This window comes from Triticum aestivum, chromosome 2D (assembly GCF_018294505.1).
Source record: "Triticum aestivum cultivar Chinese Spring chromosome 2D, IWGSC CS RefSeq v2.1, whole genome shotgun sequence".
Lineage (NCBI taxonomy): Eukaryota > Viridiplantae > Streptophyta > Magnoliopsida > Poales > Poaceae > Triticum > Triticum aestivum.
Window position 1 is genome coordinate 620,269,518 of NC_057799.1, and position 135,065 is coordinate 620,404,582.

Below are 135,065 nucleotides of genomic sequence, written 5' to 3' on the forward strand. Positions count from 1 at the left end.
TTTCTGAAAACATTCTAAATACATATATTTCAAAACTTAATTTTACCTAAAAAATTAAAAACTGAAAATTAATTTAAGAAAATGTTGATACCATTTAAGAAAAAGGTTCACGCATAAAATGTATGTGCATTTTTTTAAAGCTTCATACAATGTAAAAAATGTTAGTGTGATTCCAAAATCATACCATTCAAAAAAATGTACCTTAGAATTTAAAAAATACTCACACTTTTCAAAAATATGAAATTAAAAAAATTGTTTATACAATCTAAAAATGTGTTCACATTCTTTAAAAACCATATCATTCAGAAAAATGTTTCAAGTGTCTATTTAAAAAATATTTAACAGTTCAACTGCAAAAAAATAAAGAAAAATATTTAACAGTTAAAATGTTCAAAAACATGAATTTGAAAAAAGGTTAATTGTTTCTTTGAAAAATCTTAAACATGTACATAAATAATGTTTCAGATGTATACCAAAAATATACAATGTCTAGTAAAGAAAATAAGGTATCAAAAAAATATTTGTAAATTTTTTATAATTTATTTAAAAAGGTAAGTGTGCATGAAAACTGTGTTGGAATAGAAAGGAAAACTAGAAGGTAAAAAATAAAAAAAATAAAGAAACAATGAAAACGAAGAAAAAAATAAAAAGGAAAAAGAAAAATAAAAAACAAAGAAAAATAGAGAAAAAAACGAAGGAAACTGATGGAAGTAGTGAAAAAGGGATAAAGAAAACCACGGAGGAAAAACTTCGCGGCAGTTACAACACTTGGTCGGCCCAGTAACACCCCGCCATAGGCAAGACCGAGTTAACTATCGCATCGTCCGAGAAACAGCCCTAGCGTCTAAGAGGAGGATACGGGAGAGCGTGGGTCCGATAAGATTATCATTGGGTTTTGAAGATAACAAGCCCCAAATTTCTTTCCGGGGACGACCGGGATGATATTTGTTTTGAAAATTACGGGGAAAGGGGAGGTCGGTGGCATCGGCGGTCGCATTGGAGGTGCCTTCCATGGCGTAGATGTCAGGTAGCGGTGGCGGCTGGGTGGCGACTCGGTAACGGAAAGTTTCTGTGGCGCGGTTGGGTTCGTGCAGCAGAGTTTGTATTTTTACGGCAGCCGCTAGAAGTAATTGTAGCAAATTTTAGGGCTTGATATAAAAAATGGGCAACCGACAGAAATAGCGCATACGTGCCATTGGAAAAGAAATGCTGCAATGGGAATCCGGGGACCCTAAAAATTGAACGCCCTGTGCCGTCGCACGGGCCGCATGCAAAACTTGTCTCGAAAAAGAAAAACTCTAACAACACAAACAAATTATAAGATCACGAGAGGTAGATCGGTTCCAAGCGGGGGACCTATGGCGGCGGATGAGGAGTCGGCGAGCAAGGGGATGTCCGGCCATGAAGGGTGCCAAAATTGCAGTGTTGGGAAGTGCTCCTCGATGGCCGGTCAGCGGTGCCGGAAGGCTGCGGCGGCCGGCGAGGAGTGTCCGCTGAAGGTGTGCAAAGCGGAGGCGGCGCCGGAAGTCGCCGCAGATTCGTTGAAGCCGGCAGTGGAGGCCGTACGCGAGAAAAGGTTGACGCGGCTGCCGCAGGAAGTGATCAATTGGAGCCTTGCCTTTGTGGTGGATGGTCCTGTCTCCCATCACTACGAGTCCCTGAGGCGCGAAAACCCCAGCTTGCTGCCCTCGCCGGAGGAGCAGATGGACAGGTCCAAGGTTGATCTCTATAATGCTGCCCGCGCTATGTTCGCCTTGAGAGAGAGACTCGCCAAGTACCACGCACTTGTCCGCGCTGAGTATGAGAAGCGCGGCTACGTCGAGGTCGACGACGACTTCCTCGTTGGATGGCAAAGGATGCTCCGACCCTGAGAATGAGGATTTACTTTCATGCACATCTTTGTTATCTGTCTAAGTGTCCATGCATAGCTCTGTCGACTTGATGTTGTGCTGATAAAGCCATGCTAGCTCTTGATGAACACCTTGAATAATAATACTCCCTCTATTCACTTTTATAAGACGTTTTAGACAGCAGAAATTGAACTGTTTTAGGTGTTGTTTTAAATGTCTAAACGGTCTTACAAAAGTGAACGGAGGGAGTAGTATACTGATTCACCTAGTTATGCCCCTCTCTCTCTCTGTGCTATTGTACTATTAAGTTGTGGTTTTGTTGGTACTACATGGCAGAAAGAAATATGGGTGTTTTTCTGTTGGACAAGTTTTCTGCTTTAATAGCAAAAAGAATTTTCATAAAGAATGTTTTTGTTAGACATTTTAATAGCAAAAAGCATTATCATAAAGATTTTTTTGTTAGAAACTAAAATAACAAAATCTGTTTTTGAATAGAATCATAAAAGACAGTAATAACAAAATCAAAGAATTCAAATTTGAAAACTAATGGCACTAACAGAAAGTTTATAATTTTTGTGACCTAAAAGCAAAAAGAATTAAAAAATAAAATTTAATAAAATAAATAAAAACATCACGGCCTGAATACGACTAGAAACCCAACCATGGGCCAGGATTCAGGCCCGCATGTGGCCCAGTAGGCCCACAGGCACACAGTGTACGGTTAGGCACGAAAGCCTGCAATTGAGAGGAGCTCGAGAGGGTGGGCGCAGCAGCGCTTATAAACCACTCTCGAGCTCTCTCAACTAGCGAGGTGGGACTAAATTTTGGCCGCGACGCGGGCAGCACATGTCCTTTGGTCCCGGTTGGTTGCACCAACCGGGACTAAAGGACTAACCTTTAGTCCCGGTTGGTGCCACCAACCGGTACTAATGGGCATCGCACCCTTTAGTCCCGATTCGTGGCACCAACCGGGACTAAAGGGCCCAGGTGAACCGGGACTAATACCTTAGCCGCACGAACCGGGACCAATGCTCACATTAGTCCCGGTTCATGACTGAACCGGGACTAATGTGAATATTGCCCTGTGACGAAAGCCCTGTTTTGTACTAGTGGTTGGACAAGTTTTCTGCTTTGTGAGCATGTGATGCCTGATACTCCCTCCGTCGAAAAAGCTTATCCCTGGTGCTAAATACCTCTATTTGAGGGACAAACTTTTTCGGGCGGAGGGAGTATATATCAGTGTCATTCTTGAACGTCGGTGTGTTGTGTATGTTGTGCTGATGCGCAGGTGTTTGAAAAGTGGCATTTTCTGTTGGCTCTGAGGCATTATATATGATTGTCAGATTAGTACTTGGCTCTTTCTTGTGTGCATGACAATTCTTCCAATGCCCCTGTTCGGCTGTTCCTTATGGTTAAGATTCAAGCGAGACAGTTTGCATTATACTCCTACTGTAGGCAATAAAAGAGAGACAGGAAAGAGGTGTGAATGTCTCTTATTTGGGTCCAGTAAATACACACAGTTCAGATAGAAAGTAGAACCTCATATCAGCAGCAGGTTGGGACGCATATCATGATCATGATGGTGAAGACATGCAAGCTAGCCAACAGAAAAAATGAAGTCTTAGATTATATATGTTTGCGCTTGCATAGAAAGACAGGTGAAATAAGCAAGCAAAAGGTAGGAATAGGATACTTTCGTAGGAAAACTGATGTAGTTGTCTTGATCATGGGTTTGCATTCAGTGATCACAAGACATGAGCACTCCAAAAAACAATCGAATAAAATGTTTAACTGTTTCTTTTTTTTGCGGGAAACTCCTGAAATATATTTTAATAAGAGCTCTAAAAGAAAAACCTGGTCGGAGGAATTTTCACCGTCCAACCACCTCCGCCGGCTGCCTCTGTTCTCTGTCGTAGGCACACCTCCTGTGTGTGAGGCGCGCCGCTGCCGCCTTTTTATGTTCCTTCCCTCACCGACTCTCCCCGCCGTCGCAGAAGCTGCCACATGCGAATTAACCGAAGCCTCCCACCGTCAGTGCTCCAGGGAGGCACCATCGCCGTCCGTCCTTCGCAAGCTCTGTGCCGCATCCAAAGCTTGTGTCGGCCAGCCACCCCGTCTCCCAAGCCGTGCCACGGCCTTTGAGCTCCGGCGGTGCAAAGAATCTTGTCCTTGCATCCCCAGGACCGAGTGTTTGACAAAAAACTACCAGTTTAGGGGTTCGCGTCCCATAGAACTATCACTTTTTTAAAAATGGCCGAAAACTACCAAAAATACGTAAAAACGTGACTAAAAACTACCAGGTTGATTGAATGGTTGTTTTGACCGTTTTAACCGCGATTTTGACTTGAGTGGCCATGTGCCAGGCTGGCGGCCCGCCTAACGGCTAACGGCGCGCGCACGGGGCCGTTAGAGCCGCTCGTCGGTCGCACCTGGTCGGGACCAGGTCATAACCTGGCCGACCAGGCCGCTCATCCCCACCAGCTCTCTCACTCTCCCCGAGCTCACTCCACTCCTCTCTGCTCTCCTCTGCTTCTGTTTCTTCTTCTCGCGCTCCGGCGACGCCGCGACCATGCCGTCGTGGCCGAACAGCAACGTGACGTCGGACGACGATGACGAGTACATGAGCGAGTTCAGCAGCATGCAGATGGAGTACTTTGTAAGTCAGCTTAGTCTATCCTCTCCCTCTCCTGTCTGTTCTGTTCTAGGGTTAGGGTTAGGGTTTGAAGATATTTGAGATTTTTCTATTTAAGTTGATATATGTGAGTTGTTCTTGATATAGATATGCTTTTGCATTTGCAGCAAACTCCTGACACTGTGATAGACCCTAGTTTCTGTGGGCTTGTGACTGAATCTGACAGAAGGTGCATCCTGCACAGGCAGAGGGCGGGCAAGTTTGTGGCATTTGAAGGCACTGACACTGGCAGGAGATTCATAGGATGTGCTACTGAGGTAATGGACCAAGTTGGTGTGGATTTGATTAGCTTGAATTTCTGCTATGTAGTGGAAACAGACTGTTTAGTTGCTGTTTTTCTGATTTTTCCTTAAGTCTGAAAACATTGGTATGTCTGAATACTGTACTTGTAGTAAAGAGCACTGGAAACATATGAAACATATTGATGTATTGTATTTTTAGTATAGAACTAACTAGCTAGTGTAGCTTATATCATTATTGTTTATGATTTGTTATTCTGAATTTGCTTGTTCACTGTAAAATTAAATTGATTTTCAGGATGGTGTGAACTGTGGTGTTCTGGAGTGGGTAGATGCCCCCTGGCCTGTAATTCTGCAAAGGTGCTTAAGCAAGCTCTAGGATATGTATCATGAGCAGAACCTTGGTAGAGCCCAGGATAATGAGGCTCATGGGATAGAGGTTGCAAAACTGCAGAAGGAGCTTGATTCTCTGGCCAATCAGTATAGCCAGCTGGTGGATGATGTGTCCAAGTTGTTTGATTTTCAGGATGGAATCAAATCTCATGACATGGATTTCACAAGCCAGGCAATCAATGAACTGAAGGAGAAGAAGAAGCAACTTGAGGAGCAGGCAAAGATTGAGCTTCAAATGGAGAAGCTTAAGCTCAAGAAAGAACAAAGGTGCATCCTTCAGAGTCAAGCTGATATAATCCAAAACACAAGGAAGGCCATGAAGGAGCTAGAGGTGGAGAAAGATCTCCTTAAAGAAGAGAAGAAGAAGCTGGAGAATGTCATTGCTGAGCTCCTTAAGGTTGGTCATGGGTGCAAGGAAAAGCTGGACAAGATAAAGGAAGTTGTGATGGAGGAGTGAAGTGGCAGCTCTGGATGGTAAGTATATATGAGGCATATATATATAATTGGCCTAGGAATGATCAGTCTGATGCAAATATGCCCTGATCTACCTATGAACTACCTTTGAACTACCTAAGAACTATAATGGGTTCAGATCATTTTGGTTGGTGTGGGGGTGGTGTTTGCCCTGATCTGTACTGCCCAAATATTATCCTGATGCTGAGAACTGGTGCTAAGTTAAGTTAAGAACTAAATTATCTAAGTCTGATGTAGTTTATTTGTGTGTGTTGTATCATAAGTTCTTGCTGAGATCTGTTTACTTCATAAATTGCTTCATCACAGGTTCAGACAAATTTAGAGAAGTTTGGAAGACATCTAGTCTCCCATAGATAGCATTTAGTCTTACATAGATAGGACATGGACACTGAAATTGTTCAAAGACACTTAAACTGACAGAACTGAATCTCACTGAGATTGCAAACACCCTGATAAACTGATAGAACTAAACTGACAGAACTGAATCTCACATAGATCTGGCAATAACTGTTGTAACTGAATCTGAAACTTACAATTTCAGATTGTTAGGCCCCTGCCCTGCTATGCGACCTGACCGTCGCACCTCTTGCTTGACTTGAGTGGTAGGTGGAAGCTCTGGCACCTCCTCTTCGTCTCCATCGATGACGATGATGGGAGGAGGACGTCGGCGAGCCAGCAGTGCTGGTGGGGCGATGATCTGCAGGTCCTCGTCGTCGTTGCCCATAGTAGTTGGAGTTGTAGCTTGTGCTGGAGGGATATAGCGGTGGGCTGCCCACCGTTCCCTCTGCCCAGCATCGCCGGAGTCCGCCTCCTTCATTGCCCACAGCAACATGTCGATGGGCATGATACCCTTACTTGGGGTTGCATAGCGCTGGTCCATGCGCTGCTTCTCCTCAGTCGTCGCCTTCTTCCTCACCTCTTCTGATGCATCCACGAGCCCTTGTGCGCTGCTGTATCTCATGGCAATCTTCATGTAGTCCAGGAAGAGGTCTTCGTCACCGCGAGCCGACCCAAAAAGCATGGCAACCCAGGCCTTGCCGGTGGGGAAGGGGTTCAGCCATGGGTCTGGCGTAGAGGAAGAACCAGCCATGGATGTAGGTGGAGTGAGGTTTTCGAGAGAGAGGTAGAGTGAGCAGAGATAGAGTGAGTTGTTGGGCTACTTAAATGTTGGAGTGGAGGAAGTGCGGTGGAGTGTGACAGTGGGGAAGTGGTAGATTGAGTGATGAGAAATGGTGGTAGTTGTGTTGCAATTAAAGTCTTTGTTGAAACCCAGCAACTTGGAACTTGTGTGCTCAAACAGTGGAGTAGTTGATGGCAAAGTATTTCAAAAATTAGAGTGACCAAAAAATCACATTTCAGCAAAGCCCAAGTATAGAAACATTCAGATAAATGCAGATAGATGGATTCAGGCATAAGTTCAGACTTAAAAATATTGTGCCATGGATACATTTCTTAGAAAATAAGCATAGTCTTTATCATAGATTTTCCAACAACCCAAACATAGATAGTTCAGAAAATAAGCATAGTCTTTAACATAGATTCAGGCAGCCACATTGCATCGTCTTCATCACGGTTGGTGCATCTCCTGAACTGCATCCTGTTGGCGATCGTAGCAGAATTTTAAAATTTCCTACGCATCACCAAGATCCATCTATGGAGTATACTAGCAACGAGGGGAAAGGAGTGCATCTACATACCCTTGTAGATCGTGAGCGGAAGCGTTCTAATGAACGGGGTTGATGTAGTCGTACTCGTCGTGATCCAAATCACCGATGACCGAGTGCCGAACGGACGGCACCTCCGCGTTCAACACACGTACGGAGCAGCGACGTCTCCTCCTTCTTGATCCAGCAAGGGGGAAGGAGAGGTTGATGGAGATCCAGCAGCACGACGGCGTGGTGGTGGATGTAGCGGGGATCCCGGCAGGGCTTCACCAAGCTTCTGCGAGAGGGAGAGGTGTTGCAGGGGGAGGGAGGCGCCAGGGGTTGTGGTGCTGCTGCCCTTCCTCCCCCCACCTATATATAGGCCCCCTTGGAGGGGGGCGCTGGCCCTGAAACCCATCTACAAGGGGGGGCGGCGGCCAGGGGGGAAACTTGCCCCCCAAGTCAGGTGGGGCGCCCCCCCACCCCAGGGTTTCCAACCCTAGGCGCAGGGGGGAGGCCCATGGGGGGCACCCCAGCCCACTAAGGGCTGGTTCCCTTCCCACTTCAGCCCATGGGGCCCTCCGGGATAGGTGGCCCCACCCGGTGGACCCCCGGGACCCTTCCGGTGGTCCCGGTACAATACCGATAACCCCCGAAACTTTCCCGGTGGCCGAAACTGGACTTCCTATATATAATTCTTCACCTCTGGACCATTCCGGAACTCCTCGTGACGTCCGGGATCTCATCCGGGACTCCGAACAACTTTCGGGTTTCCGCATACTAATATCTCTACAACCCTAGCGGCACCGAACCTTAAGTGTGTAGACCCTACGGGTTTGGGAGACATGCAGACATGACCGAGACGCCTCTCTGGTCAATAACCAACAGCGGGATCTGGATACCCATGTTGGCTCCCACATGTTCCACGATGATCTCATCGGATGAACCACGATGTCGAGGATTCAATCAATCCCGTATACAATTCCCTTTGTCAATCGGTATGTTACTCGCCCGAGATTCGATCGTCGGTATCCCAATACCTTGTTCAATCTCGTTACCGGCAAGTCTCTTTACTCGTACCGTAATGCATGATCCCGTGGGTAACTCCTTAGTCAAATTGAGCTCATTATGATGATGCATTACCGAGTGGGCCCAGAGATACCTCTCCGTCATACGGAGTGACAAATCCCAGTCTTGATCCCACTACTAGAAAAAGGGCTATAGATGGGATTGACACTAATGGCGCACCAGACAAGCGGTGCGCCATTAGTATATACTAATGGTGCACCACTTTCTGATACGCCATTAGAGTTGAAACTACTAATGGCGCACCTGGCTCAGGGTGCGCCATTAGTATCAAAAAAAAAATTAACTAGTGCGCCTGTCCAAACATACTAATGGCGCATCCAGACACAGTGCGCCATTACTAGTTGTAACTAGTAATGGCGCACCTGGCCCAGGGTGCGCCATTAGTATCAAAAAAAATTTAACTAGTGCGCCTGTCCAAACATACTAATGGCGCATCCAGACACAGTGCGCCATTACTAGTTGGCGCACCTGCCGGAAAGTGCGCCACTAATGTTGTTTTTTCTATTATATTTTTTATTCCCTTTTTTGCAACACTACTAACGGCGCACTTTTCCACCGTGCGCCATTACTAGTTTAAACTAGTAATGGCGCACTGCGGAACAGTGCGCCATTAGTATGTTTTTTTTTCCAAAACTACTAATGGCGCACCACCAGAAGGTGCGCCATTAGTAACCTGGATTACTAATGGCGCATTTAGAGTTGGTGCGCCATTAGTAAGTGGGCAGCAACAAGATATTTTGGACAGCCTCTCCTACCCACACTCACTTTCTCCCCACTTCATTCTCTCCACCTCCTCCTTGTCTCGGGTGCCTCCTCTTTTTCACCTCATTTCCACCATAGATTCATTCAATTTAAGTGGTTAAATTACCTTGTTTTGATAGGTAAGTAAGGGGGGAAGCTATATTTATGTTGTTCTCCCTACAACAATGTGCACATGCACTTTTTATGGCCTAGCTAGATCTATGTATGTTCGTGGTGTTGCATATGTTTGTGTTTGGAGGTGTACCGGTATTTGAAATGCGATAGTTGCCAATATTTTGCCGGAATGTTGATTCATTTCCGTTTCGGCGAGAATTTTGGCATTAAGCATTCTTTTTGGTCCTATTTTTAGGGAAAGTCATGCCAAATTTTTTCTTGGTTCTAAAATATCGTTTTGCTCTACCCCGCAGGCGACCATGGTCCGCATGATGACCGAAGGCATCGTGAATAGGTTTTTGAGGTCCGCGAAGGCCGAGATGCTTCAAAAGAACGAGACGGAGATAAGATGTCCGTGTCGAAGATGCAAGCTGAAGAGCCTTATTGCGGACCCGGAATCCGGGCAGGTGCGGGACCACCTGCTCTTGCGTGGTTTCATGGATGGCTATCGGTGGCAAGGTGATGAAGATGACTACGAAGTCGTCCATGGGGGCCGGGCAAGAAATGAGGAAGGGCAGCAAGACAACCACCGCGGCTCGGGCGGGCGAGAAGACGAAGAATCCCCAGGAGATGATCACGACGGTGATGCTGTACACAGTCATCATGTAGAAGATGCAGGACATGATGATGAGGAAGATGCCGGAGCAGACGACGGGCATGATCATGAAGATGATGATGCCGGCGGAGCAGACGACGCTGGACCATCGATGGGCTGGGTGCAGGACCCTCATATTCAAGAGCTGCTTCTCAAGCAGACGGATAACGCAAGAGCTGCCGCCCGAGAGAAAGCCAAGATGGATCAACTTGAGTTAGACGCGGTTACTCCATTGTATGAAGGATGCAGGCCCGAGGATACCCGCCTGAAAGTAACGCTCATGGCTCTGGAGATGAAGGTAAAACACAAAATGACCGACGCATGCTTCGACGAGAACATGTCATTCTGGCACGAACGTCTTCCCAAGGGGAACAAGTGCCCGACCAGTTTGGAGGAGGCGAAGAAAATCGTGTGTCCTCTGGATTTACCGCACGTGAAATACCATGTGTGCATGAACAATTGCATCATTTATCGAGACGAGCACGCGGAGTCTACCATATGTCCGGTGTGCGGCGTCACTCGATACAAGAAGAGGAAGAAAGCTCCTCGAAAAGTGGTGTGGTACTTTCCGATCACTCCTCGTCTGCAGCGGTATTTCGCGGACCCTAAGGTAGCAAAGCTCCTGCGTTGGCACGCGGATAGGGAGGAGAAGAAGCGAGAAGATGACGCAAATGATCCGGAGATAGATAAAAAAGACAAGATGCTGAGTCACCCTAAGGATGCGAGCCAGTGGCAAGCGTTGAACTTCGAAGACCTAGAATTTGGGAACGATCCAAGGAACATCGTGCTGGGCGCGAGCACCGATGGAGTCAATCCGTTTGGCAGCCAGAGAAGCACACATAGCACCTGGCCTGTGTTTGTGTGGATGTACAACCTTCCCCCCTGGTTGTGCATGAAGAGGAAGTACATTCACATGAGTATGCTAATTGAAGGACCGAAACAACCAGGGAACGACATCAATCTGTATCTGGGGCTGCTGAAAGAGGAGCTTGACACGCTGTGGAAAATGCCAGCCAATACGTGGGACGCCGCAGAGAAAGAATATTTCCCTATGAGAGCCGCGCTGCTCACGACGGTGCACGACTATCTCGGTTACGGATATGTCGCGGGGCAGGTGGTCCACGGATTTTCTGGATGCGTCAGGTGCATGGATGACACAACGTATCGCCAGCTAGATAGAGATCCCGGGTCTTTGAAAACCGTGTTCATGGGACATCGAAGGTGGCTTCGCGACGATGACCCGTGGAGAAAACGCAAGGATCTATTCGATGGTGAAACCGAACCCCGAGGACGCCCGCGTACGAGGAGCGGCGAGGAAATAGACGAGCTGTTGAAAAATTGGAAAGACTGCCCACTGCCGGGAAAGAAGCAAAAGGCGCCAGAGCCGGGAAAGAAGCGAAAGGCGCCAGAGCCGCTGCTGAAGGTATGGAAAACGAGGTCTGTTTTCTGGGACTTGCCGTACTGGAAGATCCACCGTGTGCCTCACAGCCTTGATGTCATGCATATCACGAAGAACGTGTGCGAGAGTCTGCTTGGTACCCTGCTCAACATGCCAGAGAGGACCAAAGATGGGCCGAAAGCAAGGGCAGACTTGAAATCAATGGGCATCAGGCAGGAGCTTCACGCTATATATGATGATGATGATGATGATGATGATGATGAGGCGAAGCAGGACACGGAAAGTCGTCGCAAAGGCAAAAAGGCCAAGAAGACCGGAAATGACTACCCTCCCGCGTGCTTCACTCTAAGTCAGGAGGAGATCGAGCAGTTTTTCACCTGCCTCGTAGGAGTAAAACTTCCTTACGGTTACGCGGGGAAGATAAGCAGATACCTAGACCTAGCGAAGCTGAAGTTCAGCGGGATGAAGTCTCACGACTGTCACGTGCTGATGACGCAGATACTTCCAGTTGCAATCCGTGGGATCATGGACGCGCACGTCCGTGAAACGCTATTTGGCCTATGCAACTTTTTCGACGTCATCTCTCGGAAGTCTGTTGGCGTGAGGCAACTCAGAAGGCTACAGGAAGAGATCGTGGTGATACTATGCGAGCTTGAGATGTACTTCCCGCCCGCATTCTTCGACGTTATGGTGCATCTGCTGGTCCATATCGTGGACGATATCATCCAACTCGGGCCGACGTTCCTGCACAGCATGATGCCGTTCGAAAGGATGAATGGTGTCATCAAAGGATACGTTCGCAACATGTCACGTCCAGAGGGAAGCATAGCCAGGGGCTTTCTGACCGAAGAGTGCATCTCCTACTGCACGAATTATCTAGGCATCGAGAACCCCGTTGGTCTGCCCGTCAACAGGCACCTCGGCAGGCTCGCTGGATGGGGTCACCGTGAGGGTCGCCGCGAAATGCATGTCGACTTCGAGGGTCGACTCGCCGACTTTGAAAGAGCAAACCTAGTCGCGCTACAACACATAGACGTGGTCGATCCTTGGGTGGTAGAGCACAAAACCTTTATTAAGAAGACGTACAATGACCGAGGCCAACAGAGGACGGACGGAGATATACTCAAAGAGCACAACTCATGTTTCACGCGTTGGTTCAAGCAGAAGCTTCTGTCGTACCCTTTACATGAGGATTCTTCCGCGGAAGAACAACTCATATTCGCCTTGTCACAGGGCGCCGAGCACAACCTGATGACCTATGAGGCGTACGATATCAACGGCTACACATTCTACAACGAGGCCAAGGACATGAAGAGCGATGGTTATCAGAACTCCGGGGTAACGATGGAATCCTACACCGGTAACGACAAGGACAGATACTACGGAAGGATCGAGGAGATCTGGGAGCTGAGCTACGCTGGAGAGAAGGTCCCGATGTTCCGTGTCAGATGGGCCAAGAGCGTCCTAAAAGAAGACCGGTATTTCACCACCATGGTTATACCCGAAGCCAAATCCAAGACCGCAGGCGCAAACGTCACCGCGAAAAATGAGCCATGGGTACTGGCTTCCCAAGTGGACCAATGCTTCTTCATTACCGACCCGTCAAAGCCCAGTCGTGTTGTCGTGAGGAGAGGCAAAAGGAAGATCATCGGAATGGATGGAGTAGCCAATGAGCAAGACTTCGACAAGTACGGCGACCCGAGAATCGAACATGACGACGATGATGAAGTAGCAGCATACACCACAAGAAGAAGCAGGACCACCCTACCTAAAGGACGTCCGTTCCACAGAAGAACTCCATTTGCGAAAAAGAAGGGCAAGAAGATTGTGAACAGATAGCTAGCTAAGATCGATTGTATTTAAATCGTAGCCTTCATTTCTCGATTGTATTTCATGGGCACTTTTTGAACTATCATGAATATTTTTAAATTTCATGGACACTCGATCTCGATCCCCCTCCATCTCGATCGCTATCCCACCTCGCCAGATCCGGTCCCCCTCGCCGCCGAGCACCCCCCGGTCCACCGGCCCCCCGCACCCCGCGCACCCTCCCCCGCTCCACCGGCATTACTGTTTGATGATATTTTTAAAAAAATTATTACTGTCTTATAAAAAAATATTACTGTTATGATTTAAACAAGTTTGAACATATTTAAACACAAATAAATATCAAACAGCATTTTAAATGCATAAAAAAATTGTGGAGCCTGGGAATCGAACTCAGGACCTCCTGGTGTGAGAACTGGCTGCTGACCAGTCGAGCTAGTAGAGGGAACTTGGTGTGGATCAGGTCAGGTGGAAGATAACCTGTTGGCTCGAGCAGAAATCAAAAAAAATACTAATGGCGCACCAGGGTGAGGTGCGCCATTAGTATGGATGTACTTATGGCGCACCGAGGGGTGGTGCGCCATTAGTATTGTGCCCTCGCCCTCGATCCCCTTCCCCTCTCCTATCCCCGGCCCAAACCTATCCCCTCTCTCCCTCGCCCTCGCCCTCGATCCCCTTCCCCTCTCCTCTCCCGACGCCGCCCCGTCGTCCTCGTCTCCGCCCCGACGCCGCGACGCCGCCCTCTCCTCTCCCGACGCCGCCGCCCCGCCGCCCCGTCGTCCTCGTCTCCTCGGCGCCGCTCTCCTCGTCTCCTCGGAGCACCACCACCACCCGGACCTCGTCGACTCCCGGACCTCGTCGCACCACCACCAACATCCACAGCGTCGACGTCTTCGTCCCCGACGACGCCCCCGTCTTCTACGCCCGCAGGTACCCCATCCAAATCACCCCCGCCTCCATTTCCCACCTCTCCCTCTCTGCTCCTCCCTCCTTGACCTCTCCCTCTCTAATTCTTCCTAGGGTTTATCTTGGGTTTATAAAGTTGGTAGTTCTGTCATAAGATTTCGTTGAGGATCGCCATGAGAAATAATTCAAACTGAATGTATTGACAGTGTGTTAACTGAATTTTCGCACTGCATTTTTGTAACTAGGGTTTATCTTGGGTAGGACCAGGAGATGTCTAGGGACAATATTTTGGCCATATGGTTAGCAATGTGAAGGGAATATGAGAGATTAATTCAAACTAAATGTATGTTTGTAACTGAATTTTTTTGACAGTGTGTTAACTGAATTTTCGCACAACAGTGATCTGAATGTCACTGCATTTTCAACACATGGACTGTAGATAGTTCCAGTGCAGCCTAAAATTAGCAATGCTAGTACCCCTAAATCTGCTCTATTCAAATCCATAATGGCAATGCTAGTACTATTTGGAGTGGTCCTTGGTGTGCAAACTGACAGTCTATATATGACAATCTCATCATGCTAGACACTTCCTTTAGTTTCCCTGCTTTGATAAAAGATCACTAGATTAATGACACTGAAACTAGGAATATTACCCAGTATTATTTACCCTTCCTAGACATGCTGTCTTGCCCTTAACTATGAAGATAATTAAAAAAGCTGGGACAGGGAAAACAAACCGGGTTGTCCTCAAGGACCAGTGCTTATTTGTATAGCACAAATGCTTAGTTAGGCACCTCTGCTATGGAAACAAGCGCCGGTACTTAAGCTTAAACATGTTTATTTTTACAAGCACCACTCTAAGCAAATTGCATTGTACACACGGCGTAAGACAAGCGGAATTAAATAAAATCTGGTGTTCAAACAAAGTCAAAAAATCAGATGTTTCATCTAGCAGAATTAAAATTTAAAGCGCATCAACCTTGCACACTAAAATAAAGTGCACAGAAGTAAGCTCATCTGTTTCATTGTTTCATACAGGAAGTAGGTGACACAGGAGGCTGCAACAATTCATTTTCATTGTTTAGGCAAGATGGCATGTTGTATAAATTATTACGGCATAGTTGCAACTGTTGCTGCAGTCCAACAGAAGATACACAGATTTAGGGACCACTCCAATAAGAAAGACCAACACAGGCTCATGCCCAGTGCAACCTAAAATTAGCACCTTCTGTTTAGATGTTTATATTTATAACTTCTTTTGTTAACATAGTAACAGCCAGACTTACCAATCCAGCTGATATATTGAATATGACTACGTGGACTTCACTTTGTCACTTGTTAGACTTCTGCATCCAATGAATTGGGGCTTTCTGATATTTTTTTATAAAATGGCATTCTTTTTAGAGTTTCAGCTTTTATGTACATACATTAAACTAAAAAGGTATCTCTACCACTACATGAAGTATAATCATGCATTCTAACAGAACTATGTCTGTACGTAAAAGCATTCATTCTAAAGAAGATACCTTTGGTAAAATGTGTTTAACTTGTAGCTTCTAGCTTAAGTGAGTAGCCAATACTGTAGTGAGTAGCTTAACTTGTTTAAGTACTGCCAGTTAGTAGTACTGCTAGTGAGTAGATGAACTCCATTTAACTAGCTTAATTGAGTTTCAGTTGTGTAGTGAAGTTCTTCTATTTTGTATGATGCGGTTCATGCTTAAACTAGCCATTTATGTTCATGTGCGTCTGTCTGGCTGTGTATCCCAACTTGTGTTGATGCTCTGAAGTAGGTTTTCACTAAGAGAATTCAAAACTAAGACATGTTCTTAAACTGAAGCAGTATTTGTATCACAGAAAAAGTTCTGAAGCTGTTGAACCTTACCTTATGTATCACAAAAAAAGGCAAGGAACATCATGAACAACTCTCCATGACTTAATTTTCCTATATGCATTGGCCTGTACAGCAGGTTCACTTTTCCTATATGCATTGGCCAATACAGCAGGTTCACTTTTCAAAACAAATTAGAGCAGACCTCATACACCCAAGAAAACCTGGAAAAAAATGAAGTTCAACCCCTCACTTTTCCTATATGCATTGGCCTGTACAGTTGGATTTGTTTCTGATTTTAGTGTTTTCAGTCTATTTTTCTATTTCTGCTTTAACATAACGGAATAACTAATGGTGGCTGCCTAATGATGACAGACTAAGTTTCTGATTTATTTTGTTATAGAAGTGTAGATTCATTGGTAGCAATTGTTTTCAGTGTCTCATGTTGCTTGTAGTGTTTTGTCCAAAATGTTGAATGATACTGCTTGGAGATGCATATATTGTTTCACCTCTTCACATGCCAATGTATTTTCCATGTTGTGATGGAGGCCTTTTTTGCCTTGTCCACCCGAGAGGCCCTTGAGTTTGCCGGAATGTCGATTAACTTCCGTTCCGGCAAATTCGGGTACTCCATGTGTCCTATTTTCAGCAAAGGTCATGCTGAAATTTTCCGTGAATTTTAGCATGACTTTGCTAAAAATAGGACATATGGGGTACTTGTGACTAATGCATGGGCCGGGGTATCTTAGTAGTTAATTAAGTAGGATCAAGTGCCCCGGCGTACTTGTGACTAATGCATGGCTTTTAGGGTGCCTCGGTGTCGATAAAAACCGAAATGATGAAAGCTTAGGCTTTTAGGGTGCCTCGGCGTCGAAAAACCCTCAATGATAAAAGCTTAGCTTTTAGGATGCCTCGGTGTCGACAAACCCTAAATGATGAGACCATGATCTTGTTCCTTGACAATAACCAACTTTTTGACCAAACTTTGTTCCTATTTAGAGAGAAACATGGCCAACAACGATGAGGCCGGGGGTTCGGGCGTCAAGGCATTCTGGAAGCTGTCCCAGGAGATGGAGGAACAACCTCACTTGTATGAGGACGCCGCCTTCCCCACCGATCCTGAGACCACTGATGGTACCGCCGAGGATGACCCCACTGATGCCACCACTGATGGTGCCGCCGAGGATGCCACCACTGATGATGGCGGCGCACGCACAGATGGTAGCCAACCGAAGAGGCAACGGAAGGACCGGCGCCCGACCGTGCTCCGCACCCTCAAGGAGGAAGTTACTGAAGTGGACTCCGACGGGAATCCAACGGCGCCCGAACGAATAGTCAAGGGGTACTCGCTTCAGCTCGAGTGCATTCTCCGGAGCACCGTCTCGATCAACACCGAGAACCTGAGGCATCCTGACCGAGGGAATTTGCGCAACCTCCTCTTCACGAAGCTGCACGAACGATACAAGTTCCTCGCTGAATTTGAAAACACAAGCCTCAAAGGGAATAAAGTGAACAATGCTGCCCTCACGAAGATGAGCAAGGCCCTGTCTACTTGGAAAAGCAATGTGAAGAGAATGATCGAAAAAGGTGAGAGTTATGAGAAGATCAAGGAGAAAAATCCTTCGATCACCGAAGATGACTACAACGACTTCAAGATCAATTGCTCGAGCACCGCAAACTCCGAATCAAGTAAGTGGGGGAAAGAAATGCGGGAGCTGAACTTAGGGGAACACACACTCGGTCCCGGCGGTTACAGAGTGGCGGAGCCTATATGGGACAAGGAGGAGGCGGACCGTGCCGAGCAAGGCCTACCGCCCCTCTTTGATAAATACGGTGACAAGCAGACCAGGAACTTTGTCAGGGCCCGGTACAAGAAGGACCCGAAAACAAAGGAGCTTACCACGGATCCGAAGACCAGGGCGCTTGAGCTTGTTCTGGTAAGGAATACACCCCCGCGTAATTAGCTCCATATGGTTGCATTCTAATTAATGAAGCCAAATTTCTAAATGGTTCACATTCCTTCCGCAGGCGACTGAAAGCAGTAGCGCGGGGTCGACTAAGAGCAACCCTTGGGACACCACTCTAAATAGGGCGTTGAATGTAATGAGAACAAGGATAAGCTCAGTAAGCCGACGTCAGCTGGTCGTGTGGCTGGCAAAGGCTTGTCGACAAAATGGTCGTCATACTATAACACTGGTGGGCGAAAGGAGAAAAAGACCAGCTCGGAAAGCCAGGCGCGCGAGGTTCAAGAACTCAGGGCACAGGTGGCGCGGATTCCGGAGATTGTCCAAGAGCAAGTGCAACAACAACTCGGAGCGACGATCACCGCCATTGTGCCTACCTTGATCCAGGGGATTAGTGCGTGGATTGCGGGCGGCCAACAGGGGCCGCCCCCGATTCCTAGCTTCACGGCCAGCAACTCGCAGAACGCGATGGCGGGGCCATTGGTGTCTCCGGCGGAGGCGGCATTGGTGTCTCCGACGCCGGCACGGGAGCTTAATGCACCCGGGTGTACGCCGGCCGGCACCTCTGCAGCAAGCGGCCCCTCCGTCAACTGCACGCCCGCCGTTGGCGGTGCCTCGACATTAGCCGAGCTCGACGCCATCATCACGGTAACTAATTAAGCCTCTCTCGGCCGAGGACTTCATCTCCTTGCCTTTTACTGGGCATCCCTAACGCCCTACATGTTTTCGCAGGGCGCCGCCGACGTTCCGTGCACTCTCCTGCACTTCGTGAACAACGAGTTGGTCGATGTCGCCAAGGGCAAAATCGTTCAACCGGGCAACCCCTTGTTCCACGGTACCCAAATGCCACCCAACTTGTTTAGGGTTCAACTGGTTCGGGTGCTGCCAGGCTGCGACGAGTTGTTACCTCCGATTCGACCCATCGGGGCCGACGATGATGACATGATGACCCTCAACGCCTGCCTGAGCTGGCCCCTGCTTTGGCCGAAGAGCCAGATTCGTTTGGGGGCGGGGGACACCACCCCAAAGACAACACCGCCAGTCGTGCCGGCGCCAAGTCGGCCCCATGGCAAGACCGCCGCAACGGTGCCGGACATCCCTATGCCACTGGATCCAAACATGCATATGGCACAGGATCAGAACGACGACGACGACGATACATTTGCCAACGTCGATCAGTACTTTGCCGATCATGGGTACGGTGGCGACTTCATGGGGCCTCCTTCTCAAGAACCCAACCCAACAAAAGACGTGTGCGATCTAGCTGGTACCGCGGAGAAGCCAAGTTGCAACAGGCGTCGTCTGCAGTTCAGCTCTCAGGAGACGCCTCCAGCTGCCGACTTCACCGAGCCTCAGATAGGCGAGGTGCGAAATATGATCAGCCCCAACACACTCAAGAAGGCGGTCTGTGAGCAGAACTCGGTCCCATTACAGGAGAAGAAGAAGGCACGCAAAAGAAAGACTAACAAGGGTGCGGGCTAGCCGGCACCGAGTACGATCCGTGCTCAGGACGGGCCACCTTCAACTGAGGATATCTTGAGGAGGGTGCATGTGGCGGGTAGGCCGATGCTACCGAGAAATATGCTCGATGCTGCAACCGGTGCTATGCGGAGTCTGCATGACAGTGTTCTTTCTTTGGAGAAGCGGCGTCTCGGAGAGAAGGATGTGGCATACCCGGTTTTCGCGGCCAAGGTGCCAGAGGGCAAGGGCTTTGTGGATAACTCCATCGGGGGTACGATCGTCCTGCGGTTTGATGACATCCACGCTATGTTGAACCTTCATCCGCTGCACTACACCTTCGTTCGGCTATTTTCGCTGAGTATGGAGATGCGGATCATTCGCGACAAGACCCCGGACATCGTGATAGTCGACCCCTTCTACATGCGTGCCAAGATCTTGGGCAGCGCTGGGGACCGGCAAGTCGCGAGTTCTTACCTCGAAGGCGTCATTCTGGCAAACCAAGATAAGGATAACTTCCTCGTGCCTTACTTTCCCGAGTAAGTCCTCCCCTCAACCGCCCCGTAACATATGAATTCTTAGATTTCGATCGTTTTTCTTTTAACATTCCGTGTTTTCTGCAGTGACACACATTGCACGCTCATCCTCCTAAGCCCCAAATATTCCATGGCCACGTATTTCGACCCGGACCGTCAGTCGAACGTAGACTACACAAATGTCAAGAAGGTTCTTGATGATGTTCTCCCCGGCTACGTCAAATCTGGAGGCACCTTCACCAGGCCTATTCGTAAGTACGGCAAGCACGTGTTCTCCCACAATACGACGTTCTGATGCGTCAAGCAGCCGCCTGGCGGTCAGAAGGGTGCCTACTACGCCATCCATCACATGCGGGCGATCGTACGGGACCATCATCAACTTCTGCTACCGAGTAGACTCAAAGATTGGGCTGCGAGCGTGTCGGCAATCCAGGACGCGGACATCAGACAAGAATTCTTTCGCATCCAGTCGGAGTTTGCGGAAATCATCCATCAAGATGTCCTTCGTACCTCGGGGCAGTTCTACCTCAGAAATCAACCGTCCAACAGTGACATCGACACAATCCTACAAATGCAGGCTGACAACGCCCGTTGTTTCATGACTCCCACGATAGACGGCGGCTTCATCCACGCTCCGGTCCCTTGAGTCGAGTCGAAAGCAGTGATGCTGTGTCTAGTTCTGAAACATCGATTGGCTCATGTTGTAATTAAACTTTAATGAACTTGTAGTATGTCTCTTTGGTTTCGAGAGTCGTTCAACTTAGATGTAATCAATGCTATTAATGTCTTGCTTTTCTCTTCCGATCGTTCTGTTGCATACTTATATATTGCTTATGTATTGTCTGTGAATTGGTACTAACGTTTCGTTTGGCTACGGCATAGCGATGCCATGGTATGTCGTGTACAAGGGTAAGGTTCCCGGAGTCTACGACGACTGGGAGGAGTGTCGGAGACAGGTTCACCGATTCAGCGGTAACAGTTACAAAGGGTGCGCCACTAGGGCCGAGGCCGAATCTAGATACGCCCGCTATCTAGCGGGAGAGGGGAGGGAGCGTTGGAGGAACCGGATGAAGACGAGTTTCATCGTGATGATGCTCATCGTGATGACCGCAGCTCTCTTCTATGTGATGGTAGTTTAGATGATCGATATCGACTTGTAATGTGAAGACAAACTCGCGGTCTCGAGACTTGTAATATAATATTCTATCTTTGTTCGGTCTTTTCAATTCGGAGACTAATATGATGAATTGTATTCGGAGACTAAAATGATGAATTGTATTCAGAGACTAATCTTCTATTGTATTCGATGAATCTGTTGTTGATGTGTGCTGTCTATATTTTGTCCAATTATACATTTTGTAACCTGTGCAAAAAACAGAAAAATAAAAAATAAAAAAAACCTAATATTCATACTAATGGCGCATCACATCATAGTGCGCCATTAGTATGCCAAAGGATACTAATGGCGCATCACTAAACAGTGCGCCATTAGTATGCCGAAGTTACTAATGGCGCATCATGTTGTTGTGCGCCATTAGTATGCCAAAGCACCTGGGTATAGATGGCCCCCTGGGAGGCATACTAATGGCGCACTGTTGTATATACTAATGGCGCATCTGGGGTGCGCCATTAGTATACCAGATACTAATGGCGCACCAGTGGTGCGCCATTAGTAAAATATACTAATGGCGTGGCACTAATGGCGCACCACTAATGCGCCATTAATGGCCAAATTAGGTGCGCCATTAGTAGGCCTTTTCCTAGTAGTGTCCGTGCCAACCCAACAGACACTTTCGGAGATACCCGTAGTGAACCTTTATAGTCACCCAGTTACGTTGTGACGTTTGGTACACCCAAAGCACTCCTACGGCATCCGGGAGTTACACGATCTCATGGTCTAAGGAAAAGACACTTGACATTGGAAAAGCTCTAGCAAACGAACTACACGATCTTTGAGATATGCTTAGGATTGGGTCTTGTCCATCACATCATTCTCCTAATGATGTGATCCCGTTATCAATGACATCCAATGTCCATAGTCAGGAAACCATGACTATCTGTTGATCAACGAGCCAGTCAACTAGAGGCTTACTAGGGACACGTTGTGGTCTATGTATTCACACATGTATTACGATTTCCGGATAATACAATTATAGCATGAACAATAGACAATTATCATGAACAAAGAAATATAATAATAACCGTTTTATTATTGCCTCTAGGGCATATTTCCAACAGTCTCCCACTTGCACTAGAGTCAATAATCTAGTTACATTGTGATGAATCGAACACCCATAGCGTTCTGGTGTTGATCATGTTTTGCTCTAGGGAGAGGTTTAGTCAACGGATCTGCTACATTCAGGTCCGTATGTACTTTACAAATATCTATGTCTCCATTCTGAACACTTTCACGAATGGAGTTGAAGCGACGCTTGATATGCCTGGTCTTCCTGTGAAACCTGGGCTCCTTGGCAAGGGCAATAGCTCCAGTGTTGTCACAGAAGAGAGTCATCGGGCCCGACGCATTGGGAATCACCCCTAGGTCGGTAATGAACTCCTTCATCCAGATTGCTTCTTGCGCTGCCTCTGAGGCTGCCATGTACTCCGCTTCACATGTAGATCCCGCCACGACGCTTTGCTTGCAACTGCACCAGCTTACTGCCCCTCCATTCAAAATATACACGTATCCGGTTTGTGACTTCGAGTCATCCAGATCTGTGTCGAAGCTAGCGTCGACGTAACCCTTTACGACGAGCTCTTCGTCACCTCCATAAACGAGAAACATATCCTTAGTCCTCTTCAGGTACTTCAGGATATTCTTGACCGCTGTCCAGTGTTCCATGCCGGGATTACTTTGGTACCTTCCTACCAAACTTACGGCAAGGTTTACATCAGGTCTGGTACACAGCATGGCATACATAATAGACCCTATGGCCGAGGCATAGGGGATGACACTCATCTTTTCTCTATCTTCTGCCGTGGTCGGGCATTGAGCCGTGCTCAATTGCACACCTTGCAATACAGGCAAGAACCCCTTCTTGGACTGATCCATATTGAACTTCTTCAATATCTTGTCAAGGTACGTACTCTGTGAAAGACCAATGAGGCGTCTTGATCTATCTCTATAGATCTTGATGCCTAATATATAAGCAGCTTCTCCAAGGTCCTTCATTGAAAAACACTTATTCAAATAGGCCTTTATACTTTCCAAGAATTCTATATCATTTCCCATCAATAGTATGTCATCCACATATAATAAGAGAAATGCTACAGAGCTCCCACTCACTTTCTTGTAAACACAGGCTTCTCCATAAGTCTGTGTAAACCCAAACGCTTTGATCATCTCATCAAAACGAATGTTCCAACTCCGAGATGCTTGCACCAGCCCATAGATGGAGTGCTGGAGCTTGCATACCTTGTTAGCATTCTTAGGATCGACAAAACCTTCCGGCTGCATCATATACAGCTCTTCCTTAAGAAAGCCATTAAGGAATGCCGTTTTGACGTCCATTTGCCATATCTCATAATCATAGAATGCGGCAATTGCTAACATGATTCGGACGGACTTCAGCTTTGCTACGGGTGAGAAAGTCTCATCGTAGTCAACCCCTTGAACTTGTCGATAACCCTTAGCGACAAGTCGAGCCTTATAGATGGTCACATTACCATCCGCGCCTGTCTTCTTCTTAAAGATCCATTTATTTTCTATGGCTCGCCGATCATCGGGCAAGTCAGTCAAAGTCCATACTTCGTTTTCATACATGGATCCTATCTCGGATTTCATGGCTTCTAGCCATTTGTCGGAATCCGGGCCCGCCATCGCTTCTTCATAGTTCGAAGGTTCACCGTTGTCTAATAACATGATTTCCAGGACAGGGTTGCCGTACCACTCTGGTGCGGAACGTGTCCTTGTGGACCTACGAAGTTCAGCAGTAACTTGATCTGAAGCTTCATGATCATCATCATTAACTTCCTCCCCAGTCGGTGTAGGCACCACAGGAACATCTTCCCGTGCTGCGCTACTTTCCGGTTCAGAAGGGGTGACCATCACCTCATCAAGTTCCACTTTCCTCCCACTTAATTCTTTCGAGAGAAACTCTTTCTCCAGAAAGGACCCATTCTTGGCAACAAAGATCTTGCCTTCGGATCTGAGGTAGAAGGTATACCCAATGGTTTCCTTAGGGTATCCTATGAAGACGCATTTCTCCGACTTGGGTTCGAGCTTTTCAGGTTGAAGTTTCTTGACATAAGCATCGCATCCCCAAACTTTTAGAAACGACAGCTTAGGTTTCTTCCCAAACCATAATTCATACGGTGTCGTCTCAATGGATTTCGACGGAGCCCTATTTAAAGTGAATGCGGCAGTCTCTAAAGCATAGCCACAAAATGAGAGCGGTAGATCGGTAAGAGACATCATAGATCGCACCATATCCAATAGAGTGCGATTACGACGTTCGGACACACCATTTCGCTGAGGTGTTCCAGGCGGCGTGAGTTGTGAAACGATTCCACATTTCTTTAAGTGCGTACCAAATTCGTGACTTCAATATTCTCCACCACGATCTGATCGTAAGAACTTTATTTTCCTGTCACGTTGATTCTCAACCTCACTCTGAAATTCCTTGAACTTTTCAAAGGTTTCAGACTTGTGTTTCATTAGGTAGACATACCCATATCTACTTAAGTCATCAGTGAGAGTGAGAACATAACGATATCCTCCGCGAGCCTCAACACTCATTGGACCGCACACATCGGTATGTATGATTTCCAACAAATTGGTTGCTCGCTCCATTGTTCTGGAGAACGGAGTCTTGGTCATCTTACCCATGAGGCATGGTTCGCACGTGTCAAATGATTCGTAATCAAGAGACTCCAAAAATCCATCTGCATGGAGCTTCTTCATGCGTTTGACACCAATGTGACCAAGGCGGCAGTGCCACAAGTATGTGGGACTATCGTTATCAACTTTACATCTTTTGGTATTCACACTATGAATATGTGTAACATCACGTTTGAGATTCATTAAGAATAAACCATTGACCAGCGGGGCATGACCATAAAACATATCTCTCATATAAATAGAACAACCATTATTCTCAGAGTTAAATGAGTAGCCATCTCGAATTAAACGAGATCTAGATACAATGTTCATGCTCAAAGCTGGCACTAAATAACAATTATTGAGGTTTAAAACTAATCCCGTAGGTAAATGCAGAGGTAGCATGCCGACGGCGATCACATTGACCTTGGAACCATTCCCGACGTGTATCGTCACCTCATCCTTTGCCAGTCTCCGCTTATTCCGCAGTTCCTGTTTTGAGTTACAAATATGAGCAACCGCACCGGTATCAAATACCCAGGAGCTACTACGAGTACTGGTAAGGTACACATCAATTACATGTATATCACATATACCTTTGGTGTTGCCGGCCTTCTTGTCCGCTAAGTATTTGGGGCAGTTCCGCTTCCAGTGACCACTTCCCTTGCAATAAAAGCACTCAGTCTCAGGCTTGGGTCCATTCTTCGACTTCTTCCCGGCAACTGGCTTACCGGGCGCGGCAACTCCCTTGCCGTCCTTCTTGAAGTTCTTCTTACCCTTGCCTTTCTTGAACTTAGTGGTTTTATTCACCATCAACACTTGATGTTCCTTTCTGATCTCCACCTCCGCTGATTTCAGCATTGAATATACCTTAGGAATGGTCTTTTCCATCCCCTGCATATTGAAGTTCATCACAAAGCTCTTGTAGCTCGGTGGAAGCGACTGAAGGATTCTATAATTGACCGCGTCATCCGGGAGATTAACTCCCAGCTGAGACAAGCGGTTGTGTAACCCAGACATTCTGAGTATGTGTTCACTAACAGAACTATTTTCCTCCATTTTACAGCTGAAGAACTTGTCGGAGACTTCATATCTCTCGACTCGGGCATGAGCTTGGAAAACCATTTTTAGCTCTTCGAACATCTCATATGCTCCATGCTTCTCAAAACGCTTTTGGAGCCCCGGTTCTAAGCTATAAAGCATGCCGCACTGAACGAGGGAGTAATCATCAGCACGTGATTGCCAAGTGTTCATAATGTCTTGGTTCTCTGGGATGGGTGCTTCACCTAGCGGTGCTTCTAAGACATAATCTTTCTTGGCAGCTATGAGGATGATCCTCAGGTTCCGGACCTAGTCCGTATAGTTGCTGCCATCATCTTTCAGCTTGGTTTTCTCTAGGAACGCATTGAAGTTGAGGACAACGTGGGCCATTTGATCTACAAGACATATTGTAAAGATTTTAGACTAAGTTCATGATAATTAAGTTCATCTAATCAAATTATTCAATGAACTCCCACTCAGATAGACATCCCTCTAGTCATCTAAGTGAAACATGATCCGAGTTGACTAGGCCGTGTCCGATCATCACGTGAGACGGACTAGTCAAGATCGGTGAACATCTCCATGTTGATCGTATCTTCTATACAACTCATGCTCGACCTTTTTGTCTTCCGTGTTCCGAGGCCATGTCTGTACATGCTAGGCTCGTCAAGTCAACCTAAGTGTATTGCGTGTGTTCCGAGGCCATGTCTGTACATGCTAGGCTCGTCAACACCCGTTGTATGCGAACATTAGAATCTATCACACCCGATCATCACGTGGTGCTTCGAAACAACGAACCTTCGCAACGGTGCACAGTTAGGGGGAACACCTTCTTGAAATTATTATAAGGGATCATCTTACTTCCTACCGTCGTTCTAAGCAAATAACATGCAAAACATGATAAACATCACATGCAATCAAATAGTGACATGATATGGCCATTATCATTTTGCTCCTTTGATCTCCATCTTCGGGGCGCCATGATCATCTTCGTCACCGGCATGACACCATGATCTCCATCATTGTGTCTTCATGAAGTTGTCACGCCAACGATTACTTCTACTTCTATGGCTAACGCGTTTAGCAATAAAGTAAAGTAATTTACATGGCGTTATTCAATGACACGCAGGTCATACAAAATAATAAAGACAACTCCTATGGCTCCTGCCGGTTGTCATACTCATCGACATGCAAGTCGTGATTCCTATTACAAGAATATGATCGATCTCATACATCACATATATCATTCATCACATCTTTTTGGCCATATCACATCACAAGGCATATGCTGCAAAAACAAGTTAGACGTCCTCTAATTGTTGTTGCAAGTTTTTACGTGGCTTCTATAGGTTTCTAGCAAGAACGATTCTTACCTACGAAAAACTGTTGGAAATATGCCCTCGAGGCAATAATAAATAGGTTATTATTATATTTCCTTGTTCATGATAATCGTTTATTATCCATGCTAGAATTGTATTGATAGGAAACTCAGATGCATGTGTGGATACATAGACAACACCATGTCCCTAGTAAGCCTCTAGGAGACTAGCTCGTTGATCAATAGATGGTTACGGTTTCCTGACCATGAACATTGGATGTCGTTGATAACGGGATCACATCATTAGGAGAATGATGTGATGGACAAGACCCAATCCTAAGCCTAGCACAAGATCGTGTAGTTCGTTTGCTCAGAGCTTTTTCTAATGTCAAGTATCAGTTCCTTAGACCATGAGATTGTGCAACTCCTGGATACCGTAGGAATGCTTTGGATGTACCAAACGTCACAACGTAACTGGGTGGCTATAAAGGTGCACTACAGGTATCTCCGAAAGTGTCTGTTGGGTTGGCACGAATCGAGACTGGGATTTTTCACTCCTTGTAAACGGAGAGGTATCTCTGGGCCCACTCGGTAGGACATCATCATAATGTGCACAGTGTGACCAAGGAGTTGATCACGGGATGATGTGAGTTACGGAACGAGTAAAGAGACTTGCCGGTAACGAGATTGAACAAGGTATAGGGATACCGACGATCGAATCTCGGGCAAGTAACATACCGATGGACAAAGGGAATTGCATACGGGATTGATTGAATCCCCGACATCGTGGTTCATCCGATGAGATCATCGTGGAACATGTGGGAGCCAACATGGGTATCCAGATCCCGCTGTTGGTTATTGACCGGAGAACGTCTCGGTCATGTCTGCATGGTTCCCGAACCCGTAGGTCTACACGCTTAAGGTTCGATGACGCTAGGGTTATAGGGAAAGCATGTACGTGGTTACCGAATGTTGTTCGGAGTCCCGGATGAGATCCCGGACGTCACGAGGAGTTCCGGAATGGTCCGGAGGTAAAGATTTATATATGGAAAGTTGTTGTTCGGGTTCCGGGAAAAGTTCGGGTTTTTCGGTATTGTACCGGGAAGCTTCCAGAAGGTTCCAGAGGATTCCGGAGGGGTCCGGAGGTCCGGAAAATGTTCCACCACGTCCAATACAGTAGCATGGGCTGTAAGGAGGCGCCCTAGCCTTAATGGGCCAAGGGCACCAGCCCCCCCAAGGCCCATGCGCATGGGAGAGGGGAAACCCTAAGGGGGAGGGCCTCCACTTGACTTGGGAGGCACTCCTCCCCCTTTGGCCGCCGCCCCCAACCCTAGATGAGATCTAAGGGGGCCGGCCCCCCTCTCCCCCCACCTATAAATAGTGGAGGGGTGGGAGGGCAGCCACCACCCAAGTTCTGGCGCAGCCCTTCCCCTCTCCCAAGTCCTCCTCCTCTCCCGCAGTGCTTGGCGAAGCCTTGCGGGATTGCCACGCTCCTCCACCACCACCACGCCGTCGTGCTGCTGCTGAACGGAGTCTTCCCCAACCTCTCCCTCTCTCCTTGCTGGATCAAGGCGTGGGAGACGTCACCGGGCTGCACGTGTGTTGAACGCGGAGGCACCGTTCTTCGGTGCTTAGATCGGAATCAACCGCGATTTGAATCGCTACGAGTACGACTCCCTCATCCGCGTTCTTGCAACGCTTCCGCATCGCGATCTACAATGGTATGTAGATGCACTCCCCTTCCCTCGTTGCTAGATTACTCCATAGATTGATCTTGGTGATGCATAGAAAATTTTGAATTTCTGCTACGTTCCCCAACAGTGGTATCAGAGCTAGGTCTATGCGTAGTTTCTATGTACGACTACATCAACCCCGTTCATTAGAACGCTTCCGCTCGCGATCTACAAGGGTATGTAGATGCACTCCTTTCCCCTCGTTGCTAGTATACTCCATAGATGGATCTTGGTGATGCGTAGGAAATTTTAAAATTCTGCTACGATCGCCAACAGTGGCATCATGAGCCAGGCCTATGCGTAGTTACTATGCACGAGTAGAACACAAAGCAGTTGTGGGCGTAGATGTTGTCAATTTTTCTTGCCACTACTAGTCTTATCTTATTTCGGCGGTATTGTGGGATGAAGCGGCCCGGACCGACCTTACACATACGCTTACGTGAGACAGGTTCCACCGACTGACATGCACTAGTTGCATAAGGTGGCTAGCGGGTGTCTGTCTCTCCCACTTTAGTTGGAACGGATTTGATGAAAAGGGTCCTTATGAAGGGTAAATAGAAATTGGCATATCACGTTGTGGTTTTACGTAGGTAAGAAACGTTCTTGCTAGAAACCTATACAAGCCACGTAAAAACTTGCAACAACAATTAGAGGACGTCTAACTTGTTTTTGCAGCATGTGCTATGTGATGTGATATGGCCAGAAGATGTGATGAATGATATATGTGATGTATGAGATTGATCATATTCTTGTAGTAGGAATCACGACTTGCATGTCGATGAGTATGACAACCGGCAGGAGCCATAGGAGTTGTCTTTATTTTTTGTATGACCTGCGTGTCATTGAATAACGCCATGTAAATTACTTTACTTTATTGCTAAGCGCGTTAGCCATAGAAGTAGAAGTAATCGTTGGCGTGACAACTTCATGAAGACACAATGATGGAGATCATGATGATGGAGATCATGGTGTCATGCCGGTGACAAAGATGATCATGGTGCCCCGAAGATGGAGATCAAAGGAGCAAAATGATATTGGCCATATCATGTCACTATTTGATTGCATGTGATGTTTATCATGTTATGCATCTTATTTGCTTAGAACGACGGTAGCATAAATAAGATGATCCCTCACTAAAATTTCAAGAGAAGTGTTCCCCCTAACTGTGCACCGTTGCGAAGGTTCGTTGTTTCGAAGCACCACGTGATGATCGGGTGTGATAGATTCTAACGTTCGAATACAACGGGTGTTGACGAGCCTAGCATGTACAGACATGGCCTCGGAACACATGCAAAACACTTAGGTTGACTTGACGAGCCTAGCATGTACAGACATGGCCTCGGAACACAAGAGACCGAAAGGTCGAGCATGAGTCGTATAGAAGATACGATCAACATGGAGATGTTCACCGATGATGACTAGTCCGTCTCACGTGATGATCGGACACGGCCTAGTTTGACTCGGATCATGTATCAATTAGATGGCTAGAGGGATGTCTATCTGAGTGGGAGTTCATAATCAGATGAACTTCATTATCATGAACATAGTCAAAAAGGTCTTTGCAAATTATTTCATAGCTTGCGCTTTAGTTCTACTATTTAAGATATGTTCCTAGAGAAAATTTAGTTGAAAGTTGGTAGTAGCAATTATGCGGACTGGGTCCGTAAACTGAGGATTGTCCTCATTGCTGCACAGAAGGCTTATGTCCTTAATGCACCGCTCGGTGTGCTGAACCTCAGCATCGTCTGTAGATGTTGCGAAACATCTGACATACACGTTTTGATGACTACGTGATAGTTCTAATGGTTTAGAATTGTGGCACCAAAGACGTTTGTGAAACGTCGCGGAACATATGAGATGTTCCGAAGACTGAAATTAGGATTTCAGACTTGTGCCCACGTCAAGAGGTATGAGACCTCTGACAAGTTTCTTAAGCCTGCAAACTAAGGGAGAAAAGCTCAATCGTTGAGCATGTGCTCAGATTGTCTGAGTACTATAATCACTTGAATTGAGTGGGAGTTAATCTCCCAGATGAGATAGTGATGTTTCTCCATAGTCACTGCCACCAAGCTAGTAGAGCTTCGTGATGAACTATAATATATCAGGGATAGTTATGATGACCCTTGAGCAACTCGCGATGTTTGACACCGCGAAAGTAGAAATCAAGAAGGAGCTTCAATTGTTGATGGTTAGTAAAAACCACTAGTTTGAGAAGGGCAAGGGCAAAAGGGATACTTCATGAAACAGCAAGTCATTTGCTGCTCTAGTGAAGAATCCCAAGGTTGAACCCAAACCCGAGACTAAGTGCTTCTGTAATGAGGGGAACGGTCACTGAAGCAGTACTACCCTAGATACTTGGTAGATGAGAAGGCAGGCAAGGTCGACAGAAGTATATTGGATATAAGTTATATGAATGTGTACTTTACTAGTACTCCTAGCAGCACCAGGGTATTGGATACCAGTTCGGTTGCTCAGTGTTAGTAACTCGAAATAAAAGCTGTGGAATAAACGGAGACTAGCTAAAGGTGAGATGACGATGTGTGTTGGAAGTGTTTCCAAGGTTGATGTGATCAAGCATCGCATGCTCCCTCTACCATCGAGATTGGTGTTTTCGTTGAGCACAAACATGATTGGATTATGTTTATCGCAATACGGTTATTCATTTAAGGAGAATAATGGTTACTCTGTTTATCTGAATAATACCTTCAATGGTCTTGCACCTAAAATGAATCCCGATCGTAGTGATACACATGTTCATGCCAAAAGATATAAGATAGTAATGATATTACCACATACTTGTGGCACTGCCACTTGAGTCATATTGGTATAGAACGCATGAAGAAGCTCCATGTAGATGGATCTTTGGACTCACTCGTTTTGAAAAGACTGAGACATGCGAACCATGTCTATTGGTATATATGCATGAAGAAACTCCATGCAGATGGATCGTTTGGACTCGCTTGATTTTGAATCACTTGAGACATGCAAATCATACCACATGGGCAAGATGACTGAAAGGCCTCGTTTTCAGTAAGATGGAACAAGAGAGCAACTTGTTGGAAGTAATACATTTTGATGTATGCAGTCCAATGAGTGCTGAGGCATGCAGTGGATATCGTTATGTTCTTACTTCACAGATGATTTGAGTAGATGCTGAGTGTATTTACTTGATGAAACACAAGTCTGAATTATTGAAAGGTTCAAGTAATTCAGAGTGAAGTTGAAGATCGTCGTGACAAGAGGATAAAATGTCTGTGATATGATCATAGAGATGAGTATCTGAGTTACGAGTTTGGCACACAATTAAGACATTGTGGAAAGTGTTTCACAATTAATACCGCCTGGAACACCATAGTGTGATGGTGTGTCCGAACATCATAACTGCACCCTATTGGATATGGTGCATACCATGATGTCTCTTATCGAATTACCACTATCGTTTATGGGTTAGGCATTAGAGACAACCGCATTCACTTTAAATAGGAGCACCACGCAATTCCGTTGAGACGACAGCGTTTAGAGAAACCTAAGTTGTCGTTTCTTAAAAGTTTGGGGCTGCGATGCTTATGTGAAAATGTTTCAGGCTGATAAGCTCGAATCCAATGCGGATGAATGCATCTTCATAGAAAACCCAAAACGGTTGGGTATACCTCCTATTTCAGATCTGGAAGCAAAAGTAATTGCTTCTAGAAACGAGTCCTTTCTCGAGGAAAAGTTTCTCTCGAAAGAATTGAGTGGGAGGATGGTGGAGACTTGATAAGGTTATTGAACCGTCACTTCAACTAGTGTGTAGCAGGGCACAGGAAGTTGTTCCTGTGGCACCTATACCAATTGAAGTGGAAGCTTATGATAGTGATCATGAAACTTCGGATCAAGTCACCACCAAACCTCGTAGGACGACGAGGATGCGTAATACTTCAGAGTAGTACGTGATCCTGTCTTGGAAGTCATGTTGTTGGACAACGATGAACCTATGAGCTATGGAGAAGCGATGGTGGGCCCATGTTCCGACAAATGGTTAGAAGCCATGAAATCCGAGATAAATGGATCTTTAAGAAGAAGACGAACGTGGACGGTAAGGTTACCGTCTATGAAGCTCGACTTGTGGCAAAGAGTATTTTCACAAGTTCAAGGAGTTGACTACGATGAGATTTTCTCATCCGTAGCGATGCTTAAGTCCGTCGGAATCATGTTAGCATTAGCTACATTTATGAAATCTGGCAGATGGATGTCAAAACAAGTTTCCTTACCAGTTTTCGTAAGGAAAGGTTGTATGTGATACAATCAGAAAGGTTTTGTCGATCCTAAGGATACTAAAAGGTATGCTAGCTCCAGCGATCCTTCCATGGATTAGAGCAAGCATCTCGGAGTCAGAATATACGCTTTGATGGAGTGATCAAAGTTTTTGGGTTATTACAAAGTTTGTTAGAAACTTGTATTTACAATGAAGTGAGTGGGAGCGCTACAACATTTCTGATAAGTATATGTGAATGACATATTGTTGATCCGAAATGATGTAAAATTTCTGGAAAGCATAAAGGGTTGTTTGAAAGGAGTTTTTCAAAGGAAGACCTGGATAAAGCTGCTTACATATTGGGCATCAAGATCTATAGAGATAGATCAAGACGCCTGATGATACTTTCAAAGAACACACACCTTGACATGATTTTGAAAGAGTTCAAAATAGATCAGCAAAGAAGGAGTTCTTGGCTGTGTTACAAGGTGTGAGTATTGAGTAAGACTCAAGACCTGACCACAGCAGAAGAGAGAGAAAGGACGAAGGTCGTCCCCTATGCTTCAGACGTAGGCTCTACAGTATGCTATGCTGCGTACCGCACATGAAGTGTGCCTTGCCATGAGTTGGTCAAGGGGTACGATAGTGATCCGGGAATGGATCACATGACAGCAGTCGAACTTATCCTTAGTATCTAGTGGACTAAGGAATTTTCTCGATTATGGAGGTGAAAAGGAGTTCGTCATAAAGGGTTACGTCGATGCGAACTTTGACACTAATCCGGATGACTCTGAGTAGTCAACCGGATTCGTATAGTAGAGCGATTATTTGAAATGGCTCCAAATAGCGCGTGGTAGCATCCACAAGATGACATAGATATTCGTAAAGCACACACGGATCTGAAAGGTTCAGACCCATCGACTAATAACCTCTCTCACAAGCATAACATGATCAAACCAGAACTCATTGAGTGTTAATCACATAGTGATGTGAAATAGATTGTTGACTCTAGTAAACTCTTTGGATGTTGGTCACATGGTGATGTGACCTATGAGTGTTAATCACATGGTGATGTGGACTAGATTATTGACTCTAGTGCAAGTGGGAGACTGTTGGAAATATGCCCTAGAGGCAATAATAAATAGGTTATTATTATATTTCCTTGTTCATGATAATCGTTTATTATCCATGCTAGAATTGTATTGATAGGAAACTCAGATGCATGTGTGGATACATAGACAACACCATGTCCCTAGTAAGCCTCTAGGAGACTAGCTCGTTGATCAATAGATGGTTACGGTTTCCTGACCATGAACATTGGATGTCGTTGATAACGGGATCACATCATTAGGAGAATGATGTGATGGACAAGACCCAATCCTAAGCCTAGCACAAGATCGTGTAGTTCGTTTGCTCAGAGCTTTTTCTAATGTCAAGTATCAGTTCCTTAGACCATGAGATTGTGCAACTCCCGGATACCGTAGGAATGCTTTGGGTGTACCAAACGTCACAACGTAACTGGGTGGCTATAAAGGTGCACTACAGGTATCTCCGAAAGTGTCTGTTGGGTTGGCACGAATCGAGACTGGGATTTGTCACTCCTTGTAAACGGAGAGGTATCTCTGGGCCCACTCGGTAGGACATCATCATAATGTGCACAGTGTGACCAAGGAGTTGATCACGGGATGATGTGAGTTACGGAACGAGTAAAGAGACTTGCCGGTAACGAGATTGAACAAGGTATAGGGATACCGACGATCGAATCTCGGGCAAGTAACATACCGATGGACAAAGGGAATTGCATACGGGATTGATTGAATCCCCGACATCGTGGTTCATCCGATGAGATCATCGTGGAACATGTGGGAGCCAACATGGGTATCCAGATCCCGCTGTTGGTTATTGACCGGAGAACGTCTTGGTCATGTCTGCATGGTTCCCGAACCCGTAGGGTCTACACGCTTAAGGTTCGATGACGCTAGGGTTATAGGGAAAGCATGTACGTGGTTACCGAATGTTGTTCGGAGTCCCGGATGAGATCCCGGACGTCACGAGGAGTTCCGGAATGGTCCGGAGGTAAAGATTTATATATGGAAAGTTGTTGTTCGGGTTCCGGGAAAAGTTCGGGTTTTTCGGTATTGTACCGGGAAGCTTCCAGAAGGTTCCAGAGGATTCCGGAGGGGTCCGGAGGTCCGGAAAATGTTCCACCACGTCCAATACAGCAGCATGGGCTGTAAGGGGGCGCCCTAGCCTTAATGGGCCAGGGGCACCAGCCCCCCCAAGGCCCATGCGCATGGGAGAGGGGAAACCCTAAGGGGGAGGGCCTCCACTTGACTTGGGAGGCACTCCTCCCCCCTTTGGCCGCCGCCCCCAACCCTAGATGAGATCTAAGGGGGCCGGCCCCCCTCTCCCCCCACCTATAAATAGTGGAGGGGTGGGAGGGCAGCCACCACCCAAGTTCTGGCGCAGCCCTTCCCCTCTCCCAAGTCCTCCTCCTCTCCCGCAGTGCTTGGCGAAGCCCTGCGGGATTGCCACGCTCCTCCACCACCACCACGCCGTCGTGCTGCTGCTGAACGGAGTCTTCCCCAACCTCTCCCTCTCTCCTTGCTGGATCAAGGCGTGGGAGACATCACCGGGCTGCACGTGTGTTGAACGCGGAGGCACCGTTCTTTGGTGCTAGATCGGAATCAACCGCGATCTGAATCGCTACGAGTACGACTCCCTCATCCGCGTTCTTGCAACGCTTCCGCATCGCGATCTACAATGGTATGTAGATGCACTCCCCTTCCCTCGTTGCTAGATTACTCCATAGATTGATCTTGGTGATGCATAGAAAATTTTGAATTTCTGCTACGTTCCCCAACAAAAACCACAAGTGATATGCCAATTTCTATTTACCCTTCATAAGGACCCTTTTCATCGAATCCGTTCCAACTAAAGTGGGAGAGACAGACACCCGCTAGCCACCTTATGCAACTAGTGCATGTCAGTCGGTGGAACCTGTCTCACGTAGCGTACGTGTAAGGTCGGTCCGGGCCGCTTCATCCCACAATACCGCCGAAATAAGATAAGACTAGTAGTGGCAAGAAAAATTGACAACATCTACGCCCACAACTGCTTTGTGTTCTACTCGTGCATAGTAACTACGCATAGGCCTGGCTCATGATGCCACTGTTGGCGATCGTAGCAGAATTTTAAAATTTCCTACGCATCACCAAGATCCATCTATTGAGTATACTAGCAACGAGGGGAAAGGAGTGCATCTACATACCCTTGTAGATCGCGAGCGGAAGCGTTCTAATGAACGGAGTTGATGTAGTCGTACTCGTCGTGATCCAAACCACCGATGACCGAGTGCCGAACGGACGGCACCTTCGCGTTCAACACACGTACGGAGCAGCGACGTCTCCTCCTTCTTGATCCAGCAAGGGGGAAGGAGAGGTTGATGGAGATCCAGCAGCACGACGGCGTGGTGGTGGATGTAGCGGGGATCCTGGCAGGGCTTCACCAAGCTTCTGCGAGAGGGAGAGGTGTTGCAGGGGGAGAGGGAGGCGCCAGGGGCTGTGGTGCTGCTGCCCTCCCTCCCCCCACCTATATATAGGCCCCCTTGGAGGGGGGGCGCCGGCCCTAGAACCCATCTACAAGGGGGCGCGGCGGCCAGGGGGGAAACTTGCCCCCCAAGTCAGGTGGGGCGCCCCCCCACCCCAGGGTTTCCAACCCTAGGCGCAGGGGGGAGGCCCATGGGGGGAGCCCCAGCCAACTAAGGGCTGGTTCCCTTCCCACTTCAGCCCATGGGGCCCTCCGGGATAGGTGGCCCCACCCGGTGGACCCCCGGGACCCTTCCGGTGGTCCCGGTACAATACCGATAACCCCCGAAACTTTCCCGGTGGCCGAAACTGGACTTCCTATATATAATTCTTCACCTCCGGACCATTCCGGAACTCCTCGTGACGTCCGGGATCTCATCCGGGACTCCGAACAACTTTCGGGTTTCCGCATACTAATATCTCTACAACCCTAGCGTCACCGAACCTTAAGTGTGTAGACCCTACGGGTTCGGGAGACATGCAGACATGACCGAGACGCCTCTCCGGTCAATAACCAACAGCGGGATCTGGATACCCATGTTGGCTCCCACATGTTCCACGATGATCTCATCGGATGAACCACGATGTCGAGGATTCAATCAATCCCGTATACAATTCCCTTTGTCAATCGGTATGTTACTCGCCCGAGATTCGATCGTCGATATCCCAATACCTTGTTCAATCTCGTTACCGGCAAGTCTCTTTACTTGTACCGTAATGCATGATCCCGTGGCTAACTCCTTAGTCACATTGAGCTCATTATGATGATGCATTACCGAGTGGGCCCAGAGATACCTCTCCGTCATACGGAGTGACAAATCCCAGTCTTGATCCGTGCCAACCCAACAGACACTTTCGGAGATACCCGTAGTGAACCTTTATAGTCACCCGGTTACGTTGTGACGTTTGGTACACCCAAAGCACTCCTACGGCATCCGGGAGTTACACGATCTCATGGTCTAAGGAAAAGACACTTGACATTGGAAAAGCTCTAGCAAACGAACTACATGATCTTTGAGCTATGCTTAGGATTGGGTCTTGTCCATCACATCATTCTCCTAATGATGTGATCCCGTTATCAATGACATCCAATGTCCATAGTCAGGAAACCATGACTATTTGTTGATCAACGAGCCAGTCAACTAGAGGCTTACTAGGGACACGTTGTGGTCTATGTATTCACACATGTATTACGATTTCCGGATAATATAATTATAGCATGAACAATAGACAATTATCATGAACAAAGAAATATAATAATAACCATTTTATTATTACCTCTAGGGCATATTTCCAACACATCCTTCACTGCAATCATAAAGTTCAGAAAGTTCAGAACAAGACAAGATTCAAAGCAAGACTAAGAACAAGATTCAGGGCAATATTGAGCACAAGACAAGCAGATTCAGAAACACCACAATTTAGTCAGAAACTACCGCGTTGAACTAATCCCAATCTTGTCTTCCTTCTGCTGCAGCCAGGATCTGAGTCCATCTCTTCCTTGTTGCTTGGAATCGATGGAAAGATGCCCTGTCTCTGGCCCACCAGATGATTAGTTCATCTGTGATGTTGGTTCCTTCTGGGAACACCTCCTTGAACTGCTTCACGTCATTCTGGTTGCGTTCCGCCATAATCATGGCAGCAATCCTCTGGCGTCGCTCATGTGCTTGTGCTCGACGGTTGGCCCTCCTTTCAGCCCTAGCAACCTCGTCTTGTTCATCAACTACCTCTCCTAACTGTGGATCCATCAGTGGCGGCTAGGTTTTGGTCAAGGGGAATGAGGCGCAGGGATCCAGTGGTTTCTGGTGGCCTCTCTTATGTAGACAGTGTGGCAAGCTTGGTGGGTTAGTTAGGTCCAACACGGAAGCCCACCATCAGGCCCACGTTACACCACAAATTTGATAGAAGTACAGTCAGGTTCGGTCAGGTTCACACAAATTCAGACATACTCATGCAGAAAAGTACAGACATGTTCAAAACAAAGTGAAACAGGTTCTAAACTAATTCAAACAGGTTCAAAGAGAGAAGTTCTACCTTTTATAGTGTCAGTTACCACTGGCATACAAATAACCCCTCAATCTGCTGCTTGCAAACCTCTTCCTTTTGTTACCAGCCAAAACATCTGAAGTTGCAGCAACAGATCTTGGTGCACTGAATCACTTGCCTCTCCCTCCACCTGCAGGCCTACCCCTTTTAGCTGTTGTAGTAGGAGCTGGTGCAGATGCAGCAGGAGCTGGTGCTCTTGCACTAGGGGCTGGTGCTCTTGGAGTTTGTACTGGAGCAGATGGAGCAGGTGCATAGACTGCCCTGTTTTCCTACATTAAAGGTCCAACTTAACTTAGATTACACTATGTAAAAGGAAACATTGCTCTGATGCTTGATAATTACCTGGTGTTTGTTTTTCCTCATTTGCAGTTTAGGCCTAAGAGTCTTATTGCAACTTGTATACTTGTGTCCTTCCAACCCACAATTTCCACAGGTAATTGTTCCCATCCTACTGGTGTCTCTTGGGGCGGGAACTTCAAACTCTCCTTTCCTCCTTACAGTTTGTTTTCTGCCTGCCTTTTCTTTGAACACAGGAGGTTCAATGTCTGGAGTGTTTGTGTGAGGCCAGAAATCTGGACCAGGAACAGGGTATATAATTTCTTTGTATGTCTCCAAATAAAGTGGCTTCTTGAAAAAGTCATTGACATAGTCCTCAGGATGCAGCTTTTGCTTTGTCAGTACAGATATGCCATGACTGCAAGGTACACCAGTCATGTTCCATCTCTTGCAGTCACATGTATGCCCTTCCATGTCCACACAATACTGTTTTTCTTTGCTAGTAACTTGCCAAATTGTTGGACCAGCTCTGTCAGCCTGACAATACTTGGCATACTGCTTGTTCTCTTCTAAAATCTCTGAGTAGGTTGGTGTGATTGTCCACCTGCTAATCTGTAACTTCTCCCTAGTTTGTTGCCTCTTGATCATTTGCTTGGTCCTAATCCCTTCAAACATTGTCCTTATTGGTTTGGCCCTAACATCCAGTATCATCTTGTTGAAGACTTCACTTAGATTGTTCACAACTAAATCTGTTTTGCAAGTATGATCCATAGCAAACCTAGCCCAAGTAGAGACCTCAATTTTTTTTAGCCATTTCCAAGCATCCTCAGACTGTGCTTTCAGCTCTGCCATGCCTAGTTCATGCCCATGTTTAGTGTAGGAGTAGCTAGCCTTGTCAATACACTTCTTTAGTTCCTGGCCTCTAAATCCAGCAGATTGAAAATTTGCATATATGTGCCTAAGACAATACCTTTGAGGTGAATCAGGGAATACCTCATTTATTGCCTTAAGCAAGCCCTGCACATTCACAAATTATTAATACAATTGAAAAAAAGAAATAATTAAAAAAAAGTAATAACATAAATTGCTCAATGAAATTCTTCCCAACCTTTTGCCTGTCAGACATGATAGTGTATGTTCCAAATTTGTTGCCACTGCCAATGCAACATCTCAATTGAGTTAAAAACCAATTCCAACTTTCACCATCTTCCTTGTCAACCACACCAAAAGCTATAGGATAAATATTGTTGTTTCCATCCCTTCCTGTGGCTGCAAGAATTTGCTGTCCAGTGGTTAACTTGATGAAGCATCCATCAAGACCTATAAATGGTCTGCAACCATTAAGGAAACCTTCCTTTGAAGCTACTAAACAATAGAACATATACTTGAATCTAGGAGTAGGTGCTAGGTTCTCTGGATCTTCAAATGTTGTTACTATACACCTGCTACCTGGGTTTGTGTCAAGAACTGCTTGAAGATAATCCCTGAGCCTCAAGTATTGCTGCTTGTGGTCACCTTGAACTACATCAACAGCCTTCCTCCTTGCCCTATATGCCACACTTCTTGATACATCCACTGCAAACTTAGTCTTGGTCTTCTTAATTAATGCATCCACAGGAGATCTAATGTCTTCTCTCAATGCTGCCTCTACTGACCTTGACATCCACTTAGTAGTAACCTTTGTGGACTCTGCACATGCTCCACAAGTGTGCAACATATTACACTTCTTGATGCAGAATGTTTTTTCATGAGCTAACTTAGAGGCACATATATAAAAATCACATCCCTGGGCGGCTCTCTCTGAGCACCAAACAATAATCCTATCTGGGGCATTTCTGTGGTATTGAAAATTTCTCAAAGTCCTAATGTGAAAATCCCTAAGTGCATCTCTGAACTCATACACAGTGGTGAAGCACAAGCCCTTACAGAACTGTTCTACTGGTCCTTGAAGTTTGTGATCATACCATATCCTGTCTTTCAACTTCTTATTCCTTCTCTTCCTACCACTTGGTAGTTTATAGGATCCTTCAGGCTCATCTTCTTCATCACTGATGCCATAATCACCAGGGAAACATTTTTCATCTGCTTCAGGGAACCAATCTGCTTTCTCCATTTTCTCAACCTCATGGTGGGATCTACTAGTTGGACCAGGTTTTCTCACTACCTTCAGTTTCTGTACCACTGCTGTATCTTGTTTTGCAGCTTCATCTTCAGAGGAATACTCTGACTGAAAATCCACATTGTTCCCATCTGAACCTGAATTTGCAGCTTCATCATCAGAAACAAATTCAGACACATCAATGTCACCTTCAAAATGGTTAAGTTCAGCCTCTCTCTGCACCATGCTTTTCTTCAGCTCTTCCTTTCTATCCATGCTTATATCCACCACCTTAGTGCAACTTTGTTGAGTGTTAATGCAATGTTCAGCAAAATAACTATCTCTGTTTTCATGATTTTCATCTGCATTACATTCCTCAAGAGCTCCCACTACTCTTATGTTCAGAAACTTTTCATTATGAGAGTGTGCCAACATCTGCTGCACATCATCTTCACAGCATATTTTATCTAAACCTTCTAATCCTTTCTCCTCATCAAATACATAGTACATATAATCATCAGCCACAAAGCCCTCACTCCCAATAAGAGAAAGCATTGTCAAATATGATATGTCTGACTGGTATAAATTTCGAACCACAGATTCTCTGGCATTGAAATGGAACCAAATTGACCACTTTGGGTCATCAATTCTGAAAATCAGGATAACTGAACCTAACTAGGCACAATATTGAGTTTTTGTCAAACTGCTTTTTTCAGTTTCTTACACAACAAAGTATGCACAATACTAACAATTTCCAAGGTCACCATAACTGAATCTAACCATGCAAAAAACTAGCCTAATTTACTGATTCTCTGAATCTCTGAATCTCACAACCATGCAAAAAACTATGCCGTACCTGCCGCCGCCCGCAGAATGAGGAAGCTTCCGCCGACCTTGAGCTCTGCTTCTTGTCGTCAACGGTGGTCGCGCCGGCGCCGACCAATCCAACCTCTGCTGCGCGCCGCTAGCAGAAGGATTAGACTCGGACTGAGAAGGCTGCTGCGCCGCGCTGCCGCCCGGAGGTATGCCTGAATCGCCGCCGGAGTTTGCATCCACAGCCGCCATGGCTGGCGACGGCTAGGGCTAGGGAGTGAGCTCAGGGGAGAGTGAGAGAGCTGGTGGGGACGAGCGGCCCGGTCGGCCAGGTTATGACCTGGTCCCGACCAGGTGCGACCGACGAGCGGCTCTAACGGCCCCGCGCGCGCGCCGTTAGCTGTTAGGCGGGCCGCCCGCCTGGCAAGTGGGCCACTCACGTCAGAATCGCTGTTAAAACGGTCAAAACAACCATTCAGTCAACCTGGTAGTTTTTAGTCACGTTTTTACGTATTTTTGGTAGTTTTCGGCCACTTTTAAAAAAGTGGTAGTTCTGTGGGACGCGAACCCCTAAACTGGTAGTTTTTTGTCAAACACTCCCCACGACCTAACACAAGGCGAATGTATTTTCTTTTGCTGCAAAGTTGTACTTGAAAATTTCATCCATGAATCGATATGATGTTATAATACAGTTTTATAGTATGAAAAAGGGGTGAAAATAGCATAAGAAAATTTACTGGGAGCAAGTGGAGTTTTACTTGTCGCCCTCCATCCCCAATCCTTCTCCGGTTGAATAAGGCCATGGCCAACTCGCCATGCTAGACAGCTGCCCCGACTTTCCATCTCAAAGTAAGCCCTCCAACTCAACTTAAGTACGTACTTGTAGAGAGGTGAGTGCCTATAGTCTAACAAAAGCATTAGCTGTTTGTTTAGCGTCAGAAACATTAGGTGTTGGATCAGCGCAAGTTTTTCATCAGGACCACGACGAGGTGTTAGTCGGGGAAAGGATGAGTGAATGGGAAAGCAAGGCTTTGTTATTGGAGGCCATGGAATTGAATTGGTTCCAACCAAGGACATTGATAATGATACTGAACTCGAAATTTGCTGTTTGGATGTTCCAGCAATTGGCACTTGGAATTCGGAGGACAGACTCCATTATGATGCTTGTTTGGATGGTCATTGTCCAAATTGGAATTGCTCATTTCTAGGAGGCGCTCGCTATGGGGTGTCGGAGATTCGCCGGAGAGGTGAGAGACGGAGGAGGAGGGCGAAGACAGGCGACTAACTTGCACAATGCGTCGAGGACGGTTTAACACCACTTTTATTTTCGTCACGAGCAAGACGAAGGGGTATGCGAGGCGCACGCGGAGGGAGAGGGCTGCCAACTAAGAGGGAAAACTTAGGGTTTTGTCTCCAAATTGATGGCTGGGGCCCGTGAGTGTTGTCGCGGGACGTCATATATTCGTTGCCAAAGAATGTCATGGCTTTTCAAACAATGATATTCAAGCCACCCAAACGCCAAAGTTGAATTCTAGGCCCAACATCTACATCCAAGCGGTGTCTAATAGGGGGAGCGGCTTTGTCTCATTTATGGCGAGACACAAGCTCGTATCGCCTCAGGCGTTGTTAGTAATGGGCGGGCCCAAGTAGTTTCCTGCATGTTAGTTTATTTTTCTTCTCTGATTATAATACTGGGCCGAGCCAAAGGCAAAGCCGAGTTAAGTCTCACAACGTGCGAGAAATAGCCCCAGCATCTAAGAGGAGGATGTGGAAGAGTGTGGGCCCTATAAGGTTATCGATGGGTAAGATGAACTTGATATTTTTTATGCTATCTAATGATATGCTATGTGTCAGTTTAGCACTATGGTGGTGATCATCGTTTTTCCTGCGAGGAATTTCCAACCTATTTATAATCAATCATGGCAGTGCAAAAAACACCAGATGTACAAAAATTACAACCAAAAATATATGACCACCAGCGACGACTATAAGCACTGGAGCAAGATAAAAGACATGTCGCCTTCTTCGTCCATCCCTCACCGAAGCCGGCAAACCTTATTGTAATAGAAAGTCAAAAAACTCGTCGTGCTAAGCCCTACAGGACTAGCGCAGCAGAGCAGCAACCATCACCGATGAAGAGAATCGTATATCAAAAGGATTAAACCTATAAACATACGGACAAAGACTGGATCAAAAACGGATCCACCGAATACCAACACCGACTTAATCCCGCAAGACGCGAGCAAACACGAACCTCATGGGCAGTACTGGGTTGGCCATGCAGGTTTGTGATTTCGTTCGATTTTTCCTAGAAAATAATCTCTCTACCAGATTTTTCCTATTAGCTTGTATATTTGTTTTACTTTTCATTGTTTATTCATGAGTTGTTTTTGAAAATCAGGAACATAATTTGAACTTTTGAACATTTCCTCAAATAAAAAATGTTTTCTTCAAAATTGTGAGCATTCTTTTAAAATTCTTGAAGATTTTTCATATTCATGAACTTTTTAAAAACTTACGGAGATTTTCTAAGTCCGTGAACATTATAAAACTCGTTAACAGTTTTTAGAATTCATTGATGTCTTTTCATATTCATGAACAATTTTAAAATTTATGAACATTTTTTAAATTCGTACATGTTTTCTAACTTTATGAATATTATTGGAAATTCAAATAAAATAAAATTAATGAATGCTTTTTCTAAAGTGTGTTAATGGAATGTTGGTTCTGATACTGTCATGCAGGACCGGTGACCCAAGCAGTGTCCACTTTGAAGGAAAAACTTTAAAGCTTTCTTGGGCCTCTATTTGTAGGGAGCTTAGTAATTGTAATTAGGATTGTTTAAATTCAATGCTTTTTCCAAAACAAATGAATATTTTGGAAATTCACAAAATTAAAAATTCCTATTTTAAAAGTATGCTAATGGATGTTGGTTCTGATACTGTTATGCAAGACAAATGACCCGACCAGACGGTTACAAACGCTGTCCACTTCAAAAAAAAGGGAGGGGGGGGGGGGGTTAAATCTCTTCTAGCCTCTCCGAGGGAGCTTAGAAAGAAATTAATTTTTCGAAATACTAATGCTCCCTCCGTTCCACAATGTACTGCGTATAATTTTTTTTAAAGTCAAACTTTGACCAAATTTATAAAGAAAAGTATTAACCAGATATATATAAAAATATGAAACGACGTCTTTTGATGAATCTAATGATCCTAGATGTAAATGTCTTTCTCCACAAACTTGATCAAAGTTGTTGAGTTTTGACTTTTCCGAAAATTTATACGCACATTTTTTTTTAATGCAAAATTTATACGCACATTATGCAACGAGGGAGTAATACTGTAGAGAAACTCAACATATGTACCGGTGCCGATACCGACTCGAAGCCTCCAGCACGTTCCCCTTTTTAATCCTGTCGCCTTTTGCCGCACCTTCCGTACCGACTCGACTCCGTTCCGTCCCAATCGAATCGACCGCGAGCGACTTCGGCTCAACCGAAACATCACCGACCCACCAATGGCGACGAGGCCGGGCGACGATGCCGCGCAGCCCCCGCCGAAGCGCCCCCGCCACGACGGCGACCAAGCCGACCCCGAGCCGGCGCCGCCGCGCGTGCAGCTCAACCCGGCGGACTGCGACCTCGGTAAGCACACACACACCCGCACGCACACCCGCCGAAACTAAAACTGTCTGCAAACCCTCGCTCACGCCCGGACACGCGTCCCGCCGCTTCTCTCTCTCTCTCCAGACTTCGACGTCGGCGCCGGCGGGCTGCGGGGGGAGGCGCTGCACGGGGGCGGGTTCGCCTACTGCTGGTCGGGTGCGCGCGCGACGGCCGGGGCCCGGGGCGGCGGGCGCTACTGCTTCGGGTGCAGGGTGGTGGCGGAGCAGGCCGTGGAGATGGGCGACACGGAGGCCGCCCAGCGCCACCTCTGCCGCGTCGGCGTCTCGAGGGGGGACGACCCCGTGGGCGGCCTCGGGGAGGCCGGCGGCCGCGGCTTCGGGTTCGGGGGCACGGGGAAGCTCTCCCACCGGGGCAAGTTCTTCGATTACGGCGCCACGTTCGGGGTCGGGGACACCGTCGTCTGCGCCGTGGACCTCGATTCCAAGCCCATGGCCTCGATTGGGTTCGCCAAGAACGGCGAGTGGCTCGGCGTTGCTCACTACTTTTATGCCGGCCACAAAGGGTTTGGTCTGGTTGATGCTCCTGTCAGGCCAATGCAGTGGGAGTCGGCAATTTTCCCGCACGTTCTGCTGAAGAATGTCGTCGTCGAGATGCAGTTTAGCAGGGAGGATGGGCTGGAGCTGGTCGATGGCTACGAGCCCTGGTCCTCAGCTCTCGTCGATGGCAATGCGGTGTTCGGGCCTGTGTTTCCGGAACAGAAGGAGTGTGAGGTTATGATGATGGTCGGCCTCCCGGCGTCGGGGAAGACTACTTGGGCAGAGAAGTGGGTCAAGGAACATCCGGAGAAACGCTTTGTCCTTCTTGGAACTAACCTTGCATTGGACCAAATGAAGGTAACCGCAACCCCGCCGCCCATCTTACAAGCACTGTTTGTGCTCTCGGAATTTGCTTTTCATCTTGTTGTGCTGTTTGCAGGTGCCAGGATTGCTCCGTAAGAACAACTACGGTGAGCGCTTTGACCGTTTGATGGATCATGCCACACAGATTTTCAACACATTGCTGGACAGAGCCGCAAGGATCCCCCGCAATTACATTCTCGACCAAACAAATGTGTACAAAAGCGCCCGCATTCGCAAGCTGAGGCCATTTGCAAACTACTATAAAGTAAGCCGCCGAAAAAGAGACATACCCTGTTTTCAGGAGTTTTTATTAAATAAATTAATAGAGTGCTAATGTTGGATGGCTTATATCTTATACGGAACAGATTGCTGTGGTCGTTTTCCCATCGTCAACTGAACTCAATTCCCGGGCAGCAAAACGATTCCAGGAGATGGGGAAAGATGTACCAGCTGAAGCAGTTGACCAGATGACAGGTAACTATCTAGACAAACTTTTGGGTGTTTTTTATCCCTGTTCTATCTACATCCTTTATAAGTCACTAATTTGCTAAATGCTTCTCTTTTCAGCCAATTTTGTCTTGCCACTGTCAAAGGATATGCCTGGTTCAAAGGAGCCTTTCGATGAGGTATACTACAAATCATGATAATGCAATGCATCGTTTGGCCACTTCATGTTTTTATCCAACTCATTTTTTCTTCATGTGTGCACAGGTGATTTTTGTGGAGCTTTCCAGGGATGATGCCCAGAGAGACCTCGACGAGATGAAACGCTTGCTGCCAAGAGCCTCAACTCCCAGCCATGGCAATTTCAGTAACCAGATGGTACGGTGTCATTATTCTTTCTGAAATTGTTCTGCCCATGCGTCTTTCCATATAACGATCCTAAGTGACAACAGCAATGCCCTGACTTCTCTGAGATTGTTTTCCAGGTTAGCTCAGCATATACCGGGAGTGTTTCTGCGGCAGGACCATCTCCGTCGTCAAGCTTTGAACCACCAATGAACTACTCATATGGACAAGGCGTGCATGCTCCGGGTGCGCCGTCTGGCTACTCAAGTGCTCCACATCAGATCCAGTCAAGCTACTCGAATGCCCCATATCAGCAACAGACATGCGCAAGCTACCCGAATCCGAGCTACCCAAACACCGCAGACCAGCATCAAGTTCACGCAAGCTACCCAAGCACCGCAGACCAGCATCAAGTTCACACAAGCTACGCAAGCACCGCGAACCAACATCAAGCCTACGGAAGCTACCCAAGCACCCCGCTTCCTGGATATGGATCACAAAATGCATATGGTTCCCAAGGGTACCCAAGTCCATACAGCAGCCCTGGTTACGCGACGAACATCTACCAGACTCCTGAGCCAGTGGGAGACTACGTGGGATCCGGCTATGGACCTGCAACTCCAGTCCATGCCCAGCCATTGCCTCAAGCTGTTCATCAGCGTCATGAGGAGCTCTGGCAGTTATGGACCATATGGACAGCAGCCTCTTGGTAAGCGCTTAGCTCAAGCCCGAGGCTCTTACTTTAGTTAACTCTATTACATACACCCAAGTTGATTCCGCCTTCCGCACCTCCCCCTCCTCCCTACTACATGAATGCGCAGCCAGGCCGTTACTACATGCCTCTGTAATTTGCTTTTGAGGTTCCCAGGAAACTGTTTCTTGGATTGTGACATTATGTATAGTTTTGCACGTATGAGAAGATGGCCTTTCCTGCATTATCAGCATTGTTTCCCTAATTGCTCGAGAAAAATGATTCTCTGATGAGTTTCAGTTCAATGCCTTGCTTAACAGACTTCTGTGGATGCCATAGGCATCACACGACCGACTAGCCTGGAACACTATATGTCAATGATAATAGTTCCCAATGGTAAACTGGCAAACTAACTACCAGCGTTTAGCAGTTACAAGCATATAAATTACAGTACACGAGATCGTGTAATCGAGTTCCACTTGTCTTTCACCGCAAACAGACCGCCAGCCAGGTCCATGGGAACACATCAGCTATTCTAACCGTGCCCTTGATTCTCCGAATCGCTTCATGAGAACGAGAATCATCTCCTCTTGACGGCCCCGTAGTTCCTCGTGACCTGCAAAACAACAGAACTCTTAATATCAATCATGTAACACAACACAAACAACATCCTCACGCGACAATTACGAGGTGACTTCGCTTACCCGAGGCGGAGGTTTCTTAGGCTTGTCATCTTCGTCGCTGTCATCGTCTTTGCTCATCACCATGCTTGGCATGGAACCAGTGTCGGCTTTCCTCCCTCTTTTCGCAGTGGTAGTGCCTCTGGCCCGACCTCTACCTCTAGGAGCCGGCCTTTTCCGTCCACTTTGTGGGAAACTGTCCTCAGGATCCTACGAGCATTCGAGGAACCATAAAACACTTCATGAAGTCGTTTGTCAAAGGTGGTCCAGATTGCCGATTTGTCATGGATGTATAAAGTCTGCGTAAGTATAAAGAGGAAACAGACGTACTGAATTTTCAACAACTTCATTTGCTTCGTTTGCTGCGTCCTCATCCGAGGAAGAGTCCACCTCCTCACTGCGAATAGCAGCACTTGACCTGAACATGTTGTTCGGTCAGATCAATGTTGAAGTTCCAACACACAAGTTCTACGACATTCAAAAACTAAAACATTGGTAAATGGCAGACAACTGATTAGAGTTCCCTTTGTCCATGAGCTCCACATGCATGGTGTTAATCCATAGATTTCTCCAAGGTAACATATAGTTCACACCAGACTAGAAATTTTTAGTGCTGAAAAGACAAAAATGGCAAGGAATTTTAACAAACCTTGATTGACTGAAACTAAGGGTGGTTTGTTTCAATGAGCCTTTCCCCCTGCCTCTTTTGGAAGCTCCACCTCTAGCGGCACCAGTAGCATCTTTAGAGGGTCTAGTAAATCCAGCTGTAGATCGGGTTGATCTCGTACCAAGAAGCAACTCCCTGGTGTCCTCGTCATCACTAAAAGTGTTCAGGCTACTTTCAGCTGCTACAGATTTACCTCTAGTAGAATCCTGCTTTGAGTACCATCAGAGCAATAAGCAGGTCAGAAACTAAAAAAAAATGGCATACAGCATAAGGAGGTGCGGCAGATGGCAAGGGCTTAAATAAATGTGATCACCAAATTTTGAGTGCTTGATGCAAGCCCTGTGTCTCCCTTGGAGTGGAGGGATATTTCCTTTACACGTTCCTAGTAGAGAGTAAAATGGTCAATCATAAACCTTTCTGCCAGAACCTCGTCCCAAAACTATAGTACAAGGGTTTATACCTGCATGCACTCGCCGACTTTGACTATTATATCTTCTTCCTCGATTTTAAATTTCTCTGCTTCAGAATTCAGTTTCTTCTGCAATTTCGAACAAAACGTTTGGAGCTTAGACATAACTTCTCAGGAATCATGCGGTCAAGTTGAGGACTAACTCTATATGCCTAAGACTACAGAACGGTAGCAAATAATACCCTTGTTTCATCCAGATTTCGCTGCAAACAGGCATAGAATGCGGTCTTGTCATCCTTGCTGACAAAGTCATGCAATGCAATGTCCAAGTCGTCAACTGGAAGAATCTCCATTTTCTGCAAACAAGAAATGTGCGCCATTGTAGAAACAAAAAATAAAGTTGGAATGTGTTCAAATCTGTAGAACAAAATTTGGAAGTCCGCTGGACAATAAAATCATCCATTGTCTCACAATACTGTTATCAACTTTCAGCTCATGTAAAGTTATAACGCGGCCGAATAGCCATGTAGGTGCATCATATTAACTGATCAATGGTCCAATGCCTATCACAATGCAGCTTCTACCTTCTAGCCAAAAGTATTTAATCTGTCATTATATTTATGATTTTATGAAGCATATTACATTTCTCTCCAATACCTAAACTAACAGTGAGCATTTGAAACGGGTTTAACGTATGATGCTTAGTAGATTGTTTTCCTGATATCATGTATTATACAAGTAGAGGGCATGACATTAAGAATAAAACAGATACCAATATGTATCCCATCCCCTTCTGAAAGACGAAATGTAATAGGTGTAGTTTCAAGAAATACCAAGTTATTTTCTGCAACCAAAGCTTCAATAGTTTGTTGGTTTAGTTCCTCAGGACGAAGTTTCTCGGACTCATCGATATTCTCTACAACATATTAAAGACAACGTCAATGAACGTTTACTCAAAATTTCTCATAGCACTGTTTTCTTAAACACAGCAAAATACCTCCTGTAGTAGTCTGGCGCTTCTTTGCTGCTTTTGAGAAAATGAGAATATCTTGGGGGTTCGCAACCTTTACAACAAGAGGCCATGAAATGAGTTCGTTCAGGTAAGCTTGAGAAGAACACTTTAATAATTAATGCATTAGTGTCCGAGGTACCTTGCCGACATACTTCTGACCAAATCGTTGCGGGTTTATTGTTGAAAACCCAGAGTAATCTACCTGCAAAACAGTACCCAGACTTTAATGTGTTTTATATATCTTCATTATTTTTCACGGAACTTCTCTTGATATTTTACCTTGATTCGAACTAATGGAAGTTTGGCTTCAGATCTACTAGCTGTTGGTTGACTACTCTTTTCGATCAGATTTCTTACCTGAAATTGAGGTAAATCGTTTCAATTTAACAAGGGAGTTTCACCAGACTAAAGAAACTGGCAAATAAGAATTCTTGATCAATTCACACGAGCAAGGCCATACGCTTATAGGAAAAGGGACAATATCTGAAGTTCTAAACACAAAACAGGAAACTTAAACTCACAATTTTATCCAAATGTTCAAGAACAGAGGCCTGATCATTAGGGTCGACATCTGCTTCATCTTTCAGCACAACCTACACATTCAACAACATGAGAAACTGAGAATCACTTACTTATATAAGCATGAAGTAAGGAGTGGCATACCTCAGCATACTCAAAAGGTCTAACGGTCATCAAAGGTATTTTGTTTGGCCTATACTGGTTTCCCTGTTTAAGGAATATGTAAGGAACAAGAAAACTCTGAACAACACAACAACATAATGCTTAACATAAAAGAAGAAGAAAATTGACCTTGATTTCCAACAAAAGAACATGCTTTGGTTTTGCTTCACCGTCAATCAGGGAGGTTGCAACTGATGAGCCTGGCTGCGTGATGTGAAAACCCATTCCAGGGACCTCCTACAGGCAATTGATCAGAAGTCAGCACAGTAAGTTTCCTCCTTGAAAAAAAATTAATTTCAAAAAGAAATCCCAAATTATTACCTGGGGGTCAATAAGGCATTCATGCTCATGGCCCCATACCACGAAGTCTAGAAAACGTGGTAAGAAATGCTCATTGATGGCACTTTTCGGGTTTGTCTTTATCCTGTATGTGTTCAGAACTTCAGATGTAAAATTGATTTCCAGCTTGCAGGATTAAGGACTGAAATAAATTAGTAAAATTATTTACTTTGCTGCTGTTCACTTGCTACGCATACCTGTTCTGATGAAGTACCAGGATATTGAACCAGTCGGATACGGACAGACCCTCTTGACTTTCAGGTCGCATCCATTGTACTGAATGTGGTGTCTGACGTGTTGAGATACAGAATATGAAATCATTAAGGGGTGACTCAATTGCAGATGTACAAAGATACAAAAAAATATTGCTCTATAAAAAGCTCCAAACCAAACTAGCAGAATTGAAAGGCACCTGAAACATTCTGTTCAGTCGCTCATCTCTAATGTTCCCAAGGCCATATAGTGCAACTGTAGTTGTACCCTGAAATGATATGAAATTGCAGATTTGGCATCTGACAGCTCATGATATTGCCTGGGACTGAAGTAGTTCACCTTTTTAACAAGTACTGGATGGACAGCTATTTGACCAACACCAGAGCCGCCAAGGTCCATCTTCCCAAAATAATTTACAAGATTGCAAGCCGAAAGGATATCAATAGCAGAGAGGTTATCCTACAATGAGGAAAAATGAATGAATGCATAAAAGAAAGTCGAGAGACATAATATAGATAATTTCAGTAGAAACCCATACAATTCAAAAGATCATAAAAATAAGCTCATACCACCCCAGCAGGATCATCATGATTTCCATGGATAGTGAACACAGGCAAGCCAACATTGAAATGTGGGTCTTCATAGTTTACATGGCCAAATCTGGAAATGCAACAGGAAAGTTTATCTGAGAACATGAAGTATACAAGAATATAACTGCACACATCTTTCCTACGGTTTTCATGCATGATAAAGAGATAAATAAGATCACAATACGTTCAAAGTAACAGGCTTTCTCATGAAAACTCATGTGGTTGTCCTTCTTGAATTTAAATCGAGTGATCACCAAAATACGAGGACCATTATGAAATGGAACGTTGAGCTTTGAGATTCATTGTTCAACCTGTTTGGGAAGTTGACTGTCTGATCACTGACAACCTGGAACTTCACTGGCAGGTCATTCAGGCAGTAGCGACGTAGAATCTCAATGGTCTTCACCAAGGTTGAACGTGAAGGCTTGTTCTCATGGAACAGGTCACCACCGAGAAGCACAAAGTCTACCTGCGAAACAGTCTCATCACGGTTATTGCACACCAACAACGGGCAGCCCACGACAAGATAAACAGGTCGATCAAAATAACCACACACAAAACGTTGCTCCTACGAACCTCCTTCTGCTTTGCCAACGAGCATATCTCCTCAAAAGCCTCGAACGAATCAAACCTTCGTATCTCGTCCTTCTCCATGTAGCCCAGATGGCAATCGGTGGCCACAAGTATCCGGAGCGTGTCTCTGTCATCTTCCCTGCAGTGGCATTCAACAGCGAACAGGTCAGGAGGACAGGACAGCATCATGCGGCTGTGAGCCTAGTGGCAGGTGGCAGTCAATCGAAAGCCCCAATGCACAAAGATTGTTCTCTCTATGCAACGGGCAGTTACTTGCAAACAATACGGATTGAGTGCTATGTATTTATTATCCAGATTATCGTTCCACTAAGGCATTGTGATGATCAGGACGACTCACATTGCTCTGCTGGTTCAAACTTGAGCCAAAGCACTCGTCTCCGATCAACGGCTCACTGCAACGACAAGAGACACACAACCATGGTTAGCTGACAAGCGACAATACCAAGGAGGAGAGTGGCGGGAGCACGATGGAGGCTTGGAGGCGTTCCGTCGAACAGGTGCTGGGCGCCAGAACAGCTGCCCCCACACACCCAAACCAGAGCCAACCTCGCACGCAGCAAGCCGCCACGAAACAAGAACGGCACGCGGAAAACGCGGAGACACCGGATTCTACGGCGAGAGAAGCACAAGAATCACCTTCGCTTCTCCTGAGGCCGCCTCCACCGCCACCGCCGTCGATGGGAGAAGCCCACCGCGGAGACCGACCTGGCGCGAAACAGCCGTCCGCAGGCGCTAGTCGGAGCTCGAGCGTCAGCCAGCCGACGGACCGGTCGAACCCTCCCCTGCACGCACCGGCGGCGGAAGAGTCGCGGCTGCCGACGACACCGGTGTCAGCGGCGGACGAACCGGAGGCAGCGGGAGGAAAGGAAAGAAAAGAATTGACGCGCCGGTCGCGGGACCCTCGCGGCTTTACTTCCTTTCCTTTCTGGGTCGCCAGGCTAAACAGGCCCGCAACTACCGAACACCGGCCCGGCCTGCAATACGACCCTAGCTGGGCCGCCTCGGATAGATTCTTCTTTTCCGCCGTCCGTAGCCCATAGCCACAGCCCACAGGTCCCGACCGAGCCGCCTCCTGCTTCCTTCCTACGCGAGAGTGTTCCTTCCTGAGCTTGCGGCGGCAGAGGTTCTCGATTTCTAGGGCAAACTCCTCGCTCGGGTTCCCCCTCGGTCCGCGCGCTCGAGGCGAGAGCAGGTCGTCGGAGGAGCATCCGGGATGGTAAGCTTCGTCTGGCCCCGTGGTTTCGCTGATTCGATTCGTGTGATGCGAGTCTTGTGTTGTTGTTTGTTTTGCTCAGGCGGGGCGCAAGGAGACGGCGCTCGACCTGGCCAAGTTCGTCGACAAGGGCGTCCAGGTCAAGCTCACCGGCGGCCGCCAAGGTTTGTTCGATTCGCACAGGCGAAATCCCCTCTCTTTTTTCTTCTGTTCCTGTGTTATGCTCTACATCGTCAGATCCACTAGAGGCCCCCTGTTTGTTTTGCGTTAGGCTCTGTCGCCGGTGCAGTGTTTGGTGTAGAGATTGGTACAAATGTCACCGACAAGACTTGTGTTCCTGTAGTATACTGACAAATGCCTCTCTGTGAGTTGTTGGCTATTTTCATTCTAGTCAGCAAACAAATGCCTCTTATCTAGTCTCCACAGTGAGCAAACAGGTGGTGTGGGAAAGCAAAATTAGCTGGTTCATGGTAATGCATCATGTGTTAGCGTGACGTACGGACTTCTATCACAAATCATTTGCAAGCTTGCGCTTGCTTGCACCTCTTTTTTGCTGGGCATGCTTGTCTATATATCTTGATGGGTATGAGTATGAGGCGTCTCTTACCTTTGTACTCCCTCCGTTCGGAATTACTTGTCACAAAAATGAATGTATCTACAACTAAAATACATCTAGATACATTCATTTCTTGGACGAGTAATTCCGAACGGAGGGAGTAGTTGACAAGTATTTAAGCTCGTATGAGTCGTCCCTTGCCCACGGTGGCCAGGTCTATGAAACCCATGTACCTGTTTGTCTCCTCCTGTGTTCTTGCTTGCAGTCGTATACTGACGTGACATAAGCATGTTTGCAGTTACAGGAACCTTGAAGGGATATGACCAGCTGCTCAACTTAGTGCTGGATGAAGCAGTCGAGTCTGAAAGAGGTATTTAGGCTTCCTTCCTTTGGGTTTTACTGACCATCTATTCTTTTTCCTAAATCATTGACAGTGTCTACAGTTAGAGCTTAGGATGAGAGTTATGACTTATTTGTTCAGCATAGAATCTTTTGTTCTACTAAAATTTCGTCAAGGCTGACCTTGTACTAGAGCACTGCATGGAGTAGTAGATTACAACAAATATGTTTTCTATAAACAGCATGATCATCGTGACTCTTGGACATCTAATAAAGAGAACAATGCCCCTCCTTTCTTCTACAGTATCATGTCTTATAATCCTCATGTTGCAATTTTCTTTTTTAGAGCAAGATGACCCGTTGAAGCTGTCAACCAAGACCAGACAACTTGGTCTCATTGTAAGTACTCTTTTACTATTGTCTATCAGTCAACATGTGGATTCAATCCTCTGCCTATCATTTTGAATATCTTGATAGTGGATGCTATCCTCCATTGTTTACCGACGTTATATTAACATATATACCATGTGGCCCTTAATCTTTCTCAGCGATTAGTTACCCATGTGCTCATCAGTTGTTATGCTGGATATGAATTGATTGTTTCATAAATCCTTTTGTGTGTTTTGCTTTGCTATTGTTGAGTACATATGCCATACATCTATTGACACAATGATACTTTGTGTTGCAGGTGTGCAGAGGCACTGCTGTCATGCTGGTGTCACCAACTGATGGAACCGACGAGATTGCCAACCCCTTCCTCGCAGCGGAGGGGGCGTCATAAGCTTTATACTGGGCAATTGGGTCAGAGCTGTATTACTCAAGCATGTGCCGAAAGAGCTTCTGTTCTTTTGGAAAAAACTAATTGTACCCGTGTTTGACATGTGCTGATGAACTTGTAATTTGTATCGAGCTGCTTAAAACATCCTTCCATAGCAGCCATGGTTGCATGTATCTTCATTGCTGGAGAATGTTGTCATGGTTCTAGGAGAATGGCTGCATCTATCTTGCATTCTAGCTTGATGAAATATCAGGTGAAGATACAAGTTTACCAGATTTGCTCACAGACAAAATACCATGGAAGACGCCTGATTGAATGATCTCCAGTGGGTGGGTTCTATTACCATGTGTGCCCAGGCCTGCTTCCTTTTTTACCAGCCTCTCTGTTTCTGTCAGTATAGAGGAAAGTCTTCAGTCCCTTGAGAGAAAGAAAAAAATGGCCGATAAAAGATCCAGCCTGCCCACTTGCTAGTCAGGAAAAATAGCAGCTCCGTTTTCGTGGGCGTCTTTTGCTGCTCTCCTCAATTTATAGATGCTTAGAGCATCTCTAGCAGACCTCGCATCCTGCCGGCCCGCAAAACGCGTTTGCAGTTTACGAAAAAACGGCTTTGCGGGCCGGCGCGGATGGCTGCAGATGCAGACCCCGCATAACGGACCCGTAAAAAAGAATATTCGCGTATATTCTTTCCCGTGTCTTCTTCTTCCTCTCGCCTGTGTTCATAGTCAGCTCCCGTCGTTCATGGTAGTCACCGAATCGATCCAGGAGGCAGCTCCTCCGTGTTGCCGGATGGATCCGGGAGCTAGCTAGCTATTCCATTGCCGGCTGGATCGAGGAGCTTTCTAGCTACTCCCTCAACGTTCGTGGCCGGATGGATCGAGGACCTTGCGAGCTAGCTTGCTCGTTCGTGGCCGGATGGATCCGGAGCTTGCTAGCTAGCTCGTTCGTGGCCGGGTAGCTGCTCGAGTCTTCAGCCATTGCTCCTGTGATCTACTCCGCAAGCCGACGCCGCGGTAGCGGTAAACGGCGAGATTCTGGCGAGTTCCGTGGCGGAAGGTCACCGGAGCACGTGTGCGCACGGAGGAATTTCCTTGTCGCGTAGCGTTGACTGGTTTGCAGTTCCCCTTATATTTTGCCTCCAAATCTGCAAAATTAAGGCTCGTGGGGATGGATTCCCAGGGGCCTGCAAAATTTTTACGGGTTTAACCGCTTTTGCGGGGTCTATTCGGAACGTTTTTTGACACCACAAAACTGCAAACGCGGATTTTTGCGGGTTTGACCGCTTTTGCGGGGTCTGCTAGAGATGCTCTTAGTGCCAGGCAGAGGCAGAGCCGCGTCAGGAAAAATAGCAGCTCCGTTTTCGTGGGCGTCTTTTGCTGCTCTCCTCAATCTGTAGATGCTTAGTGCCAGGCAGAGGCAGAGCCGCGTCGGGCAACGAACAATTGGGTGACAGGATATGCTCCTGCCCCTGAGAATCTGATCTTCAATATCAATTGTAAAAAATAAAAATAAAAAACCTTGGTTGGAGCAGTGAAAAGTTAGTAGAACACTAGTAAGATTGCACGTAATCACTCCTTAATATTCCATGGTCAAAGTCTCGTTCTCATGTGTCAAAATAGACCATCTTCGTATTGCCACTTGTGTGTCAAGTTAGAACCTTTTTACATTATCACCGGCCTCTTCCAAATATTTGAGTGTTTTCCTCATGGTGCTCGTAGCCTCATAGGTACAGTGATTGTCACTATCACACTTGTTCAAGTAAAACCTCTTACACTGGTCATTTCGCAGTTCAACCCACGCAAGGCATGCGATGTGCAAGGGGAACACTTGGCATCACCCGACGAATCACATCGCATGTGTTGAAATACAAATAAGAATTATTGACCTTGTTTGAGAAGACTTCTTCAGTGCACATCAGAGAGCTTTAACTGAGATGTTGGTTTCTCATGACATTCATATACTACTATATAACAATGCAGTGTATGTGTGACGAAAGCATAATAAGACGAGAATAGATTGTTCTATTCCAACATACATAGTTAACATCAATTTATGAAACATACCATAGGTAATTCTCTCGGTGCTTCAAACACGATGTGTAAAAATGAACTGAAATGAAGTTTAGACATAACACAGCTATTCTAATATGATGGAAGCTTCTCCATGTCATTTGACATGAAGAACCTTGTGTAAAGTTTCATCAGAAGAGTATAAACACATCTCTGGCGGAGACAAACTAATGTCTTGCAATGTACGCAAGTACCTAGTTTCATTTGGCACTCAGACATTAATGAACACAAATCACCATGAATCAAATCCGCCAGCTCCTTACTTGATGCATTGGAAAGCAAATCCTCATATCAACCTATCTAAACACATGAAGATTCACAACTTGGCACATTAGTCACCCTATGACCACACATGTGCCTCGGTTCTTGTGCATATGAAATATTTCAGAAAATTAAATCCAAAAATTCTATTAACTAAACTGCGCATAGTCAACTGGGAATAAGCACATAAAGTAACTCAATCCAACTATACTAAACAAACACACGGAATAATGTGTTAAAGATGCACGCCTTGAAGACTCTGATCCAATTGAGACTGAGAATTGAATAGCAACCCATTAGTCTGGCAAGCCATTGCGTGCATCCCGAGAGTCCTATGAGTCTAAGGTGGCAGCTCAGATAGAGCAGGTAGATTTGGATGTTTGTTCGAGGACTCCCAGTAGCTTGCTAAATACCATCTGCATCTAAATATTCATGGCTATTCAGATCAAAATTGGAAGAAATACATCTAAGCAAAATACCACTCAACTGTTAACCTTGAGCTTGCCATCGAAGCTCTGACTTGCTGCTTGTTTCGCGCTCATGCAGTCATAACAATTGAGGACCTCTATATGTAAGCATATCATATTATCGACATGGTGTTTAATTCACCACAGTGAGCAAGGAAAGGTGTAGAAAAGACTTATACCAATTTCTGATCAATATGGTTAAGAGAGTGGTTTTTCTACACCCACCCTTGGTACGGTGCACCCTGCTACCTCTTGAGCACTGCATTGTTTTTCCCTTGAAGAGGAAAGGGTGATGCAGCAAAGTAGCGTAAGTATTTCCCTCAGTTTTTGAGAACCAAGGTATCAATCCAGTAGGAGGCCACGCACGAGTCCCTCGCACCTACACAAACAAATAAATTCTCGCAACCAACGCGATAAGGGGTTGTCAATCCCTACACGGTCACTTACGAGAGTGAGATCTGATAGATATGATAAGATAACATTTTTGATATTTTATGATAAAGATGCAAAGTAAAGAAAGTAAAATGAAAAAGGCGCCAGAAATAGCTAAGTGTCGGAAGATTAATATGATGGAAAATAGATCCGGGGGCCATAGGTTTCACTAGTGGCTTCTCTCAAGAGCATAAGTATTTACGGTGGGTGAACAAATTACTGTTGAGCAATTGACAGAATTGAGCATAGTTGTGAGAATATCTAGGTATGATCATGTATATAGGCATCACGTCGGAGACAAGTAGACCGACTCCCGCCTGCATCTACTACTATTACTCCACACATCGACCGCTATCCAGCATGCATCTAGAGTATTAAGTTCATAAGAACAGAGTAACACTTTAAGCAAGATTACATGATGTAGAGGGATAAATTCATGCAATATGATATAAACCCCATCTTGTTATCCTCTATGGCAACAATACAATACGTGCCTTGCTGCCCCTACTGTCACTGGGAAAGGACACTGCAATATTGAACCCAAAGCTAAGCACTTCTCCCATTGCAAGAAATATCAATCTAGTAGGGCAAACCAAACTGATAATTCGAAGAGACTTGCAAAGATAACCAATCATACATAAAAGAATTCAGAAGATTCAAATATTGTTCATAGATAAACTTGATCATAAACCCATAATTCATCGGTCTCAACAAACACACCGCAAAGAAGATTACATCGAATAGATCTCCACGAGAGAGGGGGAGAACATTGTATTGAGATCCAAAAAGAGAGAAGAAGCCATCTAGCTAATAACTATGGACCCCAATGTCTGAGGTAAACTACTCACGCATCATCGGAGAGGCTATGGTGTGGATGTAGAAGCCCTCCGTGATCGATGCCCCCTCCGGCGGAGCTCCGGAACAGGCCCCAAGATGGAATCTCACGGGCACAGAAGGTTGCGGCGGTGGAATTAGGTTTTTGGCCCTGTATCTGGTAGTTTGGGGGTACGTAGGTATATATAGGAGGAAGAAGTACGTCGGTGGAGCAACAGGGGGCCCACGAGGGTGGAGGGCGCGCCTGGGGGGGGGGGGGTAGGCGCGCCCCTACCTCGTGGCCTCATGTTTGATGTCTTGACGTAGGGTCCAAGTCCTCTGGATCACGTTCGTTCCGAAAATCACGTTCCCGAAGGTTTCATTTCGTTTGGACTCCGTTTGATATTCTTTTTCTGCGAAACTCTGAAATAGGCAAAAAAGGCAATTCTGGGCTGGGCCTCTAGTTAATAGGTTAGTCCCAAAAATAATATAAAAGTGTATAATAAAGCCCAATAATGTCCAAAATAGAATATATTATAGCATGGAACAATCAAAAATTATAGATACGTTGGAGACATATCACACCCACGTAAGAAAACATACCAAAACATTTTGAAAAAATCTAAAACTTTGTGGGAATAATCATCAACAAATGTTAGAGATGCTTGCAAATTTTCGTGGTCAAATGACATCCGAGAGTTATTTACCCAAAACCACCACACTTGAGGCTAGGGTAACAACTTAGTACCATATTTAAACCATGGCACAAAAAAACACCAAACCCGCGCCTAATGCGTAACGTGGAGCACTGATGCTATAATTTGGTCACGGAAACAACAAAATTGATAGGTAGGCCCCGCTTGTTGAGCCGACGTGGAAAAGACTAATCCAAGTCAATGTTTGCCCCGCTGAGGTGGACGGAGGACCCACCAGCCAGCCACTCATAGTCTTACTCCTCTCACCTTCTTCTTCCTCCTCTCTTACTCTGCCCTTCGGCAGTTGGTCCGGACCGGAGGCAAGCACACGGGCATGTTGGCGGGAGATGGCCTTCGAGGGGAAAGGGGGGAGGAGCAGGAAGGGACCGCCGACGGTAAGGTGCTAGGGTGGCCAGTAGCGTTGACGACGGCGAGTTGGGCGGTGTCGGAGCTCGGGCTTGCGCGAGCGCCGAGTTACAACTTGCAAGCGAGCGAGCTAAGCCGCTAGATGGCCTCGCGGGAGCTCCCGAATCTCAGTACAGTGCTCAGGCATGATCAATTCGTGCTCGAATGACCGTGGCAGAGAGGCACGGTGACTGGATCTCAGTACATGTACTGTGTCACTTTTTTGTCCCTGAAATTTGATTTTGAATTTAAGTCGAACTTTGAAAACTTGGTCGTTTAAAAGGTCATCTTCATAATATATTTACATAATTAATTGAAAATACATAGTATAAATTTCTCAATAAATTTGGTTAAACTTTATGAAGTTTGACTTCTAAAATTATCCTTAAGCACTACGTTATGGAACAAAAGTAGTAACATTTTGCACAGTTAGAGCATCTACAGACTGACTTGGCAAATCTGCCCCCCCGGAAAATTTCACGGAGGCAGCCGGGCGCGATCTTGGACAGCGCCGAACAACCCCTCAAAAGTCCTGCCAGACAACCACACTCCTCATTTCAAAACCCTCAAATCCATGAACGTTGATTAGATAGCACAAATTCATCACCAGTCTAACAATTCATCAATGCAACAAAAAGCAAAGTGAACCGCAATTCAACATTGGAACATGCAAAAATGAAATTCATCTTCCGAACCGTGTCCAACCAACATGATGAATCAAAATGTAGAGGCACTGTTGTCATGTTGGTGTCCCCAATTGATGGAACCGATGAGATTGCCAACCCCTTCCTCGTGGCGGACGGGGTGTCATAAGCTTTGTACTGGTCGATTGGTTCAAAACTGTGTTACACAAAACATATTCCAAACGAGCTTATATTCTTTTGGAAGAAGTAATTATGCCCGTATTTGACATGTGTCGATGAACTTGTAATTTCTATTGAGGCACTTCAAACATCCTCTGAGAGCAAAAATGGTTGCATGTATCTTCATTTTGGATAATCTGCACCTATATTGTGCTTCATCCATCTTGTATTCGCTTGAAGAAATAATAGGGGAATATATAAGTTAACTAAAAAAGCTGAAAAACAAAAACCATATGGGGGATAGTGTGTGTGCTAGGTCCCTCCATTACAAAATACAATGCTAATGTAATTTCTTTTAGAGTCAACTCCGCGGCCTTTGATCAACTTTATACAAAAATGTATGTACATATATAATACCAAATATTACATACTATTTAACTAAGAGAATAACATTTTGCATAGTCATATAATGTACCTTCACCACCACTTGTCAATCTTGAAGAGTTTTTAAAAGCTTTCGCTTGGTCATAAAGTTTTTGCCAACTCACATCGTTTTTTACTCTATTTATTTAGTTTTTTTTAAGAGTTTGGACTTTTTTTAGGGGATGGACTTTTTTGTTATAATACGGTTCTGTCTTGGGCTAACTTGCCTTGGCCCATGGGCCAATTTCGGCCCTTTTCCTCTAGGGTTAGCCGGTTAGGTCAAGGTCTCTCCTCCGTTCCCCACCTCACCTCTATTAATACCCTCCACCGCCGCCGATTCCATCACCATCACCTCATCCCATCCCGCCGGCGAAGCCTCCCCACCACCGAACCCTAGATTCCACCAGTCAGATCCGATCTCGAGCGCCGGCGGCGGCGGCGGCGGCGAAGATGGTGTGCATCCGGCAGGCGACGATCGACGACCTGCTGGCGATGCAGGCGTGCAACCTGATGTGCCTGCCGGAGAACTACCAGATGAAGTACTACTTCTACCACATGCTGTCGTGGCCGCAGCTGCTGTTCGTCGCCGAGGACTACGGCGGCCGCATCGTCGGCTACGTGCTGGCCAAGATGGAGGAGGACCCCTCGGAGCCCTGCCACGGCCACATCACCTCGCTCGCGGTCCTCCGATCCCACCGCAAGCTCGGCCTCGCCACCAAGCTCATGTCGGCCGCGCAGGCCGCTATGGACCAGGTCTTCGGCGCCGAGTACGTCTCGCTCCACGTCCGCCGCTCCAACCGCGCCGCCTTCAACCTCTACACCTCCACCCTCGGCTACCAGATCCATGACATCGAGGCCAAGTACTACGCCGACGGCGAGGACGCCTACGACATGCGCAAGATGCTGCGCCAGCCCGTGCCCAAGAAGCACCACCACCACCACCACGCCGGCGGGGGCTGCTGCTCCCACGATGCCCCCGCTGCCGCGGCGGCCGGCTCGTCCCCGACTTCTGCTTCGCCCGAGAAGAAGGCCGACTCGTGAGAGGGTAAGCTGTTGCCTCCTCTCGATCTGTTAATTTTTGCACAATATAAACTGTAGAAAGTTAAATTGATGCTTGTGGTAACTCTTTTATCATACTGAATTGAATACTGCTATGTGATGAGCGTGTTCCCTGTTATTTAGTGGCGATTTTACTAGGAAAATATCATAGCCAAATCTCTCTGCTGGATCTTGGATTTTGCTAGGAAAATTAAGTTGATGCTTGTGGCAACTCTGCTTTCCTACTGATGAATTGAATAGTGCCGTGCGATGACCATCATAGCCAAATCTCTCTGTTGGATCTTGTGTGTGCGGCGCCTCTCTCACCTTTGGCTTCTTGAGATTGACCTTTCTCAAAGTTGCCCAGTCATGGAGGCGCATAGTAATCACTGGCCGGTTTAACGTGGGAGCTAGCAGTTTGTTGCCATGCTTCCAAAATCTCTCGCCACATCTCATGCGGTTTGATATACGTTTTTCAGTTCTGACCTTGTGCTAACTGGAGCTATAACGTGCTCTGGTGCCTCTCTCACCTTTGGCATCTTGAGATTGTTCTTTCTCAAAGTTGCCCAGTCATAGTGGCACATAGTAATTCTTGGTGAGTTTAACGTGGGAGGTCACTCTTTATGGTTATGCTTCCAAAATCTCTCGCTACATCTGTTGGATTAAATCACTTTTCTTCTCATTGTATTGTGAATATAGTGGTTATGTGCAATTAAGTTACGTAAAACTATTGTGGCTTGAATTTGTTGCATCTTTCCAAGTTTTGTCAATGATGATTCTGTCTGCAAAATGTATGCTCTGTGGATTCAAGCCCCTGTTTCAGGGAGAACCTCTTGATGAAGCAGATATAATATGACATCAATTGACAAATCTGAGACATCTTGTAACATTGTTTTGCTTATTGCCTCGTTATTTTAGTTGTTAAATGTATTGAGGTTTGTGACTTCTGATTTTGCAACTATCTTTATTGCCTGATACCTTAAACATCATTTTCTGAAGTTTTGACAATGTTGATTCTGTCTGCAAAATGTATGCTCTGTGGATTCAAGCCCCTGTTTCAGGGAGAACCTCTTGATGAAGCAGATATAATATGACATCAATTGACAAATCTGAGACAATAGTATAGCATTGTTCTGCTTATTGCCTTGTTATTTTTGTAGTTAGAATGTATTGAGGTGTTCTGATTTTGCAACTATCTTTGTTGCCTTAACCATCATTTTCTTAAGTTTTGCCAATGATGATTTTGTCTGCAAAATGTATGCTCTGTGGATTCAAGCCCCTGTTTCAGGGAGAACCTCTTGATGAAGCAGATATAATGTGACATCAATTGACAAATCTGAGACAATAGTTTGTGCTAGTGGATTTAATTGAGATTTGAGTTTTTATTTAGCTTCCTTAGTTGCATGATATGTATAAATTATATATCGTTTTCCTATGATGATCCTGTCTGCAAAATGGATGCCCTGTGGACTCAAGCCCCTGTTTCAGGGAGAACCTCTTGAGAAAGCAGATGTAAAATGACATGAAATGACAAATCTGAGATTTTCCATATTGTGCTTCCTAGTATTATGACATCAATCGACAAATCTGAGGTATTCCATGACATTGTGCTTCCTGCTGAAGCAAAAGGCTATGATGAGAAAAGTCATGCACCACTCTGAAGAGATTCATCTCTTTGTGCTGATAAACAAACTTACAACCCATTTTACATCTGAGCCACCTCTTGGATACCTACTTTCGTATTTCTTTATTTGCTTTTCATGCCATAGATGGTAGTTTTTATAAACCAGTTTGGGGAAATAATGTACATTACCAGATGATGAGGGTTGCCCAAGTGCAATCCTACCATGATGCGGACTGAAATTTCATTGAGGTCAAATACATTTGCCGCTGATGGTTCTTACTTTACAATCCCGCATATTTTGAATGCCAGCGCAGTTCTTGGTAACTTCTTTCGTGAACCTTGTTGCATTGCATGTGAATTACTTTGTTTTCTGTTGATATTTATGTCTGCAAAATAGGTGCTTTGTAGAAGCAAAGGCTATGATGAGAAAAGTCATGCACCACTCTGAAGAGATTTATCTCCTTGTGCTGATAAACAAACTTACAACCCATTTTACATCTGAGCCGCCTTACGTGTTTGTATTTTCTGATTTGTCTATTGGTTTTTGAGAAACCTAGTATTTTAAGGTAATAACTGTATTGGAGGGATAATAACAGAACCAGATGATGAGGATTGCCTATGAGCGATCCTACCATGATGCGGACTGAATTTACATTGAGGTCAAATACATTTGCCGCTGATGGTTCTTTCCAATCCCCCAAATCTTGAATGGATTTTCCCCTTGGTTTTCCAGTGATGATAATGGCTATGATGAGAAAAGTCATGCACCACTCTGAAGAGATTTATCTCTTTGTGCTGATAAACAAACTTACAACCCATTTTATTTCTGAGCCATCTCATGACTTTTGTATTTTCTGATTTGTTTATTGGTTTTGAGAAACCGTTTTCAGCTTTTGCCTTTGTGAGAATACTGTAGTTTTGAAACTGTAAGTCTTGGATATTAACTGGATTTGGAGGAATAATGTATAGAACCAGATGATGAGGGTTGCCTGTGAGCGATCCTACCATGATGCGGACTGAATTACATTGAGGTCAAAACATTTGCCGCTGATGGTTCTTCTTCCCAATCCTCCATATCTTTCAATGGTTTTTCCTCATTGTTATGAATGTACTGGGAATTTGGTTCAAAACAAATGGAGTGGCCTCTAGTTTGACAACCTTGTTGCATTGTAGAGGAATGCTCAAGTCCCTGTTTTCACTGAATTACTTGCGGTTTTGCCAATGATGTTTCTGTCTGCAAAATGGACTCTCGAGCCCCTGTTTCCAGGGAGAACCTCTCGAGAAAATGACATCAATCGACAAACCTGAGGCATTGTAAAACCAAAAAACTTTTACTGGAGCTTGTATTTCCTAATTAAGTGTTTCATCTCTTCTTTTTTTGACAATTGTACTCGCCAATCATGCATCAGCTTTGCTTACATGTGGTTTCTCAAATGTATTTTCTTTCTCCTGATTGCAGAAAGCCATTTCATGCGCAAAGAGCTGCTGAACCTACTGGATGATATGAAGCATATGGTGCTCTCCTTCTGGATCATGATTGTAGCCTTGTACCAATGATACAGAGGGAACATTGTACTGTGATCTGTAGGCTTGCCTGGTCATGTTGGCCATAGTCTCTTGTAATTCTTGTGAGAATTATTGACATGCACATATTTTAACTACCTCCCATTTGTTGTTGTGCCTGAAATTTTGGGGGCAATCATGCCTGAAGTGTGGACGGTTAGACCAGCACTCGATAAAATTTGTTTTGATGCCCTCTTCTATGATCAAAATGAGCATTGTGGTGTAAGATCACATTTGTTGCACATACATGCGATGGTCATCTTAGCCCTTGCCTCAAACTTTTTTTTTTTTGAACGTATATGGTGCTTAAATAACAAAACAGTTGAACCCAAAAAATTGAACTAAAATGGTGCCTATTTTGAACTAAAACGAACTAATCTTTGATAGAGCTTGGTTTTGGGTTCAACTGATAATGTTGGACCTGGAGCTCGCCTTGAACCCAAAACTGAGTTGTCGCCTCTTCGAATGTAATGTTGGACCTGGAGCCGAGCATGGTGCTTGGGGGAAGTTTCTCATTTTTGGCAAGAGGGGCGTTTGTAAATCCTGAAATTTTATTGAATTCGAAAATTTAGGTGGAGCGGTAAATAAGTTAAATCTAAAAAACGGTTTTTAGTGAGTTAGAACATGATTTGGGCCGTCGTGCGGTTGTGCTTTGGTGGTCAACGATGGACACATGGCGCTGCAACAATGGTTCCGATGATTTGCGCATCCTAGGTGGCCCAAAAATGTTGGCCTTTATCTTTTTGGGGATTGATGAGGTCTGTGCCCAAGCTTTGAACCGACTCATGTCAGTGCCTGCATTGGCGGTGCCTTTGGGTGCTCTCTTTGGAGGCATTGCGGCTCTTTGGGTAAAAAGCTAAGCTCTGGATAGTTTTCAGAGCGGGCGACGGCGGTGTCTTCATCGTCTCCCCTTTAGAGGCGTTGCTTGGGAGAGCTAGTTTGCTTGTTGTGCGTGGTTTCTCCTTCGTCGGGTTTGGAGGATGTCGGGGCAGTGGCCCCGGGAGGCTGATGTGCGTCGAGGCTATGGCCTCGGGCAATGATGTGGGGAGACGACTCCATGAGGCGGGGTAAAGACTCAACCTTCGCTTGGGTGGCAGGTTTTTCGGCTCGGTCGACGCACCCGGTTTGACTTTATATCCGGGCGATGGCTCCAGATGTGGTGGGGTAGCAGTCGTGTTTGCGGGTGGTTGCCCTGAGCGGCTTGGGTTGGGGTGGTCAGGTCGTGTGGAGTGGCAACTCGAGGGCAAGCGGCGGCATGTCGGGGTGGTGGCCGCGGAAGACTGTGTTGGTGAACCGCGCAGGATGTGACAGCGTGGATGGAAGTCGGGGTAGTGGCCCCGACCCCCGAGAGTTCAGCAACATCGATTGTGTTGACCCCATGTCGCGTGGCGGCGCGGTTGCTCTCAACATTGGTCGTCGACATGTCGAACGTCACATTTGGCGCAGAGTCCTATGGAGGGCTTGCATCTTCACCGCTGCAGGGGTGTCTCGTGTCTGCTTTTTGACAGTGGTGGGAGGCCGACTAGCATGGTGGAGTGGGTCACCGTTGGTTTGATTGTAATTTGTTGGCGTGTTTCTGTGATGTTTTGTCCCGCCGTTGATGAGAGTGGGTGTGGCCCCATTATGTCTGTTTTTGAGTGGGCTTTCGCCATGTGCCGAGAGCGGGTGCGGCCATGCGGAGTCTTTGCTCGAGTAGGTTTGGTCATGTTTGTATCGGTTTTCACTAGATTTTTTGTAATTAACCGTGCAATATTTTTCTTCTTAGTTATTTAAATGGACAAACGCCGGATGCGCGTTGATTTAGCAAGAACAATATGCTTCTCTTCAGCTGCTCAACAATAAATAAAAGCGACGATCCACCAGCACAAGCGGATGCACGAGGCTAGCTAGGGAATGCAATGCATGGAAGCTTCATCGATCATCCGAGTTGCGTTTTGAACCGAGTTCTCCCCGCCCCCCAACGATTTTCCTCCTCCGCCTCTCCCCGCTTCCAGATGGCGCCACATCGTACGTGCCTATGCGCGCGCCCAAGTTCCCGACGGCCGGCGACGACGGCGCTCGCATCCCGGTCCTGCTCGCCCTCGCCGCCGCCGCCGTCGTACACCCCGGGCGCGCGCTCGCCTCCGTCCCGCTGCGGCATCATGCTGGCAGACCACCCCTTCTTCCCTGGCTTCGGCGTGGGCGACGAGCGCTGCAGCCGGCCGTATGGCGGGCACTACGAGGAGTACACATCGCAGGATTACACTCCGTCGGCCCCTCCGCCGTCGCCGGATCACACTTCGCCGGGCCCTCCGCCGTCGCCCGACTACGCTCCCTCGTGCCCTCCGCCGTCGCCGGATTACTCTCCCTCGGGCCCTCCGGCGTCGCCGGATTACGCTGCCTCGGGCCGTCCGCCGTCGCCGGATTACGCTCCCTCGTGCCCTCCGCCGTCGCCGGATTACGCTGCCTCGGGCCGTCCGCCGTCGCCGGATTACGCTCCCTCGTGCCCTCCGCCGTCGCCGGATTACACTTGGTCACCAGAGCCTGCTGCTTGGTTCGCTTCCCCGGCGACGACGCCTTCTCCGCGACCCGCGTCCCCAGACCCAGAGTACACGCCGTCAGAGCACGCTGCTGCTGCATCACCTTACTACACTTGGTCAACTCCTCCTCCGCACGCTTCTTCTCCGGATTACACGCCCAATACGCCGTCTCCGCCCCCCTGGTGCTGGTGCTGCTCTCCGGCGCCGAGTCGCGCGCGCCGCCGTATCACACACCGCCGCCTCCTTCTGGCGGCGCCGCGTCGCCGGACTACACGCCCAGCATGCTGCCTCTGTTGCCCATGGTGTTAATTAGAAGCCTTGTCGCCCACGTCGGCACCGCGTCGCAGCCACCAGAGGAGATCAATCGCGGCGGACGTCGGCGAGCCTTGGGATGTTGGCATCTTGTAAACTGTAATAGGAGAGAAACATATTGACATATTGTATTACTCTGCATCAAAAGATGAATATATTGGTATAGCTTTTGTTGAAGATGCGAGATTGTTCTCTTCTTTTGCTTCCTGTTTTTTATGGCCGGAGCCCTTTGTTTCTGATGGATGCAAATTGTAATTGCCTACGTGATTTGATGAAAGTCATCCTGGCACTTGTCATGTTCTGTGACTGTCATGTCTGAGAGAAGCATATGGTCGCCCTGCAAAGACAATAGGGATGCATAATAATGATGTAGTACAAACAAATCTGTGTGGCTTGCACATAAAATTTCAAGTGAACATCTCTCAAAAAAAAATCCAACTGGACAAAAAATTAGATGAACCTTTTCCGAGTAAAGCAAGCAGCATTGCAGAAATGTTACTCATACATTAAAAATCAAAATTATTTTATGTAGACCTTTATTTGGTTGTGCACATAGCCAACTGAAAGTTTTAACATAGACGCACAACATTCTTCTCGGTTTCATCAGAATATTTCTTTGCTCATAGCGAGCCCGAGAAGGAAGCTCGATCATGTTCTCTTGGAAATGCATACTTTGTTAGATAGTTCCTTACCTACTTCTTTCAAATATTGCAGCATTTGTTTGGTCTCATTGACAAGCATTGTGTTTCAACCAAAGCAGCCACTTTCCCGCATACTGGTACTTTCAAGTATTCATCGGTGGCCTCCAGATTGCAGAACTTTTTATCTAAAATTTGTCTTCACAATAACTGCACAACGCCCTGGAATGCATCATGGTAAATGTTTCTGGATGAGAATCCCAACAGCAGTATAGCACTGATCCTTCACGCTCTGTTCATCTTTCTTTTGATGGCTCTAGCTGGAGCAGAAAAAAAAACATAGACGAGGAATTAAGGTAAATATTTTTTTACAGGAGAGATCGAGGCATGTGCAATGTATTTTTACAGTCAGCAGTTCCTGGGAGAGGCACAAAACATGCTTAATAGCCCTGAAGTAAAATCAAATAGGTTTTTCTTGCAACGGTCGCTAAATTTTCAAAATGCAAATGCAAGCATTTAACTAAGAGCAATCCTAGTTTTCTGTAACATTATGAAGAGAGAGAGAGAGAGATCATAGGTTAGTTGAAATTTTAAGAGTGAACAAAATAGTAAGTATCATCGACAGAGAGAAAATGCAGTGCATCAACTATCTCACAGTTATTAAACAAACTATTTTATATCTGGTTTGTGTTGCACTCCTTGGTCACGCCTTCTTGTTGCATAAATGCATAAACGCTGAGATTGGGTATTCCCAGAGGCAAGCAGCCAAGTACTTGGCCACAAACTTGGATACTCTGAATAGGCCTGAATATGTGATGTGTAACAAAAAAGGGGGAAACTCATATGACCCTCAGGCCTCAAACTTGTCATTTTAATTTTGAATGTGGCATCATCAAACAGCAGCGATGAGTGGTACGAAGTTTAAAGCATACTGTATCAATTGTCAGCTGAAATTCTCACAAGGCTGGTACTTTACCGGAAGCAATTTTATGTGCTCCCTTAATTTCCCTTTCCCCGAGAAGGGAGACACAATTAACAAAATCGTCGAAACATCAAGTGACAGCTGTTTTGCATCAAGTTTAGCCAGATAAGTTGCAGCCTCTGCAACTGCACATTTTTCCAGCAACACCCTGACCGCTTGATTTAGTAGTCTGGGACTTATGTTTTGATCCTGTCCCTTGAACAACAATGGGCGGCCCACATTTCCTGGAATCTAGTAGCACACAAGATCTCTCGTGTGCGAGGCTCATGTACCAAGCAATTTTGTTTCCCCTTGACTGCTCAAATCTGGAAGAGTTTTAAGCTTTTTGGCTCCAGAACAATGTCAAAATTCATTCCTGTTGGTGTGGAGCCTTTTCAGAACATGGTCTAGAGCATGATGCGATGCCTCGGTGTAGCCTATGGCATGTCTTCGCACTTCCAGTAAATCTTTCGCACCTCTTCATGTCTTTGCACCACTGAGAAGTGAGAACAAACATCAGCGGCTCAGGCAAACAGCGTCTGAAACTTCACTCTTCTCTTGATGCTGCCAGATCTTTCATACCCAATGCCTATCTTACTATGCACCAGCTTGACAGCTAGATCAGTATTCCCCGCTTTCCTGAGTGCGTTGATCATCATTGTTCGAACCCTGCCAGGTATCTCACGGCCCTTTCCTACGATGCCATCTGCCAATTTGCAGGCCTGCTTGAATCTGCCGGCCCTGCACAGAGCATTGATCATGTCCTCGTGTGCCGTCTCAGGAATCACACCCATTGGAGCCAGTTCATCCAATATCCTGCATGCTCGGCTGTATTTGCCAGAAAGACATAGCCCGTTGGCAAGGGCCCTGAAAGCTGCAGCTGTGGGAGTGATCCCCTTGTCGATCATCGCATCCCACAACTTCAGCGCCTCCTCATTCTTGTGTTCCTTGAACAAACCATCGATCAGTATGGTATACGTGTAAACAGTCTGATCACAGCCATCATCTTCCATTCTCTTGTACAAGGCACAAGCATCATCCGTCCTTCCTGCTTTAGCTAAACCATCAATCAGCACGTTGTAGCAATATGAGTCCGGCACAAAACCTTTAACTTTCATCTCCTCGAAGAGCTCCTGTGCTTGGTCGACCATTCCAGCTTTCCCAAAGCCATCAATCAGGCTTGTATAGAAGATAGGGTTCACTGCAATACCTTTCTCCACACAACTCCTGAAACATGAAATGGCCTCATCCAGCCTCCCAAACCGGCACAAGCAGTTAACAATCACTCCATATGTGACGGCGTCGAGCTCAAGCCCGCTACTCTTCATCCTCTCAAAGAGTGACATTGCCTCGGTCTCCCTTCCAAATTTACCCATTGAATCAATGAGCGCAGTGTACATGGCTGCTTTGGCTGGGCAACCACGCTTCAGCATTCTCTCGAACACGGCCATCCCCTCAAACGGCTTCCCATCCTTGCAGAGCGCGCCGATCACCAGCACATATGCATGCTGCGGAATGTCCTTGCCAATTCCCCTCTCTTCCATTTCTTGGAACAATGCCACGCACTGTGAAAACGTGCCCTCGCTGTAATGGCACTGCATCAGTGTAAGGTACGTTATCTTGTCGGGCGACAGCTCCTCCTGTTCCCTCATGTGATCGAGCCGAGCCATCGCATCCTGCACCCTCCCGGCGCGGCAGTACCCCTTGATGAGAATGTTGTAGGAGACCACGTCAGGGCGAACCGGGTCTTCCGTGGACATTGCGTCGAACACGTTGACGGCGGTGTCAAGGAGGCCCGCGTTGACGAGGCCGTCGAGGAGGCAGTTGTAGGTGACCCTGGACGGCTCGACGCCGGCGAGGCGCATGCCGTTCCACGCCCACAGCAGCTCGTCGGCGAGGCCGAGGGCCGCGAGGCTACGGACCAGCGACGCGGCCGACGGCGGCGTGAGGTGCCGCAGCAGGCCGTCCCCGTCCCCGCGGGCGCGCAGCTCGGCGACGAGCCGCCCCGCGTGGCCGGCGGCGTCGGGGGTGGCCTCCCTGGCGCGCGCGAAGGAGTGGAGCAGCGAGACGTAGCAGCCGAGGAGGTGCTGCGGGTGGGCGGCGAGGTCGTCGGTGCCGCCGGGCAGGGCGCGGAAGAAGCGGAGCGACGGGAGCGGGTGGGGCAGGAGCTGCGGGGAGCGCAGCGCGGCGGCGACGAAGGCCGGGGAGAGGCGCAGGAGGAAGGTGCGGCAGAAGGCGCGCAGGTCGGCGGCGAGCGTGGCAGGCGGCGCGCGGAGGACCAGGGAGACGACGCGCGGCAGCCACGGCGACGGGGTGGGCGGCGCGGCCGAGGAGGCGGTGTACGGGCTCGGGTCGGCGAGGTCGGTGTACGGCTCGATCCACTCCGGCGGAGGGTGGCCGCCGCCGTGGGGGCCCGACGCCCGCCGGCCGCGCGGGACGCTGCAGAACCTTCGCATCGCTGCAGAGGTGTTGGACGAAGAGAGCGTGGAGGCGTTCTTGAGGCTAGATTTTGCTCTTTGTCAGTTGTCACGCTTACTTTTCCCAGGGAATTTTCGCACATAATCGCAGCGACAACTTTGCTGGATTGAAAATTTTGTAAGGGGTAATGTTACCCATCTGACGTTCGCTGGGAGAGGGGTGGCAAGCGAACGCCATTTGATAGCAGTTGTATCTGTGAGGAGCGATCAAACGACGGCAGTTTTAAATCGAAAAATGCCCTCCATGAAGAAAATGTCTGAAGAATCTGTCACCAACTAAAAATACCATCTAAAATGTTTGCAAATGCCACCCTCCCTGACGAACGTTGGCCGGTTAGCAGGATACGTCCTGAAAGCTCCATCTTCCTACCCTGGCGAAATCGACCTACTGCAAGAGAATTTTCATGCCAAGAACATAATGTAAGTAGAGTATATCCGTAGCTTCAGTGCAATCCACAAAAAAGGCAATGAAGCATCATCTGTCATGCGTGTATGGAAGCATTACAGATGGTCATCAGGCATTCAGGCGCGATGATGCAATCGTGCAACTGCACTACATACTTGTCTCAACTACAGGAAAGGAAAGAGCAGCACCCGAACCAAAGACGGCGGGGTCAGATGGGCGGCGGGTCGTCCCACTGCAGGACGGCGGTGTCGAGGTTCTGCTCCCGCTTGAGCTTGTCCTTGAGGAACCAGTCGCACACCCGCCCGGCGTTGAGCTCCTCGATCGCCACCCCCTCCTGCTCCGAGATCACCCGCAGCAGGTTCAGCGACGAGATCTGACCAATCCCTCCCAAGAATCATTCGTATCAACACATGCTAACCATGATGTTCTTAATAAAATCCAGGTAAACACATGGCTGCAAACTGCAAACAACTCACGGTGAGGCGGCAGAGGAAGCGCTCGTGGGTGCTGAGCCCGGACATCTCCACCAGCCCGGCCTCCTCCAGGCTCAGGAACGTCCTCTTCTCCTTCTCCTGCTGCTTCTTCTCGCCGTCACCGCTCTGCTGCTTCTCTTCCTGGCACCTCGTCCTCACCGCCGTCCGCTTTGACGCCGCCGCTCCCGCCCTCGCTGCGAGCGCGGTGGTGCACGCAGTCAGTCACGGGCACGTACTTGCAGGCACGAATTTAAGCCGGTGCAGAGCGGCGGGTGGTCGACTAACCTGGACTGCAAAGGAAAGCTCGTCGGAGCGACGGCCCGGGCAGCGGGAGCGCCGCCCGCCGCGCTGCGTGGGGTTTGCACGGCGCCACCATGTGGTGCTGCTGCTGCTGCATGATAGCTCACGAGGTTCCTGGCGAGGCGAGCCGGAGGGAGTCGGAAGACGACGACGATGGGTGTCCGGTGCGAGCAGATAACGTTCCATCGCCACGTCCGGATTTCCTACCCCTCTGACCGAGAACGCTCCGGAAGAAAAGAGTAAAATGCATCATAAGTCCTAAAACTATGGACGTGTGTCAATTCAGTCCTATAACTTTGAAACTGCAATTTTAGGTCCTAAAACTATTGGAGGTGTGTCATTTTAGTCCTATAACTTTGAAACTGTAGTTTTAGGTCCTAAAACTATTGAAGGTATGTCAGTTTAGTCCCATAACTTTGAAACTACAGGCAATGAGTGGCATGATGGCTTGAGCTCCAACGAGGAGAGTAGACTGGCCACACAGGTGATGGACGTGCATGTTGCAACACACATTGTGACGTCAAAGTGTATGGACCACTTCTGGGGAAGTAAACACATATAAAGAGCTCATTTGAAAAAATGCACCATAGATGCTAGCCATGCAAGCTTAGGACCTGAGATGAACAAACTTACATAATTTTGGGACCCAAAACTATAGTTACAAAGTTATAGGACTAAGCTGACACACCTTCAATAGTTTTAGGACCCAAAACTGCAGTTTCAAAGTTATAGGACTAAACTAACACATCTTCAATAGTTTTAGGACTTATGGTGCATTTTACTCGGAAGAAAACAACAAATCCTGAACCAGAATGCTTGATCCACAACACAAGGCTAGCAGCCAGCCAGCCAGCCGCTGGCCCTGACCCCGAGCCGTGCAACCCTCAGTTTTACCAAACGAAGCTAAGTAACGGGTGACAGACACCGTTTGCAACAACTAGTCCAATGTGAACACCTACTTTCACGAACTCACAAATGAATCGTATTTTTTTTACAGAACAAATCGGCGAAACCAAACGCAAACAGAAAGAAATTTGTCGGAGAGAAAAGGGGCCGGAGGGTTTGCTATACATCGGGTGTGCGGCGCATCAGGGCAGCTCCAACACGAATCACCAAACGGACGGCACCAAATGGTTGTGAACACGTCCGGACGTGTCCATGGACAGCGCGCGGGTCCGATCGGCCATCCAACCATAGGCACGAAATGTCCGCCTGCTCGATCTTTTTTCCTATGCCTGGAGTATTGAAAATAACCAAACATAAATAGCACGATTCTTCGGTGATTCGAAGATAAATATTCCGATGCAACAATAATTCAAATGTAAATATTGCAATCCAAACATAAAGTTCGGGAATTATTCCAGATTTGAATTCAACTTATTCGAACATATGTTCTACTTGTCTCCTTGCAATGCTCACATATGCTCAATTTGATCATTTCGAAGTTGCGCATAAGTTCCTCGATGGCGAATTTGGTAATGCATTTGGAGAAAACTTCAAATGTCACCGTCCCCCCCCTCCCCCCCAGTTTGGTGCCAAATCGTGGGATTTCGAGCGTCCAAACTTTTTCGGACAAATTAGGTGTCCCTCGTTGGATGGCCAAAGGTGTCCGGACACTTCGGTCTAGACATTTGCAGGCAATTTGGTGATCTGCGGTTGGCGATGCCCTTAGCGCCAATGCAAGGTGGCATGATATATGCGTGTACACCGACGTCGACAACACTCCTGTAGTTGCTGATTTCAACGGAGATGCTCGTGGGTGAAAAAATAACCCTCGGCGCCACGATGCTCCCCTCCCCATCCTTCTCCGCGCCAGTTCAGTTTCTCCTCGGGATATTCGACTCAATGTGAAATGTCACTAAGGGCTAAGTGTTGAAGAGAAATAGAGATTTAAGTATATCAAGTGACTTATATTAATGTCGAGTTGGGTATCTATATCTCCCCGACAGGCATGTACATACGTTGGTTACAATGATTCCATCTGTTCTAAGAGGCATGATGCCCCTTCAACATCAACAACCTTTGGCAAAGCTGACTTATAAGTAGTCAGTACATAGGAAATCCTAACTGCTATGTTAGCATAAAAGTAACGCTGACTTCTAACTATTAATATTTCCTAACACTTCCCTTGGACAACGATGTTTCTTAGCTTCACTGTCTTGAGAGTGCTGGATCGTCTTGCCTTTTTATTGATAGTCCTTGCTCTTGAAACTTCACGAATCTTTGATCTTGTACTAGTTAAGTCCTTCAAAATCATGTGGGAAAAGTATAAGGAGAACTATAGAAATTTGATATACCATTAGTGTATAATCAATTGTCATATTAAAACCTATATGAGAAACCCTTTGGAAAACTCATAAGGAAAATAGTACAATACTTTATTGACGAGATGATAATTAATAAGTTAAGTTCCAGGAGATTTCTCCCCCCGAACTTTGCAAATTCTGTAGTCAGCTCCTGCCAATGCCATGATGCATTTTTGAAATGTTGTTGTTGGTAAAGACTTAGTGAACAAATCTGTAAGATTATCACACGATTTTGTTTGCAAAATATCAATTTCTTCATTTTCTAATAATTCATGAGGAAATAATAGTTTTGGAGCAACATGTTTTGTGATACTACTTTTAATATACCCCAGATGCATTTGAGTAACACATGTACAACATTATCCTCATAGATAATGGTTGGTGATTCTAATGAGCCGATACGCATGATGTTTGAATATCATTGATTACTCCGCGAAGCCATGCACATTCACACGATTCTTCATATAATACAATTATTTTAGAGTGGTTAGTGGAAGTTGCTACTAAAGTCTGTATTGTTGACTTCCATGAAATTGCAGTTTCACCATATAAAAATGCAAACCCTGTTTGTGAGATGACATTAATTATGGGGATCAAAAAGATAACCATCATCAGTATAACCAATCGGGGCCATTTCTTGTTTTTTCCCCTATAGAATAAACTAATAACTTTAGTACCATGCAATATCTGAGATATTCTTTACTCCTACCAAATGTCATTTTGTTGGACCTGCGATATGTCTAGCCAACAAATTTACTGCAAAGGCAATGTCTTTTCTAGTACAATTTGCGAGGTACATTAGTGCTCTTATGGCATTAAGGTATACACTTATGACATTATGTCTTGTGTACATATTTGCAAGACTTTTAGCGGCTTTTCTAGTGGTCCATTTCTGGACTTACTTGTATATTTACCAATTATCCCGATCACAAACAAGGGCACGTTCATATTTAAATACACACATTGCTTCTGATAGCTGAAGCATAAGGAACAAACATTATCTAATTAGTACATAATGGTTCCTTGGACACTAAAATGTCCACCTTTGTTGCCCTTAACTTTAGTAGCAGGTGCGATAGAGTAATACCACGGAATATTTTCTTTCGTACTCTATTGACGTATGTCGTCATAATAGAACTTTGACTCCTTCTGGACCTATATCTTGGGGAAACTCGATACAAACAAAGTATAAGGCATCACCATGATCCTTTATGTCGTAAAGAGAAGATAGAAATTTCTTGACCTGCCAAAAAAATTCCATCTTCGCAAGGTAGTAAACTTAATCCCCCTCGTTTTATAGTATGAGTGCCCCAATGCTCTTCTTATTTCAGAATTGAATTTCTTGAGGCAACATACCTTATGTTAACTTCATATATCTGACGAAACCTTACGGTTCAGTCATACACTACATTCTTAACTTAGTCAACACAATAGCATGTTATAATGATAACCCAAGCATCACAATAACTCGCCAAGGAAAATCTATTGAGTTTCATATGTCATTAGAGCTCGTTATCACGCAAGCCTCTAAGATGATCATTCACACACATTATCAATCACAGGGTAATTGTTAAGTCTCAACATTAAGGAGACAACATTATGAGCATCACAAAAACATCAAGCATGTATTATCCATGCAATGAGATGAATCAAAGAGATGCTTAATCCATATTCATAAATAACACATGAAAATAATCAACGTTGGTCAGAATAGCATCATATGCCATCATAACATTTTTTTATTAAATCTCTAGTCAAAACTTCTCATCAGTTCCATTTTGACCAGAGAGACATAAAATCACATAATTATGAGCAAGAACTTTGGCTAAATTAATAGCTAACATGAATTAACATAAAGTGACAACATAAAACCATGTTTGCCATCATACACAATGATACCTTTTGTCACTAAAGTTGATACCGATAATAACAGTGAACATAAGTGTGAAAAATATCATTAAAATTCCCAATGACATAAATGAAAAGGACATGGAATTAACATAAAAATATACATGTCATTGCCACTGAGTAAACACCAAAATTGAAATTTATAGTGAAAAATGACATTAAAATTATCGTCAGGATATGATAAGATTTTCCAAATAATAAATCTGAACATAAATTTACATAAGGATTCACATATAGGGATGGCAATGGGTAGGGTATGGGCGGGTACAACCTCCAAACCCATACCCATAGAAACTTTCTATACCCACCCACTTCAATACCCATGGGCATAAATTGATACCCATGCCCATACCCATCGGGTATCCTGTAACCAATGGGTATCCATTGGGTACCATATATAGCATTTAAATTTTGATTTTTTTTAGAGAAATGAGTCTGAAATTCAAGTGATATGGACGGTCATTATGGCACCAACATAGTCTCCTCCGATGGTGGCTTCTTGGAGGCATCAAGGGATTATGAGCAGCGGTTGGTGGAAGCCCGACGTAGTGGGAATGAGCAGCTGGAATTGGGGGTCACTGGGTCGAGAGTTTAGAGGAGTCCGATGGCGATGAGTCAAGATTTCATTGTTTCAAGAAGTTATATATATAGGACGTCAGAGGAGTGTCGAGCAGGCGATTGCAGGCCTATGACCTATGGCTGGTTTAGAGAATACAAGATTTAGGGTTGGGCCATAGGAGTTAGATGCTTACCCCACATGTCATAGGAATAATTTGGATTTATTAATTTCTTTTGGGTATCCATTGGGTTACCCATGGGCGCAATTGAATACCCATGCCCTACCCATAGATTTTGCGGGTATGGATACCCATTACCCGTGGGTACAATATCTTTCCAAGTCATGCCCATGCCCATTGTTTTGCCCATGGACATAAATATTAATTGCATAAAAATAGTCCTGTCAACTAAACATCAATGTGTGTGCAACTAGACTACATTGCCGCGCCAACTAAGCATATGTTTGTGCAACTAGTGTCCTGCCAACTAAACATCAATGTGTGTGCAACTAGACTAAACTACAAGCCAACTGAGCATATGCCAACTAAACATCAATGTGTGTGCAACTAGACTAAACTACAAGCCAACTGAGCATATGTGTGTGCAACTAGTCTTCCTGCCAACTAAACATCAATGTGTGTGCAACTAGACTACATTACAAGCCAACTAAACATCAATGTGTGTGCAACTAGACTACATTACAAGTGGAGGTTGAACATCGACTTTCTCGGGGCAATAGACTAGTTGCACATCAAAGTTGTCGTGGTTGCTAGGTTGCAACCTCATACGAATGTGCAGCTCCAAACATTAGTTTTGGAAAAAGTTGCACGATGTAGTACTAAAGTTGCACAATATATCATCAAAGTTGCATAAAAAAATTTGTTGTAACATACCCATATGGGATCTAGTTTCAAAGATCTCGTCACGAAGAACCCAACGATGAAGACGGATTTGAATTCCGACATGTGGTTTGAAAGATATGACTTTTTAAAAATTGAAGATCCGGAATAAATACACGTGAATCTGTTTTGTTGTCCATCAGATATAATAAGTTTGACTGCATTTAATGATCAATCACATGCACTAGCAAACAAATCCTACACATGCATGTGTGTGGCAGAGCGCGGCCCTCGTTTTCTCCAGAAGGTGCGCGTGCACTTCGAAGATTTTAGGGAAATTTTTTGGCCCAAAATGTTTTTTTACCCACGGTTAGGCCAAGCTCAGCAGCTAAAACACTTTTTTTTTGAGAATTAGCAGCTAAAACACTTAAAAAGAAAAAAACTGTTGGCTTGGCTAAGACAACCTGGGCCGAAGCCCATGACCACTTTCGGTCCCTTAAGCCGCCTGCAGCCCATCTGCTGCACCGCGCTGGTCTGAGCCGTCGATCCAACCGGACGGCTGAGATCGATCCAGGCCAGATCAAAACGGCCAGCCGAGGGACCCTACCTCATTTCTCTCCTCTCCCCTGTTTTTCTCGGTCCCGTTCTGGAGAGGCGACATCGACGGCGACGCGCTGCCCCCCTTCTTCCATGGCTGCGTGGTGGCTTTGCTCACCGGAGCAACGTTCCATGGACTTGGTCCGGCGCGCTCCTCCGTCGAGCATGGCTGTCGGCGCCGCATTCGTTCGGGACAGCGAGGGGAAGGATATCTGCTTCGTGCGGATCCATTAGTCGGCGACGGCGGCGAGCACAACCAGGCGGTCGAACAGGCGCGCGTCCATGAGCACGGCGGCGGCATTCCGCGCGTCGCTCAGGTGGGAGGCGACGGCGTCCTGGCACTCTCGCACTCGCATAGCGGTGAGTGCCTAGCGGGCCCCGAAGGGAAAAGGCGATGATGTGGCGCGTTAGTGAGATATATTCTTGATCCCAATCTGTGTGCTTTCATGCTCAATTGGGTGCGAAAACCTAATTGCAAAATTAGGGTATCGAATTGGGGAAACTTTTTTGATCTAGGGTCTCGGAAATTGGGGATGTTCTTCTGATTATGTGCTCTTGATTCCCTTTTTTCTAATTAGCCTGACTCAGTACTGAAAACTAATAAATGTTTTGTACATAAATGTTAGCATTAGACCTTAACTTAGATTAATTAAAATTGACGAACACAGGTAGTACTTATCATAGCCAATTAGAATGAATCTTGAATATCAACAGTGGGCAATTTAGATGAACTTAAAACAGTAGCAGCATATTGGCAAACAGAGTTGTAAAAATCAATCTTAAACATAATTCCCTAAACATAAGACTGATATACTAATCATGAATTTGGGATCTATTACAATCAGGGAGGCGTCTGATACCATTGTTAAAATATTTGCATCACTAGGATGCGTCTTCCTGAGGAGACTCGGCGGGCACCTCACCGGCCGGCAGCTCAACCCCTTCCCCACCCACATCCCCTCACTGCCGCCGGTAATCGACGTCGGGCAAAGCCTGCCGGCGGCTGGCGGCGGCGGGATCCGCTCTCTCCAGCGAAGCTCGCCACACAACTCCCCTGTTTTCCTCCCTCCACCTCCCACCACGCCGGCCATCTCCTCCGTCTGCCCGGATCCGCCCGTCCTCCCCACTCACCTGCCTCGGTGCTCGCCGGATCTGGCTGAGCGCGCCCTTTGCGGCGTGTGGCTGCCTTTGGGTCGATGCCCCCACGCGGATCCAGATCCATTTGTGCCGTGACCTCCTTCGCTCGATCTGCTCCGCCCTCCCCGGCTCCGTCTGCACCAGCTGCACGACGTGCGCTCCGGGTGGCGCCCCTTTGTTCAGTGCGTGCCCCAAAACCGTGGTGGTCATCAGGCTGGCTCGGGGTCTTCCACCTCTGCGCCCGTGCGCCGCATCCCTCCGCTCCGGCAAAACTACCCTTCCGCGCGTCGTGCGTCCGGCTGTTCGCGGCCTGCTGCTCTCTTGAGCCGCCACGCCACCCAGGCAGGGCTGCGCCGCCACTGGCGTGGCGCGTGTGTCGGCCGTCGCCCACACCACCCCTCCCTCTGATCCATGCTCATGGGTGCTCGGTGGATTGTCGCGGTTCCCCTGACTCGGGCGGGCCATGCGGCTCCGGCGCCCTCGACCTGGTCGCCTCCGCTGCCGGGCTTTGCAGCTGCGTTTGGTTTGTGCCCGTGTCAGCGGCGTCTAGCATGGAGGACTGCTGCCCCTCGCCGCAGTTCCCTCTGACCTTCGGCTCTCTGTCTCCGGGAGAAATCCCTTCGCTGGTTCCTTGCCAGCGGCAGCAACGGCGATGCCTTCCCGGCGCCGCTTCATCTTCTTGGAGGCGCCGCTGTGGAGTTAAGTGTAGCTATGGTTTTGGACGAAAGTCCTGCGATGATGGCGCCTGTGGGCGTCATTCAACCTTCCTGAAGGTGTCGCAAAAACACATGCTTCAATCCACTCACCTACGCCCGCCCATTCCATCATCGACTTTGTCCCTCCGTCGCCACTCACCGCCATCCATCCATCCGTCTGGTGTGTTGTCCATGTTGTGCTTGCTCAGGTCCCTTCCATGCCTGTTGTTGTCTTGCGGCAGGTTGGGGTCAACAGTGGTTTGTGTTGTTGCTGCCCTACTTCCTATGTGTTCGTCTTCGGTGTTGTTCCCCGGTGTCGGCCATATTGCTGTGCATGTTCAAGCCCCTCCCATGGTGGCCGTTGTGTTGCGGTGAGCTTAGTGCTCTTGGTGTTGTCCCGGTTCATCTTTGCTCTTCGACGACGCAAGATGCCTCCACAGCTTGCTAATCATCCCGAATTCCCGTGGCGGAGCTCCAAGTCAAGGTTCGTGTTGTCACTCGTTCGTTGTGGATACTCCTGAGTAGTGTCGTGAGGTTCGGTATGCACGCCGGTGTGGTGCGCTAGGTCGCTTGCTTAGTCCTGGTATTGTGATCCTTCGATGACACCCCTCTTCTACTTGTGCCTCCCTGGTGTTGGTCCTTTGGTCTGCTAGCTAGGTCATCCCTTGTCTGTGGCATCCATTTTTCTTCTTTTCTTCAGTCATTGATGTGCGGCATTTTTTCTCTCTCTTCTTCTGTAACCTTGTTGATTGTACGGTTTTTGGCCCGGTTTCCCTTATAAACGGGGTCAATTTGTTTAGGTTTTCGATCCTGTTTCCCTTATAAACTGGATCATCCAAAGTTAAGAGGTGACTCTTGGCTTTGGTAGCTTTTTGAGCAATATATTCAGGTGGGGACCTCCCTCCCGGTGACCGTTCAAAAAAAAGGATGCCATGCACATTAATAGGTTGCATCTAGACCTCTTAATTGTCATGAATAGAGAGAGATTAGGGATTCATTACTTGTCATAGAAGTTGACATGATCTCCTGCTTGTTGCAGGAGAAATGGAAGGATGATGTAGTCTAAGTAGACGATCTCCTTGATGTCCTGATTTCTTCGGGCCGCCACCGGCACTGTTCTGTGACGGCGGCATGATGACTAAGTCTTCTCACCGTTGCAGCAGCTCCCCCATATCGGATTAGGATAGATTCATGAGGGCTAGTGAACTATATGTAAAACCTGCCCTAAGCCCCCCTTTCCTTTACATTTGAGCAGTTGTACGGGAAGGGACCTAAACCCTCAGTTGGTTTTTGGGCACCCCCAATAAGGGTGCTATCGTTGGGTCCAGAGCGTTGGTTCATGGGCCTCCCCCCCTTTTTTTTTCTCTCGTACGGTTATTTGACTATTTTTTTCTTTTAACCGACATATCAATTCAATAGCTACTACTTTGCAAGCTACTGGAGAAGGCGCTGAAGGGTGCATGCCACCTCCATGTGCTCCGCAGGTTTGCCAATGACGCGGTTGATACGTCTCCATCGTATCTACTTTTCCAAACACTTTTGCCCTTGTTTTGGACTCTAACTTGCATGATTTGAATGGAACTAACCCGGACTGACGCTGTTTTCAGCAGACTTTCCATGGTGTTATTTATGTGCAGAAACAAAAGTTCTCGGAATGACCTGAAACTCCACGGAACATCTATTTGGAAAATAAGAAAAATACTGGAAGAAAAATCCACGTCAGGGGGCCCACACCCTGTCCACGAGGGTGGGGGGCGCGCCTGCCGCCCCTGGGCGCGCCCCCTACCTCGTGGGCCCCCTGGCTCTCCACCGACCTCAACTCCAACTCCATATATTCACTTTCGGGGAGAAAAAAATCAGGGAGAAGGATTCATCGCGTTTTACGATACGGAGCCGCCGCCAAGCCCTAAAACCTCTCGGGAGGGCTGATCTGGAGTCCGTTCGGGGCTCCGGAGAGGGGGATTCATCGCCGTCGTCATCATCAACCATCCTCCATCACCAATTTCATGATACTCACCGCCGTGTGTGAGTAATTCCATCGTAGGCTTGCTGGACGGTGATGGATTGGATGAGATCTATCATGTAATCGAGTTAGTTTTGTTAGGGTTTGATCCCTAGTATCCACTATGTTCTGAGATTGATGTTGCTATGACTTTGCTATGCTTAATGCTTGTCACTAGGGCCCGAGTGTCACTGGACTATGCTTAATGCTTTTCATGAATATATGTGAGTTCTTGATCCTATCTTGCAAGTCTATAGTCACCTACTATGTGTTATGATCCGGCAACCCCGAAGTGACAATAATCGGGACCACTCCCAGTGATGAGCATAGTTTGAGGAGTTCATGTATTCACTATGTGCTAATGCTTTGTTCTGGTACTCTATTAAAATGAGGCCTTAATATCCCTTAGTTTCCATTAGGACCCCGCTGCCACGGGAGGGTAGGACAAAAGATGTCATGCAAGTTCTTTTCCATAAGCACGTATGACTATATTCGGAATACATGCCTACATTACATTGATGAATTGGAGTTAGTTCTGTGTCACCCTATGTTATGATTGTTACATGATGAACCGCATCTGGCATAATTCTCCATCACCGATCCAATGCCTACGAGCTTTTCACATATTGTTCTTCGCTTATTTACTTTTCCATTGCTACTATTACAATCACTACAAAACCCAAAAATATTACTTTTGCAACCGTTACCGTTACTTCCATACTACTTTGCTACTAAATACTTTGCTGCAGATATTAAGTTATCCATGTGTGGTTGAATTGACAACTCAACTGCTAATACTTGAGAATATTCTTTGGCTCCCCTTGTGTCGAATCAATAAATTTGGGTTGAATACTCTACCCTCGAAAACTGTTGCGATCCCCTATACTTGTGGGTTATCAAGACTATTTTCTGGCGCCGTTGCCGGGGAGCATAGCTCTATTCTTTGAGTCACTTGGGATTTATATCTGCTGGTCACTATGAAGAACTTGAAAGACGCTAAGACAACAATTTATCCCTCAACTACGAGGGGAGGTAAGGAACTGCCATCTAGCTCTGCACTTGATTCACCTTCTGTTTTGAGTAAGCTTGCGACACCTAAACCTGCTTCTGCTATTCATTCTGATATGTCACATGTTATTGATGATACCACTTCTGCTATGCATAATACTTATGATGAAACTACTTCTATGCTTGATACTACTGTGCCACTTGGTGAATTTCTTGATGAACAGCTTGCTAGGGTTAGAGAGAATGAAATTATTGATAATATTGATGAAAGTGATGATGAAGACTCTCGACCTAATAAATATGAATTGCCTGTTGTGCCTGAGGGCTATGTTATGGATGAAGCAATTGCTAAAGAAATTTTTGCTTGCAAAGATAGATATGATGTTAAGAAATTATTAGCTAAATGGAAGCAGCAATCTCTTAATGCTAGAATGAAACCTGACCCTGCTTTTGCTACTTCACCTATCTGTGTTACTGATAAGGATTATGAATTCTCTGTTGATCCTGATATAGTTACTTTGGTTGAATTCGATCCTTTTCATGGCTATGAATCTGAAACTGTTGTGGCACATCTTACTAAATTAAATGATATAGCCACCCTGTTCACTAATGATGAGAATTCTCGCTACCTTTATATCCTCAAAATATTTTCGTTCTCATTAAAGGGTGATGCTAAGATATGGTTCAGTTCTCTTGATCCTGGTTGTGTCCGTAGTCCCCAGGATATGATTTATTACTTCTCCGCTAAATATTTCCCCGCTCATAAGAAACAAGCTGCTTTAAGGGATATATACAACTTTCTGCAAATTGAAGAAGAGAGTCTCCCACAAGCTTGGGGGAGGCTTCTCCAGTTACTTAATGCTTTGCCTGATCATCCTCTCAAGAAAAATGAAATACTTGATATCTTTTATAATGGACTAACTGATGCTTCCAGAGATTACCTGGATAGTTGTGCTGGTTCTGTTTTCAGGGAAAGAACATCGGATGAAGCTGAAATTCTATTGAATAATATGTTGACAAATGAAAATAATTGGACACTTCCTGAGCCAGCTCCTGAGACAATTCCTAAACCAACTCCAAAGAAGAGAGGTGTTCTATTTCTCAGTCCTGAAGATATGCAAGAGGCAAAGAAATCCATGAAAGAAAAGGGTATAAAAGCTGAAGATGTTAAGAATTTACCTCCTATTGAAGAAATACATGGTCTTAATTTACCGCCTGTTGAAGAAACATATGATCTTAATCCATCACCTATTGAAGAAGCTCATGGTCTTGATAACCCGACACAGGTAGTAAAGGTAAATTCTCTCTATAGATTTGATAAAGCTCAAATCCCTCCTACTAAAATTGCTAGCCAATGCTTGGATGAGTTTGATAATTTTATGGTTAAGCAAGAAGATTTCAATGCTTATTTTGGTAGACAATTAAAACAAAATGCTTATATGATTGAACACTTGGGTGATTACATGTCTAGAGTTAAAGGTGAACTTTAACTCATTAGTAAACATGCTTCTATGGTTACTACTCAAGTAGAACAAGTACTTAAGGCTCAAAATGATTTGCTCAATGAATTGAATAGTAAGAATAATGATTATTCTGTTAGAATGGCTACTAGAACTGGTAGAATGACTTAGGAACCTTTGTATCCTGAAGGCCACCCTAAGAAAATTGAGCAAGATTCTCAGAGAAATAATATTGATGCACCTAGTCCTTCTAAAAAGAAGAAAAAGAAAAATGATAGGACTTTGCATGCTTCTAGTGAACCTATTGCAGAACCACCTGAGAATCCAAATGATATATCTATTTCCGATGTTGAAACACAATCTGGTAATGAACATGAAACTAATGAAAATGCTAATGATGATGTTCATGATGATGCTCAACCTAGTAATGATAATGATGTGGAAATTGAACCTGCTGTTGATCTTGATAACCCACAATCAAAGAATCAATGTTATGATAAGAGAGACTTTGTTGCTAGGAAACATGGTAAAGAAAGAGAACCATGGGTTCAGAAACCCATGCCTTTTCCTCCCAAACCATCCAAGAAAAAGGATGATCAGGATTTTGAGCGCTTTGCTGAAATGATTAGACCTATCTTTTTGCGTATGCGATTAACTGATATGCTCAAAATGAATCCTTATGCTAAGTACATGAAAGATATTGTTACTAATAAAAGAAAGATACCGGAAGTTGAAATTTCCACCATGCTTGCTAATTACACTTTCAAGGGTGGAATACCAAAGAAACTTGGAGATCCAGGAGTACCTACTATACCATGCTCCATTAAAAGAAACTATGTTAAAACTGCTTTATGTGATCTTGGAGCCGGTGTTAGTGTTATGCCTCTCTCTTTATATCATAGACTTGATTTGAATAAGTTGACACCTACTGAAATATCTTTGCAAATGGCTGATAAATCAACTGCTATACCTGTCGGTATTTGTGAGGATGTGCCTGTTGTGGTTGCAAACATTACTATTTTAACGGACTTTGTTATTCTTGATATTCCCGAGGACGATAGTATGTCTATTATTCTGGGAACACCCTTTTTGAATACTGCAGGGGCTGTTATTGATTGCAACAAAGGCAATGTCACTTTTCATGTTAATGGTAATGAGCATACGGTACACTTTCCGAGGAAACAACCTCCAGTTCATAGTATCAACTCTATTGGAAAAATTCCATCGATTATATTTGGAGGTTTTGAATTTCCTCTACCTACTGTCAAGAAGAAATATGATATTCTTATTATAGGGGATGTGCATATCCCCGTTGAGGTAACATAGTGTTATTCGAAATTTCTCCGGTTCCATGTTATTCGGAATGAGTTTGTTAACAAGACTTGATCAACCTTGTTAGTGGATTCCTTTTGATGAGCATGAGATGGATGAAACTAGAAGGCACAACCTTCTGTACCCTCCTTCTACTTTCTGTTATTTAGTTGAAATAAAGTAAAAATAGTATTTTTCTGTCTGTTTTCTGATTTATCCGTGCAATATAAAAATACCCTGAAAATAAAAGTTCTCCAATTGCCCCAAAATTAAAATATGATTTTTTCTGGAATATTTGAGAATATTTGGCACTGAGAACACAACAGGAGGGGCAAGCACCTGGCCACGAGGGTGGAGGGCGCGCCCCCTGCCTCGTGGGCCCACGGTGGCCCCCTCCACTTATTCCTGCACCCACACACTTCTTCTTCCTCCCAAAAAAATCACCATCCAGCTCAAGCATGAGTTCTAGCTCATTTTGCTGCGATTTTCGATCTCCTTGCTCAAAGCACCTCTCACAAAACTGCTTGGGGGGATTGTTTCTTGGTATGTGACTCCTCCATTGGTCCAATTAGTTTTTGTTCTAGTGCTCTATTCATTGCAAATTTGTGCTGCCTAGGTGACCATGTTCTTGAGCTTGCATGTCAAATTTATATGGTTCCAAGTAGTTCTAATGCATGATATAGTCTCTAGGCACTTGTAGGAGTAGTTGCTATCAATATTGTTGAGCTTGGTTCACCTTTATTTTGAAGTTACTAAAAATTTCAGAAATTTTTCAGAAGAATAAATATGCTTAGGAAAATGTTCCAAGGTGGTTCTTCAAGGAAGCAAGGACCCAGGCTTGCAATGCGTGATGCTGACGATGAGTCACCGAGGGACGCTCCAGTGCGACCTTGTGAATGGCCTTCAGAAAATTTTATGGATCGAGCGGGAATCAAGGAAGAATTTAACGCATATTTGCGTAATGCTGATCTTGTGAGCTTTGAGGCAGAAAAATGCCGCCAATACCACTATCTCACTAGTTCCTTTGTGAGGAGGTTTGAATTTTCAGCTTCACGTAATTCTCCAACTGTCCTGTTTGATCTTTATGAAAAATCTTATACGATGGACTTAGAGGATTTTACTTCTGCTTGCAAACTTCCATAATGGGGTAGTGCTAGTGAACCCCGCAAATCTGAATTTAGAAATTTTCTTGCTAGTATAACTGTGGGGGAATCTAGAGATATAGCACAAGCTACTATAGGGAGCATTCATTTTCCTGCTATACATTATTTTGCTCTCTTCATAGGTAGGTGCATAAATGGTAAAGATGAAGCATGTCATATGTGTGTTCCTGACCTCAGTATTCTTAGGAGTGCTGTGTTAGGAGACAAATCTTATAATTTGGGAGCCATTGTTGCACGTAGGTTGCATAATAATAGATTTAATGGAGATTTCTTTGGTGGAATTTATGCAACCCGCTTAGCTGATTTTCTTGGTGTAACCATACGTAATGATGATATTGAATTGCCTCCTGCTTACTTAGACTTTAATGCTGTTCACCACCAGTTTGTTGAGAGGAATGAATCACCTCTCCAGTATCGCTTAATCTTTGACAGACGTCGTGCTGTCCGTATTACTCTCCCTGCTCCCGCCTTTTTTGATTATCAGGCAAAAGGAAGATATGTTATTACCAGAGAGGAGGCAGATGAGTACGAGAGGAGGGCAGAAGCCGCTCGCCGCCACGCTGCAGCTCAGGAGGCGATAGCCGCTGCATCTCAGTACGACCCCGGCTATAACTACAGATATCCGCCAGGCCACCCGTGGCAATAAACCAACTTAGGCCAAAAGCCTAAGCTTGGGGGAGTACGTATTTCCCACCGACATTACATTTATGTCCACACACTCATTGCTAGATGTCGGTGCTCATACTCTTTCACTGTAATATCCATGCTAGTTTATTTTCCTTTTCTTGCTCTCTTCTTGTGTGTTTGATAAACTTTAAGAAAAACCAAAAAAAAATTAGTAGTAGCTTTTAGTTAGTTTACTTTTCTTGCTGTAGTAGTAATAATTAAAAAGAAAACCCAAAAAGATTTCCTGCTCTTCTTTTTGCTTGTTGGGAGCTTTCCCGTGTAAATAGTTTTATGTCTTTTCTTTTCTTTGGGGGTCGATAGGAGAAGACCATGATTAAATTGTTGAAGTGGCTCTTATATGCATTATTGTTGATTTAACCAAGAGCCCATATTGCCTTGTCTTCTCCTGTTTATTGAATGCTCGCAGATTCCAGCTTAGTCCAATGCACGTGCACTCTTATTATTATTCACATCGTTCGGTCGTGCAAGTGAAAGGGAATTATGACGATATATGATGGATTGACTGAGATGAGAAAAGCTGGTATGAACTCGACCTCTCTTGTTTTTGTAAATATGATTAGTTCATCGTTCCTGATTCAACCTATTATGAATAAACATGTTTGCAATGACAATTAGAGATCATAGTTGCTTATGCCATGCTTGATTAGCTATGAGTTATAATGGTTTACCTTGCGTGCCAACATGCTATTAAAATGGTTGTGATGTGGTATAGTGGGGTGGTATCCTCCTTTGAATGATTTAAGTGACTCGACTTGTCACATGTTCACACATGTAGTTGAAACAAATCAACATAGCCTTCACGATATTTATGTTCATGGTGGATTATATCCTACTCATGCTCGTACTCAATGTCTATTAATTTTAATGCATGTTCATGACTGTTGTCGCTCTCTAGTTGGTTGCTTCCCAGTCTTTTGCTAGCCTTCACTTGTACTGAGCGGGAATACTGCTTGTGCATCCAATCCCTTAAACCCCAAAGTTATTCCATATGAGTCCACTATACCTTCCTATATGCGGTATCTACTTGCCGTTCCAAGTAAATTTGTATGTGCCAAACTCTAAACCTTCAAATAAACATTCTGTTTTGTATGCTCGAATAGCTCATGTATCAACTAGGGCTGTCCGTATCTTCCATGCTAGGCGGGTTATTCTCAAGAGGAGTGGACTCCGCTCCTCACTCACAAGAAAATGGCTGGTCACCGGGATGCCCAGTCCCATGCTTTATGCAAACTAAATCAAAATTAATTGCAAACAAAACTCCCCCTGGGACTGTTGCTAGTTGGAGGCACTCGTTGTTTCGAGCAAGCCATGGATTGATGCTTGTTGGTGGAGGGGGAGTATAAACTTCTGTTTGGGAACCGCCTATAATGTGTGTAGCATGGAAGATATCGCCATCTCTTGGTTGTTATGTTGACAATCAAAGTATGCTGCTCAAAATACTATTTATCTCTGCTTTAAAACCGAGCTCTGGCACCTCTACAAATCCCTGCTTCCCTCTACGAAGGGCCTATCTATTTACTTTCATGTTGAGTCATCACCCTCTTATTAAAAAGCACTAGCTGGAGAGCGCTGCTGTCATTTGCATCCATTACTGTTAATTTATATTGGGTATGACAATGACTGGATCTCTTTTACCATGAATTACAATGTCTAGTCAGTCCTTGATCTTTAAAGCCGCTCTGCATTTATGTTTTGCGGACTCAGAAAGGGCTAGCGAGATACCATCTTGTTATATCATATTATGATTGTTTTGAGAAAGTGTTGTCATCCGAGATTTATTATTATGGCTCGCTAGTTGATTATGCCATTGATATGAGTAAACCTAAGACCTAAGAGTTATTGTGAATGTGGTTAGTCATAATCTTTGCTGAAAGCTTGAATGCTGGCTTTACATATTTGCAACAAGAGCAAACAGAGTTTGTAAAAGTTTTTCGTTATCACTTTCAATTTATCAACTGAATTGCTTGAGGACAAGCAAAGGTTTAAGCTTGGGGGAGTTGATACGTCTCCATCGTATCTACTTTTCCAAACACTTTTGCCCTTGTTTTGGACTCCAACTTGCATGATTTGAATGGAACTAACCCGGACTGACGCTGTTTTCAGCAGACTTTCCATGGTGTTATTTATGTGCAGAAACAAAAGTTCTCGGAATGACCTGAAACTCCACGGAACATCTATTTGGAAAATAAAAAAAATACTGGAAGAAAAATCCACGTCAGGGGGGCCCACACCCTGTCCACGAGGGTGGGGGGCGCGCCCCCTACCTCGTGGGCCCCCTGACGCTCCACCGACCTCAACTCCAACTCCATATATTCACTTTCGGGGAGAAAAAAATCAGGGAGAAGGATTCATCACGTTTTACGATACAGAGCCACCGCCAAGCCCTAAAACCTCTCGGGAGGGCTGATCTGGAGTCCGTTCGGGGCTCCGGAGAGGGGGATTCGTCGCCGTCGTCATCATCAACCATCCTCCATCACCAATTTCATGATGCTCACCGCCGTGCGTGAGTAATTCCATCGTAGGCTTGCTGGACGGTGATGGGTTGGATGAGATCTATCATGTAATCGAGTTAGTTTTGTTAGGGTTTGATCCCTAGTATCCACTATGTTCTGAGATTGATGTTGCTATGACTTTGCTATGCTTAATGCTTGTCACTAGGGCCCGAATGCCATGATTTCAGATCTGAACCTATTATGTTTTCATGAATATATGTGAGTTCTTGATCCTATCTTGCAAGTCTATAGTCACCTACTATGTGTTATGATCTGGCAACCCCAAAGTGACAATAATCGGGACCACTCCCGGTGATGACCATAGTTTGAGGAGTTCATGTATTCACTATGTGCTAATGCTTTGTTCCGGTACTCTATTAAAAGGAGGCCTTAATATCCCTTAGTTTCCATTAGGACCCCGCTGCCACAGGAGGGTAGGACAAAAGATGTCATGCAAGTTCTTTTCCATAAGCACGTATGACTATATTCGGAATACATGCCTACATTACATTGATGAATTGGAGCTAGTTCTGTGTCACCCTATGTTATGATTGTTACATGATGAACCGCATCCGGCATAATTCTTCATCACCGATCCAATGCCTACGAGCTTTTTACATATTGTTCTTCGCTTATTTACTTTTCCATTGCTACTATTACAATCACTACAAAACCCAAAAATATTACTTTTGCTACCGTTACCGTTATTTCCATACTACTTTGCTACTAAATACTTTGCTGCAGATATAAAGTTATCCAGGTGTGGTTGAATTGACAACTCAACTGCTAATACTTGAGAATATTCTTTGGCTCCCCTTGTGCCGAATCAATAAATTTGGGTTGAATACTCTACCCTCAAAAACTGTTGCGATCCCCTATACTTGTGGGTTATCAGCGGTATACAAGGTGGTGGCACTAATGAGAAGAAATGTGGAAGGGCAAGGATCCTCCAATGAAGGGTGCAGAGTGCAAACAGAGAACCATACTAATGAGAAGAAATGTGGAAGGGCAAGGATCCTCGAATGAAGGGTGCAGAGTGCAAACAGAGAACCATGTCGCCATTTCAGACTTCAAGCTCCGTGACATCGCATCGCTGCTATAGGTGACAGACCACAAGGGCTCATCGAGCCTTGCCAAGATGGACGCCTGCGTCACCATCAAGTAAGTGCTCAAAACGTCTTAAAGCCTTTATTGTGAGATCATAGCCCTCCCTCCACCCAATTAGCTTCTGATGCGTGAGATTTAACTGAATTTTGTGCCAACTGAACTGCATATTCCAATCAGTTTGCTTGTATGACATGTTTCAGCAGCCTCTTCTACCCATTCATGAAGAACCAACGGCAAGGTCATCATTCCTCGCCCCTTCAAGGTCACTGGGAACCTCCTCAAGTAAGAACGGTGATAGTGTTAATGTTGAGAACAATAATTTGGGCCCATTTCTATTTTGACAGTTATTTTCTTATGGAATGGCCCCTTGCTGTTGTGGTAAAGCTGTTGCCTTGTGACCAAGAGGTCATGGGTTTGAGTCCTGGAAACAGCCTCTTGCAGAAATGTAGGAAAAGGCTGCGTACAATAGACCCAAAGTGGTCGGACCCTTCCCCGGACCCTGCGCAAGTGGGAGCTACATGCACCAGGCTGCCCTTTTTAATGGCCCCTTGCTATATGTGCTTGCAAGTCCTATGCCATGAGAAAGTGTAGGTAATAATGAAGTGGTACCATTCTTTCAGAACTTGAGCATGTATTTTTGTATCAACATAAATTCTGAGTGTTAGGGCATGTTATCCCCCCATACAACAGCTGGCATCTGAACATGTCTACCTGAATGTTCCTATCATCCCATGATTTGTTATAAATCTGTTAAACCAACGCATCATCAGCATCATCATGACACTATACACTATTCAGCAAGGACGGTAATTAGCAATACAACAACCTACTTTCTAATAAAATAAATTTATAGCTATTAGCTTAATGTTTCATTTCAAACTTAATTTGGAATTTGTCATCTGAAGTGGTTTGGGGTTGACGGGGAGTACAAGTTCATGGCCATTATCTTGGTCCAAGTCCGGACGAATTATTCAACTATTGCAATAGAAAATGCACTCCCTAAACAATATTTTTTGCATGCTGATCAAACGGTGATTTTTTTCTTACCGTATCTTATCATTTTGACTATTAATGTTGTACCACATGTCTGATAGAATACCACTGAAAATGTTTATCTTCAAACTAAAATCTTATGAATCCTTATTTAGTTGTTTTTACCACCAAGGAAAGGTAATGAAAATTTTCTGTATAGATTGGCAAGGTAGATTGCCTACATTCGAGGGCTTTCTTGGTCGTGACATAAAGACGAATAACTTGTGGTCTTAGGCCGTAAAGCCAGTCAGGTTTCTGCCATTCATGCACATTTTCTGGTACAACTGATTTATCACTTCTCTTCACTTTGGAAATTTTTGTTAGTGCTCTACACAATCTAGCCTCCAGCATGGATTTGTATTTCCATTTATCGACCTTTAGTGAAGGAAAGTTTAGATCTGCATGAAGAACGCTTTTCAATCATCTACTTAACAAAACGTAAATCCTTTGCCGGTAAAATATATGGATGTTATATATAAGTCTCAGCGCTATCCGTTATTTTATATAATTCTAAATTCATAACTGAACAATTAATTTAATGTTGTAAATAAAATAAGTGCCAATGTATTTAATTTCAGAGGGATGCCAAGGTAGCAACTAAGTGGCAGATTATTTGCAGCCTAAGGATATCATTCTAGAGTCTTTTGGTTGCAAACTAGATTAATATTTCATTGACCTCTAAGTAAGTTTTCCTCTAATTATTCATTTTAGAGTCTTTTGTTGCAAACTAGATTAATATTTCATTGACCTCTAAGGGTGTGTTTGGTTGAGGAACCAACTGTCACGGAATGGAATGGTTCCATTCCAGAGGAACAGGTCGGTTCCGTTAATGTGTTTGGTAGGTGCAAAAAAGTAGAATGGGTTGGTTCTGTCTCAATGTTTGGTTTCGAAGAATGGAATGAAAAATAGAATAACAAAAATTCAAAATTTTGGCAGCATTTCATTTGTATTTTCAAGAAAAACAACATAACAATATATATTGACATAGAACTCATTTTTCAGCAATGAAGTAGCAAGTTTATTTGGCACATACACAAGCAATCAAGTAGCAAGGTCATTTGGCACATCCAAAAGCAATCAGCCTCCGCGTCTAGCTGCTGATCCAGACCTTCTGCAACACCCCCGGTCGCCGTTGCGTGGTAGCCGCCCCGCTGCTTCGTCGCTGCTGCTTGGACCGTGGCCGAACTGCTTCGTCGCTGCTGCTTGGACCGTGGCCGAACTGCTTCGTCGCTGCTGCTTGCTAGGTCGCCGCTGTCGGTGTCAAAACCGGCGGATCTCGGGTAGGGGGTCCCGAACTGTGCGTCTAGGGCGGATGGTAACAGGAGGCGGGGACACAATGTTTACCCAGGTTCGGGCCCTCTCAATGGAGGTAATACCCTACTTCCTGCTTGATTGATCTTGATGATATGAGTATTACAAGAGTTGATCTACCACGAGATCGTAGAGGCTAAACCCTAGAAGCTAGCCTATGATTATGATTGTTGTTGTCCTACGGACTAAACCCTCCGGTTTATATAGACACTGGAGGGGGCTAGGGTTACACAGAGTCGGTTACAAGGGAGGAGATATACATATCCGAATTGCCAAGCTTGCCTTCCACGCAAAGGAGAGTCCCACCCGGACACGGGACGAAGTCTTCAATCTTGTATCTTCATAGTCCAACAGTCCAGCCAAAGTACATAGTCTGGCTGTCCGAGGACCCCTTAATCCAGGACTCCCTCAGTAGCCCCTGAACCAGGCTTCAATGACGATGAGTCCGGCGCGCAGATTGTCTTCGGCATTGCAAGGCGGGTTCCTCCTCTGAATACTCCATAGAAGATTTTGAACACAAGGATCGTGTCGGGCTCTGCAAAATAAATTCCACAGACCACCGTAGAGAGTATAATATTCCACAAATCTAATCTGCTGACAAGTTTCATAGTGTGACATCACGCCACGACCCGGTCATTATTCGAACCGTTTTTCCCAACCAGCTACTGCACATATTGCGAGGAGGTTTTCTTGGCACGTCTTGTTGAAGCAGAGATCGCGTCCCCTTATCACGGGATTCTCATCAATACGGGTGTGGGTAACCCAACCGTGCCATCAATTACGGCGCTTGGGGAATACGCGGGTTTACCAGGCAAGTGGGGAGGCGCACAGTTTCTACTGCCTTTATAAAGGGACAAGGACTCCTCTTTCTCACCCACGCCTTCTCCTTCCCCTGCCCATCCATTCTCACGCGCTCGAGCTCCAGCGCCCAAGTTCGCTTTTTCTCCACAAAGCCATTCCAAACATGTCCGGAGCGGGGGGCAAGTGGATGGTCTCCTCCGTTATGGAGGAGGACATTACGAAGCTCCGGGAAGCCGGATACCTGGCCGCAGACATCGTGCACCGGCTCCCAGACGCAGGGCAGATCGTCCCTACTCCAGAACCCCATGAGAGGGTGGTATTTCTTACCCACTTCGTCCGCGGACTGGGATTTCCCCTCCACCCGTTTGTCCGCGGGCTCATGTTTTACTATGGGCTGGACTTCCATGATCTGGCCCCTAACTTCATCCTCAACATCTCGGCATTTATCGTCGTGTGCGAGGCCTTCCTTCGCATCAAGCCCCACTTCGGCCTATGGCTGAAGACCTACAACGTGAAGCCAAAAGTGGTAGTCGGTCAGCAGGCGGAGTGCGGAAGCGCCATGGTGGGAAAAATGCCCAACGTCACCTGGCTCGAAGGCTCCTATGTGGAGACTGTGAAGGGGTGGCAATCGGGGTGGTTCTACATCACCGAGCCGCGCGACACCAACTGGGTGGCGGCCCCCGAATTTTGATCCGGCATCCCCATGCGGCTCACCTTCTGGAAAGAGAAGGGCCTGTCCTGGGGTTCGTCGGTGGAGCTGACCGGACTACAGAAATGTATCAAGAACATGATAAGCAAGAAAATCAAGCTTGTCAACGTGGTCCAGGTCATGCTCTTCCGCCGAATCCTTCCGTGCCAAAGACGGGCATTCAATATGTGGGAGTTTGACCTGGCCGAGCACCAGATGCTGCGAGAGCTTTTTGACACGACGCACAAGGACGTCTGGAAGGTGCTGTTCAAGGGCGCCGAGGTACCTCCTCCCCTTACCGAGGATCGCGGACTCAGCACAAAGCGCCCTGCCAATCCGGTAAGTCTTTTATATCTCATAAGATGTTTCTTTCCCCCGTATAATCATGCGTGGGATCTAAGCCTCCACGCCATTTAACAGGACTGGGTAGCGACAGTGGAGCAGATCGATTGTCCAGCCCCCCTGCCCGAAGATCCAGCAGATGCTCTCCTAACGGAGATGCTGGTTCTAGCGCCTTATGAGGCGCCGGAGAAGAAGGCCAAGAAGAAGGCCACGGGGACCAGGAAAGATCTCCGGCGCAAGGTTATATCAGACTCATCGTCCGAAAACACCGAGGCGCACTCCTCCCATGAAGACGAGGAGGAGGAAGAGGAAAGTTCTCCCCCCAGCCCGGGGGACAGGAAAAGGAAGGCTGCCCCATCAGGGGAGGCCGAAGGGTCCAAGAAGGGAAGGACCCTCCTTCCGGACTGCTCCACGACGGCCACTTTCAGCGACGAGGAGTGGTTACCCAGGGACAAGCCCCTGGCAAAGTCGTGAGTATCCGGATACCATAATAGTTCTTGGTATGTTTTATTTTATTACTTCTTATCACGCCGAACATGATTATGCAGTCCATCCCGAGCCCGTATCGATGTATCTTCTTCGGATGATTCTTTGGGCCCGTCGGATATGAACATCGATTCACTCCCGACCGCCTCCTCCCCCCGCCCTACGGACGACGCCGAGGTGTTGTCTCAAAGGGCACTGAACCAAGGGGAGACAGTTCCGGAGGAGCCCCAAGGCGACATTCCAGGCACTGGGCGCACGAGGGGCAAGACTCCCCTGGGCCCTAACGCCGGGGGCAGCAAGTCTAGCCCCCAGCCGAATACTGCGCCGGAACCTCCAGTGGTTCCGGATTCTGTCAGACAACCCCTCGCTAAGGGGGGCAAGCCGTCTGTGCCGATGGCCTCTGTCCATCTAGAGGCATCGGACAACTTGCTGGAAGCGCTTTGTGACGCTTCCATTGACGAAGAGCACCGCACTATTATGAGTGCGGTGGTCAAGAAGGTTCAATCCGCCAAGAGCGGACTGACTGAAGCCTGTGCCAGCCTCCTAACAGGCTTTGAGGTAAGTAATCAAATTATAAGAAAATGTTACAACATAGACAGTAGCCCCTGATGCTCTGTTTGGCATTCGCGAAGAAAGGCCGAATAGAGGACCAAATAATAATCGCAGGAGTCTAATCAGAATGTGTCTATGTGAATAAGCAGGCTTCACTGCTGGCCGCTGCCGCTCGTACTGCGGAGGTCGCTGCACTGAAGCGGGACCTTGAGCGGTCCAAGGAGGAGCTCGGCCTTACCAAGAGGCAGCTCGAAGAGAACAAAGGTAGGTGATACCCCCTCTGTATATTAATAAAGAAAAATGTGGTTGTTGAATAATAGGATCGTCATGAATTTTGCTAGGGGCCACGACCGAAGTGGCGGCCCTGAAGAAGGCGCTATCCGAGGCCGAAGACAAAGCGGCCAAGGAGCGCATCGAGCGAGAGAAGCAAGAGGCCCGAGTTGGCGAGGTGCAGCAAGAGCTCCAGGCTTTCGTCGAGAAATACGAGTCCTTGGAGCGTGACTCTAAGACGCAAGGGTCCGAGCTTGCGAAGGCCCTCGAAAACGCACAAAATGCCAAGGCCGAAGCCCAAAAGGCCCTCCAGGAGATTCAGGCGGTTAAGAAGATAGCGGCGGGTAAGGCATTCATTATGCAAAGCAAGCATGTGAAGGAAACTTTCCTTTTACTTACCCGAGTTCGGAGCTCTCCACGAGCGTTCGCAGATCTACCCAGCAGTGTGTCGGATGCCGCGGAGTTCTACCGGGCCGAGGAAGGGAGCTCGACGAAGAAGTTGTTCTGGTCTTAGTATACTGGGACCGAACATCCGATGCCCTTGAGCGACCAGTTGAAGCAACTGGTCGAGCTTCACAAGGCGGCCGAACAGGCCATGAAGGGTCTCATAGTCCGGATGTGGCCTGGCGAGCCCCTGCCTGGCAGCTACTTCGGTCTGGTAAGGCGGCTTGTTAATGCCTGCCCACGGCTTGAAGTCATCAAGCGGTCCGTCTGCATTGAGGGTGCGCGCAGGGCCTTTCCCCGGGCGAAAGTGCACTGGGCGAAGATGGACGCCGAAAAGCTGGTGAAGGAAGGGCCGCCGGAGGGCAAGGAGCATCGCCACCCCAAAAAGTATTATGACAGTGTCCTGAAGGGTGCTAAGGATGTAATATTTGAATGAATGTACTCATGTGATCCCGTAATATGAAACGAGTTCATCTGCGCTATGCAACGCTTGTTAATTTAAAATATTACCTTCTATGCGGTCGTTTATAAAATCTGAGAGTTGGCCAGTCATCGGCTTCTGCCCCCATGTAACTAGTACTGAGGTGTTCGGGATAAACCTGATCACTCTTTATCCCAATTTTGGGTCCTTCGAAGGAGGTGTTCAGCACAACGAACCCGGCAATTGGACTATAAAGCTTTATCACTCTCACTTAGCCATAGAAGTCTACAATTTTAAATTTTGGCGAAGCCCCTAGTATTTGGAAGGCCGAATTTGGGGCGCTATATACGCCTAAATCGGACAAGGCAGACTCCTCGCCCGAAGCGGAAAAAATCTTTAAGGATTTGAGACCTCTCAAACAGCGACTAGCTCTCGCCGCATCATGACAGTCAGTTTTCGGCTTTCTCTACTGAGGTGCTTGTCCGGAAGAACCGGGACACAATCGCAGTAGTTCTCCCAGTGCTACCTTAGCCGATATAGCGGAACGTAAGGTACCAAAACATGGGAGCCGGGCAAACCCAACTATTGACCCAAGACATGATTCGGAGCTGATGCATATAATGCTATAAGTTCAGGGTGCCGCACTGTCGAAAGAGTTCGGACTTTTCGTGCCGTGTTATGGGGTACACTGAAGCCCCTGGCGCACTGGTCGTACCAGAATGTACGAGTGCCACTTGTCGTAAATAAGCAGACAAGGAAAAAAAAGAAATGCAATAATAGGCTAACGCTATACATTGTTATTTAAATAATACGTCAAAGCGTACGTATACAAGTAGTGCAATAAGCAAAAAATAGGACTATTTGACATATCCTATCCAAGGGCAAGCTGCGTATGGGTATGTAAAAACAGGTACATCGATCATTATCAGAGACCACCTGGGAATTCCCTTGTACGTCAGAGCTTCTTGCTTCCTTGGTATTTCCTTCCCGTAATGAGTCAACAATCAGACTGCCGGGGAGGGCTTCCAGAGGGTAAGGTCCTGAAAGAGAAAAAATGATAAAGGTATACGGTCCCTGGGGCGGTTGAGCCGCATTGTGGGCCGTGCCATAGCCGTGCCTCCGCCTATGCCCATGGTTTCTTGAGTGCGTAGTTATGTACGCGCGGCACAAATTTCGCCGCTTGACTGGGACTATGACGGAGGCCGAATTGCTACCCGAGCTCTGAACGTGCCTGGAGATCCTTTTGCAGGTTACTCCGGACTCGCTTGAAGGTGTCCGGGGGCCTTTTCGCCGAATTGGCGGTTGGCCTCAGAAGGCTGCTTTGTGCTTCCACTGCGAGGGCTGTAGTGTGCTCCTCCGTGCGGAGCGAGCGTTCTGTGTTTCCATTAACTGTTATAACTCAGCGAGGTCCTGGCATTTTGAGCTTGAGGTATGCATAATGCGGTACCACATTGAATCTAGCAAATGCGGTTCGCCCGAGTAGTGCGTGATAGCCACTACGGAAGGGGACGATATCGAAGATTAACTCCTCGCTTCGGAAATTGTCCGGAGATCCGAAGACCACTTCCAATGTGATTGAGCCCGTGCAACAGGTCTCTACACCTGGTATGACACCCTTGAAGGTGGTTTTTGTGGGTTTGATCCTTGAGGGGTCTATACTCATTTTGCGCACTGTATCCTGATAGAGCAGGTTCAGGCTGCTGCCATCGTCCATAAGGACTCGAGTGAGGTGAAATCCGTCAATGATGGGATCAAGAACCAATGTGGCAGAACCGCCATGACGGATACTAGTGGGGTGGTCCCTGCGATCGAAAGTGATCGGACTAGAAGACCATGGGTTGAACTTTGGGGCGACTGGCTCCATCGCATAGACGTCCCTTAGTGCACGCTTCCGTTCCCTCTTGGGAATATGGGTTGCGTATATCATGTTCACCGTTTTCACGTGGGGAGGAAATTTCTTTTGTCCTCCTGTGTTCGGCGGCCGGGGCTCCTCCTCATCGTTGCTATGCAGCCCCTTTTCCTTGTTTTCGGCATTCAACTTGCCGGCCTGTTTGAACACCTAGCATTCTCTGTTGGTGTGGTTGGCTGGCTTATCGGGGGTGCCATGAATTTGACACGAGTGATCGAGTATGCGGTCCAAAATGGACGGGCCCGGATTGCTTCTTTTGAACGGCTTTTTCCGCTGACCGGATTTAGAGCCACTGAATCCGGCATTGGCTGCCGTGTCTTCGGCGTTGTCGCCGTTGTTGCGGCGCTTGTGTCTGTTGCGACGTGGTCTGCCGTTAGTATCTTTGGCATCTGAATTGCCAGGATTTCTTGATGTGTTGTTGCTGCGAGCCAGCCAGCTGTCCTCGCCCGCACAAAAGCGGGTCATGAGTGTCGTGAGGGCTGCCATGGACTTCGGCTTCTCTTGGCCGAGGTGTCGGGCGAGCCACTCGTCACGGATGTTATGCTTAAATGCCGCTAAGGCCTCGGCATCTGGATAGTCGACAATTTGGTTCTTTTTAGTTAGGAACCGAGTCCAGAATTTCCTGGCCGATTCCCCTGGCTGTTGGGTTATGTGGCTCAAGTCATCAGCATCCGGTGGTCGCACATAAGTGCCCTGGAAGTTGTCAAGGAATGCATCTTCCAAATTCTCCCAACTGCCAATGGAGTTTGCTGGCAGGCTATTCAGCCAATGCCGAGCTGGTCCTTTGAGTTTTAGTGGGAGATACTTGATGGCATGTAGATCGTCACCGCGGGCCATGTGGATGTGGAGGAGGAAATCCTCGATCCATACCGCGGGGTCTGTTGTACCATCGTATGACTCAATGTTCACGGGTTTAAATCCTTCTGGGAATTCGTGATCCATCACTTCATTAGTGAAGCATAGGGGGTGTGCGACGCCTCTGTGCCGGGCTATGTCATGACGCAGTTCATACGAGTCTTGTCTGCTGTATTCGGCCCGACCAGATTTGCTTTTAGTGTATCCGGTGTGACGATCGCCGTCACGCGTTGGGGCGCACCCCCGTGATCCGTAGATCGATCTTGTATGTCCTGCTTTGTTTTCCAATACGTCTCGAAGGTCCTGCTTGTTGCCCCGGGCCTCGGTGTTTTTGTTTGACTGGCGACGGGGTGCGGGCTGGACTTCGGGCTGATATGCCGCTCTGTCTCGGCCACGAGGTGGCCGATCAGCCGGTGCTTGGGTTGCTTATCGGAGGGATTATCCTCCGTTGCCTTATCGCCCTTGCCTTCTTTGGGGGTGTCCACCATGTATATATCATATGATGAGGTGGCCGTCCAGCGCCCTGTGGGCGGTGGTTCCTGTTCGTCTCCTGCATCGTCGTCCATACCGTCGATGTCTTCGGAGCCGAAATCGAGCATGTCGGTTAAGTCGTCGACAGTGGCTATTAAGTGGGTGGTGGGTGGGGAACGAATTTCTTCGTCGTCCGCTTCCCACTCAAGCCGGGCATAGTTCGGCCAAGGGTCTCCTGACAAGGAGAGAGACCTCAATGAATTTAGCACGTTGCCCAGGGGCGAGTGCTGAAAGATATCCGCAGAGGAAAACTCCATGATCGGTGCCCAATCAGATTCGATAGGCACGGACGCAAGCGGTTCGGAGCCCGTGGCCGGGGGCGAATCCAAGTGTCCGACAACACATGTCTCATAGGAGGTGAAGTTAGCATTCGGCTCTATCGCCGCTGAGTGCGCGGCCTCCATGGCGGGGTCTATCCACCCGTCCTCGGAAGGCACGATCTACTCCGGATTGAGGGCCGGAGTAGACGCAGGTGTGATCTCCCGAACACTGTCCGACGGCAGAGCTAAGTCGTGCTCGTCGTGACTGTGCGGCGCACCTGACATGGGCTCGAATCCGTCGAAGATCAAGTCTCCGTGGATGTCGGCAGTATAGTTCAAGCTTCCGAACCTGACCTGATGGCCAGGGGCGTAGCTTTCGATCTGCTCCAGATGGCCAAGGAAGTTGGCCCGCAGTACGAAGCCGCCGAATACGAAGATCTGTCCGGGGAGAAAAGCCTCACCCTGGATTGCATCGTTGCCGATGATCGAAGGAGCCATCAAGCCTCTATCGCGATAGCACAGTGGAACTCAATGAAAGCACCAATGTCGGTGTCAAAACCGGCGGATCTCGGGTAGGGGGTCCCGTACTGTGCGTCTAGGGTGGATGGTAACAGGAGGCGGGGGACACAATGTTTACCCAGGTTCGGGCCCTCTCGATGGAGGTAATACCCTACTTCCTGCTTGATTGATCTTGATGATATGAGTATTACAAGAGTTGATCTACCACGATATCGTAGAGGCTAAACCCTAGAAGCTAGCCTATGATTATGATTGTTGTTGTCCTATGGACTAAACCCTCCGGTTTATATAGACACCGGAGGGGGCTAGGGTTACACAGAGTCTGTTACAAGGGAGGAGATCTACATATCCGAATTGCCAAGCTTGCCTTCCACTCAAAGAAGAGTCCCACCCAGACACGGGATGAAGTATTCAATCTTGTATCTTCATAGTCCAACAGTCCGGCCAAAGTACATAGTCCAGCTGTCCGAGGACCCATTAATCCAGGACTCCCTCAGCCGCCATGGTGCAGATGCGCGCCATCACAGAGGAGACGGCGGGAGGAAGGTGAAGCCGAGCAGGGGAGGGATGGAGAAGGCAGATCGAGAGAGGGGGAGAAGCGGGAGGGTGGCGGCGCTAGTCAGGGAGCAGCGAGAGAGGGGGAGCAGCGAGCATAACTTGCTCGGATGAAGGCGGAACACAAACAGTTTGCAGCGCTCGGTGTCTCACGAATCTGCCAGCAGCATAGGTCCTTCTCAAACGGGCTTGTCTTGCCCAACCGGACATTGACGCACACTTTGAGAGCAATTTCATCTCTCAACTTGCACCGTCCGCCGACAGGGGATAACGGCGGCGCCTGTGTCGGTGAAGGCGGTAGGTCGTTGGCACATGTGTTATTTGAGGCCAGAGCTAGGACGATTGCGATGAGAAGTAGGGCACAAGAGGATTTTATGGCTTTGGTGTTGGTGGTCGCCATTGTCGCTGATCCTTGCTTGTTGTGTGGGTGAGCGGATGGATGCTTTTGCATGTGGAGACTTGGAATGTATTTATAGGATGCATGTGAAATTGTTAGGCAAGGCGATTAGTACTCCCGCACGTAGAGACTACGACCCATCATGGCTCACGCCAAAGAATAGTATATTTTAGGCAGTTCATCGAATGTGGTATCGGACTAATTTAGTTCTTTTTGAAGTCTTAATTAATACAAGAGTACAATAAGAAATTATGCTATAGATGAAATGGCTACTAATGGCGCACCAGACATGTGGTGCGCCACTACTATATAGCAGTGGCGCACCATGTGCTGGTGCGCCATTAGTGTGAAAGACACTAATGGCGCACCAGACACACGGTGCGCCACTAGTAACAATTTTTTTTCCAAACATACTAATGGCGCACCAGGGCACAGTGCGTCATTACTAGTTCTAACTAGTAATGGCGCACCAGCCTCATAGTGCGCCACTACTATATATTTTTTTTTGCAAAACTACTAATGGCGCACCAGTGTATAGTGCGCCATTACTAGTTTAAACTAGTAATGGCGCACTGTGCCCTGGTGCGCCATTAGTGTATTTTTTTTGCAAAACTACTAATGGCGCACCACCAGCAGGTGCGCCATTAGTAACCAGGGTTACTAATGGCGCATTTGTAGGTGGTGCGCCATTAGTAACCTGGGGCCAGCTAGATATTTTGGACAGCCACACCTACCCACTCACTTTCCCCACTCCATTCTCTCCACCTCCTCCTCCAAGCTTGTCTCGGCTGCCTCCTCCTCCTCACCTTATTTGCACCATAAATTCATCCAAATTAAGTGGTTAAATTACCTTTTTTTGATAGGTAAGTAAGGGGGAAGCTATCTTTATGTTGTTCTCCCTCCAACAACGTGCACATGCACTTTTTATGGCCTAGCTAGATCTATGTATGTTTGTGGTGTTGCATATGTTTGTGGTGTTGCATATATGTTTGTGTTTGCAGGTACCGGTATTTGAAATGCGATAGTTGCCAATATTTTGCCGGAATGTTGATTCATTTCCGTTTCGGCGAGAATTTTGGCACTATGCATTCTTTTTGGTCCTATTTTTAGGGAAAGTCATGCCAAATTTTTTCTTGGTTCTAAAATATCGTTTTGCTCTACCCCGCAGGCGACCATGGTCCGCACGATGACCGAAGGCATCGTGAATAGGTTTTTGAGCTCCGCGAAGGCCGAGATGCTTGAAAAGAACGAGATGGAGATAAGATGTCCGTGTCGAAGATGCAAGCTGAAGAGCCTTATTGCGGACCCGGATTCCGGGCAGGTGCGGGACCACCTGCTCTTGCGTGGTTTCATGGATGGCTATCGGTGGCAAGGTGATGAAGATGACTATGAAGTCGTCCATGGGGGCCGGGCAAGAAATGAGGAAGGGCAGCAAGACAACCACCGCGGCTCGGGCGGGCGAGAAGACGAAGAATCTCCAGGACATGATCACGACGGTGATGCTGTACACAGTCATCATGTAGAAGATGCCGGACATGATGATGAGGAAGATGCGGGAGCAGACGAAGGGCATGATCATGAAGATGAAGATGCCGGCGGAGCAGACGACGATGGACCATCGATGGGCTGGGTGCAGGACCCTCATATTCAAGAGCTGCTTCTCAAGCAGACGGATAACGCAAGAGCTGCCGCCCGAGAGAAAGCCAAGCTGGATCAACTGGAGATAGACGCGGTTACTCCATTGTATGAAGGATGCAGGCCCGAGGATACCCGCCTGAAAGTAACGCTCATGGCTCTGGAGATGAAGGTAAAACACAAAATGACCGACGCATGCTTCGACGAGAACATGTCATTCTGGCACGAACGTCTTCCCAAGGGGAACAAGTGCCCGACCAGTTTCGAGGAGGCGAAGAAAATCGTGTGTCCTCTGGATTTACCGCACGTGAAATACCATGTGTGCATGAACAATTGCATCATTTATCGGGACGAGCACGCGGAGTCTACCATATGTCCGGTGTGCGGCGTCACTCGATACAAGAAGAGGAAGAAAGCTCCTCGAAAAGTGGTGTGGTACTTTCCGATCACTCCTCGTCTGCAGCGGTATTTCGCGGACCCTAAGGTAGCAAAGCTCCTGCGTTGGCACGCGGATAGGGAGGAGAAGAAGCGAGAAGATGACGCAAATGATCCGGAGATAAATAAAAAAGACAAGATGCTGAGTCACCCTAAGGATGGGAGCCAGTGGCAAGCGTTGAACTTCGAACACCCAGAATTTGGGAAGGATCCAAGGAACATCGTGCTGGGCGCGAGCACCGATGGAGTCAATCCGTTTGGCAGCCAGAGAAGCACACATAGCACCTGGCCTGTGTTTGTGTGGATGTACAACCTTCCCCCCTGGTTGTGCATGAAGAGGAAGTACATTCACATGAGTATGCTAATTGAAGGGCCGAAACAACCAGGGAACGACATCAATCTGTATCTGGGGCTGCTGAAAGAGGAGCTAGACATGCTGTGGAAAACGCCAGCCAATACGTGGGACGCCGCAGAGAAAGAATATTTCCCTATGAGAGCCGCACTGCTCACGACGGTGCACGACTATCTCGGTTACGGATATCTCGCGGGGCAGGTGGTCCACGGATTTTCTGGATGCGTCAGGTGCATGGATGACACAACGTATCGCCAGCTAGATAGAGATCCCGGGTCTTCGAAAACCGTGTTCATGGGACATCGAAGGTGGCTTCGCGACGATGACCCGTGGAGGAAACGCAAGGATCTGTTCGATGGTGAAACCGAACCCCGAAGACGCCCGCGTACGAGGAGCGGCGAGGAAATAGACGAGCTGTTGAAAAATTGGAAAGATTGCCCACTGCCGGAAAGAAGCAAAAGGCGCCAGAGCCGGGAAAGAAGCGAAAGGCGCCAGAGCCGCTGCTGAAGGTATGGAAAACGAGGTCTGTTTTCTGGGACTTGCCGTACTGGAAGATCCACCGTGTGCCTCACAGCCTTGATGTCATGCATATCACGAAGAACGTGTGCGAGAGTCTGCTTGGTACCCTGCTCAACATGCCAGAGAGGACCAAAGATGGGCCGAAAGCAAGGGCAGACTTGAAATCAATGGGCATCAGGGAGGAGCTTCACGCTAATGATGATGATGATGAGGCGAAGCAGGACACGGAAAGTCGTCGCAAAGGCAAAAAGGCCAAGAAGACCGGAAATGACTTCCCTCCCGCGTGCTTCACTCTAAGTCAGGAGGAGATCGATCAGTTTTTCACCTGCCTCGTAGGAGTAAAACTTCCTTACGGTTACGCGGGGAAGATAAGCAGATACCTAGACTCAGCGAAGCAGAAGTTCAGCGGGATGAAGTCTCACGACTGTCACGTGCTGATGACGCAGATACTTCCAGTTGCAATCCGTGGGATCATGGACGCGCACGTCCGTGAAATGCTATTTGGCCTATGCAACTTTTTCGACGTCATCTCTCGGAAGTCGGTTGGCGTGAGGCAACTCAGAAGGCTACAGGAAGAGATCGTGGTGATACTATGCGAGCTTGAGATGTACTTCCCGCCCGCATTCTTCGACGTTATGGTGCATCTGCTGGTCCATATCGTGGAGGATATCATCCAACTCGGGCCGACGTTCCTGCACAGCATGATGCCGTTCGAAAGGATGAATGGTGTCATCAAAGGATACGTTCGCAACATGTCACGTCCAGAGGGAAGCATAGCCAGGGGCTTTCTGACCGAAGAGTGCATCTCCTACTGCACGAATTATCTAGGCATCGAGAACCCCGTTGGTCTGCCCGTCAACAGGCACCTCGGCAGGCTCGCTGGATGGGGTCACCGTGAGGGTCGCCGCGAAATGCATGTCGACTTCGAGGGTCGACTCGCCGACTTTGAAAGAGCAAACCTAGTCGCGCTACAACACATAGACGTGGTCGATCCTTGGGTGGTAGAGCACAAAACCTTTATTGAGAAGACGTACAATGACCGAGGCCAACAGAGGACGGACGGAGATATAATCAAAGAGCACAACTCATGTTTCACGCGTTGGTTCAAGCAGAAGCTTCTGTCGTACCCTTTACATGAGGATTCTTCCGCGGAAGAACAACTCATATTCGCCTTGTCACAGGGCGCCGAGCACAACCTGATGACGTATGAGGCGTACGATATCAACGGCTACACATTCTACACCGAGGACAAGGACATGAAGAGCGATGGTTATCAGAACTCCGGGGTAACGATGGAATCCTACACCGGTAACGACAAGGACAGATACTACGGAAGGATCGAGGAGATCTGGGAGCTGAGCTACGCTGGAGAGAAGGTCCCGATGTTCCGTGTCAGATGGGCCAAGAGCGTCATAAAAGAAGACCGGTATTTCACCACCATGGTTATACCCGAAGCCAAATCCAAGACCGCAGGCGCGAACGTCACCGCGAAAAATGAGCCATGGGTACTGGCTTCCCAAGTGGACCAATGCTTCTTCATTACCGACCCGTCAAAGCCCAGTCGTGTTGTCGTGAGGAGAGGCAAAAGGAAGATCATCGGAAAGGATGGAGTCGCCAATGAGCAAGACTTCGACAAGTACGGCGACCCGAAGATGGAACATGACGACGACGATCAAGTATCAGCATACACCACAAGAAGAAGCAGGACCACCCTACCTAAAGGACGTCCGTTCAAGAGAAGAACTCCATTTACGAAAAATAAGGGCAAGAAGATTGTGAACAGATAGCTAGCTAAGATCGATTGTATTTAAATTGTAGCCTTCATTTCTCGATTGTATTTCATGGGCACTTTCTGAACTCATGAATATTTTTAAATTTCATGGACACTCGATCTCGATCCCCCTCCATCTTGATCGCTATCCCACCTCGCCAGATCCGGTCCCCCTCGCCGCCGAGCACCCCCCGCACCCTCTACCCCGCTCCACCGGCCGCCGCCGCCGACCCCCCGCACCCTCCCCCGCTCCACCGCCGCCGACGACCCACCGCATCCTCCCCTGCTCCACCGCCGCCGACGACCCACCGCACCCTCCCGGCCCGCTCCACCGCCGCCGACGACCCCCCGCACCCTCCCCCGAACCCTCCCCGGCCCGCTCCACCGTCACAAATGAATGCAACTAAAATTGCAAAAAAAAAATTTGATTATATTTTCAAATAACAAATTTGATGATTTTTTCAAATAATAAATTTGATGATATTTTTTCATATTCATAAATATTTTCAAATAAAAAATTTGATGATATTTTTAAAAAATTATTACTGTTTTTATAAAAAATTATTACTGTTTCATATTCATATTCATTTTCTAAAAATTATTAGATGCAACAAAAAATAATTAAAAAATTTACTTATGGCGCACCTCTAGCTGGTGCGCCATTGCTATAAAAAAAGATTACTAATGGCGCACCGATCGTGGGTGCGCCATTGCTATCTAAAAAAACATTCTAATGCGCACCGCTTCGGGGTGCGCCATTAGTAAGTTCCCCCCTAGCTAATTCCTCTCTCTCCCTCGCCAGTTCCCCTTCGTCCCTCTCCCTCGCCAGTCCACCCGCGCGCGCACCACCGTCCGCTCCCAATCCGCGCCCCCGCCGCCTCCCTCTCCCCATCCTTCCCTTCCTCCCCTCCGACCCCACCCCACTCTCGCCGGAGCAGCGCCGCAGGGCCGACACCAACCTCTCCCTCGCCCGCGCGTGCCGCAACCTCCGCCTCGCCGAGTCCGGAGCTGCTCGTGGAGGAGACGTGGCTGGAGGCGCTCTCCGGGGAGCTGCTCAAGCCCTACGCGCTCAACCTCTGCCGCTTCGTCGCCCTCGAGCGCCTGCACGCCAAGGTGCCCGTCTACCCGCTGCCCCACCTCATCTTCCACGCGCTCCACACCAGGAAATTCGCCGCCATCCTGCAGCAAACGCAGCCTGCAAATGCCCCGCTGGTATAGGCAATTAAAATCCTTGCTGTTTTCATGCTGTTCTTAGCTCTGTACTTTCCAGTTGTGCAAATTTTAGGACTTGTTGGGTGAATTTTAGGCATATGTGTTGTAATTCAGATGTTTACAAATTTAGTGCCACACTGAGATTTTGATCCACCATCACCAAGTTCAGTAAATCTTAACTCTTAATGTCAGATTGTTAATTCTGAAACTGTAATTTCTGGAGTACATGTGGAGTAGTAGGATCTGAAGATTTTGTGTATCTAGATGTCGTTGCTGGAGTACACCATCTACCAAAGTCACTGCAATCAAGAGTACACAAAGTCTAGATATGCACCCTGTTCCTGTTAATTCTGAAACACACCCTGTTAGTTGCTACTCCATCTAACAGTGCTGCCACCATGTTCCTGTCCTGTTAATCAAGAGTGCTACTCCATCTAACTGTCATGAGGGATTATGGTGAATTTGCAATGCAATGCCAGTACTACACCTGACGATTTGCAATGCCAGTGTGAATTTGCAGTGCAAAAAAATTGCCAGGTCTGCACAATTGTTGTTCTAGTTACTTTCGAAACAAGGAGAGCTTTAATGTTGACTAGCATGCTGATAAATTATGAGAAATTAAAGTTTCTCAGATATGCCAGCAAGAAAATTCCTGTTGTTAAATTCACTGAAAATTCAGTTAATTTGGCTTTACTGAAAACCTTACTGAAACTAAATTCAGTTAGCTGGGTCATCTTCCACTTGAGAGGCTGGAATGATATCAGTGGCAATTATTTCCTATGATATGATGCAGCAGTAGTAGTAGTATATTGTGCTTAGGGCATGAATCATATGCAGCAGTAGTAGTAGTATTTTGTGATGAGGTTGGAGATTATGACCCCCAAACTAAATCTCCTAGGACCACAAATCATACCATCTCATCCATATAAGAAGCTTGAACAGCACCTTAACAATGAGGCACTACTAATTGGGCTGCTGTTTCCTCCCCAAAAGAAGGCATCTGTGTGTTGCTTCTCAACCCTGGTGCCTTGCAGGTGAGATCACCTGCTTTACAGCTTTCTCTTGCTGCATAGGAAAGGTATTTTGCAGTGCTCAAGCAAAGTGAGGATAGTTTTTGCACAACAGCTGAATGTAACTGAATTTTTGAACACATGAATTGTAGATAGTTTCAGTTAACTAAGATTGGCAGAATATCTTGTTTCAAATATAGCCTATGCATGTCTTGTTTTCTGGTTATGGATATTGTATAGTACTGCATATCTTGTTTTTTTGTAATATAATGCTTACCAAAGGTTTCAATATTTTGCTGTTACCATTGTTCTTTGAGCATAATTCTTTTTCATTTCCTACTATCCTTATTCTAATTCTCTTAAATTGCTATGTTGTGTGTAATAGAATTAGATCTTGGATCTGCTAGTGGACTTTGGGAGTTTGTTAGCCAGCTTGGTGACTCCAGATTTTTTCTGTGATCTGTGGCTGGCATCTAGACAGCACACACATACATACAGAGGCACATTGTGAATCACAGACAGCAGAGCACACGCACATGACACATGTATCATGTATCAGTAGAGTAATTTGTACAGTCACACCAACTGTTTGTAAAATTGCAGTATTGAAGATGTGTATTTTCCATTTTGAAGCTGGAAATAAACTGCCAAAACTGAAAGAAATTGGAGTGTTGAAGATATGCTAGTGCTGAATTTTAGTAGTAGACTAAAATAAATTTTAGAATGACTGAATGTATGCAGCCTGCAGTAGTGTAGCTGTACCAAAATCACATCTGCCCTAATGTATGCAGTCATGTTTTTATGCCATTCTGACTTGTCCACTGGGACTTCTCTCCTGTGATGTCTGTTTTGTTTCTGCAAAAACCCATTCAGTAGTGTGGGACTGTGGATCATTAGCAAGGAAACCGTGCTTTAGTTCAGACTTCAGAGATATTTGCCTTTGCTTCAATAGGTAGTTTGCTCACAGTCTAAGTTGAGCTGATTTTGTTGGGTGACCTATTAGATCTGGAATGGAAGCTCACATAAGTTGAGCTGCTTTTTGTCCATATGAAAGCAGAGGACCATATGGTCTGTGGCCTTTTCATCCATATGAAAGTAGAGGCACATTGTGGTGCTAGTTTGCTGGGTTTTGTCTCCGACCATCGTGTCGTGATGATTTTGCAGGTACCCCGAGAGGCCCTTGAGTTTGCCGGAATGTCGATTAACTTCCGTTCCGGCAAATTCGGGTACTCCATATGTCCTATTTTCAGCAAAGGTCATGCTGAAATTTTCCGTGAATTTTAGCATGACTTTGCTAAAAATAGGACATATGGGGTACTTGCGACTAATGCATGGGCCGGGGTATCTTAGTACTTAATTAAGTAGGATCAATTGCCCCTTTATTCTTGCTGCATTAAACCATAGGTGGCAATAGAGCCAAGTGATTAGGCCCAAATGATGAAAGCTTAGGCTTTTAGGGTGCCTTGGCGTCGACAAACCCTAAATGATAAAAGCTTAGCTTTTAGGATGCCTCTCGGTGTCGACAAACCCTAAATGATGAGACCATGATCTTGTTCCTTGACAATAACCAACTTTTTGACCAAACTTTTTTCCTATTTAGAGCGAAACATGGCCCACAACGATGAGGCCGGCGGTTCGGGCGGCAAGCAATTCTGGGAGCTGTCCCAGGAGCTGGAGGAAGAACCTCACCGCTATGAGGACGCCGCGGAAGACACCGATCCTGACTACACAACCCCTAGTGGCGTCGGGGATGACACCACTGATGGTGCCGCCGAGGATGCCACCACTGATGATGGCAGCGCACGCACAGATGGCAGCCAACCGAAGAGGCAACGGAAGGACCGGCGCCCGAGCGTGCTCGGCACCGTCAAGGAGGAATTTACTGAAGTGAACTCCGACGGGCATCCAACGGCGCCCAAACAAGTAGTCAAGGGGTACTCGGTTCAGCTCGGGTGCATTCTCCGGAGCACCGTCTCGATCAACACCGAGAACCTAAGGCATAAGGACCGAGGGAATTTGCGCAGCCTCCTCTTCACGAAGCTGCACGAACGATACAAGTTCCCCGCTGAGTTTGCAAACACACGCCTCTCAGGGAATAAAGTGAACAGTGCCGCCCTCACGAGGATGAGCACGGCCCTGTCTACATGGAGAAGCACGGTGAAGGCAATGATTGAAAAAGGTGATAGTTATGAGAAGATCAAGGCGAAATATCCTTTGATGAGCGAAGATGACTACAAGGAGTTCAAGATCAAGTGCGAGAGCAGCGCAACCTCCGAATCAAGTCAGTGGGGGAAAGAAATGCGGCAGTTGAACTTAGGGGTCCACCAACTCGGTCCCGGCGGTTACAGAGTGGCGGAGCCTATATGGGACAAGGAGGACGCGGAGCGTGCCGAGCAAGGCCTACCGCCCCGCTTCGAGAAATTCCGTGACAAGCAGACCAGGAACTTTGTCAGGGCCCGGTACAAGGAGGACCCGGTAACAAAGGAGCTTACCACGGATCCGAAGACCAGGGCGCTTGAGCTTGTTCTGGTAAGGAATACACCCCCGCGTAATTAGCTCCATATGGTTGCATTCTAATTAATGAAGCCAAATTTCTAAATGGTTCACATTCCTTCCGCAGGAGGCTGAAAGCAGTAGCGCGGGGTCGTCTCAGAGCTCCCCTTTCGATACCCCTTTAAATAGGGCGTTGAACGTAATGAAAAACAAGGATAAGCTCAGTAAGCCGTCGTCAGCTGGTCGTGTGGCCGGCAAAGGCTTGTCCAAAAAATGGTCGTCATTTTATACCGCTGGCGGGCAAAAGGAAAGACCAGCTCGGAAAGCCAGTCGCGCGAGGTTCAAGAAATCAAGGCACAAGTGGCGCGGATTCCGGAGATTGTCCAAGAGCATGTGCAACAACAACTGGGAACGACGCTCACCGCCATTGTGCCTACCTTGATTCAGGGGCTGACGACGTGGATTGCGGGCGGCCAACAGGGGCCTCCCCCGGTTCCCAGCTTCACGGCCAGCAACTCGCACAACGCGCAGGCGGCGCCATTGGTGTCTCCGGCGGAGGCGGTATTCGTGTCTCCGGCGCCGGCACGGGCATTGGAGCTTAATGCACCCGGGTGTACGCCGGCCGGCACCTCGCCAGCAAGCGGCCCCTCCGTCAGTTGCACGCCCGCCGTTGGCGGTGCCTCGACATTAGCCGAGCTCGACGGCATCACGGTAACTAAGCCTCTCGGCCGATGACTTCATCTCCTTGCCTTTGACTGGGCATCCCTGACGCCCTACATGTTTTCGCAGGGCGCCGCCGACGTTCCTTGCACTCTCCTGCACTTCGTGGGCGGCGAGTTGGTCGATGTCGCCAAGGGCAGAATCGTTCAACCGGGCAACCGCGTGTTCCACGGTAATCCGATGCCACCCACCTTGTATAGGGTTGAACTGGTTCGGGTGCTGCCAGGCTGCGACGAGTTGTTACCTCCGATTCGACCCGCTGGGGCCGACGAAGATGATGTGATGACCCTCAGCGCCTGCGTAAGCTGGCCCCTGCTTTGGCCGAAGAGCCAGATTCGTTTGGGGGCGGGGGACACCACCCCACAGACAAGACCGCCAGTCGTGCCAGCGCCAAGCCATGGCAAGAACGCCGCAACGCTACCGGACATGCCGGACATCCCTATGGCACAGGATCCGGACATGCATATGGCACAGGATCCGGACGACGACGACAACGACGACGGTACATTTTCCAACGTCGATAAGTACTTTGCCGAACATGGGTACGGTGACGAGTTCTGCGGGCCTCCTTCTCAAGAACCCAACCCTGAAAAAGACGACCGCGATCTAGCTGGTACGGCGGAGAAACCCAATTGCAACAGGCGTCGTCTGGCGTTCAGTTCTCAGGAGACGCCTCCAGCTGCCGCCTTCACCGAGCCTCAGATAGCTGAGGTGCGAAATATTATCAGCCCCAACACGCTCAAGAAGGCGGTCTGTGAGCAGAACTCGATCCCATTACAGCAGATCAGGAAGAAGGGACGGAAACGAAAGACTAACAAGGGCGCCAGTGCGAGCCAGCCGGCACCGAGTACGATCCGTGCTCAGGACGGGCCACCTTCACCTAAGGATATCTCGAGGAGGGTGCATGTGGCGGGTAGGGCGATGCTACCGACAAATATGCTCAATGCTGCAACCGGTGCTATGCGGAGTCTGCATGACAGTGTTCTTTCTTTGGAGAAGCGGCGTCTCAGAGAGAATGATGTGGCATACCCGGTTTTCGTGGCCAAGGTGCCAGAGGGCAAGGGCTTTGTGGATAGCGCCGTCGGGGGTACGATCGTCCTGCGGTTTGATGACATCTTTGCTATGTTTAACCTTCATCCGCTGCACTACACCTTCGTTCGGCTGTTTTCGCTGAGTATGGAGATGCGGATCATTAGAGACAAGACCCCGGACATTGTGATAGTCGACCCCTTCTACATGCGTGCCAAGATCTTGGGCAGCGCTGGGGACCGGCAAGTCGCGAGTTCACACCTCGAAGGCGTCATTCTGGCAAACCCAGATAAGGATAACTTCCTCGTGCCTTACTTTCCCGAGTAAGTCATCCCCTAACCGCCCCGTAACATATGATTTCTTAGATTTCGATCGTTCTTTTTTTTCTAACATTCCGTGTTCTGTGCAGTGACACACATTGCACACTCATCCTCTTAAGCCCGAAATATTCCATGGCCACGTATTTCGACCCGGACCGTGACTCCAAGATAGACTACACAAATATCAAGAAAGTTCTTGATGATGCTCTCCCCGGCTACGCCGCATCTGGAGGCACCTTTAAGAGGCCAGCTCGTAGGTACGGCAGGCACGTGTTCACCCACAATACGACGTTCCCCTGCGTCAAGCAGCCGCCTGGCGGTCAGAAGGATGCCTACTACGCCCTCCATCACATGCGGGCGATCGTACGGGACCATAATCACCTTCTGCTACCAAATAATCTCAAAGATTGGGCCGCAAGCTTGGCGGCAATCCAGGACGCGGACATCCGACAAGAATTCTTTCGCATCCAGTCGGAGTTTGCAGAAATCATCCATCAAGATGTCCTTCGTACCTCGGGGCAGTTCTACCTCAAATATCAACCGTCCAACAGTGAGATAGACACAACGCTACAAATGCAGGCTGACAACGCCCGCGACTTCATGACCATCACGACAGACGGCGGCTTCATCCACGCTCCGGTCCCATGAGTCGAGTCGAAAGTAGTGATGCTATGTGTAGTTCTGAAACATCGATTAGCTCATGTTGTAATTAAACTTTAATGAACTTGTATGTCTCTTTGGTTTGGACAGTCGTTCAACTTAGATGTAATCGATGCTATTTATTAGTAGGACCATGAATCGTGCTATTAATGTCTTGCTTTTCTCTTCCGATCCTTTTGTTGCATACTTATATATTGCTTATGTATTGTCTGTTGTTTGGCTAGTGCATAGAGATGCCGTCGTATGTTGTGTACAAGGGTAAGGTTCCCGGAGTCTACGACGACTGGGAGGAGTGTCGGGGACAGGTTCACCGTTTCAGTGGTAACAGTTACAAAGGGTACACCACTAGGGCGGAGGCGGAATCTAGATACGCGCGCTATCTAGCGGGAGAGAGGAGGGAGCGTTGGAGGAACCGGATGAAGACCAGTTTCATCGCGATGATGCTCATCGTGATGAACGCAGCTCTCTTCTATGTGATGGTAGTTTAGATGATCGATATCGACTTGTAATGTGAAGACAAACTCGCTACTCGCAGTCTCGAGACTTGTAATGTTCTATCTTTGTTCGGTCTTTTAAATTCGGAGACTAATATGATGAATTGTATTCGGAGACTAATCTTCTATTGTATTCGATGAATCTGCTGTTGCTGTGTGGTGCTGTCTATATTATGTCCAATAATATATTTTGTAATCTGTGCAAATATCAAAAATAATCCCTAATATACATACTAATGGCGCATCACCCCAACGTGCGTCATTAGTATGCCAAAGGATACTAATGGCGCATCACCCCGCAGTACGCCATTAGTATGGCAAAGCACATGGGTATATATGGCCCCTGGGAGGCCATACTAATGGCGCACCTGCTCCTATACTAATGGCGCACTCCGTGGTGCGCCATTAGTATTTAATACTAGTGGCGTGGTACTAGTGGCGCACCAGTAGTGCACCATTAGTAGGCAAAACTGGTGCGCCACTAGTAGGCCTTTACCTAGTAGTGTACCACGCGTGTCCACAACCAAGATCAAACTGTTTGATATCCTCAGAAGCTAAAATGAGGACCCATTATTAAATATTTGAGCGGGGTATGAGCATGTAAATATTGAGCCATAAATACATTTTAATAAATTCCACAAGTGTATAGTAGCCTTTCACTAAACGTTGCCTTATCTTCTTGAAGGATGAATATATATTCTTTCTCTCCATGATTTTGAAAACCCTTGCACTTGGTCAGCAGAATTCCATCACACGTCAAGTCCAGCACATGCGCATAGGCAATTAAAATGGTGATCCTTGAAAGTGTCACTTGTAGTTAAGGAATCCTACATGAATGACATTCATCTTAGATCATGTGACGACTTGCAAAACCTACACGTTGATAGTGAAAAGTGTCCTTGGGAGCCCGAGCCAAAAAATGAGTGAATTTGGCTACCCGAATTTAACTGTTTATTGGTGTAGTCGTACTCAATGCTTACCACACGAAGTCGCTCTTATGCATGAGAACTTTTACAAACCGTATAATCCCATTATGTCCATTTTTATCAATGCACGCCAAAGAATATCCTAGATTGCACCGGAGTAAAAAAATCTTCTATTCATACAGAGAATTAGTAAACTCTATATATATGATCTTATTTAGGGTGTCCCTCACATATAGTGCGACGACTAAAATTGTAGTTTTTTAGTTTCAACATCTTGTGTATTTTTTGCTTATTTTATCTCGCACTTCATTTTGTACGAAATGTAATGACGTTGAATTCGGCACCGCCTGAGATCCCAATATTCAATTGTAGAAATACATCTCCTGCTATTCGAGTAAATGAATGTTAATTTCGTTCTCCTCAAAACACTAGAAAATCTCTTTTAAGTGTGCACCGTCTTGTTTGCCGTGTATCCCAAATGCTGAGTGAAATTAGTCTGTCAGTATTATTTTGCCCTGCCATTTTTAGGGTGGCCTTTAAGCCTAGAATTGACCCTATTTTTGCATACTTACCATTTCCATCAACTAAATTTATCGACCCCATCCTCGTCTAATAAATGTATTAATATATAGAAAACTAACTACTTAGCGACAACATCACTCTGGCTTGTTGAGTGCTGAAATGAGGATAAAGGCGACTTGGTGTCCGAGGATCATAAACTTTGACGTGCTCCCCATTCTTTAGTTAATTATGGATTATTAATTTCATCAATTATTTCATGTAATATTTTAGATGGAGAGGCTCGGATTGTTGTCTCCTGTTTTGGAAAAATAGTAAGTGTTGGCGGTGGTCATTCGACAGAGTTACGTTGGATCTTGCACCTAGGTCTGACACCGTTGGCACACTCCATTGGATGCTAGGCGTCTGGCACGATGTGATGGATTGTCACCGTCAGGGGATTCATTTTTACGTGAGGTTCCTTCTATAGACAATGGTTCAAGTTTGTCACATTGTTGTTGAGGAATCTAGAATTCAGATATGATCATCTCTCTCGTAGTGAAATAAACAGAGCATGGCCAAGCACATGCAATCCTAGCTTTGGTGATACCACAAACTTTTCTTCGTACCTTTTAGCATGTTAAACCTCCATATGAGGCAGTTTTCTAAGACCACCAGCACCACAGGTGTTTTGTCATCAAATGGCGTATTGTCCTATCACATTGATTTTGTTTTGCCACGACCTCCTCGAATGTCCAAACATCATGATCTTTTGCACACACATCACACATTCGAGCATCTTCCATGCCAAAAAAATTAGATGATATTACTGTTCACACACAGGTGCATATACACCTGCGCACCGAATCAAATATTGGTATGGGTTTTTGTGGCACACATAGTTATGTACTACTATCCACTCTACTGATGCTATAGCAACCACTAACAATGAGAACATCAAAAGTAACATTTGGATACACATGTTTATTTGCTAAAATTCAAATAGAATAGTCAAACATAAAATTTTAGAGGAATCATGGCAGGTTACTCATGTGTTACAAAGAGCACCAGTGGGATTTTCCTCTGCAAGAATTGAATCATCTAAAACTTAAATTCCAATGTTCTTCCTTTGTTTAAAATTAACCTTGTGATATTTTATCGCATTTCGAACAATTCCACCATAACCCTCTGTATCGCTGCACTTAATCCAACGTGTGAAAAATGGGAAATTGAGTCAGGAACAATGGCCTCTACTATTCTGCAATGAAAAGAATATCAAATCTTATGTCGCAAATCAACGAGTTGTTCGTATATAGCTCATCCAAACAGTACCGCTGTGCGTAGTTCAAAGAAAATTTGAGTTCTTCTATAGCAAATAATCAATTATACTTTATGTGGTGCTTGTTTAGTGTATCTAAATAGCTATATTTACTAGACTATAAACATGACATTATATTGTTCACGTTAGGATTTGTTCTCTGCTGGTAGTGACACAAGCTCTAGCACAGTGGAATGGGCAGTGAAAGAGCTGCTCGAAAACCCACATCAATGTCCAGCGCTTGCAACGAGCTTGCAGAAGTTATTGGCTTCAAAAGAAACATTGAAGAAGATGATATTGTTCGGTTGCCCTATCTCCAAGCTGTCATAAAAGATACTTTTCGACTTCATCCTCCCGGGCCACTCTTGTTGCCACGCAAACCTGAGAGGACAGTGGAAATAGCAGGTTACACAATACCTAAAGATTCACGTGTGTTCATAAATGTATGGGCGATAGGTCGAGATAAAGATGTATGGTCTGAGCCTGAGAAGTTTATGCCAGAGAGGTTCTTGGGTTCAACAATTGACTTTAGGGGTGCTGATTTTGAGCTCCTACCATTTGGTGCTGGACGTCGGATCTGCCCTGGAATGCCATTGGCTATTAGAACGGTGCAGTTGATCCTCGCTTCGTTGTTAAATCAGTTTAAATGGAGTCTCCCTATTGAGCTTGAACGGGATGGAATTGATATGGAAGAAAAGTTTGGCCCATCACTAACGAAGGTCGTGCCTCTTTGTATTGTACCAACACCGGTTTGAATTCATAAAAAAAATGTGTCCCTAGTAAGATTGCTTTAGATGTTTTCAATATGTAATAATTGAAATGTATCACCCATGGAATTTATGCCATTATTTATGTGATAATTAAATAATTATTCTTGAAAACTTGACTTTCTCGCACTGCGTAAGATGAATGATATGTTTTTTTTTCTTTTTGTGGGGAGATATGTTGTGTTACTATGATGTTGATCATACAAAGATATTCATACATGCCATCCTATACATCAAAATTAACTTTTGAGGTTTGTGTAACTCCATGTTGCAAAAAATTCAATGTGTCAATGAAAAAATACAACACTTCATTCACATGCGATACTAGTAGTACCAGATTTCGATGAGATAGTATTGAGAGCCTTAAAAAGAAGAAAAATGATTAGATTAATTTGGCAATGTCACCTTTACACCTTAAGTATTATGTTGGAACAATAGTGATTGTTCTCGCAAAAAAGGAAATAAGGTATGTATATTTTCAGATAGGAATATCTACACCATTCAAAGATTCTAAAATTTCATTGTTCATAATTCGACACCATGAGAAGTATCCTCTCCAACGTTCGGTAATACTTACATCCAAAATATTTCACATTAAAATCCTCTACACATTCCAAAGTTCATAAATTTAATATGGATGGGGCAGTTGCCAGGAACGGTAATAGGTTTAATATGGATGGGGCAGTTGCCAGGAACGGTAATAGGTGTGTTATTGCAGTTGTATGCCAGGATGAGAATGGTGTCTACCTAGGATCATTTGCTGTGAATTCGAATTATACGGATGATTGTCCAGCACCTTTCAATCCTCGCAGCAATCACTTAGGGTAGCGAAGGAGAACCACACTAGTCTAAGTGATTGCTAAAACACAAATGAATGACCATCCATGCAAATAATGCCACAGGCAGTTCTGCAATTGAACTGGCTGAAATTCTAAAGGAAAATCCTGCTCCGAGAACCAACCGAGTCAAGTGTGTTAGAGCATCTACAGCTGGGTGCCCCAAACCCCACATCATATGCCCGGGCGGACAACCCAGTCACTGACCGGCCAAAAAACGATCCAAACGGGCAGCTCAAACCGGCCTCAAACACCCAGGTTGACCGGTACCCCTCGTATCCAGCCCAAATTGGGATTGATATGGGGAGGCCCGGGCGTGACCAGCCGCGTCCGCCGCGTCGGACCCGATCCACGCTGACCCACCCGACCCAATATATAATCGTCCCCATCTGTTCCCTGCACCAAACCCTAGCCACTCCACTCTGTTGGGGAACATAGTATTTCAAAAAAATTCCTACGATCACGCAAGATCTATCTAGGAGAAGCATAGCAACGAGTGGGGAGAGTGTGTCCACGTACCCTCATAGACCAAAAGCGGAAGCGTCAAGTAACGCGGTTGATGTAGTCGAACGTCTTCGCAATCCAACCGATCTAGTACCGAACGCACGGCACCTCCGCGATCTGCACACGTTCAGCTCGGTGACGTCCCTCAAACTCTAGATCCAGCTGAGGCCGAGGGAGAGTTCCGTCAGCACGACGGCGTGGTGACGGTGATGATAAAGTTACCGGCGCAGGGCTTCGCCTAAGCACTATGACGATATGACTGAGGTGTAAAACTGTGCAGGGGGGCACCGCACACGGCTGAAGATCAACTTGTGTGTCTATGGGGTGCCCCCTCCCATGTATATAAAGGAGGAAGGGAGGAGGAGGCCGGCCAAGAGGAGGTGCGCCCAAGGGGGGCGTCCTACTCCAAGTAGGATTCCCCCCCCCCCTTTCCTACTTCCACAAGGAGAAGGGGGAAAGAGGAGGAGGAGAGAAAGGAAAGGGGGGCCGCCCCCAACCCCTAGTCTAATTCGGTTTGGGTTTGGGGGGGGGCGCCTCCCTGGCTGCTGCCTCCTCTCTTCCACAAGGGCCCATGAAGGCCCATTAACCCCCCGGGGGGTTCCGGTAACCCCCCGGTACTTCGGAAAATACCTGATACACTTCGGAACTATTCTGGTGTCCCAATATAACCTTCCAATATATCAATCTTTATGTCTCGACCATTTCAAGACTCCTCGTCATGTCCGTGATCTCATCCGGGACTCCGAACAACCTTCGGTACATCAAATCACATAAACTCATAATACGAATCGTCATCGAACGTTAAGTGTGCGGACCCTACGGGTTCGAGAACTATGTAGACATGACCGAGACACCTCTCCGGTCAATAACCAATAGTCATATTGGCTCCTACATATTCTACGAAGATCTTTATCGGTCAAACCGCACAACAACATACGTTGTTCCCTTTGTCATCGGTATGTTACTTGCCCGAGATTCGATCGTCGGTATCACCATACCTATTTCAATCTCGTTACCGGCAAGTCTCTTTACTCCTTCCATAATGCATCATCCCGCAACTAACTCATTGGTCACATTGCTTGCAAGCCTTATAGTGATGTGCATTATCGAGTGGGCCCAGAGATACCTCTCTGACAATCGGAGTGACAAATCCTAATCTTGATCTATGCCAACTCAACAAACACCATCGGAGACGCCTGTAGAGCATCTTTATAATCACCCAGTTATGTTGTGACGTTTGATAGCACACTAAGTGTTCCTTCGGTATTCGGGAGTTGCATAATCTCATAGTCAGAGGAACATGTATAAGTCATGATGAAAGCAATAGCAACAAACTAAACGATAATAGTGCTAAGCTAACGGATGGGTCTTGTCCATCACATCATTCTCTAATGATGTGATCTCGTTCATCAAATGATAACACATGTCTATGGCTAGGAAACATAACCATCTTTGATAAACAAGCTAGTCAAGTAGAGGCATACTACGGACACTCTGTGTGTCTATGTATTCACACATGTACTAAGTTTCCGGTTAATATAATTCTAGCATGAATAATAAACATTTATCATGATATAAGGAAATGTAAATAACAACTTTATTATTGCCTCCAGGGCACAATTTCCTTCAGTCTCCCAGTTGCACTAGAGTCAATAATCTAGATTACACAGTAATGATTCTAACACCCATGGAGTCTTGGTGTTGATCATGTTTTGCTCGTGAGAGAGGCTTAGTCAACGGGTCTGCAACATTCAGATCCGTATGTATCTTGCAAATCTCTATGTCCCCTTCCGACACTTGATGACGGATGGAATTGAAGCGTCTCTTGATGTGCTTGGTCTTCTTGTGAAATCTGGATTCCTTTGCCAAGGCAATTGCACCAGTATTGTCACAAAAGATTTTCATTGGACCCGATGCACTACGTATGACACCTAGATCGGATATGAACTCCTTCATCCAGACTCCTTCATTCGCTGCTTCTGAAGCAGCTATGTACTCCGCTTCACACGTAGATCCCGCCACGACGCTCTGTTTGGAACTGCACCAACTGATAGCTCCACCATTCAATATAAATACGTATCCGGTTTGTGACTTAGAGTCATCCAGATCAGTGTCAAAGCTTCCATCGACGTAACCATTTACAACGAGCTCTTTGTCACCTCCATAAGTGAGAAACATAACCTTAGTCCTTTTCAGGTATTTCAGGATGTTCTTGACCACTGTCCAGTGATCCACTCCTGGATTACTTTGGTACCTCCCTACTATACTTATAGCAAGGCACACATCAGGTCTGGTACACAGCATTGCATACATGATAGAACCTATGCCTGAGGCCTAGGGAATGACTTTCATTTTCTCTCTATCTTCTGCAGTGGTCGGGCATTAAGTCTCACTAACCTTCACACCTTGTAACACAGGCAAGAACCCTTTCTTTGACTAATCCATTTTGAACTTTTTCAAAATCTTGTCAAGGTATGTGCTTTGTGAAAGTCCAATTAAGCGTATTTATGTATCTCTATAGATCTTGATGTCCAATATGTAAGCAGCTTCACCGAGGTCTTTCATAGAAAAACTCTAGTTCAAGTATCCTTTTATGCTATCCAGAAATTCTATATCATTTCCAATCAACAATATGTCATCCACATATAATATTAGAAATGCTACAGAGCTCCCACTCACTTTCTTGTAAATACAGGCTTCTCCAAAAGTCTGTATAAAACCATATGCTTTGATCACACTATCAAAACGTTTATTCCAACTCCGAGAGGCTTGCACCAGTCCATAAATGGATCGCTGGAGCTTGCACACTTTGTTAGCACCCTTTGGATCGATAAAACCTTCTGGTTGCATCATATACAACTCTTCTTCCAGAAATCCATTCAGGAATGCAGTTTTGACATCCATTTGGCAAATTTCATAATCATAAAATGCGGCAATTGCTAACATGATTCGGACAGACTTAAGCATCGCTACGGGTGAGAAAGTCTCATCGTAGTCAACTCCTTGAACTTGTCGAAAACCTTTCGCAACAAGTCGAGCTTTGTAGACAGTAACATTACTGTCAGCGTCAGTCTTCTTCTTGAAGATCCATTTATTCTCTATGGCTTGCCGATCATCGGGCAAGTCAACCAAAATCCACACTTTGTTCTCATACATGGATCCCATCTCAAGCCATTTCGCGGAATCTGGGTTCATCATCCCTTCCTCATAGTTCGTAGGTTCGTCATGGTCAAGTAACATGACATCTAGAACCGGATTACCGTACCACTCTGGAGCGGATCTTACTCTGATTGACATACGAGGTTCGGTAGTAACTTGATCAGAAGCTTCATGATCATCATCATTAGTTTCCTCACTAATTGGTGTAGGAATCACTGGAACTGATTTCTGTGATGAACTACTTTCCAATGAGGGAGCAGGTACAATTACCTCATCAAGTTCTACTTTCCTCCCACTCACCTCTTTCGAGAGAAACTCCTTCTTTAGAAAGGATCCATTCTTAGCAACAAAAATCTTGCCTTCGGATCTGTGATAGAAGGTGTACCCAACAGTTTCCTTTGGGTATCCTATGAAGACACATTTCTCCGATTGGGTTCGAGCTTATCAGGTTGAAGCTTTTTCACATAACCATCGCAGCCCCAAACTTTAACTTGGGTTTCTTGCCAAACCACAGTTCATATGGTGTCATCTCAACGGATTTAGATGGTGCCCTATTTAACGTGAATGTAGTTGTCTCTAAAGCATAACACCAAAATGATAGCGGTAAATCAGTAAGAGACATCATAGATCGCACCATATCTAATAAAGTGCGGTTACGACGTTCGGACACACCATTACGCTGTGGTGTTCCAGGTGGCGTGAGTTGCGAAACTATTCCACATTGTTTCAAACAAAGACCAAACTCGTAACTCAAATATTCACATCCACGATCAGATCGTAGTAACTTTATTTTCTTGTTACGATGATTTTCCACTTCACTCTGAAATTCTTTGAACTTTTCAAATGTTTCAGACCTATGTTTCATCAAGTAGATATACCCATATCTGCTCAAATCATCTGTGAAGGTCAGAAAATAACGATACCCGCCGCGAGCCTCAACACTTATTGGACCACATACATCAGTATGTATTATTTCCAACAAGACTATAGCTCGCTCCATTGTTCTGGAGAACGGAGTCTTAGTCATCTTGCCCATGAAGCATGGTTCGCAAGCATCAAGTGATTCCAAAAGCCCATCAGTATGGAGTTTCTTCATGCGTTTTATACCAATATGACCTAAACGGCAGTGCCACAAGTAAGTTGCACTATCATTATTAAACTTATATCTTTTGGCTTCAACACTATGAATATGTGTATCACTACTATCGAGATTCAATAAAATAGACCACTCATCAAGGGTGCATGACCATAAAAGATATTACTCATATAAATAGAACAATCATTATTCTCTTATTTAAATGAATAACCGTCTCGCATCAAACAAGATCCAGATATAATGTTCATGCTTAACGCTGGCACCAAATAACAATTATTCAGGTCTAAAACTAATCCCGAAGGTAGATGTAGAGGTAGTGTGCCGACGGCGATCACATCGATTTTGGAACCATTTCCCACGCGCATCGTCACCTCGTCCTTAGCCAATCTTCGCTTAATCCGTAGCCCTTGTTTCGAGTTGCAAATATGAGCAACAGAACCAGTATTAAATACCCAGGCACTACTGCGAGCATTAGTAAGGTACACATCAATAACATGTATATCAAATATACCTTTCACTTTGCCATCCTTCTTATCCGCAAAATACTTGGGGCAGTTCCGCTTCCTGTGACCAGTCCCTTTGCAGTAGAAGCACTCAATCTCAGGCTTAGGTCCAGACTTGGGTTTCTTCACTTGAGCAGCACCTTGCTTGCCGTTCTTCTTAATGTTCCCCTTCTTCCCTTTACCCTTTTTCTTGAAACTAGTGGTCTTGTTGACCATCAAAACTTGATGCTCCTTCTTGATTTCTACCTCCGCATCCTTTAACATTGTGAAGAGCTCGGGAATTGTCTTATCCATTCCTTGCATATTATAGTTCATCACGAAGCTTTTGTAGCTTAGTGACAGTGATTGAAAAACTCTGTCAATGACACTATCAACCGGAAGATTAACTCCCAGTTGAGTCCAGTGATTATGATACCCAGACATTTTGAGTATATGTTCACTGACAAAACTATTCTCCTCCATTTTGCAGCTGTAAAACTTATTGGAGACTTCATATCTCTCAATCCGGGTATTTGCTTGAAATATTAACTTCAACTCCTGGAACATCTCATATGCTCCATGACGTTCAAAACGTCGTTGAAGTCCCGGTTCTAAGCCGTAAAGCATGGCACACTGAACTATCGAGTAGTCATCAGCTTTGCTCTTCCAGGCATTCGCAACGTCCGGCGTTGCTCCTACAACGGGTCTTGCACCTAGCGGTGCTTCCAGGACACAATTCTTCTGCGCAGCAACGAGGATAATCCTCAAGTTACGGACCCAGTCCGTGTAGTTGCTACCATCATCTTTCAACTTAGCTTTCTGTAGAAACGCATTAAAATTCAACGGAACAGTAGCACGGGCTATTTATCTACAACAAACATAGACATGCAAAATACTATCAGGTACTAAGTTCATTTTAAATTAAAGTTCAATTAATTATATTACTTAAGAACTCTCACTTAGATAGACATCTATCTATCTATCTATCTATCTATATATATATATATATATATATATACCTATACTAATTACAGACTCCCAAGTAATTACCACGTTAATTAGAATTTATTAGCCATTCATCTGAACTATTACGGTACAGATCCACCGATATAATTATTCCAGTTAAGGAAGAGACCTGGTCTCCTATCCCACGTGGATGTGAATCGTCCTCCCCTTGGTCTCTCTTACTCTACGGGAAAAAAAATCTGAGCGACATCTCCTTCTATATTGAGACGGAGGTCCTCCCTTGGTCTCTCTCTTTTTCCCTCGAGAGCAAAATCTGAGCATGATTGCCTCCTAGATTTGGCGACCAAAGGTGAAACCGGCAACCCCGTCTCTGATTTAATCTGGTGGTGCATGATGGAGGAGCCGCTTCTGCCTCCACATGGCCACTTGGGTCTCGGCCGCGTCATCTAGGCTTTGCAGCTCTGCGGATCCACTAAACGAAGTAGTGTTTGCGCTATCCATGTCCGATTCATGCAGCCATCATCCGTAGAGTTGGCTGGAACCATGCATGTACTCTGCTCTGAATCAGTTGCACTAATTCTCAGGTAAGCAACGTGATATTTCCATGTGTTGATTCAATCTGGAAAAGTCAAGATCACAAATTCTTTCAGTGATGAATTGATGATCGATGGAATTTAATTACATGAGTATTGATCGCCCAGACCTTTTTAGGGACATTCTAGGATTTCAATTTGACATGAAATCAATTTTGTTTCTATGTGGTACTGACGTACTGTCATTGCTAGCATTGTTGATCTCCAGCAGCATCGTCCACAGTAGAACGGATCTCCGTCAGCGTCGGCACCCTCCGTGGAACATTGTCATGCTAGCCACCTCACGCTCAGCATCCTCTCCACCATGGCATCCGGTTTGGCCGCAGGAACTAAATGGTATTCCATCACCCGGTTCAGACTGAAATCCTCTATTTTTGTGTTGTTTCAGTCAACTATGTATTCCTGTATTGTACCGCTGGGCTCTAGATTGAAGTCGGCTGAGTTATTGGTTGGGTCTGAAGATGCGTTTGTGTTAGACAATAGTTACATGCAAAGTAAGTTCTCTACTGTAGGAGGATAGGAAGATTTTTTCTACTGTACTGATAGATTGATGGCAGCACCTCAAGCATGTAACCGTGGGAGTGCATTATTTTATCCTCATACCTTGCTTTTCTCTAGCAAAATATTTTTGTTATTTCCTTACACTACATTATTTTTTTCACCTTTCCTTTGATCTCTTAACTATTTATTTATTCGTACAAATGGTAATCAGTCTTTGTTTACCTAACCTGAATGTTGTTCTGACCATAAATATGTCCTAAGAATTAGGGTAAGAATGAAGCCAATAACTGTTGAATGTCTCCAGATGTAGCTGTTTTAACCAGCAAAAGTTAGTCCAAAAGGTCAATAAAATTATTCCTTTGACCTATCTACAGAAGTGTATCGATCCATTAAGTTTCCTTGAGATACGTGACATATGTCACAAGTAGCACGTGAAGAGAATAATCAGTTCAGTAACTTTCAGTTAGGATGCCTGCAACATTGGGATTTATAAACAATGTTTTACCTCTTTCCATACATTGGTATACGATGCAGTGCCCTCTCTGAAGACACCCAGCACCTCTTCATTGGTTGCCCTGCAGCTGCTGCAATTTGGCAACGTCTCGGCATCTCCCCCTTTACCATGGTTCCAACACCTGTGGACAATCCCCACTCCGGTACAACTTCATTCTTCAGTCTGGCCTGAGATTCTACTACCTATACTTTGGAAAATTTGGGAAGCAAAAAATGCAGCTGCATTTAGGAACGAAAATCATAGCCCATATGTAGTTAGTAGTAGATTATGTAGGGACTTTGAGCTCTAGACTGGCGATAAAATAACCGCCTGCCTTGGCGTGACTATCTCTCTTCACGCATCTTTGTGACCCTGTAAACTCTCTGTAACACCTTGGTCGTTGGGCCATTTTTAGCAATATACATACAGGTGGGGATTCCACCTGGTGATTCCTCAAAAAAAGTGAAGGAGATGCGCCTCACTACCTGTTGCTACACAAACTAAAGGTAATAACCTCAATTTTTGATGAAGGGAGGTTAGATTCACATGGCTTTTATTATTATTCAATATATATGTAGAAGCGTGTCACTTCTTAGACCATTGGTACTTATATCAAAACTAGAGACCTTTCATATATAACCATCTAATGGCAATTCATGTACAGGTTTTGTATGTACAATCCTCTAATTAATGTGCTCCAAGAAAAATCAGTTATGCAAGGTACAGCTCTATCTATTGGGAAATAGTTGCTTCACTAATTCTTTTGAGTTTGTATTCATGTTGTGCTGATGGTAGTGTTTACAGCAGAGTATCAATGCTAAAGGGATGATTTATTCCTAACTGAAATCCTGTAGCACTCCATAGATGCTTCTTTTGTCCTGTCTGACTAATTAGTTTTTACTATTCACCTTGATCCTTAGTTTAATGGCTACTGATGTAGTGAAGCACGGGCGCTCGATTGGTCGGCTGGTTTTATTCATACGAGTAACAAGCATACTGCGATAGCAGATAGAGGGTGACACAATTCTCCGACTGCAATAATTTTACTAAATCATGCACCACTAGTAGAAAAAGAGGCTTCCATACGCCCCCATTAGTCCCCAAAATAATCGAACCGCGACAAAAGGGGTCTTTAGTCGCGGTTCGGGAGGAGACCCGCGACCAACTATCTGGGACCCGCGACCAACTATCTGGGCCCAGCGCGCTCGGTCGACAGCTGGCGGACGGGAGGGGCTTTAGTCGCGGTTGGCCTGGCCAACCGCGACTAAAGGTCCCCGAAGGCCTTTAGTCACGGTTGGCCAGGCCAACCGGGACTAAAGGCCCATCCAGCTGGCGGACGGGAGGGGCTTTAGTCCCGGTTGGCCTGGCCAACCGGGACTAAAGGTCCCCGAAGGCCTTTAGTCGCGGTTGGCCAGGCCAACCGGGACTAAAGGCCCATCCCTATATATAGGACTCAGCTCACTTCACTTCACTCAGCTCACTTCACAATTTTCAGAAGGGGGTGGTGGGTTTGCTTTTGGTTCCTCCTATGCACACAAGGTGTTCGATGAAATGCCCGAGAGCCTGAAACAAACATGATATGAAGTGTCCGAGCCACACTTGAGCTTTCTCATTTATTTTTCCTCCGCGATCGCGGTTAGCAACTTGAACCTTTCATGTGTCATTGATAAAATATGCATGTGTGTAGTTCATTGTTTAATTTGTATTATTTCTAGCTAGTTAGTTTAACAAATGCATGATGGTTAATTATATACTTTATATAATAATAATGCAGATGAATCGGCAATGGATGTACGGTCCCCGACTCTCCGGCGAGTTCACTACGGGTTTGAAAGATTTCCTCGTAGTGGCAAATGCGAACAAGCAGCAAGGTTTTATTATCTGTCCATGTGCTGTCTGTAAGAATCAGAAGGGTTACTCCTCCTCAAGAGACGTTCACATGCACCTGCTTCGGCACGGTTTCATGCGAAGCTATAATTGTTGGACCAAGCATGGAGAAAGAGGGGTTAGAATGGAAGAAGATGAAGAAGGGGATGATATCGATGACAACTATCATGATCATTTCGGTGATACTTTCATGGAGGATGATGCTGAAGGTGGGGAAGGGTTAGGTGAAGGTGAAGAAGAGGCACATGATGAGCCCGCTGATGATCTTGGTCGGACCATTGCTGATGCACGGAGACGCTGCGAAACTGACAAGGATAGGGAGAATTTGGATCGCATGTTAGAGGATCACAAAAAGTCGTTGTATCCAGGATGCGATAATAGTCTGAAAAAGCTGGGCTGCACACTGGATTTGCTAAAATGGAAGGCACAGGAAGGTGTAGGTGACTCATCATTTGAAAATTTGCTGAAAATGTTGAAGAATATGTTTCCGAAGAATAACGAGTTGCCCGCCAGTACGTACGAAGCAAAGAAGGTTGTCTGCCCTCTAGGTTTAGAGGTTCTGAAGATACATGCATGCATTAACGACTGCATCCTCTACCGCGGTGAATACGAGAATTTGAATGAATGCCCTGTATGCACTGCATTGCGTTATAAGATCAGAGGCGATGACCCTGGTGACGATGTTGAGGGCGAGAAACCCAGGAAGAGGGTTCCCGCCAAGGTGATGTGGTATGCTCCTATAATACCACGGTTGAAACGTCTGTTCAGGAACGAAAAGCATGCCAAGTCGTTGCGATGGCACAAAGAGGACCGTAAGTCCGACGGGGAGTTGAGGCACACCGCTGATGGAACGCAATGGAGAAAGATCGACAGAGTGTTCAAAGATTTTGCAGCTGACGCAAGGAACATAAGATTTGGTCTAAGTACTGATGGCATGAATCCTTTTGGCGAGCAGAGCTCCAGCCATAGCACCTGGCCCGTGACTCTATGCATCTACAACCTTCCTCCTTGGTTGTGCATGAAGCGGAAGTTCATTATGATGCCAGTGCTCATCCAAGGCCCTAAGCAACCCGGGCAACGACATCGATGTGTACCTAAGGCCATTAGTTGAAGAACTCTTACAGTTGTGGGCCAGACCTGGTGTACGTGTCTGGGATGAGCACAAAGGAGAGGAATTTGACCTACGAGCGTTGCTTTTTGTAACCATCAACGATTGGCCTGCTCTCAGTAACCTTTCGGGACAGACAAATAAGGGATACAATGCATGCACGCACTGCTTACATGAGACTGAAAGTGTACGTTTGGTTAATTGTAAGAAGAACGTGTACCTGGGTCATCGTCGATTTCTTCCCCGAAATCATAACGTAAGAAAGAAAGGCAAGCATTTCAACGGCAAGGCAGATCACCGGCCGAAGCCTGCGGAACGTACTGGTGCTGAGATATTTGATATGGTCAAGGATTTGAAAGTCATCTTTGGAAAGGGTCCTGGCGGACAATCAGTTCCGCGGGGAGTTGACGGGCACGCACCCATGTGGAAGAAGAAATCTATATTTTGGGAGCTAGAATATTGGAAAGTCCTAGATGTCCGCTCTGCAATCGACGTGATGCATGTTACGAAGAATATTTGCGTGAACCTGCTAAGCTTCTTGGGCGTGTATGGGAAGACAAATGATACAAAGGAAGCACGGCAGGACCAGCAACTTTTGAAAGACCCAGATGACCGGCATCCGGAATGGTTTCAAGGTCGTGCCAGCTACGCTCTTACCAAAGAAGAGAAGGTCATTTTTTTTGAATGCCTGAGCAGTATGAAGGTCCCGTCTGGCTTCTCGTCGAATATAAAGGGAATAATAAACATGGCGGAGAAAAAGTTCCAAAACCTGAAGTCTCACGACTGCCACGTGATTATGACGCAATTGCTTCCGATTGCTTTGAGGGGGCTCCTACCGGAAAATGTTCGAGTAGCCATTGTGAAGCTATGTGCATTCCTCAATGCAATCTCTCAGAAGGTAATCAATCCAGAAGATCTACCACGGTTACAGAACGATGTGGTCCAATGCCTTGTCAGTTTCGAGTTGGTGTTCCCACCATCCTTCTTCGATATTATGACGCACCTCCTGCTCCACCTAGTCGAAGAGATTTCCATTCTCGGTCCTGTATTTCTACACAATATGTTCCCCTTTGAGAGGTTCATGGGAGTATTAAAGAAATATGTTCGTAACCGTGCTAGGCCAGAAGGAAGCATCGTCAAGGGCTATGGAAATGAGGAGGTAATTGAGTTCTGTATTGACTATGTTCCTGACCTTAAGCCGATTGGTATTCCTCAATCGCGGCACAAGGGGAGACTAAGTGGAAAAGGCACGATCGGAAGGAAATCAACGATATGTATGGACGGTCATTCTATGACTGAAGCACACCACACAGTTCTGCAAAATTCCAGCTTGGTGGCTCCGTTCTTCGAGCAGCACAAGAATATTTTACGCTCGGACAACCCGGGGAAGCCTGAATCCTGGATTAGAAAGGCCCACATGGAGACTTTCGGCAGTTGGTTGCGAAAACATTTAATGAATGACAATGATGTTGGAGATCAGCTGTACATGTTGGCCAAGAAACCATCTTCGACTATAACGATTTTCCAAGGGTACGAGATAAATGTGAATACATTTTACACCATCGCCCAAGATAAAAAGAGCACCAACCAAAACAGTGGTGTCCGCTTTGATGCAGCAACCGAGAATGGGCGAAAGGTCACATATTATGGTTACATAGAGGAAATATGGGAACTTGACTATGGACCCTCCTTTAAGGTCCCTTTGTTCCGGTGCAAATGGTTCAAGCTAACAGGAGGTGGGGTAAAGGTGGACGAGCAATACGGAATGACAATGGTGGATTTCAACAATCTTGGTTACCTTGACGAACCATTCGTCCTTGCCAAAGATGTCGCTCAGGTTTTTTATTTGAAGGACATGAGTAGCAAACCGAGGAAACGGAAAGATAAGAAAACGATCAGTACATCATGCGATGATCCAAAGCGCCACATTGTTCTTTCAGGGAAAAGAAACATCGTGGGAGTGGAGGACAAGACAGACATGTCAGAAGATTATAATATGTTTGGTGAAATTCCGCCCTTCAAAGTGAACACTGACCCAAGCATTAAGTTAAATGATGAGGATGCTCCATGGATACGGCACAATCGTAAGCAAGCAGGGACACAAGGGAAGAATT

At 46.3% G+C, this 135,065-nt stretch overlaps 6 protein-coding genes, 3 non-coding genes and 1 pseudogene across 14 annotated transcripts; 7 read left to right on the forward strand and 3 right to left on the reverse strand.

Annotated features, from left to right (window-relative positions):
* Nucleotides 1–45,208: 45,208 nt before the first annotated feature.
* LOC123055024 (heterogeneous nuclear ribonucleoprotein U-like protein 1) lies at nt 45,209–48,024 on the forward strand. The gene is made up of 7 exons (XM_044478929.1): nt 45,209–45,416; nt 45,522–46,291; nt 46,374–46,562; nt 46,663–46,771; nt 46,865–46,923; nt 47,009–47,119; nt 47,227–48,024. Exons 1-7 carry the CDS (start codon nt 45,290–45,292, stop codon nt 47,797–47,799), a joined length of 1,938 nt encoding a protein of 645 aa, XP_044334864.1. The 5' UTR covers nt 45,209–45,289; the 3' UTR covers nt 47,800–48,024.
* Nucleotides 48,025–48,149: 125 nt separating this feature from the next.
* LOC123055023 (double-strand break repair protein MRE11) lies at nt 48,150–53,845 on the reverse strand. 4 transcript variants are annotated; one of them, XM_044478928.1, is made up of 23 exons: nt 53,599–53,845; nt 53,300–53,354; nt 52,945–53,080; nt 52,680–52,837; nt 52,348–52,438; nt 52,118–52,237; nt 51,978–52,046; nt 51,763–51,854; nt 51,548–51,650; nt 51,356–51,463; nt 51,209–51,271; nt 51,067–51,138; nt 50,825–50,902; nt 50,685–50,747; nt 50,531–50,597; nt 50,367–50,449; nt 49,776–49,889; nt 49,585–49,662; nt 49,438–49,506; nt 49,107–49,330; nt 48,788–48,875; nt 48,482–48,667; nt 48,150–48,393 (listed from the first exon to the last, which is right to left on the reverse strand). In XM_044478928.1, coding segments are annotated over exons 2-23 (2,100 nt in total). In that variant the 5' UTR covers nt 53,302–53,354; nt 53,599–53,845; the 3' UTR covers nt 48,150–48,357. The 4 variants fall into 4 exon arrangements, with proteins under 4 accessions (XP_044334863.1, XP_044334862.1, XP_044334861.1 ...); XM_044478927.1 differs by having other exon boundaries at nt 49,107–49,333; XM_044478926.1 differs by lacking the exons at nt 53,300–53,354; nt 53,599–53,845 and having other exon boundaries at nt 52,945–53,130.
* An 83-nt stretch (nt 53,846–53,928) lies between these two features.
* Nucleotides 53,929–56,027, forward strand: LOC123055025 (sm-like protein LSM7). Its single transcript, XM_044478930.1, has 5 exons — nt 53,929–54,178; nt 54,258–54,339; nt 55,030–55,101; nt 55,417–55,469; nt 55,759–56,027. The coding sequence occupies exons 1-5, from the start codon at nt 54,176–54,178 to the stop codon at nt 55,849–55,851; spliced, it is 303 nt and encodes a 100-aa protein (XP_044334865.1). The 5' UTR covers nt 53,929–54,175; the 3' UTR covers nt 55,852–56,027.
* Nucleotides 56,028–62,546: 6,519 nt separating this feature from the next.
* Nucleotides 62,547–66,669, forward strand: LOC123055026 (N-terminal acetyltransferase A complex catalytic subunit NAA10). Its single transcript, XM_044478931.1, has 2 exons — nt 62,547–63,258; nt 66,335–66,669. The coding sequence occupies exon 1, from the start codon at nt 62,664–62,666 to the stop codon at nt 63,252–63,254; it is 591 nt and encodes a 196-aa protein (XP_044334866.1). The 5' UTR covers nt 62,547–62,663; the 3' UTR covers nt 63,255–63,258; nt 66,335–66,669.
* LOC123056310 (small nucleolar RNA Z221/R21b) lies at nt 64,879–64,970 on the forward strand. The gene has a single exon (XR_006426734.1). It is a non-coding gene; the product is annotated as a small nucleolar RNA Z221/R21b (small nucleolar RNA).
* LOC123056311 (small nucleolar RNA Z221/R21b) lies at nt 65,290–65,381 on the forward strand. Its single transcript, XR_006426735.1, has one exon. It is a non-coding gene; the product is annotated as a small nucleolar RNA Z221/R21b (small nucleolar RNA).
* On the forward strand, nt 65,618–65,709 carry LOC123056309 (small nucleolar RNA Z221/R21b). The gene has a single exon (XR_006426733.1). It is a non-coding gene; the product is annotated as a small nucleolar RNA Z221/R21b (small nucleolar RNA).
* A 3,265-nt stretch (nt 66,670–69,934) lies between the features above and the next one.
* LOC123055028 (uncharacterized) lies at nt 69,935–74,738 on the reverse strand. 3 transcript variants are annotated; one of them, XM_044478934.1, is made up of 4 exons: nt 74,510–74,738; nt 74,228–74,418; nt 73,940–74,124; nt 69,935–70,227 (listed from the first exon to the last, which is right to left on the reverse strand). In XM_044478934.1, exons 1-3 carry the CDS (start codon nt 74,619–74,621, stop codon nt 73,960–73,962), a joined length of 468 nt encoding a protein of 155 aa, XP_044334869.1. In that variant the 5' UTR covers nt 74,622–74,738; the 3' UTR covers nt 69,935–70,227; nt 73,940–73,959. The 3 variants fall into 3 exon arrangements, with proteins under 3 accessions (XP_044334869.1, XP_044334870.1, XP_044334868.1); XM_044478935.1 differs by lacking the exon at nt 69,935–70,227 and having other exon boundaries at nt 73,762–74,085; XM_044478933.1 differs by lacking the exon at nt 69,935–70,227 and having other exon boundaries at nt 73,762–74,124.
* On the reverse strand, nt 70,828–73,732 carry LOC123055027 (pentatricopeptide repeat-containing protein At1g03560, mitochondrial). The gene has a single exon (XM_044478932.1). The coding sequence runs from the start codon at nt 73,322–73,324 to the stop codon at nt 71,393–71,395; it is 1,932 nt and encodes a 643-aa protein (XP_044334867.1). The 5' UTR covers nt 73,325–73,732; the 3' UTR covers nt 70,828–71,392.
* A 29,979-nt stretch (nt 74,739–104,717) lies between the features above and the next one.
* Nucleotides 104,718–121,314, forward strand: LOC123056067 (cytochrome P450 76C2-like; annotated as a pseudogene).
* The last annotated feature ends 13,751 nt before the right edge of the window (nt 121,315–135,065 follow it).

Bases quoted from the DNA above. Each gene is read 5' to 3' on its own strand.
- LOC123055024 (XM_044478929.1), top strand. From the start codon at position 45,290: ATGGCGACGAGGCCGGGCGACGATGCCGCGCAGCCCCCGCCGAAGCGC. The intron at 46,772-46,864 runs GTAACTATCTAG...TTCTCTTTTCAG, and splicing joins AGCAGTTGACCAGATGACAG to CCAATTTTGTCTTGCCACTG. The intron at 46,924-47,008 runs GTATACTACAAA...ATGTGTGCACAG, and splicing joins CAAAGGAGCCTTTCGATGAG to GTGATTTTTGTGGAGCTTTC.
- LOC123055023 (XM_044478924.1), bottom strand. From the start codon at position 53,130: ATGATGCTGTCCTGTCCTCCTGACCTGTTCGCTGTTGAATGCCACTGC. The intron at 52,238-52,347 runs GTATGAGCTTAT...TCCTCATTGTAG, and splicing joins ATGATGATCCTGCTGGGGTG to GATAACCTCTCTGCTATTGA. The intron at 50,450-50,530 runs GTATTTTGCTGT...AATATGTTGTAG, and splicing joins GCGCCAGACTACTACAGGAG to AGAATATCGATGAGTCCGAG.
- LOC123055025 (XM_044478930.1), top strand. The intron at 54,340-55,029 runs GTTTGTTCGATT...GCATGTTTGCAG, and splicing joins GCTCACCGGCGGCCGCCAAG to TTACAGGAACCTTGAAGGGA. The intron at 55,102-55,416 runs GTATTTAGGCTT...TTTCTTTTTTAG, and splicing joins AGCAGTCGAGTCTGAAAGAG to AGCAAGATGACCCGTTGAAG.
- LOC123055026 (XM_044478931.1), top strand. From the start codon at position 62,664: ATGGTGTGCATCCGGCAGGCGACGATCGACGACCTGCTGGCGATGCAG.
- LOC123055027 (XM_044478932.1), bottom strand. From the start codon at position 73,324: ATGCGAAGGTTCTGCAGCGTCCCGCGCGGCCGGCGGGCGTCGGGCCCC.
- LOC123055028 (XM_044478934.1), bottom strand. From the start codon at position 74,621: ATGCAGCAGCAGCAGCACCACATGGTGGCGCCGTGCAAACCCCACGCA. The intron at 74,419-74,509 runs GTTAGTCGACCA...CCGCGCTCGCAG, and splicing joins AGCTTTCCTTTGCAGTCCAG to CGAGGGCGGGAGCGGCGGCG. The intron at 74,125-74,227 runs GTGAGTTGTTTG...GGGATTGGTCAG, and splicing joins GCTTCCTCTGCCGCCTCACC to ATCTCGTCGCTGAACCTGCT.